Source organism: Molothrus aeneus, chromosome 10, assembly GCF_037042795.1.
Source record: "Molothrus aeneus isolate 106 chromosome 10, BPBGC_Maene_1.0, whole genome shotgun sequence".
Classification (NCBI taxonomy): domain Eukaryota; kingdom Metazoa; phylum Chordata; class Aves; order Passeriformes; family Icteridae; genus Molothrus; species Molothrus aeneus.
The window spans coordinates 25,603,533-25,746,650 of record NC_089655.1 but is presented as its reverse complement, the minus strand read 5'-3'; the positions used below and the strand labels follow the sequence as shown (position 1 = coordinate 25,746,650).

The following is a 143,118-nucleotide window of genomic DNA, read 5'->3' as shown; positions in this document are numbered from 1 at the left end:
GGAAAGGAACATGAGTAGAATATGGCCTACGTGGCACGGAATAGTGCCAATAAAGCATTGAGACGTAACAAAGGCCTGTGACACGCAAGACGATGGACACGGACGACATAACACGGACACGGACGACATGACACAGAGACGAGTGACAACTGCCTGGCACTGTCCCCGTAGGGACCCGAGATTCCTAGTGCAAGGTGAGCCAGAGGCTGATGATGCCAAAGGAAAGGAAGCCCTAGGACGAGAGCACGTGATGATGAAACGGAACTCATCAAAAGAAGTTAGTGCCGAAGCAGTTAAGAGGATGCTCGAGAGGGGCGGCGAGCCTAGAGAAGGAAGCGGACTGCCGGGTGACCGTGGCCGTAGCTCCGGACGTGAAGGCGAGCTCCTCGGGGGAAAGATCCGTGACGTCGAGTCGAGGGAGGCGGACGACGCAAAGTTCCCGAGAATGTGGAGATGGGTCGGAACTGTCCTGCCCGGCAAAGGCTCTGGCGAGGCTGAGGGGAAACCCTCTCCCTTTACTTCCAGAGAGCCTGCCCCGCTACAGACCTCTCCGCTAAGCTGACATCTGATTGCCTCCTGTGAGAGTAAAGGCTATTCCCCTTCTCCCAACCGCTGGCCCCGACACTTAGCTTTTGGAAGATGAGAGGACAAAATCCATCCTCGGTCAGACGTGGACATTGAGACGCTCTCCGTGTGTGCTTCGGTGCTGCCGTTTCCAAGCTTGGGCTACGAGCCTCCTCAGGGTACCTAAGACAAAACAGAAAACCTGACTATTGCCCTCAAAAACAGTAATCCCCGGGACTCCTCCGCACCACTGCCCCGGCTCACCTCAAATCTTGATTTGGCTCCGGAGGGTGCCCGGAAGATACCTGCAAAGAGAAAAGGGACACGCTTAGCATGCTGCTGTGTAACGCTCACCTATGGGTCAGCCTGCCTAAACTCCGACTCACCTGCCCTCCTCCGTTCCTTGGCATGCCTAGGGCAGTGACAGCACCTGCAAAGAAACAAAGCAGAAAAGCATGCTGAGATACTGTGAAAACACAACCTCCCTAATCTGACAAGGATGCCACACCGATACCTTAAGCTGCACACACCTGGCATAGGCGTGCTCGGCCAGGAGAGATGGCAAGTGGACCACCTAAAATAAAAAAACAAGAGGAGATGCTTAGAGCTGCACTAAAACTGAGACCTCAGCAATAACAACTGCTTCTGTACGCTATTCAATGCTCACCTCGCCCACTCGGCCTTGACTGCTGCTCTCGGCCTTGACCTCCTAAAAAGAGAGAGAACAAACAATGCTGTAACGGCCACCATTTATGCTTCCTCTGCAGAAACAAACATGGACTCACATGCTCGGGGCAATCCCCACACCCGGGATGGGGGGCTCTGCCCTGGATTTTATCCTTCTGCATCTGAAAGAAAGTCAGGACAAAAGTCAAACTGTTGCAGGGTAACTTAATAGCTCCAGATATCTTGTGTCCAACTACACCCCACATTACAAACTTCAAGTCCCCGGGACTTCTCCTATTGCACCAGGCTATGCGGCAGGGCAGAGCAGCTCCGGCACAAATGTGTGTGCAGACATCTGTGACACAGGACAGACAGGACGTGACAGACAACGGGGACACAACACGGACAGAAATCCCCAGGCAAGGAAAATGGCTGCGAGGACTGAGAGAATGCAAAAGGAGATGACCGAGGGGAGACCGATGGTGAGCTGATGAGGCTCAGAGAAACCTGGAGGAAGAAGATGCTAACTGAATGATTTATTCCAAAAACTGCAAAGATGGATGCCCGAGAATCCTACAGCCAGAAGCCTCTACCTGCCCTCACCTTCTCACAAGTCCTAGTCCGCCATAATGGATCCTGGCGGGGCACAGCTGCCCATACAGCTCAGAACAAGACCTGAAAAGACATCTGACCGGATGCTTCTAAAGAGACAAGAGAGTCTGATGCCTGTCTGAGCTCCTGAGGCAAAAGATCTATGGCTTGGCTGCCAGGCCGAGGAATGCAGAGATCACAGATGCTAACAATGATGCCAGGGTTTCTGACAGGCCCCTCCAAGGCCTAAGGTAAAGGACATGACCTTTCCAAACAACACATAATACACAAAAGACAAGTGACACGATACACACCGGGACTGCTCTGCCCTGCGCACCTCAGCACTGTGATCCAAAGTCAGGCTTTGCTTTTATGGGGCCTAAGGGTGTGCACTTCATGGACACCCCCATGTCCAAAGGAGACTCAAAAATCCCTCATGGTGGGTCCCTACCCTGCACCCCGCTTTCATCCCCTCTGTGGGTTGTAGCCCTCTACTTATCTCTCGCACTGCTGGGGATGCAGATCCATATCAGGTGCAAAAGAAGGCAGCCTCAACATCTGGGAAGTTCCTGCTGGCACTGTTGTTCAACAACTCCCTGTTGTTTCTCAGTCAGCTACGTGAAAGAAATCCAAATATCAGTGCATGATCTCTGCAGCACACTGGCCAAAACCCAACAATTCTGCGACTCACCGTTCTCCTAAGAATGCCCGGCTCCTGGGGCCGCACCCTTCGGCCGCGCTCCGAGGCTGATGCCATTGTCACGGGGTAAGCCTGGGTTAAAAGGAGATGAGGTCATGTGGCATTGCTGAAACCTGAGCGGACCCTCGCTCCTCCTCCCTGCTTCCCCTACTCACCGCAACTCCTTGGCAGGTGCCCAAGGCCACCTGGATGGCACCTTTAAAGAGAAAAGTTCCGGGCTTCATCACCAGGTCCTGTAACGCGTCCACAGGGCTCGCACGTGCAGGGAACCCGGTGCATCGGCCGGCTGGTGACGGGGGCTTGGCAGGCTCCGAGTGGAATGCCTAAAGCACAAAAAAGAGAATGGAAGCTTAGAGCAGCACCAGAAACTGAGACTGGAGCAATAACAGCTACTTCTCTCCACTGCTCACCTTAACTGCTGGTATCCAGATTTACTTCCTAAAAAGAAAGACAAAGAACAGAGCTGTAACAGAGTCACCACATACACTTCTGCTGCAGAGACAAATGGTGCTTCACCTGCTTGGGGGAAACCCCTCACCCGGGATGGGGCCTTCTGGCACACATTTAATCCATCTGAATCTGAAAAAAATGTCAGGACAAGAGTCAAGCTGTTGCAGGATAACTTAAGAGCTCCAGATATCTTGTCTCCATCTACAAATCCCACCTAGAGTCCAACTACACCCCAACATTACAAACTTCAAGTCCCTGTGACTTCTCCTATTGCACCAGGCTATGCGGCAGGGCAGAGCAGCTCCGGCACAAATGTGTGGGCACACACCCGTGACACGGGACAGACAGGACGTGACAAACAACGGGGACACAACATGGACAGAAATCTCCTGGCAAGGAAAATGGCTGCGAGGACTGAGAGAATGCAAAAGGAGATGACCGAGGGGAGACCGATGGTGAGCTGATGAGGCTCAGAGAAACCTGGAGGAAGAAGATGCTAACCGAATGATTTATTCCAAAAACTGCAAAGATGGATGCCCGAGAATCCTACGGCCAGAAGCCTCTACCTGCCCTCACGTTCTTTCAAGTCCTAGTCAACCATAATGGATCCTGGCGGGACATAGCTGTCCATACAGCTCAGAACAAGACCTGAAAAGACATCTGACCGGATGCTTCTAAAGAGACAAGAGAGTCTGATGCCTGTCTGAGCTCCTGAGTCCAAAGTTCCATGGCTTGGCTGCCAGGCCAAGGAATGCAGAGATCACAGATGCTAACAATGATGCCAGGGTTTCTGACAGGCCCCTCAAAGGCCTAAGGTAAAGGACATGACATATCCAAACAACACATAATACACAAAAGACAAGTGACACGATACACACCGGGACTGCTCTGCCCTGCGCACCTCAGCACTGTGATCCAAAGCCAGGCTTTGCTTTTATGGGGCCTAAGGGTGTGCACTTCATGGACACCCCCCCATGTCCAAAGGAGACTCAAAAACCCCTCCCAGTAATTTCCAAACCAGCACCCTGCTTGCATCCCCTCTGTGGGTCGTGGCCCTCTACTTATCTCTCGCACTCCTGGGGATGCCAGTCTCGGCTGCAAAGAAAGGCCACCTTGTCAGCCAGGAAGGTCCTGCTGGCACCAGGCTGATGTCTCTCAGACAGCTATATTAAAGAAAATCAAACATCAGTGCCCGATCTTGGCAGCCCCTCGGCCAAAACCCCACAAGTCTGCTACTCACAGTGCTCCTAAGAACGCTCAGCCGCTAGGGCCGCACGCTTCGGGCACGCTCGGAGACCGAGGCTGTCGTCACAGGGGGTGCCTGGGCTAAGAGGAGATGAGGTGATTTGGCATGGCTCAAACCTGAGGGGACCCTCGCTCCTCCTCCCTACTTCCCCGACTCACCGCAACTCCTTGGCAGCTGCTGAAGGCCACCTGGATGGCACCTTTAAATAGAAGAGTTCAGGGCTTCATCACCAGGTCCTGTAACGCGTCCACAGGGCTCACACGTGCAGGGAACCCGGTGCATCAGCCGGCTGGTGACGGGCGCTCGGCAGGCTCTGAGTGGATTGCCTAAAGCACAAAAAAGAGAATGGAAGCTTAGAGCAGCACCAGAAACTGAGACCTGAGCAATAACAGCTACTTCTCTCCACTGCTCACCTTGACTGCTGGTATCCAGATTTACTTCCTAAAAAGAAAGACAAAGAACAGAGCTGTAACAGAGTCACCACATACACTTCTGCTGCAGAGACAAATGGTGCCTCACCTGCTCGGGGGAAACCACTCACCCGGGATGGGGGCCTCTGGCACACATTTAATCCATCTGAATCTGAAAAAAAATGTCAGGACAAGAGTCAAGCTGTTGCAGGATAACTTAAGAGCTCCAGATATCTTGTGTCCATCTACAAATCCCACCTAGAGTCCAACTACACCCCACATTACAAACTTCAAGTCCCTGGGGCTTCTCCTGTTGCACAGGGCTATGCGGCAGGGCAGAGCAGCTCCGGCACAAATGTGTGTGCAGACACCCGTGACACGGGACAGACGGGACGTGACAGACAACGGGGACACAACACGGACAGAAATCTCTGGGCAAGAAGGATGACTGCAAGGACTGACAAGATGCCAAATGAGATGACCGAGGAGAGACTGATGGTGAGCTGATGAGGCTCAGAGAAACCTGGAGGAAGAAGATGCTAACTGAATGATTTATTCCAAGAACTGCAAAGATGGATGCCCGAGAATCCTACGGCCAGAAGCCTCTACCTGCCCTCACCTTCTCACAAGTCCTAGTCCGCCATAATGGATCCTGGCGGGACATAGCTGTCCATACAGCTCAGAACAAGACCTGAAAAGACATCTGACCGGATGCTTCTAAAGAGACAAGAGAGTCTGATGCCTGTCTGAGATCCCGAGTCCAAAGTTCCATGGCACTGGTGCCAGGCCACGGAATGCAGAGATCACAGATGCTAACAATGATGCCAGGGTTTCTGACAGGCCCCTCCAAGACCTAAGGTAAAGGACATGACATATCCAAACAACACATAATACACAAAAGACAAGTGACACGATACACACTGGGACTGCTCTGCCCTGCGCACCTCAGCACTGTGATCCAAAGCCAGGCTTTGCTTTTATGGGGCCTAAGGGGCTGCTTCATGGACAGCCCCATCTGCAAAGGAGACTCAAAAACCCCTCCCAGTAATTCCCAAACCAGCACCCTGCTTTCATCCCCTCTGTGGGTCATGGCCCTCTACTTATCTCTCGCACAGCTGGGCATGCCCATCTCAGGTGCAAAGAAAGGCCACCTCGTCAGCCGGGAAGGTCCTGCTGGCACCGGGCTGGTGTCTCTCAGACAGCTGTATTAAAGAAAATCAAACATCAGTGCCCGATCTTGGCAGCCCCTCGGCCAAAACCCCACAAGTCTGCTACTCACCGTTCTCCTAAGAACACTCAGCTGCTCGGGTCGCACGTGTCGGGCACGCTCGGAGACCGAGTCCGTCGTCACAGGCGGTGCCTGGGCTAAGAGGAGATGAGGTGATTTGGCATGGCTCAAAGCTGAGGGGACCCTCGCTCCTCCTCCCTACTTCCCCGACTCACCGCAGCTCCTCGGCGGTTCCTGACCCGGAACTCGGGGCTGGCGAGAGCGGCAAACCCGGTCCATCTGCCGCAGGGGATGGGAGCTTGGCGTGCTCCGAGCGGATGGCCTAAGGCACAAAAACGAGAATGGAGACTTAGACGTGCCCCAGGAATTGAGAGCTCAGCAACAAGAAATGCTACTGATCACCTTGCTCTCCTGAACTTGATTTCTGGGATCCAGCTATACTTCCTAAAAATAAAGACAAAAAAAAAAGCTGTAACAGGGCCACACTTGACACTCCCCCTGCAGAAACAAATGGTGACTGACCTGCTTGTGGGAACCCCGTCACCCAGGATGGGGGGCTCTGCCACGGGTGCAATGCATCTGCACCTGAAAGAAAGTCAGAACATATGTCAAACACCTGCAGGATAACTCAAAACCTGCAAACACCTTACGTCAATCTAGGAATGGCATCTAGAGTCCAACTACACCCCACATTACAAATTTCAACTTCCCAGGACTTGTCCTATTACACCAGGCTATGCGGCAGGGCAGAGCAGCTCCGGCACAAATATGTGCACACACCCGTGACACGGGATAGACAGGACGTGACAGACAGAGACACAACACGGACAGAAATCTCTGGGCAAGAAGGATGACTGCAAGGAGCACAAGGACAGAAAATTAGATGACTTAGGTAAGATGGATGGCGAGCTGACGAGGCTCAGAGAAACCTGGACGAAGAAGATGCTAACTGAATGATTTATTCCAAAAACTGCAAAGATGGATGCCCGAGAATCCTACGGCCAGAAGCCTCTACCTGCCCTCACCTTCTCACAAGTCCTAGTCCGCCATAACGGATCCTGGCGGGGCACAGCTGCCCACACAGCTCAGAACAAGACCTGAAAAGACATCTGACCGGATGCTTCTAAAGAGACAAGAGAGTCTGATGCCTGTCTGAGCTCCTGAGTCCAAAGTTCCATGGCCTGGGTGCCAGGCCGAGGAATGCAGAGATCACAGATGCTAACAATGATGCCAGGGTTTCTGACAGGCCCCTCCAAGGCCTAAGGTAAAGGACATGACATATCCAAACAACACATAATACACAAAAGACAAGTGACACAATACACACCGGGACTGCTCTGCCCTGCTCACCTCAGCACTGTGATCCAAGGTCAGGCTTTGCTTTTATGGGGCCTAAGGGGCCGCTTCATGGACACCCCCATCTCCAAAGGAGACTCAAAAGCCCCTCCCGGTGGGTCCCTACTCTGCACCCTGCTTTCATCCGCTCTGTGCGTTGTAGCCCTCTACTTATCTCTCGGACATCTGGGGATGCAGGTCCGTGTCAGGTGCAAAAGAAGGAAGCCTCAACATCTGGGAAGTTCCTGCTGGCACTGTTGTTCAACAACTCCCTGTTGTTTCTTAGTCAGCTATGTGAAAGAAATCCAAATATCAATGCATGATCTCTGCAGCACACTGGCCAAAACCCAACAATTCTGCGACTCACCGTTCCCCTAAGAATGCCCGGCTCCTGGGGCCACACCCTTCGGCCGCACTCCGAGGCTGATGCCATTGTCACGGGATAAGCCTGGGTTAAAGGAGACGAGGTCATGTGGCATTGCTGAAACCTGAGGGGACCCTCGCTCCTCCTCCCTGCTTCCCCGACTCACCGCAACTCCTTGGCAGGTGCCCAAGGCTACCCTGGTGACGCCTTTAAATAGAAGAGTTCAGGGTTTCATCACCAGATCCTGTAATGCGTCCACAGGGCTCGCACGTGCAGGGAACCTGGTGCATCGGCCGGCTGGTGACGGGGGCTAGGCAGGCTCCGAGTGGATTGCCTAAAGCACAAAAAAGAGAATGGAAGCTTAGACTTGCCCCAGGAATTGAGAGCTCAGCAACAAGAAATGCTACTGATCACCTTGCTCTCCTGAACTTGACTGCTGGGATCCAGATTTACTTCCTAAAAATAAAGACAAAAAACAGTGCTGTAACAGGGTCACACTTGACACTCCCCCTGCAGAGACAAATGGTGACTGACCTGCTTGTGGGAACCCCCTCACCCAGGATGGGGGGCTCTGCCATGGATGCAATGCATCTGCACCTGAAAGAGTTAGAACATATGTCAAACACCTGCAGGATAACTCAAAACCTGCAAACGCCTTAGGTCAATCTAGGAATGGCATCTAGAGTCCAACTGCACCCCACATTACAAATTTCAACTCCCCAGGGCTTGTCCTATTACACCAGGCTGTGCGGCAGGGCAGAGCAGCTCCGGCACAAATGTGTGCACACACCCATGACACGGGACAGACAGGACGTGACAGACAACGGGGACACAACATGGACAGAAATCTCGAGACAAGAACCATGACTGCAAGGAGCACAAGGACAGAAAATTAGATGACTGAGGTAAGATGGATGGCGAGCTGATGAGGCTCAGAGAAACCTGGAGGAAGAAGATGCTAACCGAATGATTTATTCCAAAAACTGCAAAGATGGATGCCCGAGAATCCTACGGCCAGAAGCCTCTACCTGCCCTCACCTTCTCACAAGTCCTAGTCCACCATAATGGATCCTGTCGGGGCAGAGCTGTCCATACAGCTCAGAACAAGACCTGAAGAGACATCTGACCGGTGCTTCTAAAGAGACAAGAGAGTCTGATGCCTGTCTGAGCTCCTGAGTCCAAAGTTCCATGGCCTGGGTGCCAGGCCGAGGAATGCAGAGATCGCAGGTGCTAACAATGATGCCAGGGTTTCTGACAGGCCCCTCAAAGGCCTAAGGTAAAGGACATGACATATCCAAACACACATAATACACAAAAGACAAGTGACACGATACACACCGGGACTGCTCTGCCCTGCTCACCTCAGCACTGTGATCCAAAGCCAGGCTTTGCTTTTATGGGGCCTAAGGGGCTGCTTCATGGACACCCCCCCATCTCCAAAGGGGACTCAAACACCCCTCCCAGTAATTCCCAAACCAGCCCCCCGCTTTCATCCCCTCTCTGGGTCATGGCCCTCTACTTATCTCTCGCACATCTGGGGATGCCGGTCTCGGGTGCTAAGAAAGGCCACCTCGTCAGCCGGGAAGGTCCTGCTGGCACCGGGCTGGTGTCTCTCAGACAGCTGTATTAAAGAAAACCAAACATCAGTGCCTGATCTTGGCAGCCCCTCGGCCAAAACCCCACAAGTCTGCTACTCACCGTGCTCCTAAGAACGCTCAGCTCCCTCGCCGAGTCCCGCGATTCTTCCGCAGGGCTCGGGAGAGCGGCGCGCCCAGCGTGTCGGAAGGTCGGTGACTGGGGCTCGGCGTACTCCGAGTGGATTGCCTAAAGCGCAGAAACAGGAACAGATGCTTAGAGCTGCACTGGAAAGCGAGACTGGAGCATTAACAACTGCTTCTGTACCCTACTCAATGCTCACCTTGCCCACCTCATCTTGACTGCCGATATCCAGCTTTACTTCCTAAAAAGAAAAAGAACAGAGCTGTAACAGAGTCACACTTTACACTCTCCCTGCAGAGACAAAGGGTGACTGACCTGCTCGGGGGAACCTCCTCACCCGGGATGTGTGGATGGATTTTGCCCTGGATTTTATCCTTCTGCATCTGAAAGAAAGCAAGGACAAAAGTCAAAGGGCTGCGGGATAACTTCACAGCTCCAAACATCTTCTGTCTATCTAGGAATATCATCTAGAGTCTGTCAACACCCCACAAACTGCAAGTCCCTGGGACTTGTCCTGTTGCAGCAGGCTATGCGGCAGGGCAGGGCAGAGCGGCTCCGGCACAAATATGTGAGGACACCCGTGGCACGGAACGTGACAAACAGGGGGACGATAAACACAACACGTTATGCTTGTGGTGAGGGTCTCGAGGGGAAAAGGCAAAAGGGACCCCAAAGACACACTAGGTAACACGGTACACCGGACAACACGACATGGACCGGAACTGCTCTGCGCTGCCCACCTGAAAGCTGCCGTCAAAATTAGAGCCTCTCCCTTTAGCTGTCCTAAGAGGCCCCTTGGAGAAGATTGCTTTTCCCTCTGCTAATTTTTAAATCTGTCCCAGGAACTCCCAACCCGCTGCTCTCCCATCTCCAGGACGTGGCCCTGACTTATCTTTTGGATGATCGGTGATGAGGATCCACGTTGCACCTGAAATGAGTCTGCCTCGGAGGGCCCCGTGATCGCCTGTTAGCCTCTCAGTCAGCTACAATAAAGAAAAACAAAACCAAAGTATGAGTACAGAGTTATGTGGGCCAAATCCCAGCGAGTCAGCTACTTGCCCTCTCCTGAGTGTGCCTGGCTCCTTCAGGCTCCAGCTTCATCCTGATTCCAAGGCTGTGGCCGTTACTATGAGTAGCACCTGGGTAAGAGAAAGGCAAAGTTAAATGGCATTCCTGTGAGTGCAGTGGATGACCTTGTGTGCTGCAAGACGTGTGAATGCCTCTGCTAGGCTTCTAAAAGGCCTTGGGTGGGGGGGCCTTCAAATAAACACCCTTTCTCACCCTGCTGCCTTCAAAACCACCCCCCCAACAATAACTCCTAACCAGATACCCGCTCACCCTCCCTCTCCTAGTCACAATCCTCAACTCACCTGAAGCCTCAATCTCAAACATCATCTTGGACACTGGGCAGATCCCTCTTGTGACACGATGAATCTGCTGAAAAAAGTGTTGTAGTTGACACAACCTGGAGCCTCTGGAAGCTGCGCTCCTCCTAAAAAAAAATACAAAACAAAATAAGAACAAAACAGGAAATTACAAATGCACTTTACCACCCCTAAACACAAAACCCAAAACTGTGAACTTAAATACTCCCTGTATTCTATGCTGTTTTCTTCACAGTATCTTCAAAGCCTCTGTTGCTTTAGATGCCCAGAAACACCTGCTGAAAACAAGCTGAGATAAGCTGAAAGAGCCTCTTACCTGAAATGAGAGTGAAATGAGAGGAGAGCTCTGATCCCAGCACATCCCAGAGAGGGAATGAAGGCCCTGAGCAAAGGCTGGGGTTAATATACCCCTGATGGTGCCCGCCTCTCGTTCCCGTGGCACCCGGGAAAAGGGAGGGGGGTGAATCCCACCTGGTATGAAAGCCCTCAGAGCAGTTGCAGCTGTTTGGCTCCTCTGACTCAAATTCAAGGGGAGCTAAGGGCTTGTTAGAGAAGAAAACTCTTCTGAAAAATAACAGCGCTTTGTTTTTTGCAACAACTACTTGGAGTAAATAGGCAGAAAACTGGTAAGAAATAAAACTTTCTGTTTAGGCAGCATAACTAGATAAATTGGCTAATTTGCTGTGAACTTACATAATTATTCCTTAGTGGCTACTAAGTAGGACTTCATGTGTGACTGAGCCCGGTGGAGAAGAATGCTTATGATATGAATCGTCTAAGTCTCCTTGGGACCTCTAATTAGGCCTATCTACATTATAAGTAAAAATAAGAAAAATAAAAGCTTCCCAGGCAGTGTAAGGGTTAAGTGCATGCTAGGCTCACCCTGCTCTGAGATACTTGGTCCTATGGCACAGAAAGAAGGGCCCTGAAATGTATTTTTAAACCCTTAAAATGCTGAAAAAAGCAGAGCTTCCTTCCAGTGCACCCCTTAAACAGAGGAAATGGGGCAGCTACCTCTACTGAAACTAATACAATGGCAAATAAATAGCTTCTGCCCTTTAATTTACTCTCCTTAATTATTGGGAAAAGAAGGGTTTTCTTCTCTCTTTAAATCTCTCCAGGGATGAAAAAAGAGGGATTTTTCCCTCAGTTCAACTCTTAAGATGGAGGGACAGCTGGGCTTCTCCCTCAATTTAGGCCTCAGGACAATAAAAAGGGGGCGGCTACCCTTAATTCAAACCCATAAGAAACCTTGTCAAGATTTTCCCCTTCTATTTAAACTGGGGAATAATCGAAAATGAGGACTCCCTGTCAATTAACACCCCGAACAGCATAGAAAAGGCAGGGATTCTTTCAACTGAGACCACTAAAATTGCAGGGGAAGCAGAGTCCCTCCCAGTTTGAACACAAAAAATAAAGGAAAAGGAAGCATTTTCCCTTGTTTCTAGACCCTTTTTCTCCTAATAACCCCTCTCCTTTCTGGGAGTGCTGTGGAGGGTCTGGGGGCTCTGGGGAGGGACTGGCACAGTAAAAGGGGAAAGTTGAAAGCCCTCTCCTGGAACCCCACATGCTGCCTGGCCTGCTCAGATGCTGCCCCTTGGCAAAAGGGCTCTTCCCTTGGCGTTTTCTCAAAGGGGACTGAGTGGTAATAGTTTCAAAAAAGGCAAATGATCCAAGAAATGTACAAAGAACAACACAGAATTAAGAATTAAGACAACGCTTGTACCACTGATTTCAAACACTGCCTGGTTTTATTCTGGTCTTGCCTGAATAAAACATCTCCTTAGGAGGAATACTCCAGATAGAAGGATCAAGACTGTTTTTGTGTTCTGACCTTAGCCTGAGAATTGTACAGGGGAGAAGGGGAATTACCATTTCCATCAGTAAACTTTATTTGATTCATTCCAAGACTGGACATGCTAGCTGGGTTATAAGTAAATGCTTGAATTGTGAGAATAATTAGTATTGTAGTTCACAACATTTATGCTCTTATTGCAAAAAGTGTTAAAGTAATAACTTAGCTTTGTGGATGGGAATTACTAGTGCCTGGTGAATGAGAGATACCTGAAGAACGGTAAGAGACCACAGTTAAAGGGTGTCCAAACCAATTTGCCTGGAAATTAGTTAAGAGAAAGTGACAAGGAAATAGAGGGCAAGACCAGATTGGCCTCTGTTTTTTGCCACCGAGAAGATCAAATACACCTGCTGTGGGTTGCAACCTCACAGGCCTGGGAGGTGGGAGTATAAGGCATACTGGAGCTCTGTTATTCCTGTTTCTGGCACTCATTTGTTCTCTTTTCCCTTTCGGGATACCAGCAAGATTGTGTCACAAATGCTGCAGAAAGCATCACGTGGAAAGAAACCAAAGTTCCTCTTTAATTACACACACCTACGTCAACAGCCACTGTTATAACCCATCCAAATTAAGAACCTGTAGGCAAAACGGAATAAATTATTGGATTACAAGAAACTTAGGAAAAAGTGGTAATAGATTTGGAATTGAATGTTTAAAAGGAGAGAGATGGATTTGTTTTAAATTTAATCTTGAAGATATGGTTCAAGAAGATTTGGTAAAAAAAACAAATAATAAACGAAAAGGTAAAACCAGCACAGCAATTGAATCTGTGTTGACCCCAAATAATCTATTGAGTCATATTACAAGACTCCAAGCAGTTATAGAAATGATAGCAAATGGAGCCGCCCAGGCATTGGAGTTAATATCAAGTCAGCTAAGCCAAACAAAAACTGTAGTGTATCAGAATAGGTTGGCTTTACACTATTTATTGGCCAAAGAAGGGGGTGTTTGTGGAAAGTTTAATAGATCAAATTGTTGAAAATTGATGACCACAGAAAAGTCATTCTAGAAAAAGCAAAAGAAATCAAAGAAGAAAAAAATATATATGCATATAATAACCCAGGTACCGGTCCAAAAATTAGAAAACAATGTTAAAACCTAGCTGGTAGGGTAATGTATTAGAAGAAATTAAGATCTTTCATTTTATGTGTTGCAACTATTTTTATATTTCTTCCTTGTGTAATCCCCTGTTTTATTTTGCCCGCATAGTCCAGAAGATGCAAGTAGATAAGAAATATTGCTCAAGCCAAATGATTTACAAAGAATAAGAGTGGGGATTGTGAAAAATGCAGGTATTTTATGATTGGCTTTTTGGAAATATTAAAATGAATATTATATGTGTTGTGTTAGAAAGTAATGCTGTATTAATTCTCTTAAGTAGTGTGTTAAATATAGTTACAGGTTACAAAAACTGTTAAAATAGAAACGATGCTATGTAAGATACTTTTTTTAAAGAAAGGACTTGCAGCGAGATAGCGGCCACAGGGCACCTGGATCTTTCAGAGAAAAAGAATTTATTGCCCTCTTATCAGAAGAAACAAACTTCTTCCTGCCTCCAAAGCGCTGTTAGGATTAGAAGGAAGAAGTGGATGATGAGCAGACAGAATCCTGTGTTTGAATGGAATTTATGCACCATGTACGAAGTGTATGACTATGCAACAGGCTATTGCTTTTAAGGGTTAATCCTTTGTTAATGGGGGTCCTTTTTCAGGCTCGTGCTGCCCAGAAAAAGGTACCCGGACGTCCGTAACTCTTTGTTTTTGTTGTCTCATATTGTCCTAATTCAAATTGTCCAAATTATTATTATTCTAATTGTATTACTATTTTTATAACCATTTTATTACTATTAAACTTTCAAAAATTTTAAAAGCAAGTGATTGGCGTTTTTCACACCAGTCTGTTAGTTGAAAATTATCAAAAGATTTTTGTGATATGTATCTATTTTCTAATTTTGGTATTAATGCTGGCAAATTTTCAGGGTTTACTGTCTAATTTTGGGTCAAGAAATCTGTCCCAAACACTGAAGGGACTCTGGAGCTATTTGGGAACAGTTCTTTTTCGAAATTCTTTTGTGTTGGGATCAAAGGGTTGGCATTTGCAAGGGCAAAATAATTCTCTGTCTGTCCTGTATTTATTAAAGCAGCTGTCATATTCCAACCTCCTCCTCCTCCTCCTCCTCGTCGCACGGTTTGTGTGCATGGATGTGGCTGTGCAGACGAATCGTGACACAAAGTAGTCCCACTGGGTGCTAGGAGTGTGGAAGGCGAAAACGCGGAGGCACACCAGGTATCGGTTGCTCAGGGTTACACGCTGCAGAGGGATCTCTCGGTGCCCGGCAGAGGGAGAGACGCGGAAGGATACGTGCAAGGCGCTGCAGTTTTCGCCTGCTGTGGTGCCGTGTATAGACGCAGTGGCGGCAGAAGTGGCGTGACAGGGCACAGGGATGCCGGCTGTGGCCGGACAGCGGCACGCAGCGGCTCGGAACCGGGACCGGGCTGTATCAAAGCTGCGGCGAAAGCAGTGGGGGGTGGCGGCGGGGCCGTTGAGATAGAACTGCGCATGCGTGCGGCTGATCCCGGAAGCAGTGCTGTGGTTCCATGAGTCGGCGCGGAGTGATATCGCTGGTGCTGGGGTTGTAGCAACTGCGCATGCGTGGGTTCCGTCACTACTGCAGCGCGGGCAGTCATCATGGCAGCGGGCGGGCCGGGGGGTGCGGGAGGCGGCAGAGCCGCGGGAACGGGAACGGGGCTGCGGCTCCGGCCGTGGAAGGGAACGCTGGGACGCCCGTGGTTGCAGGAGGCGGCGGAGCCACACCATCCAGCAGCTCTGAAGCGGGAGGGTGCGGTGGGGAAGGCGCGGCTCGGCCCGCCATGCAGCAGGGGCGGCAGGAGAGGGGAAGCGACCACGGGCGGCACTGACGGGAGGCTGGGCTGGAGCGCCGCAGCGCCGGCACGGGGTGCCTTGGGCGGCTGGGGCGCCCCGGTAAGACAGTCATTAAAACACCCTAAAAATTATTTTAAAAGCCCTGAAAAAGCCCTAAAGGTATCCTAAACATTTCCAGAGAATTTCTAAAAAACTCCTGCAAAAAAACCCCTAAAATATCCTTAAAAATCCCTGAAAAATCACCTGAAAGACCCTAAAGAACTGTTGAACCCCTACCTGTAATACTGTGGCCTCCAAACATCATCTCTACCTATTAATCGGGGTAACTGCAGGACCCTCAAACACCACCACAATCACCAGCTTGAGTTGGTCTGGACAGCACCAAATAAAATAAAATAAAAAGCTTTAAAAATGGAAAATTTTTTTAAAAAATTAAATAAAAAATAAAATTAAAAAAAATAAAAAACGCTTTAAAAATAGAAAAATCAAAAATAAAAATTAAACAAAAAATAAAATAAATGTATTAAAAAGAAAGAAATTAAACTAAAAATTAAATAAAAAATAAAATTAAAAAAATTTAAAAATTTAAAAAAATTAAATAAAAAATAAAATTAAAAAATAACAAAAAAGCTTTAAAAATAGAAAAATAAAAAATAAAAATAAAATAAAAAATAAAATTAAAAAATTAAAATAAATGCTTTAAAAATAGAAAAATAAAAACTAAAAATTAAATAAAAAATTAAAAATTAAAAATAAGAACAAGAGCTTTAAAAATAGAAAAATCAAAAATAAAAATTAAATAAAAAATAAAAATAAAAAATAAAATAAATGCTTTAAAAATAGAAAAATTAAAACAAAAAATAAAGATAAAATTAAAAAATAAAATAAAAAGCTTTAAAAAGAGAAAAATCAAAACTAAAAATTAAATAAAAAATAAAATTAAAAAAAGAAGTAAAAATATTAAAACTAAAAATCAAAGATAAAAATAAAATTTAAAAAATTAAAAATGCTTTAAAAATAAAAAAGTTAAAACTAAAAATTAAATAAAAAATAAAATTATAAAAATAAATTAAATGATTTAAAAATAGAAAAATTAAAACTAAAAATTAATTTAAAAATAAAAAATTAAAAAATAAGAAAAAGAGCTTTAAAAATAGAAAAATCAAAAAAATTAAATTAAAAATAATATTAAAAAATAAAATAATTGATTTTAAAAAAGAAAACAAAAAATTAAATAAAAATAAAATTAAAAATTAAAATAAAATGCTTTAAAAATAGAAAAATCAAAAATAACAATCAAATAAAAAATAAAAAATAAAAAATAAATGCTTTAAAAATAAAAAAATCAAAACTAAAAATTAAATAAAAAATAAAATTAAAAATAAAAGAAATAGAAAAATTAAAACCAAATTAAAGATAAAAATAAAATTAAAAAAATAAAAAGCTGTAAAAATAGAAAAATTAAAAATAAAAATTCAATAAAAAAAAAAAATTTAATTAAAAAATAATGAAAAACAAAATAAAATCCGTAAAGTGCTGTAAAGTACCGTTAAAGTTCCATAAAAGGTAGAGCCGTGAAGCGCGGCTGTTGTAAAAAGGGCCGTTAAGCGCGACAGTCGCGCTTTACGGCACCTTTTACGACAGTCGCGCTTTACGGCACCTTTTACGACAGTCGCGCTTTACGGCACCTTTTGCGGCAGTCGCGCTTTACGGCACCTTTTACGACAGTCGCGCTTTACGGCACCTTTTGCGACAGTCGCGCTTTACGGCACATTTTGCGGCAGTCGCGTTTTGTGGCACTACCTTTTATGGAACATTTGCGGGTTTTTTTTTGTTTTTCATTTATTTATAATTAATTTTATTAATTTTATTTTTTATTTAATCTTTATTTTTCTATTTTTCTATTTTTAAAGCTTTTTATTTTAATTTTCTAATTTTATTTTTGATTAAATTTTTATTTTAAATTTTTCTATTTTTAAAGTTTTTAAGTTTTTTATTTTATTTTTTACTTGATTTTTTAAAAAATTTTCTATTTTTAAAGCTTTTATTTTTTTTAATTTTATTTTTTATTTTTTCTATTTTTAAAGCTTTTTATTTTATTTTATTTGGTGCTGCCCAGACCAACTCAAGCTGGTGATTGTGGTTGTGTTTGAGGGTCTTGCATTATGGCACTACCTTTTATGTAACTTTTACGGCACTTTACAGTTTTTATTTTGTTTTTCATTTATTTTAAATTAATTTTGTTATTTTAATTTTATTTAAATTTTATTTTTAATTTTTCTATTTTTAAAGCATTTTTTTACATTTTATTTGGTGCTGCCCAAACCTGCTGTAGTACATTTTTATACTTTGTAATACTTAGAAGTAATTTTCTTTTGTATCCCCATATTTTTCCCAAATGGTTTATCCCAAACTGTACCCCCCTCCCTTTACCTGTGTTATCCCTCTCCCCAGATGAGATCATCCCCAAACGCCACCCTGCCTCTCTGTCAATCACTCAGCCTCCCATCCCCTCCATCCAGAAGTTTCGGTCCAAGTCGTCGAGTGATCAGCCAGAGGCTGGGGGTCAGCCCCCCAAGCCTTGCCCCATACGCTGTCCTATATGTCTATCCCCCAGCATCCATGCCTTAGGGTCACTTAATGGTTGGTAGGATGTTATCTACTTTCGGTTTCCACCTCCCTTTAAATGTAACCTTGGCACATCTCCCAGGGCTCTTGGCAGGAGCCCCCTGAGGTGCAGGAGCTCCTTTGGGACTCCTAATAAAACTTTGGATTAACCCCTGCTAAGAGTCGGCCCTTTATCTTCTACCGCTGTCTCTGGTGTCTCTTCTGCTGCAAAGGCGACCAGGCCAGGTGCCCTCAGCACCCTGGGGGCACAGAGAGTGTCTGCCCCCAGCCCAGGTGCCCTCAGTACCCTCGGGGCACAGAGAGTGTCTCCTCGCTGTTGGCCGTGTCACAGCTGCCCCCCCGGTGTCTGCCAACTCGGGACCGGCCGAGGGTTACTGAGAAGCTCGCACAAACCCACTCGGCCGCAGATTGTGGTGGTGTTTGAGGGTCCCCAGGACAAGGGAAGAGATGAGAATCTGGACTCCACCTTTATGAAGGCTAAAATATTTTATGATCTCTATTTTACTCCCATCTCTCTTCTTGCAGCTCCAGCTCTATGTTTCTCCAGCTTCAAAGCACAGCATCTTCATCTTGGCTCCATCTGAGCAACAATTCAGCCCGGGCACGAGCCTCTCAAAACCCCCCCCATCAGCAATATTCCAGCCCTGCAGTGATTTTACCTCCCGCCCAACAATCCCTTGTCACTGTGCCAGCTCCTGCATAAGTTCATCTCATTGCCCACAGCCCCATTCACAGGTCTAGGACCTTTTCTGTTTTCATTCAAATCACAGCCTTACAGTCCACTTCCCAGCCCCACATTGATTTCAGTTCCAACTCTAGAGGTTCCATCCCAGGCGCAAACAATATTCTACCATCGACGGGGTTTTCAGGCACAAGGCTGCAGCCCCCTTTCCCGCTCCACACGTTCTGTTCTAGTTTCAGTCACAATCCCCAGCCCCCGCAGACATATCACAGGCCTACAGTGATTTCGATTCAAGAAAACTAAGGTCTCCGTGCCAGCCCTATGGTTTCTATGCCATGTTCACCCCCCATCCCAGACCCGCAATGATGACAGAACCAGACCCAGTGATTTCAGCTCTTTCAGCTCTTGACCCACAAGCTTTATTTTACCGTCTCTATGCCAGCCCTATGGTTTCTATGCCATGTTCAGCCCCCATCCCACACCTGCAGTGATGACAGCACCAGGCCTACAGTGATTTAAGCTCTTTCAGCTCTTGACCCACAAGATTTATTTTACTGCCAGCTCTCTTCTTGCAGCTCCAGCTCTGTGTTTCTCCAGCTTCTAAGGGCAGCATCTTGATCTTGGCTCCACCTCGGCAACAATTCAACTCCCGCACGAGCCTCTCACAACCCCCCCAACAGCAATATTCCAGCCCTGCAGTGATTTTACCTCCCGCCCAACAATCCCTTGTCACTGTGCCAGCTCCTGCATAAGTTCATCTCATTGCCCACAGCCCCATTCACAGGTCTAGGACCTTTTCTGTTTTCATTCAAATCACAGCCTTACAGTCCACTTCCCAGCCCCACATTGATTTCAGTTCCACCTCGAGAGGTTCCATCCCAGGCGCAAACAATATTCTACCATCGACGGGGTTTGCAGGCACAAGGCTGCAGCCCCCTTTCCCGCTCCACACGTTCTATTCTAGTTTCAGTCACAATCCCCAGCCCCTGCAGCCACATCACAGGCCGACAGGGATTTTGACGCAAGAACACTAAGGTCTCCGTGCCAGACCTATAGTTTTTATGCTGTGTTCAGCCCTGATCCCCCACCTGCAATGAAGACAGCACCAGACCCAGTGATTTCAGCTCTTTCAGCTCTTGACCCACAAGCTTTATTTTACTGCCAGATCTCTTCTTGCAGCTCCAGCTCTGTGTTTCTCCAGCTTCTAAGGGCAGCATCTTGATCTTGGCTCCAGCTCGGCAACAATTCAGCCCCCACACAAGCCTCTCACACCCCCCCCACCAGCAATATTCCAGCCCTGCAGTGATTTTACCTCCCGCCCAACAATCCCTTGTCACTGTGCCAGCTCCTGCATAAGTTCATCTCATTGCCCACAGCCCCATTCACAGGTCTAGGACCTTTTCTGTTTTCATTCAAATCACAGCCTTACAGTCCACTTCCCTGCCCCACATTGATTTCAGTTCCAACTCTAGAGGTTCCATCCCAGGCGCAAACAATATTCTACCATCGACGGGGTTTTCAGGCGCAAGGCTGCAGCCCCCTTTCCCGCTCCACACGTTCTGTTCTAGTTTCAGTCACAATCCCCAGCCCCTGCAGCCATATCACAGGCCTACAGTGATTTCGACTCAAGAAAACTAAGGTCTCCGTGCTAGCTTTATGGTTTCTATGCCATGTTCACCCCCCATCCCAGACCCGCAATGATGACACAACCAGCCCAGTGATTTCAGCTCTTTCAGCTCTTGACCCACAAGCTTTATTTTACCATCTCCGTGCCAGCCCTATGGTTTCTATGCCATGTTCAGCCCCCATCCCACACCTGCAATGATGACAGCACCAGGCCTACAGTGATTTTAGCTCTTTCAGCTCTTGACCCACAAGCTTTATTTTACTGCCAGCTCTCTTCTTGCAGCTCCAGCTCTGTGTTTCTCCAGCTTCTAAGGGCAGCATCTTGATCTTGGCTCCAGCTCGGCAACAATTCAACTCCCGCACGAGCCTCTCACAACCCCCCCGCCAGCAATATTCCAGCCCTGCAGTGATTTTACCTCCCGCCCAACAATCCCTTGTCACTGTGCCAGCTCCTGCATAAGTTCATCTCATTGCCCACAGCCCCATTCACAGGTCTAGGACCTTTTCTGTTTTCATTCAAATCACAGCCTTACAGTCCACTTCCCTGCCCCACATTGATTTCAGTTCCACCTCTAGAGGTTCCATCCCAGGCGCAAACAATATTCTACCATCGACTGGGTTTTCAGGCGCAAGGCTGCAGCCCCCTTTCCCGCTCCACACGTTCTGTTCTAGTTTCAGTCACAATCCCCAGCCCCTGCAGCCACGTCACAGGCCTACAGTGATTTTGACGCAAGAACACTAAGGTCTCCGTGCCAGACCTATAGTTCCTTTGCTGTGTTCAGCCCTGATTCCCCACCTGCAATGAAGACAGCACCAGACCCAGTGATTTCAGCTCTTTCAACTCTTGACCCACAAGCTTTATTTTACCATCTCCGTGCCAACCCTATGGTTCTTATGCCATGTTCAGCCCCCATCCCACACCTGCAATGATGACAGCACCAGGCCCACAGTGATTTTAGCTCTTTCAGCTCTTGACCCACAAGCTTTATTTTACTGCCAGCTCACTTCTTGCAGCTCCAGCTCTGTGTTTCTCCAGCTTCTAAGGGCAGCATCTTGATCTTGGCTCCACCTCGGCAACAATTCAGCCCCCACACAAGCCTCTCACACCCCCCCCACCAGCAATATTCCAGCCCTGCAGTGATTTTACCTCCCGCCCAACAATCCCTTGTCACTGTGCCAGCTCCTGCATAAGTTCATCTCATTGCCCACAGCCCCATTCACAGGTCTAGGACCTTTTCTGTTTTCATTCAAATCACAGCCTTACAGTCCACTTCCCTGCCCCACATTGATTTCAGTTCCAACTCTAGAGGTTCCATCCCAGGCGCAAACAATATTCTACCATCGACGGGGTTTTCAGGCGCAAGGCTGCAGCCCCCTTTCCCGCTCCACACGTTCTGTTCTAGTTTCAGTCACAATCCCCAGCCCCTGCAGCCATATCACAGGCCTACAGTGATTTCGACTCAAGAAAACTAAGGTCTCCGTGCTAGCTTTATGGTTTCTATGCCATGTTCACCCCCCATCCCAGACCCGCAATGATGACACAACCAGCCCAGTGATTTCAGCTCTTTCAGCTCTTGACCCACAAGCTTTATTTTACCATCTCCGTGCCAGCCCTATGGTTTCTATGCCATGTTCAGCCCCCATCCCACACCTGCAATGATGACAGCACCAGGCCTACAGTGATTTTAGCTCTTTCAGCTCTTGACCCACAAGCTTTATTTTACTGCCAGCTCTCTTCTTGCAGCTCCAGCTCTGTGTTTCTCCAGCTTCTAAGGGCAGCATCTTGATCTTGGCTCCAGCTCGGCAACAATTCAACTCCCGCACGAGCCTCTCACAACCCCCCCGCCAGCAATATTCCAGCCCTGCAGTGATTTTACCTCCCGCCCAACAATCCCTTGTCACTGTGCCAGCTCCTGCATAAGTTCATCTCATTGCCCACAGCCCCATTCACAGGTCTAGGACCTTTTCTGTTTTCATTCAAATCACAGCCTTACAGTCCACTTCCCTGCCCCACATTGATTTCAGTTCCACCTCTAGAGGTTCCATCCCAGGCGCAAACAATATTCTACCATCGACTGGGTTTTCAGGCGCAAGGCTGCAGCCCCCTTTCCCGCTCCACACGTTCTGTTCTAGTTTCAGTCACAATCCCCAGCCCCTGCAGCCACGTCACAGGCCTACAGTGATTTTGACGCAAGAACACTAAGGTCTCCGTGCCAGACCTATAGTTCCTTTGCTGTGTTCAGCCCTGATTCCCCACCTGCAATGAAGACAGCACCAGACCCAGTGATTTCAGCTCTTTCAACTCTTGACCCACAAGCTTTATTTTACCATCTCCGTGCCAACCCTATGGTTCTTATGCCATGTTCAGCCCCCATCCCACACCTGCAATGATGACAGCACCAGGCCCACAGTGATTTTAGCTCTTTCAGCTCTTGACCCACAAGCTTTATTTTACTGCCAGCTCACTTCTTGCAGCTCCAGCTCTGTGTTTCTCCAGCTTCTAAGGGCAGCATCTTGATCTTGGCTCCACCTCGGCAACAATTCAGCCCCCACACAAGCCTCTCACACCCCCCCCACCAGCAATATTCCAGCCCTGCAGTGATTTTACCTCCCGCCCAACAATCCCTTGTCACTGTGCCAGCTCCTGCATAAGTTCATCTCATTGCCCACAGCCCCATTCACAGGTCTAGGACCTTTTCTGTTTTCATTCAAATCACAGCCTTACAGTCCACTTCCCTGCCCCACATTGATTTCAGTTCCAACTCTAGAGGTTCCATCCCAGGCACAAACAATATTCTACCATCGACTGGGTTTTCAGGCGCAAGGCTGCAGCCCCCTTTCCCACTCCACACGTTCTGTTCTAGTTTCAGTCACAATCCCCAGCCCCCGCAGCCATATCACAGGCCTACAGTGATTTCAACTCAAGAAAACTAAGGTCTCCGTGCTAGCCCTATGGTTTCTATGCCATGTTCACCCCCCATCCCAGACCCGCAATGATGACAGAACCAGCCCAGTGATTTCAGCTCTTTCAGCTCTTGACCCACAAGCTTTATTTTACCGTCTCTATGCCAGCCCTATGGTTTCTATGCCATGTTCAGCCCCCATCCCACACCCGCAATGATGACAGCACCAGGCCTACAGTGATTTAAGCTCTTTCAGCTCTTGACCCACAAGCTTTATTTTACTGCCAGCTCACTTCTTGCAGCTCCAGCTCTGTGTTTCTCCAGCTTCTAAGGGCAGCATCTTGATCTTGGCTCCACCCCGGCAACAATTCAGCCCCCACACAAGCCTCTCACAACCCCCCCGCCAGCAATATTCCAGCCCTGCAGTGATTTTACCTCCCGCCCAACAATCCCTTGTCACTGTGCCAGCTCCTGCATAAGTTCATCTCATTGCCCACAGCCCCATTCACAGGTCTAGGACCTTTTCTGTTTTCATTCAAATCACAGCCTTACAGTCCACTTCCCTGCCCCACATTGATTTCAGTTCCACCTCTAGAGGTTCCATCCCAGGCGCAAACAATATTCTACCATCGACGGGGTTTTCAGGCGCAAGGCTGCAGCCCCCTTTCCCGCTCCACACGTTCTGTTCTAGTTTCAGTCACAATCCCCAGCCCCTGCAGCCACGTCACAGGCCTACATTGATTTCGACGCAAGAACACTAAAGTCTCTGTGCCAGACCTATAGTTCCTTTGCTGTGTTCAGCCCTGATTCCCCACCTGCAATGAAGACAGCACCAGACCCAGTGATTTCAGCTCTTTCAGCTCTTGACCCACAAGCTTTATTTTACTGCCAGCTCTCTTCTTGCAGCTCCAGCTCTGTGTTTCTCCAGCTTCTAAGGGCAGCATCTTGATCTTGGCTCCAGCTCGGCAACAATTCAGCCCCCACACAAGCCTCTCACAACCCCCCCGCCAGCAATATTCCAGCCCTGCAGTGATTTTACCTCCCGCCCAACAATCCCTTGTCACTGTGCCAGCTCCTGCATAAGTTCATCTCATTGCCCACAGCCCCATTCACAGGTCTAGGACCTTTTCTGTTTTCATTCAAATCACAGCCTTACAGTCCACTTCCCTGCCCCACATTGATTTCAGTTCCACCTCGAGAGGTTCCATCCCAGGCGCAAACAATATTCTACCATCGACGGGGTTTTCAGGCGCAAGGCTGCAGCCCCCTTTCCCGCTCCACACGTTCTGTTCTAGTTTCAGTCACAATCCCCAGCCCCTGCAGCCATGTCACAGGCCTACATTGATTTCGACGCAAGAACACTAAAGTCTCTGTTGCCAGACCTATAGTTCTTATACTGTGTTCAGCCCTGATTCCCCACCTGCAATTAAGACAGCACCAGACCCAGTGATTTCAGCTCTTTCAGCTCTTGACCCACAAGCTTTATTTTACTGCCAGCTCTCTTCTCGCAGCTCCAGCTCTGTGTTTCTCCAGCTTCAAAGGACAGCATCTTGATCTTGGCTCCAGCTCGGCAACAATTCAGCCCCTGAACGATCCTCTCGAAGTCCACTCCACCAGCAGTATTGCAGGCCTTCAGGTATTTTAGCTCCCGCCCAATAATCTCCAGTCACTTTGTCAGCCCCTGCATAAGTTCACCTCGATTCCCACAGCCCTGTTCACATGTCTTGCACCTTTTCCACTTTCATTCAAATCCCCGCCCCACATTCCTTTCAGCTGCACCTCTAGAGGTTCCATCCCAGGCGCAAACAATATTCTACCACCAACCACGTTTTCAGGCGCAAGGTTGTAGCCCCCTTTCCCACTCCACACGTCCTCTTCTACTTTCGGTCACAATCCCCTGCCCCTGCATCCATGTCACAGGCCTACAGTGATTTCAGCACAAGAACACTTTTGTCACTGTGCCAGCCCCTGCATAAGTTCCCCTCGATGCTCACAGTCCCATTCTCAGCCTTAGTTTCTTATCCATTTTTCAACCACAATCCCAGCCCCACAGTGATTTCAGCTCGATCCCTAGAGATGCCATTACAAATCTCCGCAATATCATGGCATCGACGGGGCTTTCAGGCACAAGGTTGCAGTCCCCTTTTCCATTTCACATATCCTGTTCTACTTTCAGTCATAATACCCAGCCCCAGCATCCATATCACAGGCCTGCAGTGAGTTTAGCACATAAATCATACAGTCTCTATGTCAGCCTTCCAGTTTCCATCCCATGTGCAGTCTCAATCCCAGCCCCACAGTTTCCCTTTCCCAGCCCCAGTGATTTCAGCTGTTGACACACAACCTTTATTTCACTGCCAGCTCTCTTCTTCCATCTCCAGCTGTGCTCTTTTCCAGCTCTGCCAGGCAAAGCTGCTCTCAGGTTGAAACAGGGTTTTGGTTTTGGCTGCAGTTTTGGGGTTTCACCTCCACGTTCAGTATCACCATTGCCACCCCATTTTGGCAGTTATTATTCTATTTCCAGCTTTTTCATTTTGTGTCCCATTCTATGGTTATTCCTCAGATCTACAGTGAGCATCCCTTTGAGCAGTGATTGATGCTGCAGCACTGCAGTCCCCACCCTGGCCCCAGTGATTTCAGCTCCAGTCCCACAAGCTTTATTTCACTGCCAGCTCTTCTGTTCCACTTCCTGCTCAACATCTTCACAGCAGTGCCACATAACGCTACTTCTGCTTCTCAGGGCAGGATCTTTGCTTTAGCTCTAGCTCTGTGTGGTTTGAGCTTAGATCACTGCCCTTACAGCAATTTCAACTCCAACCATGCAGCTCACCTCCCAGCTCCACATTCCTTATTCCCAGCCCCACAGGGGTTTTACCCCAAACCCTACCATATTTCTGTCTCCTCCAGCTCTGCTGCCTCAGCTCCAGCTCCTCAGCTTCCTACTGGCTGTAGCTAAAAGCTGCTCCTGCTTCTCACTGCAGCTTGGGGCTGTTGATAAGGTCACAAATCAGTTACTGCCATCATTTCAATATCTCTAGAAGTTGTCCCACCCACCCACCCCTGTGGGATCCCAACTTTGGGGACACTTGAGGCCTGAAGCTCAACATCTACCTTCTCCCTCACTCTGGCTCTCAGCCCAGCACCTGCACAAAGGCCCCCTCACTTCCTCCCAGGCAGCTCCAGGGGCTGGGAATAGCCACCGGGCTCCTGCTCCCCCATCCCAAAAGGCACCCTTGGGCTAGTTCTTGGGCCCTGGAACCCCTCTGAGCCCCCACACCCTCAGCCTCTCTGCTTGGTACCACGGGGCAGGGGCTGGGAACCCCCAGGCATATCCTGCAAGCCCTGTGCTGCAGCTCCGTGCCCTTCTCCCATGGCATTTATCTAGCCCCAGCATTTCCACCGCTCCACATTGTTTTGGGCCTGACTCATGTCAAAATCATTATTCCACACCCTGGGGTTTTATATGCCCACTGATCTCACAAATAGTGTTTCAGCCCCAGTCCCACAACCCTTACTGAATTAACATCAGATATCTAGTAAAGAAAACAAATCAAACCAAAAAGATGTAATAAAACGAGCAATAATAACACAATAAAGAGAAAATAATTAAGTAGAAACAAAGTAATAAAAATTCAAAAAAAGCAAGCTTTATTCCTCGTATTCTGAGCAATACTTTAAATCCAGAAACCGCGAAACGGCTTCTTCCCGGCCCCCAGTGACAGCAGCCGGTTCCCCCCCCCGCGCCACTCCAGGCCCCACACCAGCCGCCAGCTACCCGAGCCGCGCAGGGCGCGGCAGAAAGAACTGGACACAACCGGCTCCCAGATGCTGCCGCAGGCGTCGCGTCCGTGCTCACCAGCGCTCCCCGGATCAGCTGCCACTGGGGTCCCGTCCTGGCGCAGCGCCGCTCCTCAGATCGCGCACCCGCAGCTCCCGCCGCTCCTCAGATCGCGCATCCGCAGCTCCCGTCGCTCCCACGGCGCCGCTCCTCCGATCGCGCAGCCACACCTCCCGTCGCTCCAGCTCCGCCGCCGAACTGACGCCTGCGCCGCCCCAACGCACGCTATTTATGCCCCAGGGCCGGACCAGCCAGCCAATCACAATCCGAGGCAGCGCCTGCCGGCCCCACCAATCCCAGCCCGCCCATTCCCGCCGCGCTCGGCTCCGCGACCTCCCGCAGTCCCCTCAAGCGCTGCTCCCGCCGCCATTGCAGGGGCCGCGTCCGCCCGCTCCCCGCCGTCTGCCCGTTTCCCTGGACCAGAACCTGATCCCGGTCAGGACCTGAACTGAAGCTCGCTCCCGGCCCGCCCTTCCCGGCCCCAACAGCGCCTGCCGAGGCAGCGGCAGCGGGGACACAGTTCCGCCGGCTCCCAAAGCGGCGTGGCGGGAGCGGCGCCTCAGGCGTACGGGGGAGTGGGGCCAGGCTGAGGGGCCGGGCCGCGACTGAGCGGTCTGATTGGGGGGAGAGGGGCCGGATTGAAAGGACGGCTGTGATTGGACAGGGCGGGCGGAGAAAGGCGGGCCGGGATTGGCAGTCTTGGGAGCCGTGAGGCTGCGGCCCGTGGGAGCGTGGGGCGGAGCCTGGGCTGCCCGAAGGGTCCGCGGGCGCCGTGGGTCCCACTCGTGAGACCTTCCCCCGTCCCCAGGTCCCGGCGAAAAGACCCCCGCAGAGCCCCTACCGGAGCGCCCCATCGGCACTCGGGGCAGGGGCGGGGAGGGGGGCGGTGGGGGTGGTGCAGCCCGGGAGTGGTTCCGGGTCGCAAAGGCGGACTCTGCGACAGCAGCGCGGACTAGGGAGCGGCGGCGACTTGGTGAAGAGGGGTTTTGGTAGCGGCGGCGACATGGTGAGGAGAGGGTTTGGCAGCGGGGAGTGCGGAGCCCGCTCCGGGCTCTGGGCGCCTCTTCCCCTGCAGTGCTTCCGCTTCTGCGGGGACTTGGCCTGCCCCGACTAGCCGAGATCAGCGCCCTGGCCAAAGTTACGTGCCCGCGTCCCCCCGCCCGCTGCGGGCCCGCTGCTCACCCTCCTTCTCCCCCACAGTGGTCGGATGTTATAGATGATAAAACAATATTGGCTTTCCCATTCATAGATTAGCTTTTTGCATCACAAGTATTTTGATATGGTACAACTTGTACTTACTTTTAACTGCTTTGTATTGTGTAATATGCCAGTTTATGTATGCACTGTGTATTTCATATGAATAGTAGTGTGATAAATACATCGTAGGCTTTAACAGAAAGTTAAAATAGAAACTAAAATACTTCTATGTAACTAACTCAGAGAATGGTGTAAAGCAATTACTGTGTTTCTTGTATCTGCGGAGTGGCCCGGCCAAGTGATAAGATAACAGTGACAAAAACAAAGCATAAGCATCCAGGAAGATTTATCAGCTCTGTCGGCGCTATCAGGGATTGTGAAGCAACAGGATAAAACTACAGAAAGAAATAAAATATTTAGACCTAATTTACAGAATGTTCTGCAGACAAGTCAGAGATTAAAACCAAACAAGAGAGTTCCTGGAACACCAAAAACTCAAAGGAATGTTTGAATAATGTATAAGCTAATGAATATGGCGTGTAACCCCAGCAATGTAACCATATATATTGAACATGATTTTAAGCTACCTCTGTGCTCTGTGGCCGTGTGCCAAAAGCACCCCAGTGCTAGATTATTTTGTCCTTTTATCCTTTATTAAACTTTTAAAACTTTTAAAGAGTGAACTCTGTTTATCACATCAGTGATGCTTAAGCTGATCTGCATCCCAGTGCTTTGGGACCTGCTGGGGGAGGCCATCGAGGTAAGTGTGGGGCTACCACAGTGGAGGCCAAGTATTTCAACACCACAATAGCATAATCAGCAACATTAATTAATTTTGTGTTCTTCATGCAAGCCTCAGCGTTAGGAACGCTACCAGCCTCTACTAGCATTAATAATATGCATAGTAAGTGTTATTAGTATTAATATTTGGGTAAGAATTGTTAGTGTTAACACTGGTAGTAAGTGCGTTAGCTGGTGTTTACTGTGAAGCTCTGCTCTCCCACAGTATGACAAGATCCTGAAGCTGTCCTCAGGTGCAAAGTTAGGTGAGCACTGCTGTCCTTACCACGATCCCCCGATAGAGCCATGTTCCAGAGATGGGCAGCAATGAATCTGCAGATGCCTTCCCAAGGTGACAGAGCTCGCCCTCCCTCCCGTCTGCAGTCAGGGGATGTGAAAGCAACCATTGCTGTCCTCAGCTTCATCCTCTCCAGTGTAGCCAAGCACAGTATAGACAGTGAGTCTCTGTCAAGTGAGCTGCAGTAGCTAGGACTGCCCGAAGACAGGGGAAACCCTCAGGGTGGCACCATAAGCCAGACCTGATGGGAGGACAGGCTGCCTGCTGTGCTGTCCTCCATCAGCTCCCTCTGTGCCATCAATCCCTGGGGGCTCCTCAGGTGCTTTGGTGAGGTTGGGCAGCTGCAGGTCTGGTGTGAGCAGAGGGATTCTTCTCTTGTCTCCCCTCATGAGCAAAGCATGCCAGCCAGTTGTGCTGTTCTACACATGACTGACCCACAAAACTGCAGGAGACTGAAGACTTGTAACAGGTGCACAACAGGTTCAAAAGGAACTTGGGAAAAAACCTCTGTCTTTCTCAGTCCAAAGGGACAGCAGAGCTCACATCTGCTCACAATAATCCTCTGGAGAGTGGAGCAATGTTTGTATGGAAAGATGATGGGGGGTAAAATCAGAGAAAACTAAGTTACATTTGTATTCTAACAGGAGTTACAACGGGACAGAAATTTTAGGGTAAAATACAGGTGCTGTTCCCAGGATGGAACTGGGTTGGCATGCTCCACAATGATCCCCCATACAACCATAAGCACCTGCTAAGGGAAGGGTGCAGTGGAATGGAGATACCTCGACCAGGCTCTGCCAAAATCCTTGGCAGCAACTTGATGGTACTTTGAAGCTGATTAACTGCATAGCAGCTGTGAGAGAGATGTCTTGCTGCCAAGCTAGCAACGTGGCAAAATCGCTTTCCTCAGATGAACGTGGTTTATTATAGCCTAATTGTAATATTAATGCATACCTCCATCCCAAAGTTAACTGCCTCCAAATTATGAAAACCTCTCAATGGAAATGAGCCCTATACATTTTTTGATTGTATCTTTGAAAGTGAAGTGAGAGGATTTTACACCAATCAGTAGCAAATATATGCATGAGTAGAGTCACTCAAGCTTCACCTAAATATAAAGAAATACTATAAAAGTAAGCCAAGAATGGAGAAAAAGTTAGTGAAGGCTCCATCATAACTGCTGGGATCAGTCAATGGGCTGAACCTGTCTTCTGCCCCATAGGAACCCCTGTTGGGTTAGAAATGCACTCTGCCTGCTGAATATTTTTATTGGGGACTACAACTTGTCTGTATATTGCTTTGAGTAAGTTTTTGCAGTCAAATACTATCACTGACAGATACCATCACCAACAATTCCTGAACCTTAACCTGTCACAATTTCATAAAGAGCATAGTTCCATAAACTGTTCCATAAAATTCCAAAGTGTGACTCCTTCATGGATGCTAGCAGTTGCCAGCAGCAGGTAACATATTCAAATAAGAAGTCCTACTGAGAGATCCTAAAGTGGAAAGACCTGCTGAGGGGTCTCCATTACGTTCTTGGCCTATTTCCGTGAATGTCAGTCAGACTTCCCTCCAATCCAGCAGGACTGCTCAATGAAGGGTCCCTGTAACAGGATGCTGACAGACTGGTCAGCTTTTCTGGCGCACTGATAGCTGGGCAGCTTCTTTTTCCTGGAATTTCTTGAGCAGCAAAAGTGCTCCATAAGCACTTCTCAAGTAATATCCTCCTGTGAAGGACAGCAAAGAAAGAACTTCTCAGAATGGTCCCAGTCACAAGTACAGGCAGTTTTCTTTGAGATACCTAAATATCCACAGAGAGGCACCCAGCCACACACATAGATATGAGAGTCCCTGTATTCTATTGCCAAAATATTTACACACAAAAGTAAAACAGCTCTCTTGCTTGCAAAACACTGGAAGGTATGTTCTCAGCCGCTCAGAGAGATGCAGTGGTTGCATGGGCTCCATATTACACAGCAGTGCCCATGGCTGGCTCCTCTTGTGCTGAGGAAAGCTGATTCCTTAAATGACTCCTGAGTGCTTACTCCACTCTTGGAACACCAGCTTTATTCTAAACAATTTCCAAACACTGTTTTAGTTTCTTTCCAAGCTTTGGAGGTGGATGAAATAACCATGGCTGTTCAAACAAAGTAAGACAGTCTACCAGTGTTCATCAGCTTAAAAGCAACCACCCTCAATGGCAATAAAGCAACAACTGAGTGTGAGATTTGTACTCTGGAATCATCCCAAAGAATTGCCTTTGTTTTTAAAACAACAACTGATCTGTCACCTTCTTAGCATTCCCCATAACATCCAACTAGTTCAGGAGATGGTGTGTACAGTCGTGCATAATCCACCTTTATAATAGGGGTAGAGAACAAATTAAAGCCACAAGAGAGTTGCCAATGTACTAAAGAAGCTGCAGGGTCTCAAGAGTCTCAACAGGAGGTAACAGTCCTCAGCAACCAGAAGAAACAAAAGACATGCTGTCTACTTTTCTTTTTAAAGTCAACTATTTGAGTGGGAGCGTCTAGCTAAGAGGTAGCACAGTCTCTTCAGAGGTATTCAGATGCATTCTATGCCCATAGTAGTATTTTCTGTATTACTGACAGCATTCCCTCTCAGCCTTTAGCTTTGCAACAAGATTAACACATAAAATTCATGCAAGACCCATTAGACAAATTTGACAATACATTACAGTTGAAATGCACAACCCCAAAGCACTAAACATTTTTTTTTTCTGTACAGTAGAGCTGAGCTAGTGCAAATGACAGGCCCAGCCAATAGACGGCCTTCCTTTGCTGCATTCAAAACAACATGACAATAGTCCAGTAAACCTTTCTGCTTTTCAAACACGTGCATGATCACCAGCTTCACATCTCAAGTATCTTCCATGCTAAGATTCCTAACAATGCACTCAAGGATGCTCTGTGCCCCAAGCAAGGTACAGACTAGTGCCAAATTGGAGGAATCATGGCATGAATTCTCTCAGGCATACCGGCATGCAAGAGGATATAGCAATTTCAGAAAGCCAAGATATAGCAGGAACAGGAAACCTCCCTTTTGATTGCTCACTACAGGGGTTTCTGGTATAGAAACCACTGAACTGGACTTCACTGAGCTGCAACACAAAGCTGCTCACAGCAGGCAAAGGCAAGAAGTGCACACAGCACCAAGAAGCAGCACCTGGACTTCGGGGAACACAACCTTACCGAGCTCCAGAGGGGATGACGTTTGGGAACAATTCTTGCTGACTGGAAGCAATTCAGGCCACAGAAGCAACAGGAGACTACGAATGCCTGGCGGCAGAAGCGCCACAACTGTGCGATTTGCACTCTGGGCACTGTGGCCCCACAAGGGCAGGACAAGCACGAGGCGGAGGCGCCCAGGGAAGGCGCGAGGTCCCGGCTGCGGTACGGCACGTTTGTTACAGCACGAGGCGGCGGCACCCAGGGAAGGCGCGAGGTCCCGGCTGCGGTACGGCACGTTTGTTACAGCACGAGGTGGAGGCACCCAGGGAAGGCGCGAGGTCCCGGCTGCGGTACGGCACGTTTGTTACAGCACGAGGTGGAGGCACCCAGGGAAGGCGCGAGGTCCCGGCTGCGGTACGGCACGTTTGTTACAGCACGAGGTGGAGGCACCCAGGGAAGGCGCGAGGTCCCGGCTGCGGTACGGCACGTTTGTTACAGCACGAGGTGGAGGCACCCAGGGAAGGCGCGAGGTCCCGGCTGCGGTACGGCACGTTTGTTACAGCACGAGGCGGCGGCACCCAGGGAAGGCGCGAGGTCCCGGCTGCGGTACGGCACGTTTGTTACAGCACGAGGCGGCGGCACCCAGGGAAGGCGCGAGGTCCCGGCTGCGGTACGGCACGTTTGTTACAGCACGAGGCGGCGGCACCCAGGGAAGGCGCGAGGTCCCGGCTGCGGTACGGCACGTTTGTTACAGCACGAGGCGGCGGCACCCAGGGAAGGCGTGAGGTCCCGGCTGCGGTACGGCACGTTTGTTACAGCATGAGGCGGCGGCACCCAGGGAAGGCGTGAGGTCCCGGCTGCGGTACGGCACGTTTGTTACAGCACGAGGCGGCGGCACCCAGGGAAGGCGCGCCGTGTGGGCGGCGGTCCCGGGGCACTGCGCGTGCGCAGCTGCGGCCGCTCCCTGCACACCGCGGCTCTCCCGAGTCAGCATCACCTCCTGTCAGCCAGCAGGTGGAGACAGCGAGCTGTCCCAGACGCAGCTTCCCTCCCCCCCCCCCACCCCACCCCGGCCCGCCGTTGTGCATGCGCAGTAACTCACTGTGTTGCGCGTGCGCCGCTCTCCGAGTCGTCGCCCATCGCTTTGCTTTTTTGAGTCCTGCCGCTATGTGCACGCATTTTTGCTGGGTGTTTTTATCTTTGAGGAGTTTTATTACTCCTTTTTAATTGCGCATGCACGGTGCTGCAGAGTTCGTATGCACGGGTGGGATTCTCTGTGCTGCACACTATGTGCAGCGTTAAGGAGCAGAAGAGCCCAGGCCGTGCTTACGTTTTGGGACGAGTGCAGCAATGCGCAAGATGGATGTTTCAAACAAGGCAGGTGATTGCAGTGCAAACAACCTGGCAGGTTGAGGGTGGCACAGAATAAAAGACTACTGCACAGTAGCAGAAGTCAGAATTGTAACGTGGAAAAACATGCTCTCCTTCTCACCCCCAACACAGGAGCCCGGGATGGACGTCCTGGAGCACATCCAGCAGAGCACCAAGGAGCTCTGCAGGAGCCACAGCCCTAAATTCTCACGGTGGCACCGAACATCTTTGCGTCCTGTCAACCTCACCGCCCTTAACTGGCCCCAGGATGGCATGAGGCACTCAATTCTGCGGCTTGTTCCCATTCACACGTGGATCTGTCATCACTGGCCTCATTAGGGAGATCTCTGCCCACACTCATTAATTTTTGCTCTAGTAAGGATGCACATAACTTAGGAATTAATTCAGAACTCAAGTGTGCCTCTGACTGCTCTGAATGCAGAAATAATCATCTTGAACCAGAACTCCCTCTGGTTCAACACACACACACGCTCCCATTCCCTATAATACTCCAAATGTGTCTTGCATACTGAAAATCCATATAGAGTTGACAGACATTCACATGCACACTAGAAAAAAAAAAGGTAGATCAGCTATCCTCCTACTGCCTATTCATCATGCCCAGAAATAGATCCAGGGTATATTTACCAGAAATGTAAATGTATCAGCATATAGTTTTGAATTTAAACATGCTGAAAAAATGCCATTGCATGAAAATTAGGCTAAACCTTCTCCAAAATTGGCAACCTTTAGGCTTAATACACGAGGTCTGATAGGTCTGATCAAGGAACCTACATAACCAAAATGTGCATGTGAATGGAAAAAAACGGGAGAAGAGGGGAAAAAAAAAAAGAGGGAAGAAAAATGGCAATAGAAGTGTCTAATTTAAATGCAGTAAAATTCAATTCTGAATGTTTCTTTCCTTCTAAGACTATTGTAAAAGGCAACAACCTGAAGGTCACCACTAATCCCATAATTACAAAGTACCAGAACTAAACTGTAACCAGTAAGGAATTTTGTTATTGATTGCAGATTACAGTTCTGTGGTCTGAACAACTCTGTGATGTTGGGAAATTAATTATGGAAAAGTAAAATCACTTCCCCCTTGGAATAATCCTACTGATGGTGGAAAAAGCACTGCTGGGTAAGGTTTTCAGTAATTATGTTCAGTATTATGAATCTTGGCAAGGAGTATTGTACTCATTTAGCTTTGACTTGATCTAATGGGAGGGGAAGAAAAGAGAAGAAGCACCTACTTTCAGGGTCTTCCATATGTGCCGGAAGAGTTCTTGCAAGTTAATAACTAGAAACAAGGCAGAGAGAAAGTAGTTTAAAAATTGCAAAAGTATCCGCAGAAATTTGCAACAAGCTAGCAAAGTTCTCTTTCCTTTTTACATCCCAAAGCTTCATGTCAGATCTTGGTTATCCTAACCCATTTGCCCAACTGAAAAAAATTGCAAAATTTAATATAAATCCCCATAAATTAGACTTCAAATTGCTATTGCACAGTTATTTCAGCTGTGAAATGTTTCTGGTAGCAGCTTGTGACATCATCTTCATGATCTATAGTCTGCTTTTTAGTCACCATAACTGCCAACCAGCTCACTGCTTAGGCTCAAAAGGTGTGGCTAACAAACCCCTGAATTTGTAGAGTTCACTTCAATAAGTTCTTAACTCCCACAACAAACTCCACAAAGAGGCTGGCTCAAAAGCCACACCACTAATACCCAGAGGTGATGACTAGCAAGCCACAAGACAACATTAAGCAAAGGTGCTGTCTCACAAACCATAACACACTTCCACAAGCTCCCCCACTTGAACAAGAGTTCAGTACAGCATAGAATATGATAGCTGTACTTTGCTCAGGAAAAGCATGGGAACAAAACAAAGAATTTCATCAGTCCTTAGATCCTAGAGTGGTCCTGCTGTGTGAATAGTCCGAAGCTGAGATTGCAAGACAATGGAAGAGAAAGAAAAAGAGAAGGGAGGAAAAAAGAGACAAGAGGAGCAAGCGGGCCCGATCCGCTCCCTTTTATAGTTAATATGATGCACGCCTCTTAGGCAAACTCGATTTTTCACACAATTCTCACATGCACAGCCAGCCCTTAGAGCCCTCAAGGGAGTGAGTCGGGGGCGGGGGGACGGAACTGACCACTCGTATCAGGGTGGAGCAGGAAGTTGGCTCAGAACACGCTGCCCCACCTCTGCAGGACCCTCTCCTCTGATCACCTTTCCTGTAGCAATACTCAGAATGTTTGAGACAAACCATGCTTAGGTCTGGTCCTCTACAGCCACAAAGCAAGGAGGAGAGCAAGTTCCTGGGCACGGTGAGGTAAATTGAGACCTGACGATTTCTTGAGGATTGAGGCAGCCTCTTCCGCCTTTTACTTGTCAGTCTGAATACAGCATATGCAACTTAACTGCATAAATCACGAATAAAACTTTGAGAAATGCATTACTGTGAATTGAGTTACATTTTCCCTGAAATCTTAACAGTATGCACAGAAAGCCAAGAATGAAAATACAGAACAGCATATGGTTTAAGCACAGCTACTCTTCTGTGCAGCATTTTAGCCAAATCTAACATCCTTAAGTTGTATCAAATAATTTAACCAAATCTTGCACAATAAACATGACAATGGTCAGTATTTAAAAGAAAAGCAAGAACAGCTGAATGCTTTTCAAAGCAAAAGGAAAATCTTTTTGACAAAAATATCACACAGCAACATAACAAGAAGGGTTACAAAGATAATCCATCCTCATTAACAGTGCTTTCTCCGTCCATTCTTAAACATAGTTGCACTTGAATCTTTGGTCATTGAAATGAGATTTATGAGGATAGATTCTGGTAGGAGCTTGTGACATCACCTTCATGTTCTACAGTCTGCTTTTTAGTTCAGCATCAAAATCTTGCATGGGCTTGGACACAAATGAAGCTTTGACAACTGATGTCATCTGAAACCAGCTAATGGAATCTGTCAATGTTGCATACCAAATCCAATACACAAGGAATATAGTTTGAAGAAAAGAGTTAAAATTCTAAATTTCTCAAAGAACATGTTTCAATTCTTACCAAGAGCAATGGCTGGGGAAGTTCTGGAGTGGCCAAATGTGCTGTCCAGAATTGGATCATCTCCTTTGCCTCCACACGGATGGACAGAAGTTACCCCTCTGCATGGGATGCATTTTATACCATGTATGTAACTACAGGGTGGCTTGAAGGCACTTTTTTCCTGAATTTTTACAGTTCTAGAGGTAGCACTGTTATTGACACAGGATAGCCTCTTTACCAAAGTGAAAAAGGAAAGATTCAGTTCTCAGTAAAAGTATGATTTTAAAAGTGACTATGTCTGTGCATGTCAGTTTTCAGACGCGTAGCTTGGCTGAGCAAATGAACACTTAGGAAAATCTAAGAAGAATTTTCAGATGTTTAAAGATTTACTGAGAGACAGATAAGAGGCATATTTGTTTCTTGTTATTTCAGCCATTAGCACAAGAAAGGTAATGTTATCTAAGTACTGAGGGTTTTTAGCATCGTCTTAAAAGCAAGTGCAATGTAAGATGTGCTGCATTTAGACCCACCAAGAATTGTTTCAGCTAATTCCATTCCTTTACTGGAAAATGAGACATAACTTTGTTAAGGAAAGATGGAGCAGAAAAATCTAATTGAAGCCAAGTGGGATGTAAAGTATCGTGCAGCCTTAGTGGCTGTACGCCAGTCCAAGCGAAACTGCTGACTGTAACTCCCTCTTACATACTGCAGTCCAATGGGTTCCTAGCAAAGTCTTCCTATAAGGAGGCTCAGCTAATGCTCTTCTTGTTTTCCACAAGTCTTCAGGGCAGGTTTCAAGAAATACTGCCAAATAGCCATACCTAAGAAAGCACTCTAACATGTCTTCAAACTTCTCCCCCAAATAATTTGTAGCTTTCTTATTCTCTCAGCATTGAAGCCTTTTAAAAATTCATCTCACTTACTGTCCCTGATTTTCAGCCAAAGTCCCTGATTTTCTCTCCTCGCTTCACTAGATCATTGTCATCTCCTTGCCAAGAACCCAGAAGAAATATTGTTTTTATTTTTGCAGGTTTCTTCTGATTCTAAAACCTCTTCAGAGCTGAAATTCTTTTCAGCCTTTTGTGCCTTTCAGTTTCACTTATTCTCATTTATGCTGTGCCCTTTTCCTTTTTTCTTTCAAGCTTTCCTGTACTTTACACTCCTTTTCTTTACAGCTTTTCCTGCATTCTCCCTCACTATATAGATGCAGAGAGAATGGTTTTTGCCCCACCGCAAGCCCAGCAACCAAGTCTCTGCCCGTGTAGTTCAGCTGAGCTACACTGTTATTTGGTCTGGCTACTCTCTTCCATTCCATAATAAAAGAAGTCAGGGAGCCAGGTGACAGCCTACAGCAAATATTATCTGCTGGTTTTGTTCTCTGTCTTTTCTGAAAAGGAATGCTGAGAAATCTAAATAGAGAGTTTCAGCTGAAACTATAAGGGCAAAAGGTAGAGCGAGACGTATGTCTCCCTGTGATTAAAACTGGGGCCACTTTTAAACCAATAATAAAAATTTTCCTGGTGCAATGACCTAACATCCTGAGTCATTCAAAGACTGCAGCACAGCAATATAACAGATTCCAAGAGACCTCAAAATAAGGAAACACTTCTGGTTTGATAGTATAAAGGACATTTATAAGTGTTTGTCATTTATAAGTGTTTGTCACTGAATGTATTCTTAGCGGACTCAGTTGAATGAAATGAATTTTCAAAGAAGTACAAATCCTGCAGTGGAGTCCCAACAGAAAGTTGAGAAAAGCAGATAGAAGAAAAACAACATTGGAAATCTATATGACTTATGCCTTATGCCCACTTTACTGGCAACCAAGAAGGGTTGGAAACAACCTCACATGAGCGCATGTGTTTGCTTGTCCAGGTTTATTCATAATGTACTTGAGAACTGAACTAGGGTCACCTAGCTGTTGCCAGGAGTTGGTGACAGATGATCTGTACAAATACTGAGAGCCTGCCTGGTCAAATGTTAATAAAGGTTTGTTCTTTTACAGGAGGTTTACTCCTATAAATAGTGTGATTGAATAAACAGTACTGAGCTTTAGAAAACCTGGGATGGTCAATAACCTTGTTGCTGCAAAGGAGAGAAACAAAGCTGTAGAAATTGCACTAATTACTCCTCTTATATCCCAAAATACTTCAGAAGACTGCATGGTGGAAGGCAAAAAACACAAGCTTCAGTCCCACTAAGCTCACCAGCATACAGCCAAAGGTCTAAGTATCAATGAATATGCGTAAGGAGACAAAAGGTGAGAAATGCACTAAGACCAGAAAGTGATACCAAGATCTGTTACAAAAGCTACATGGCCCTGGAAATGTTTCTGCCTTCACAATGTGCAGAGTAAGACATTCCTATATTAGGGGCAATGAAGATCAGCATTTCTGGCCTGCTTCCTTATATGGTAAGGAATTGTAAGGCTTTGAAGAGAAACATAAAATATAATAGCTCTTAAATCAGTAAAACTCATGTCATTGCTCTTTTCAGTATGGTGGATCCAGTATGCATTCAAGTTTTTCTTCATTCATGTTCTCGTCCCTCAAAAATTAATTGTTAGATTTGCAGATAATCATAGAATGGCTTGGGTAGAAGGGATCTGAAGGATCATCTGGTTCCAACCCCTGCCTCGCTTCCACCATGGGCAGGATGTCAACCACTAGAACAGGTTGCTTAGGGCCCCATCCAACCTGCCCTGGAACACTTACAGGACTGGGACAAGAGGTATTATGCTGCATCAAACCAGTAGCTGGAAAAAAAAAAAAAAAAGAAGAAAAAATAAAGAAAAGAAAAAATAAGACAAGCTTTTTAAAACATTCAAAGGTTTTCATTGGGTTCAAAAATGATGTGGCAGACCTAAATAAAATTAGCTGACCTATAGACAATTTGAAGGCAATTGCTCAGAGTTTAGCTAGGTATATATCAGCTAGATCATCTCTGAAAGAAAAGAGAGCGGACGCTTTGAAGTAAAGGAGGAGTTAGTAACACTGAAGACAGTGTTAAGGAAGAGAAACAGGTAGTTTGCCTTATTAACAGAAAAGTTAAGGAGGAGGTTTATTGTGATATGCCATAAAACGAGTAAGGTTATTACTGAGTCCATGGTTCTATTTGAGACCAAAGAATGTCTTGCGTCCAATAGCTTGTCTACTTTCTTCTACTAAATCAGCTGATCTAGTAAAGACCTCTACCTGTGATTTCTGTTTCTTATGTCCTGCTGTATTGTCCACGGTCACATTTCAATGTCACAGACATCATATTGAAGTAAGGGGAATTCCACGGCTTGCTCCCCCATATGCTGCAACTGGCACTAAAACTGTCTTTGTACCAGCCATGATTAGCTGTGAAGACACACTTGGACGCAGGTATTTGAAGGATGTGATGAGCAACAAAACAAGATTATAGAGATTTCCCTATGAGAGTTGTTTCATATAAGCAGCTCATAAAAAGCCAGATTAAAAATTGGAAGACCCCGACTTCAATATATAGTTTATGGTCCTGTCCATCTCCGTTTATCATCTTAATAGTTTAATGGCCACATTCTCCAGCATGACTCTGCAGTGCATAAGAGCACTCTTACTGACATTTCCCAATCCTTTCACCTATCACAGATGTCCCCAATTGCTACTCCTGCTGCTGCCTCATTTCTTGCTCTTTTGCTCTTCTTTCACTTCTCATCTGGACCAATGCATAGCTTTGATCAGTCTTAACTCTCCAAGTGCAGTTAAGAAGCAATACAAAACAGAAAAACAGTGTGTAATTAGTAATTTTAGGAGAATGCAGAGCTTTCCCCTTCATTTCTATTACTTCAGAACAAAGCTCTGTCATCTCTAATACAAGTAATCACAGAAGGGTGTCATTACAAGTTTCTATATAATATTTGAAGACTACCAGTGGCTCCACATATACCTAAGATCCTAGAAAAAAGAAACGCATTATTTTAAGTGAACTTAAAGACATTAAATATTCCAGGGATGAAGAAGATAATGGAACCAAAACATTTTCTACTATGCTATTTGTAATTGTTACTGGCTTCATAAAGAGAGGTTTACTCTTTGCTGTACCTTTTTCTCAATGAAACACATTTTCTCAACATATATTGACATAAATGACTCTGTGCTTTATCGAAATGGGCTTCTTGAACATAACCTTTATTGATGTTAAGTGCTTAATAACTACAAGCTAAATGCAATGGTCTCTCAGCTGGACCATTATACCCATTAAACCTTTAAATAAAACAATTTTCAACTTATCTACAAAGTAGGATGTTTGTCGTATTTTTTTAAAGCAAGAATCATGCCACAAATAATTCTGTACTATAGCTTTTTTAAAAGAAAAAAAAAAAAAAAACAAACAAAAAAACACCCAAAAAAGCATTTAAAAGAAAAATACTGGCTGGGGATTTCTACTACAAAATTTTTATTCCTTTTATAATAGAGAATACAGGAATAAAATCCAGAAACTTCATAGCAGTCATCCTTATGGGATCTAAAATATTCAGAACATCCCTTGATAATGGCTATTAGAAGACTATATGGAATCCCTTAAATAACAAAAAGTATGCCTTAAACTTTTCCTGAAACACTAAAAATTTCATTTTAATCAGGGCTCCTGCAGAAGATACTGGGGAATACAGAATGAGAAAGCTCTGTAGCCTTGATTTAGTGCTAACAAAATGTTAAAGTTAAGCACTGAAGTTTACTTCCTACCTAAGATGTTTCAGTCACAAGCATTGCAGGCCTTCTAAAAAAATTTAAATAATCACGGAAAATATAAATTCAGCCACAAAAATAATACTAAAAAACTCTAAGGTTCAAAAGGCACTCAAATCCCCCTGCTTTGTATCTTAAGTGTCACCCAAAAGAACTATATGAGTGTAAATTGCTATACCAAACTGATCTTCATAGGCAATAGCTGCATCAAAATATAAAGTCACTAGCAAAAGTGTCAGAAAAATGCAAACAGAGCTTAGGCCTTCTTACTGTGTCAGTCATGGATTTTAGGACAATCAACAAAGTGTCCTTCCATCCCCAGTTTGTACTATTAAATTTATCTTTCTATGAGCAACTAATGTAAAGAATGCAGGGCATGGGTAATGTGATTGCTGTTGCCCAGTCCAGTGAACAGAACTGCTGCATCTGCATTGTGAACAATCTGGAAGCTGTGGGGAAACATTGATGAAAATCCTGATAAAAGACAATGAAAAAATAACCGGACTGTACAGTGAGAAAAGCATGAGTGTTGTTTCAATGTTTGCACAGGATAAATAATGCTATGGCCTGTATGAACTATGCTGCTGGAAAATCATCATTGAACCACACCTGATACACATGGATCAATGATTAAGAGAAGGCATTGTCAAACTACTTATGTCCAGCTTCCTAACATAGTCCCAAAATATTTTTAAGAAACCCATTTCATATACTGCAAGGCAGCTATATTTGACAGGTATTGTAACTATGAGAGAGTGTAAAATTAAGGATTAACCTTTTAACATGTGGACATTTTCTTGGAATGATGCACCTGAGATAGCAAACATACCCAGCACAGCCAACATGACAGAGCAAGAAGTTGTTTTCTACAGAATTTCAACAGAAAAACAATTCTTTATCTCTTAAGTGAACTTTACAGCACTACAGCACACAATTAGTGGGATTGAGGCACTCATAAGACTGACTCAGCACTCCTTTAACAGTTCGCCAAATACATTTTTTATGCCCAGCCTAAGTATTTTTTAGTACTGTAACAAAACCTCTGTCCTTCAGCACCTCTGACATTGGATTTAGCAGAGAGATGGGACTTCATGCCTACAGACCATATCGTGCTATGATGGGTTTGACAACAAGGACTTCTCATCATCTTATATCCTAGTCTAATGGCCTTTTTCTAATGCAAACCTGCACATCCTAAGATAAAACTCTATTTAAAGAAGACCCTACTAACTAACCCTTGAGCACACTGGCATTCTTAGGTCAAGAACCCAGGAATCTGTACCTCTAGGTTCACATCATTCAGCTCTGATGTCAGTGAGGTCAGGTGCGGAACTTGTTACACCACAGATCTATACTGCTGATGTTCTGTGGAGTCCTGAGGAATTAGTGTAAGAAAGACCAGTGTTACCCAAACTGATGGGGTCATGCTGAAACAATTTCTTTGAGGTCAATTAAAATGATGTCCCAAGCAATGTTGCTGTAGCTTCATGCTAGCAGAAACTGCAAACTCTCTGCCCATTTAATCTAAATGAGACCTAGGATCACTTCAGTAAAAAAATGAATGTAGTAATGGTTAAATGCTCAAAGATGGGGAATTAATACTTATGTAGATTTTTGACAACTATAATTGATGCGCATTATTGTTAGTGCATCATCTCTATAGTAATAGTCTAATCCTACACAAAGACACTGGCTCTGTCTAGTTCAAAAAGGAGACTGAGGAGCAACTTCACTGCTCCCAGCAGGTTCCTGAGGAAGGGGTGTGGAGGGGACAGTGCTGGGCTCTTCTCCCTGGGAGCTGGGGACAGAATGCCTGAGAATGGCTCAAAACTTTTCCAGGGGACATTCAGACTAGACATTATTAAGGAAGCATTTCTTTACCAAGAGAGTGGTGAAACACTGGAACCGGCTTCCTAAAAGATGGTTGATGCCCCAGGTATGTCGGTGTTAAGAGGCACTTGGATTGTGCCTTTAATACTATATTTTAACAATTTTTCAGCCGTGAAGTGGTAAGGCAATTGAACTAGATGATCAGTGTTGATCCTTTCCAAATGAACTATTCTAGTCGAGTCTAGTCCTGATGCTATTACACTTTAGCTAGGGAAGAGGTCCAAGAATCTCAACTTGGTGATACTAAGGTTTTTCAAAAGGGAGTAAGTGCATTCACTTATTATTAATCCTAAATGCCATTCCCAGTATATCACCCTGATTTTTTTTTTTGTTTTTTTTTGTTTGTTTGTTTGTTTGTTTGTGTTTTTTGGGGGTTTTTTTTGTGTATGATTCACCCTAAAGTTAATTGCTTGGCCTGGCCTGGAGGAAGTACTAGCTTGAAATTCAACAAAAATCTAGCATGGAACAGAAGCATTGCTCTAAGTCAGAGTAACTTGGTAGAAGTATTGCCATTGCTTCCTCTCAAATCCCTGCTAAAATTTCTTGATAACTTTGCATCTCCAGGAATTCTATCATCCACTAGTTTTTTAAGTATTATAAATTTTGCACTTCCTGTGTAAGGAAGAACATGCATGTTCAGGTGACATACTAGAATTTTTCTATTTTGAGTTTAAAACTCTGGTCTGTGGAGGTAAGCAATTATAAGAGTTGTTGTTACCAACTGAGATAGAATACAGCTAGAATTCGGATACATGATTGCAACTCCCCTGTACAAATATAGAGCAAGAGAGCGTTTTACTGTTTCAAGTCAAGTGGTAAAGAGAGCAAAAAAAGAGAAATACATAGCTGTCCTGCCTGAACTTATCACCATGGCAAATGACGAGTGGAACTGGTAATAAGCCCGTGCTTTCTGCTCTCAGCCGCATGTCCTGATCAGTAGGTCTTGTAGCCTCCCATCCCAAAAGAATCACTAGAAAAGGAGAGAAGGCAAAGATGAAGCAGAGGGCAAGTTAGGAGAAAAACACACATACATCTGCCCTGTTTAGCCTATTTGCCAAAGGAAAGGAGGCTTATAAATCAGTTGTACATGGTTCTGTGTTCCTCAGTGATACTTAAACCTTTTCATTAAGTATAGGAAAGCAGCGGGAGGTCTCAGCATTAGAACTTTTTAACAGTCTTGTAGAACTTTTTAACAGTCTTGTAAAGACTGGTGAGAGAAGTAACTATTTCTCCAATGCACCAATTTTCTTGTTAATAGAAGGCAAGTTAATCATGCAACCAGGAGAACAGCTTCTACTGTAGCTTGCTTGCATCGCAGATCACTGAGAATCCACCCAAAAGACAATACAAGAGAAACTGAGATCTACTCACTTCCCTGCTTATAGGAATGTTTATTTTATTGTGCTAAGTAGAAGAAATTATAATAATTCCTCAATCCATTAAACATCTGTTCACTGAAATGCATAAATAACATGAACCAAGCAAATTACAGAGCCTAGCTTTTTAGAAGACTATCACATTTATCTAGCAGGTGGATTTTTTTTTTAAAGAAAATAAGGTCAGAACTATAATTGGCTTTGGGACGGGCAAAGAGAATATCTGTTAGGAAAGCAGAATGTGAAAAGCTGAAATAAGTTAGAGTGACAACATAATATTTTGATTATTCAAATAGAAACATGAAAGTCTTTTCAGTCCTATTGGAGTAAGCTACATTACATTGAAATCCTAGCACTGGGAAAAGTTTGTGCCACATTTTAAAATTCTATGCAGACTACTCTAAGGACTCAGTAACTGTTCAGTCTAACTTCACAGTAAGGTCAAAATGAGAAGGGCTTCAAAAAGAGGAAGGGATGACCCAGTACAGTTTTTGTCATCAGGGAAGTTTGTGACAACTTCAGGACAAGACAGAGATGGCTGGACAAAAATGAAATCAAATCTCTCAACACAGTCTTGAATTGGGCTACATTCTTTTCACCTATCTATGCACTTCACACCATTGAGGCCTCTTTCCCAACCAGACAGAGTACCATTTTGATGTTGTAAAAACTGAATTCTAGTACTTTAAATTTCGACTGGATATATCATATTGACATATTGACTCTTTGGGGTTGCTTTTAAAATTTTTTCCCCCTGGATTTTGCAGAGGCAGAAATAATGTTTAATTCTGAAACCTTCTCTACGAAGTTTTATTAACTTAATGGTTGGACTCACTGTGCACATTTGCAAAATTATAATTGTAATCAATTTAAGTGGCTAATTATGTACTTTAGAAGTTTACACTAAACAGTCCTGTTACAGGGATAGCAGTTTCTGTTACTGCTATGTAAATCCTAACTATATTTTAAAGCTACTTCTTAGTACTTGGTATTTTGAAATGCTTTTTAAATTACATTATAAACAAGTTTCTATTAAAATAACACTATTAGTCATTAAAAATAGAAAATTCTAAAATGTATAAGGGTAACTGGACTTCTGTGACATGCATGGTGATCGAATTTTTTAATTGCAGATGACAGGATCATTTTCCATAGGACTTGCACCTTGTTCAGTGTGCCAGTATTCACCTAATGAGCTGCTAAGCAGCACTTTATCCATTCTTTCTGAATGCTGTCTCTTAATCCAGCAAAATCTATTCCTTCTCCCTTCTCATTATTTTTTCATCAAGTCTTATTGTGTGCTGACAAGTAAGTTTCCCTGGTTAGTTCCCATCCTCATATCTTACTTATCTTTTACCTACTCTTAAATTTATTCCCTTCCATAGAAGCTGAGGCCTAGCTGTTTTTTTTGTTCAGCCTATCCTAGCCGTCACTTCACGAGATGTTTTCCTGAGCATTCTTCTCTTTTCTGTAAGCTTTTTTCCTTCTATCCTCATGTCACATGATCTTTTCTTCCATTTGTACTGGAAGCCAATGGGAGACCTGTTTCCCAGGTTCTTCCTGTGACTTCCTACAGGTTATAGAGAAAGAAGTATAAACAGTCAGTACAAAGGCACAGATGTACATGCAATTGAGTCACACAAGGGAACCATAAAATTTACAGCCTGTTCAACCATGAACATTAGAAAAATTGCAAAAGTGCATGTGCAAACAAGTGTTAGCATAGGGGTGGATGCTGCACTTCTCTGTCACACTATCAAGCTGAACACTGGCAATCCTAGGGATTTTTTTCTGATTGTTTAATGTGGAAACCAGAAGGAATTATGCTCTTTTGCTCCACTCTAACATAACACAAAGGAAGCAAGGGAAGGGGGGGAGGGCAGTCACCAACAGTGGCTATTCTATTGTTTTCTCTCAAAAACTTGGCAAAGCAACAAGCTAGACACAGCTGAAATGTGCTGGCTAAAAACTTCTCAAAACTTTCATCTGAGACAGACACAAACCATCCCTAATACCATCATAGGGAAAGTTTGTCAAAGCCACAGATACCTGAAAAAAGGGTTGCATAAAAAAATAAAATATTACTAATCCCTGTACATGTACAACATTACCAGTACTGCCTACAATTCTGATTCACATGCTTTTATGCATACGATGCATGAATGACAAATTAATGGTATGCTCTAAATGCATATTTTGGTTTGGGGTTGTTATTTTGTGCTTGCTCAAGGAACACTTCCTTGATTTTGGTATTTTTAGAAGTACATCATTTGATTTCAAAACAGGTCTACAAAAATTGTCTCAGCTCAAATATGATCTCCCATACTGAGGAAATTAGGAGTCGGAGGGCTCTTTGTTCATTAGTTTGCATTTGAGATTTTTTTTGTTTTTTAAATCCGTTCATGGCTTATTTGCCATTTCAAGTCAGAAAGAAATCCCCTTACTAACAGACTTCCCTCCATTTATCATGATCAAAAACCAGTCATATTTCATTGTCTTGAGGAAGGTAACAGACTACAGGAAAGGATCTGGGCATCTTGGGGGACACGAAATTAAACACGAACCTAAATGTGCCCTTCCTGAAAAGGCGAGTGGTATCCCGGGTTGCACGAGGCAGATGGAGGGAGGGGATCCCTGCCCTCTGCTCAGCACTGCTGAGGCCACACCTGCAGGGCTGTGCTGAGTTCTGGGCTCCCCGGTTTGGAAGACATGAACACAGTGGAGAGAGGGCAACAGAGGGCCGCAAGGATGATGAAGGGACAAGAAACCATCTCTCCTAGGAGGAAAGACTGAGAGAGCTGGAACCGTTCAGCCTTGGGAGAAGAGGCAGCTCGGCGGATCCCGTCCACCTGTACTAACACCTGCAGTGCCAAGAGGACGGGACTAGGCTCTTCCCAGTAGTTTTAGTCCTTCTTCCCCCAGGGCTTAGCGGCCACAGAAGCAACGCTCCTCCTGTGTACCACCGCCGCTCCCAGCCTGAGCCACAGCACTCTGACACGGTCCTACCCTCCATTCGCGCAGCGGAGTATTTTAAGCTTTTTCAAGCTCCGCTTTACCCGAGAGGCACGGGAGCGGGTGGGCGGGGGGGTTTGAGGCCTCCCGGAGAGGACGCGGGGTCGGCCCCGGAAGGAGGGGGGGTGACGTGCCGCCGCCGCGGGAGGCCATGGCGGGGGCTCTGCCCGCGGCGCCGCGGGGATTCCTCGGGGCGGGGCGTCCTCCGGCTGCCACAGACGCGCCGCTGCTGGCCCCGCCCCTATATAAGGGGCGGCCTCAGCGCGGCCCTGACCGCGGCCATCGCGTCTCCCGTACCGACCTGCGTTCGGGAACCATGGCAGGTCAGTGTGCGCTCGCCCGGCTCGCGCCGCTCTTCGCGAGGGCCGCGCTCGCGGAGCCGCCACGCGGCAGCGGGATCTCCGCGGCGGGATCGCCGCGGCCGCCCCTATTTTTAGGCAGCCGTCCTGGCGGCGAGCTGGCTTCGGCTGGTGGGGGCAGGGGCTGCTCGCGGGGGCTTCAGAGCCGTCCCGCCGGGCACCGCTGTGCGGTTTGAGAGGACGCGTACGGTGCCGGCTCTTTCCGCCCCTCTCTCGATGCTCTGCCCCAGGCTCCGTCCCCTAACGGGAGAGATGTCGCCCGCGTGGCGGGGAGCAGGATGGGCCGGAGAGGCCACTGTAGGGGTACAGCGGCTCACAGGGGAAAACCCAGCCCTCTCCTGAAACGCCGAGAGAGCTTGTGATTTCTGTGATTTTGATACTTTGCAGTGAGTAGGTCCTTACGGCTTTCCACGTACGTGTTACTTCTTTCTTCCGTTTTTTTGTTTTTGTTGTTGTTTGGGGTTTTTTGTTTGTTTGTTTGTTTTGTTTGGGGTTTTTTGGGGGGTTTTTCCTTTTTTCCCCGATTTTCACCTAAAGTTGTCAGCAAAGTCGGTTTCATTTTCAGGTCTGGAAGCCTGCAGGAAGTCTGCCCTCCGATGCATGTCTTGATAAGATGCTCCTGTCTCTCTAGGAATCCTGTACTCAAAAAACAAATGAGATATACTAGCACCTAACTCAGAGAATAGGAGAAAAGGCAAGCACCTGTGAACTCTGGCTATGCCTAGGACAAATCTTCCAGGAGAGTTTTTTAAATGATCTGGGGCAAGCACTCCAGTAACCTCTGCAAGCCATCAAATGAAAGATTGCTTTTAGCTCAGACTTCCAGGATGCTAGTGGGTGTGTAAGGGCTAACACAAAAACTCTTGCAGAGATATTATAGCCTATGAACTGGGCAGCCAGAGAGTTCTCTGAAGTAGCATGGTTTTATCTGGGTGAGTCAATTAGGAAGCTGGGCAACTGCCTCTCATTCTGTGTGGTTTTGAGGACATACTCTCACCGAGAGTTCATTATGTTTCAGGCCTAGCAGTGGCTGCTGTGTAAACACAAGATTCTGCGAAGAAAGTGTTTACAGAAAAGGGGAAAAGGATGAGAAGGGAGACCCACACAGCTGAAATACTTGATGTTTTGGTAGAATGGACTAGTCTTTTGCAGATATAACTTCCATAGTAAGCACCAACTGGTCTTGCCCAAATTGTAGCATGAGCTCGTGTACTTAGAAATTATATGGAATAGAACACTTAGGTACGATATATAGATGATATTGAACACAGGGTGATATAGAGTAGATAGAATAGAAACTTTAGATATAGAATAAAACATAGTTTATTCGAAACTTTGGAAAGTTATGCTGACTTAGATGGTCTCCAGGTTGGCAATATTAACCTCCTGTCAAGCAGTTGTAAAGTTTCCTCCTAGAGTTGGGACGCAGTAGGGTTCTGCATCATTAAATTGACTTTATTTCCCTAAAGACCTTCGTGTGTGTGTGTGTGTGTGTGAATATTCAGTTTCAAGAAGATGAGACAGAGTAGAAGTGTACCTGCTAACAGGTCAATGAAGAAAAGATCTGTCTTTCAGTGGCAGGGTCACTTTAAGAATTAGTGCTACACTGCTAGGGGAAAAATACCCAAACAACATTCAGATGAATATTGGGCACAATCCCACTTTGTCTACACTGGATTTTTAGTGAGCTGTCTGAGAGCAGCGTGTCAAACTTCCATGTATTGAATGGTAGCATGCAAATTACCTAGTGAAAAACCCTGTCCTATTAGGAGGCTGTTTATACAACTTAAAATATTACACTCTTGCCCTTTAAAGAAACATAAAGTTGTTCTGCAGATTTGCTGAATATGAACTAGTACAAATAGGCAGCTAAAAGTGAATTGAAACAAAATATCTTTATTCCTGGCATTATAGAAGCTTTTTTTATCTTTGTGATTGACCACTATAATCTAAATCCCTTGGGACTAGTTGGTTTTGCTGCTAAGCAAAATAGAAGGTTTTGTAGCTGGTCTATAGATCTTGCAGACCAGGTTTGCAGAGCTTATAGGCAATTATAGTACATGATTGTCTGTCGTCAACTGTTAAGGGAGTATTAAGTTAAAAAGATATTGATGATGACTGCCTCGTGAGTTTAGGCGTTGTGCCAAACAACAATTTTTCTGAAAGGAGTCAGTATTTTAATCTTGCTACTAGGCTTGATAGTAAGCCTTTAAATGCCCAGAATTCTCACTCTGATCTAACCTAGTTAACAGCTTTTGTAATGGAAAGAAATCAAAGTTGATAGAATAAATTTGACTCTTGAAATTCTTATGAAGAAACTGTTTTGTTGATAGAGTGAAAATGGATTGGTAGGAAAGACCATGCTTTGTAAAGCGATATAACTTTGAAAGGAGGTCTACATTAAAATAGCTAACAGTGAACTGAAGAGCTTTTATAAGTTACTTGTTTGCTTTTATGAGTCCCCCTCTGGCAGTTTAAAACAACATGAAAGAAGGAAAAGCTTGTATAATATGGCTTCAATAAGTACTATAGGGTAAAACAGTCTGTCTTAATCTATATTTAAGATACAGCTGGAGCAGGAGATTATAGTATCTCTTTTTGCTCAAAGAGTAAAAATTGTTCCTGCAAGTTCTAAATTGCTTTTTGTATTACTAGTTACTTCCCGTTTAAATCTTGCATTCTTGTGACAGAGCTGCAATCATGGGTTGCAGAACAACTCATCTGCAAAATCCTGAGCTAGCAAAACTTAAATCTGTTGTCTAAGATATAATCCAATGCTTACTTTCATTTAAAAATGAATTGCAAGTTTTACGCTGCTTTAGCTTCAGGGTTGAGAGTTGAACCTAGAGAAACTCTACATCCACTAACTTTAGGCCAAAAGCAAGCCCACAGACTCCAAACACTTTTTGTATAATAGCATATTAGTGGCCTAAGTAGAGCTCTTTAGAATTTTCGATTGTGTCTACTTTTGGCACGACTTATTTAACCTGTGGGCAAATTTGAACTGGTGCTCTCTTGAAACAGTCTTGATTTTTGTGGGTCATTTTACTGCATTTTGCCATGTGTCAAGTTACCAATAGCAAATATAGCTATGCAAACAATCTGCTTCATTGAGTCCCTGTACACAGAATTAAAGGGCACATCTTAGAGGCCTCACTGCAAGATTACCTAACAATACTAGGTTTCTAATGTATCTGTCTCAGAATAAAGTAGTGGATTGTGCTAACTTGACCACGTTCATTTCTTCCAGACCAGTCTTTTGTGACTCTAGCCACAAATGACTCCTATGTGAAAGGAGCGCTGGTACTTGGTTCATCCTTGCAACAGTATAGAACAACGAGGAAGCTGACTGCACTCATAACTCCTCAGGTATCAGATCTTATGAGGTAAGGTCACTTAAATGCTTCAGACTGCAACAGTTCCTGCTCATGTGCAGGTTGAAAAATGGAAGTTAACTTTCTTAATAGTAACCTTTCAAAGCTCTGGAAGCTAAACAGCTAATTTCAGCAGAACTCAACTTACCTGGAGTTCTATAAGTTCTTCAAACATGAAACTGTTTATGTTTTGGTGTGTTTTTTTTTTTCTTCCCTACGATGAGTTGAACAAATAGTCTGCAGTTAGAGCTCTAAACCATGACTTGATACTGATATTTCTGCTGGATCTTTGCTCTTTTGTAGTCCTGCTTAGAATTGTCCAACAATGTAATATTGCCCATACATTTGTTAGTGCTATGTGTATGCATGTGGAGGTGGGGGCAGGAAATTAGTGTTTGTTTGTTTTGCAGAAATATTCCCAATTGACATAATATAACACAAGCTCTATTGAAATCTAGCAGACACTTCAAATTTTATCATGGGAGAAGCGAGCAGAACTGAGGTAGCACCAAGTATGTCAAATCAGCAGCTGAACAGAGGCATCTAACAAGGTCACCACAGTACATCAAATGAAAGTAAGAGGCAACTGCTTCCTACAGCCTCCTTAGAATAGTCTCACTATGGAGTGGACTGGATTCTTTCCACATGTAAGAGGGTAAAAAAAAAACCAACAAAACAGTTGATAGCTATGGGAACTACAGATAATAAGTCAAGATTCTCTACATGGGAAGTAATTCTGAAAAGAGTTATCAGTGTGTAGACACGATAGAGATGTGACTCAATATAAAAATGCAGTGACTTTCCCTGGAGTCTCCTGGCAGCTAAACGGTTGTATTGCTTTTAAAATGTTGCATATAGGAACATCCATTTCAGCCTACTAGGTGAGTGTGCTCTTCTAAGATGAACCTTAAATGTGCCCATGTGCTAGTGAAAGCCACCTAGTACTGTGCCCTTAGACCGATGATACTTATGTACCTAATGGTGTAATTGGAACTTGCATTTCTCACCCTGTCTCCACTAACAAAGTATGCCTGAAGTTCAGAAGCACTGACCCACCAACTGTCAGTATAAAGACTGGCTTGCAAGGCAGAGTTCCAAAACTCATTTAAAAGCTCTGTGGGGCTTATATTGTACTGGCGATTGCTGAGCATTCAAGATATGCTGAAGAACAGTAAGACTTTACTGATGTTTCCTGTTTTAAGCAGCACGAACACCTTAATCTCTTGAACTAATGGTAATTCTCTATTGATGGTAAAGCAAAGGTTGGATATCTGCCACAAAATTTCACTACGCTGCCTGAAAGTTTGTCACTCCAGTGAATATGATACTGGTTCAAAACATTTTGTACCTACAGCCATAACTAGTTAGTCTTGAAAAGACTTCATGGGATAAAGAAAGTTTTAGTAACTAGGTCTATGCAGATGTCTCAAATGTCACAAATCCAGAACAGTGTAAATATTGCATAAAATTGTGTCTCAGCTGTTTTGGATTCGACTACTGTCCTGCTCAAGCTAGTCTAATGGCTTCCCATTTCTTAATTGTCTGCTCAGAGTAGGCTTTTAAGTTGCTAGATATTAGAGTCTGGATGAAAAAAAACCTTAGTGTATGATTTACTGAACTAGATAGCAATGCCCACTAAAACTCTGTGGAAGAAAAAAAAAAACCCAAAAGACTTCTTTGTTCCCCAAAATGTGCACATTACAAACTTTATGGCAGACAGGTGTACTTGTGTGTTCCAAAATATGCAGTCAACTCTTACTACTTTTCAACAAGAAATGTTGAATAACAGGTTTCCTGTTATTCCACTTCTCTTTACGGAATCTGTCACGTGGTCTGCTGTTGGAGTAACACTAGAACTAAATCTTGCCAATTGACTCTTCCCCAGGAGAGTGCTGGAAAAAGTCTTTGATGAAGTCATATTGGTAAATGTCTTGGATAGTGGGGATTCAGCACACTTGGCATTAATGAAAAGACCTGAGTTGGGCGTCACACTAACAAAGCTTCACTGCTGGGAACTGACACAGTTTTCAAAATGTGTTTTCATGGATGCAGACACAATGGTAAGTGGCTGTGTCTCATGGTACTTCTCAAAGCCTCGTATCAGGGTTGTTGGATTTTTTTCTGTGTTTGTTTTTTTTTTTTAAGAGTAGGGATAATAGATGGACTAGTAACAGTAAGAATGTGTGTGCCTTTTAAACTAAATTAACTGTTGTGAAGTCTGTGGGGACTATTTATGTCAAGTATTGTCTTCTGTAACATGAACACTGATAAAAGAACTTTCTTTCATGAATTAGTGTATTTGCCAAAATCCATGAAAAACATGATACAATTCCTCACCTAAAAGCATTTTTTTGAACTTCTTTACAATTAGGTTTTGTCAAATATAGATGAGCTTTTTGAGAGAGAAGAGCTATCTGCAGCACCAGATCCAGGCTGGCCCGACTGTTTTAATTCAGGAGTTTTTGTTTACCGACCTTCCATTGAAACATACAGTCAGCTGTTACAGTTTGCCACAGAGAAAGGTAGCTTTGATGGTATGTATTAATTTGTATTTCAGTGTAAGTTAGACCAAAATGTAACAGTAATTACTATTGTCCAGTCTAACAGTATTTGGGATGGCTCAGTAACCGCATACATCTCATGGGGACTCTGTATGATAGAATTCTCAATGTAACCATGCAAAAATTGTATCCTTCTCAGAAATAGAGGCTATCATTACAATATGTGGTAAAATTACTTTTTTCAGGCTTAATGAAATAAAAACTGAGTTTGGCCTCCAGACTAACAGGTGTAGAATCATATAATAAGAAATGAAACTCCAGTAATATGCTTCAGACATTCCTAACATTCAAGGCTTGGATGTTCTATAGTAACTCAAGCTGCTATAGAAAAAATAGTACTGGTCAACTTGAGCACAGCTTCAGAGAATCAAACATTTGAAGATAGAGAAATCTCTTTGTATGCTATGTGATGGCTTCCTGTCATTATAGGGTAGTGACTGTCTCTTACCCAGTATCAAGTGCATGTAGTAGCCTTGGCTGCTTCCTACCATAGGTTACTTGGGTTCCGCCACTGTACCAGGTTTCAGCTTGAGAAACCAAGTTGTGTCGTCCTGTAAGTCTTCTTAATCTGTTACTGTTGCAGGAAAAGCTTATGTCCCTTGGAGACAGCTGTAGTTAAAAGCTTCTGAGTATCACTGTCTCCTGTCACTTAATTTCATTATGTAACTACTGTGGTAGGAAACAAAGTCTAACTGAAAAAAAAATATAGAAAATGATGTAAATAAGACCATAAAATGAAACTCTCAGATAAAAGGTAATGTTGACTTACCTCTCAGTACTTTGTGAAAAGTAAAATATTCAGATGTCACTCCTAGTCTGCAGAATAATCCTTCTTACTGTAGGGATTCTTGTAAAGAACATTGAGCAGTTGCATGCTCAATGCTACCTAATGAAAATGAATACTGCCATGTAATAAAGGTCAAAGGTACAAACTGATCACCAGCTATAGCAAAATCTGTAGCATAATTCTGAATTGTTGCATTAAAACAAACAAAACTCCCAAAACCAACCAAAGACCCTGTCCTACCCCCCCCCCCCCCAAAAAAAAACCAACCCAAATCCCCCCAAAAGCAACCAATCAAAAAACCCCCAAATGAATAGAACCATTTTTACAATATGCTTTCTGGCATGAATGCTAAAGCCATGCAATGGTGAAACTTCCTCTGTCCTAGACGCAAAGCAATTGTTGCAGCACTTAACAGCAAAAACAGTGGGCTAATTGTTTTCTTATCAAATTTCTGGAACTGTAATTTGTACTTCAGCTTCAAAACCTTAGTTTTTATTAAATGGTAGCACTGGTCTGAGTAATGATGCCATGGAGACCTAGACCATCTGTATAAGCTACTGCTGAGCTCAGGAACTTGGTAGGGAGAAAGGGAATTGAAAAATAAATTGACCTAGAGAGTAATAAAAGGGCCTAGGAAACTTAGTAAGAAAAACCTATGAAGGGTCACTGCTTTTAATGGGACACAGGGATGCAAACTTAACAACCTACCAAACTATGTGTAGTTGAAGTCAAGCTGCAAGTGCCTTGTCTGCAGTAGGAGTAACTAGGGCATAGAAGACCTTCCAGAATATTTCTTGTATGTAACAGCAGACAGCTGCGTCCATTACTGTTGTCCAGAAATGGAAGAATGATGGCTACATATGTAGACATCTACTCTGTCTGTCTAAACTTCACGTTTGTAGATAATAAAGATGCAACTACTCTAGATACAATCTAAAAGTAGTGGATAGGAAAGAAAAATTTGGTTTTAGAAGAAATCTGGTAGTACTGCTACCTTAAGAATGTTGCTATTGCTTAGACAATCCTCTTGCTCTTTAGCCTGGGATCCAAAATAGTCTTGCTGTATTGTACCTCGATATGTATTTGTAAATATGTAGTTAATATTAAGTACTGCCTGATTTTTCACCTTATGTGTGAGATCCTGTTTATATAACAATACTCCTGTTGAAGTCTGAATTAGGACAGCTAGATACTGCTTTCATTGTCTGCTTTGGCACAAATGCATGCAATCTGAAAAAAGGCCAAGGACGTAAACCAATCTGAGCAAGAGAAAGTCCTGCAGAGTAAGTTAAATACATGGTTGCTGCCCCTTCGGTTCTCTTATGATGGATACCAGTTTTTCAAAAGTGCTTTCCTTCCTTTACGGATTGAGAGGCAAGTCAGAGGTTTGAAATTGCTGGACTGAGTCTCTGGCTGTTTCTCATTCTGCAATCTGCATGTATGCTGACAGCTGTAACAGGATACCTAGAATTTATATTTGTCAGTGTACTGTCCGTACATCTAAGTTTATGCCCAGCGTCTAGATACTTCAGCTGCAAAAAGCAAATTCTGCTCAAATGGCACTGATGGTATAAACCTTAATACTGCCCTAAATTGAATCATAGGCCAATAAAAACCTTTTCCTGAGTCAGCAGAGACTGAGTCCTTAAGAAAATGAAAGATTAAAATGAAACATTGTCGGCTAACTAAGCTATCTATTTACCTACCCCTTAGTAATACTACTTGTGCATGCAGTGATAGGTGAAAGAATACAGCAAGTGAAAGTCAGAGGACTCTCTTCAATCTCCTTGATAAGAGGGATTATTACCATTTAAAGACTAATCGTATTCATTGTGATAAAGAATGAATGGATGTAGATAAATAGGTTTTTACTTCTCAGTTGCTGCTTATAAACTAGTCTACTCTGGCCTGAAGACTATATTTATTTTTTAGCTAATCTACTACTGAGATACCAAACAACTTCAGATTCACTTAACTTTGTAACAACCTCTACTTGCAAACTAAGACATGACCCTTCTGAACACAGATTGTTATCCTCATTTAGTGGTTAGTCAGGAGCTTTTTAGTACAGAATTAGGAACACCTGTTATCTGTTAAGGAATTTGATGGAGTTTTACTATAATTGTCAACAAGACTACATGTGCTTTTCTTATCAGATCAGTGTGGAGGTAGATGCATCTGGCACTGCAGGTCTAACAGGCCACTGATACCCTAACTCTGTCAGGGAGATGATGTTGGTCATGCATCTGTAAGCATAAGTAATAAAACTTATTGCTGCCATTTGATCTTCTGAGCTACAGCTGAGCAGTGCTCAGTTGTACTGTTTTATTGTGGGGTGTTATTGCTGTGTTATACCAATTGAACTTAAGCTATAAAAGAAACTGAATGGCAGAGTTTGTGAGCAGCTTCCTATCTTTAACAAAAGTAACCCCAAAATTTGCTATTTCATTCTCTGCATTTTTGGAATATTCAAAGGCTGCAAGGTTTACAGGGTTGTTCACAAATAGAACTGTAGTGCTCTGTGCCAGACTTCAACAGGACACGATAACTGCATTACCAACTCCTGCTTAGTAAAGTGACTGAAAAAGATCTTCAAATAGCTGTCTGATGGTCGTGGCCTATTAATGCTTTCTCTTTTAGGTGCAGATCAGGGGTTATTAAACACCTTCTTCAGCAGCTGGGCAACGACAGACATGAGCAAACATCTACCGTTTATTTATAATTTGAGCAGCACTTCTGTATATTCCTACCTTCCAGCATTTAAAGCGTAAGTTGAAACTTCAAGAACGCCTGCAGAGCTTACATAAACTAATTTCTTGTAACAGAATGAACAGGCATGATGTGAGCTTATGCAGGTTTTTTAGAAGTAGACTGTTTCTCCCACTCAAAATATTGTAATTTCTTCTCTTGAAAAAAAAAAGTTGAATTGATGAAAATCAAATTCAGCTGTATCTGCAGCTTAAACCACTCATCCCTGGTGATAACATGGAAGTTGAGTAAACACATTTGACAGGTCACTTGCAAAAGGAAAAAACACTCCTCCAGGAGAGGATACAGTCTAGACAAGTTCGAACCAATGGCAGTAGGCTCTTTAATCAACTTGAGCTGACTTTCAGCATGTCACTGTGGTTTCCTTCCCACTTAGATAACTTGCCCTTTCTTCACTCCAGTTACTTAGGGTATTTAACAACCAGTAGTTACAGTTTCATCTAATCAACCTATACCATTAAAATAAGTGTGGTGAACAAAGATTTGTATCAAGCTAGAATTCTCTCCTAACAGTCTTTCTAGACCTCTCTCAGTTCCTTAAGTAACAGTGAGATTGAACAAAGAATACAGCCAACCACATATCATTGCATATTTCCTCTGTGACAAAGCCTGTATCCTCCCTAGCTAGCAGTGTTAGTGTGGCATGCGAGTAAACTGTATGTCAGAGGCGGGGTTGCTCAAAGTGTTACAGCAATCCAGGAGAAAGGGGGCGGGGTGAGGGGGGAAAGAAGGGAAACTGAAGTGTTACACAGAAACTCTTTATCTATTATGAGCTACAGAAGTTGGAGGCAAGGAAGAGGGAAAGTGCCAAGTGCATAAAAACAATCTGATCTCTGAATGACATCAGGTTACTAGTGTCTAAAGCAGCAGCTGGCATAAGCAGGCCTTGCTGGCTCAAGGTCAAACTATGTCTTGTGATCAGAATACTATTTGGAATCTTGTCATGCTAAAAGTGGAACACTTATTTAAAGAAATATATGCAAGCCTCAGAATGACTAAGTAGCTGGATAGCATTTGATAAACTAACATCTATTGTAAAGTATGCCCTCTTTCCATGGCTGGCTGTTAGTCACATGACCTTAATTTTACAAATTACTTAGTTGACACAGAACACTAATTGGAGCTGGGAGTTCTTGACAAAAATTACCTTCAACTGATTGAATCAGTTGCTTAACTGAATTCATCAGACCTTCAAAAATAGAATGCTGGAAGTGCAGCCCTTGTAAGCAACACTCCCTGCTCAATAGGTGGAACAAGTTCCCTTGGTTAGATCAGCAGCTACACTCTTGATGATCAACAGTTAGAATATAGTGAAATTTAAACCTACTGACAGTAATAGCTAAGTTTTTTGCAGCTTTGTACAGTGAGACTAGATTTCACAGCAGTCTCAGTAATCCTTTTTCCAAAGGAAAATGCCAATTCATGACAAATGCTCTCTGACTTCAAAACATTGATGAAGGACTTTTCTGGGAGATGTGGAAAGACAGATTAGTTGCTGAGGCCAGTGTGGACATAAAGCTTCCTAACAGTTGAGCTTAAATGCCCAAATAAAGTATTGCAGGTCCAGAAAGTATCTAGAAAGCAGATGCTGAAAACATTGTAGAAGCTTGGCATCTGTTCTGACTGTAAGTAGACAGGATACCAAGAGTATACTTCTCTATTTGCAACAAATGTCATGATACTTCTTATGCATTCTATTCTCTAGCTTAACTTCCCTTGATTTTTGAACAATAAGTTTCCTTAGAACAGCAGCAGCCCAAGATGAAGAAAACTCAGGTTTAGTACTGACAGCTAATAAAACTAAGGTAGTCCCCTTACACTAAATCTTGACTTTTGGGGTTTAAAGTTAAAGCCCAGTAACTGACCTCTTGAAGACACTTTTTTTCATGCAGTTAAAGCAAATACTTGGCCTTTCATGCACACACAAGTCTTCATTCTGCAGTAAGTTCAGTTGTATTGAAAACATTGAAATATAGTCAAGGACCTTAAAATAATATGAAACCTACAACCCCATCCAAATGCATACTTGGTTTGAATAATCTATGGCTTTTGAAACACACCCGTATTGTCTTCATACACAAAACTCTTTAACACCCGAGTCCTGGTCAAAATGACCAGCATCTGCTTAATAAAACATACGCCAAGCTACTTGATGTTACTCTCCATTTCAGTCATATTATGTTGACAAGAAAGCCTAATGTGATACAAACTGAACTAGGTGAGATAGTCACTGTTAGCAGACGGACTAGTATTGCTTGTTCACAAAATTGAATCAAGCTAAAACCCAGCTCTGGAACTGTAGGAGAATGACATGAATGTTGTCTCTTTCAGTGTTTAGTTCTCTACTTGAGAAGAGGTGCATCTCATCTTTACTTTTAATACAGAAGAACATACTAACAGCTGGGAAAAAGCTAGAAGTCCATATTGAAAATAGTTTAAATGGTTTCAAAAAGAAACAAAAACAACCCACTACCAAACTCACGCATGGTTGCCCTAAGGTTGTTTAGGAAGTAAGGGTTGTCTAAGCAAGACCCTGCTGCACCAAGATCAGGAGTGTTCTGAAATGCCTTGGTTATACAAAGTTGCTATTTTTCAAGGACATGGTCTCCTTGCAGCAGAGCCATCCAATGATACATTTCTACAGGGCTATAAACTGAAAGGGTAACTCTTAACACTGACTGTTCTCTACATAATACTTGTAATGCTTAACTCTCTGGCTTGCTGACTTTGGAGTAGAATCTTTTTCACTTTTAAAACCAGTTCCGATTGCAACGGCTGCTTGAGACTGCTCTCCCCTGAGCTATGGACATGACCCTAAAGACTTGAGTTGTCTGTAAGTATTTAAATAGCCCAGACCACTAGGTTTTGGCTGTATTCTGACTAGTGCAATGTAGAATTCAGCTTGCATTTTTTCCATTGTTTCACAATGCTTTCAGTCCCAATAGGCCTTGGCAGTTTGACCATTTAGCATTTAGCCACCTAAATATTCATATTTCTGTTTTCTGGACAAATACAGAAATAACAGGTTAAAAAAAGTTATGTCTGACTGTCTAAACTTGTTTTCTAGACACATGTACAAACTGACTTCTAAAATTTTTCTGCCCAACAGGTTTGGTGCAAATACTAAGGTAGTGCATTTCCTGGGAAGCACAAAGCCGTGGAACTATACATATGACTCCAGAACAAAAAGCATAAAGGGCAACATGGATGACCCTAAAATAGTTCACCCAGAATTCCTCAACATGTGGTGGGATACCTACATAGCTGATGTTTTACCATTACTAGAACAGCATGGAATTGTTAAAGAAATTCCTACAGGGGTAAATATGGTACGTGCTCTAATAATCTTGTACATCCATACCTAAGTATGGATGACAGGTTATTTACCATTGCATCAATGTCCCTTCCCTCTGTCCATCTCAAAGCATGGGTGTGGTTTAGTTTGTGGGATGCAGGGTATTTTAGTTTTGTCTTTTTAAGCTTGGAATAAATAATACTATAAAAGAGAAGCATGCTAGACAGGTCTTGGACATGGCTGTATGCTTGCCTAAAACAAACTGTGTACATAGTTAATGTAGCACCAGGTCTTATACTGTAGTAACTTCTTTGATGTAGTAACTTCTTTAATTTATACAGAGAAGGGTCTAAGTCTTAATGTGTTGCAGCTAATAAGGTTCTCAAGCAGAAGAACCCCAGTTCAGCATGCAAATATGTACATACAGATCTTGCATGGTGAATCACATTGCCTAGGACAACCAAAATAATGCTTCTAACTCTAGTTCTCATTCACAGAGTTTAGCAGCCTGCATCTGACTGCGGACTTCTTAGTTTTAGCTTAGTACATGAGCCAGTTTAAGTTCTCAGCCTTTTTAAGACCAAAGTTATTGACCTCTTCAGATGTGCTTCTCTTGGTAATCTTGCATCTTTCTAACAAACTATTTGCAGCTATCGGGCTTGGTCTATACTCTGGCTTTCTCTTGTGGCTTCTGTAGAGAGGTATGAAGAACTGAAATTTTACTTTTTTCTTTTTTTCCCCTTGCTAACATCTGTAACTCTGCTTTGTTATTTTGCTAGGAAAGCTGCACAATCCCTACCCATTGGCAATGCTTGCTATTGCGCATGATAACATCAACTTTGTTGTCCCATTCTATGGCCTATTGCTCGCTTTAGCTGCACAAAGTATTTCTATATTTTTACTCTACCTTTCCTTTTAGGCAGAAGTTACAGAGGCAGTGTCCCACGTATCAGTATCACCACTATTACCAACTGAATCTTCAGAAGAACGCAAGGAACGGTGGGAACAGGGCCAAGCTGACTATATGGGAGTGGATTCCTTTGACAACATCAAGAAGAAACTTGATACCTACCTTCAGTAGAAGTGCCTGTCTCAAACAGTGGTGATGCAAGGACTTGTTCCAGAACTAACAGCTAGAAAGGTATAGATGGTGGTCAGTTACACTTGCTAGTAGCTTGAGGAAAAACTTCTTGGCTGAAGGCCTCTGCAGTGCTACAGATGAAGACTGAGCAAAAGCTAGGAAGCAGAATCCTTGGGCCACCTATTACTGCCCAATTTCCAATTCTCCATACTAGATAAAGCCAGGTATTTTCAGCTTAAAATTTCTTCTGTTTTGATCAATTGGCTCAACATATTCTTTAAACTGGGTTTGTTACCTCACCTCATTAGTGATTAGCATTGATTCCTTTGCTTGCTGTTTTAGATGTAAAATCTAATTCATGGGATTGCTCATACACTGGAGTGGTAGCCATTCTGCTTTACCATAAATGTATTAATGACACTGGGATACATACATGTAACAGTAATAGCACTGCTTTGCTCTTCCAGTCACAATTGCACTGAAATTTTGACCAGGTTCTTACGCACAGTGCCTGCAGCATGGCAGAATGCGTTTTTCAGTTCTGTATACTATGGGACTAGTAAACTGAGTTTTATCTGTTCCTTGCAATGTTGCACTTGATACAAAAATAAAAAGTTGTCATGCATTTCTGTCTTCCCTAAACTCTTGAGCAATTAAAAAAAGGAGCTTTAAAGCAGTCTAACTAAAATATTCAACAGGTATAAATATCCCTTAAGCTTTGCTTATGTTACTCAAGCTCTCATTAGCAAATGTCCATCTTTTAGTTCATAATTATTTAGAAGTACTTAGTCATTTGCTAGGGAGTTGTTTAGGGCCAATCCCTGTATTAACTTGACATAAATATAGGACAAGGCACATGAGGAAGTACCTGCTGAAGGTGTTTACATTAGTAACTTGACGTTTGGGAAGAAGGCATCCTTCTTTCAAGTGACTAAAGAAACACCATCCCTAAAATGTAAGCCCTGTACACTGAACTTAGTCATAAAAACAACTGTGATACTACTTCGGCAAAGAAAGATTACATAGCTGCTTAAGTAACTGCACCTACCTTGGTAAGGAAAACTACTCTTTCCATGTATAAAGACAGTAAAGGAAGTGCTTTTTTTGCCACACTCAGGCTACATGTACTCCAAGATACATGGAAAAACAGTAAAAATAAAGCATGCTGATGACAGATTGCCTGTCATCTGTACTAAGGTTTTCTATCCTTTAGTCAAAAGTCTAAACAGAGCAAAATTAGTGTTTTTTGACAGCTGTACCTTGCACAAATCCAGAAACACTAAGAAAATATTAACTCCTTATTTCCTAGCAAAGGAGGATTTTGGCTGGAATTTAGTGATGATGCTAAATCTTGAGCCTAGAGATAAAATAAACAATCACCAAGCTCTCACCATTTGCTGGTAAAGCAGAAGACATAATATGACTATAAGGGTTGGTCTATTTTAACTTGTTTTCACTACTCAATTCCTCTATGATTTAGTTGTCCACCATTTAGAAAAAATGCTAAAAGATGAGGTCCAAACCAACGTAGCTTGTAACTACTTAAAAGAACATAGTATCTGAACTGCAGGTTGTAACTAGCCCTTTCCTGTATGGGTTTTTCTTTTGCTGTGTTTTTTTGTTTGTTTGTTTTGTTTTGTTTGTTATTTTAACATAGAAATTTGAAGTTGTGTGAAAGCAGGAGGGATTACTAGTTACAGTCTGTAATGACAAAAGTATACTTTATCAAACAAATATTGGAGAGTTCTGCATACTCAAAGACTACTCTATGGAAAATAGTAACATACTCTTTTAAAAGTCTACATTGTCCTCCCTTTGTCTGTATTCATACTGGAGAGTAGGGACATTACTTCTTTTTAAGCTTAGTTGGAGAGAACCAAGAAAGTATAAAAGTATGATACTCATTACCTGCCTGAAAATTTGGTTTAGCATGTATGTTTCATTACATTAATACAATAAGATAAGGAGAGATGCTGAATAAGATGAAAACCAGCATGTTTTGTGTTAACAAATACAGTTAGTGAAGAAAGATAACCTGTGAAAAGAATTCTGCTGTAGCCTCTGTAACTCATACTACGATCAAGTGTTTAACCACAGCCTCAGGAAAGGTATGACATCTATACCAAATTCTATGCAGCTTATTTTGAATAAAATGACCTTTATGTCATTGTTTGCCACTATTTCCTTCACAATTGCTGTAGGCAGCTTTTGCAGAAAAGCAAAAATCCCTTTTTTCCCTTGCAGTAGCATCACTTGATACATCAAGCAGTTTTCTGCTCTAATCTGAACATACTCAAAACAGCACTGTACTCTAAACATCATTATTCAGAAGAATCACAGCACTGCTTAGATTGCAACTCAAATATTGGAACTTCATTTGCCATTATGAAACCTATAATCTAAGGTTTTCCTTAAATGGTGACAGCTCAGAGCAACTCTTAAAAGCTTAAGAAGCATTTTTTCCATATACATCTTTGTTTTATGTATAAGGTAAGAAAAAAAAAAAAGGAACAAAAACCTCCAAACAAGCAAACAAACCCCAATTAAAATCAGAATCACAGGCTACTAACTCAATCTTTGGAATTAAAAATAATTCCAAAAGCTTACTCCTAGAACATACCATTCAAACTTCATGAAAGAGAATGCCAAAAGCCAAAGACTACTTACAGATCATGAAAAGCAGAAGAAAAATCCCAAACAGTCAGAACACCAAGGTGTTTAGCTACTTGCTTACTGAACAGCTCCATCAAATCAGACAGGACTTTTCTGTGCTCAGGTTTTACATCTTTTCTCTCAGATATATTAATGGCTTTCTTGGGAGAGACATAAAGCTTAATACTACCTTCAGTGAGTTATATATGGCTTTGGAACTTGGAAATAATAATCTAATAGATGAGAAAAATACTAGTAATTTGTTTTAGTTGTTTTCATAATCATACTAAGCCATTTTACAAAATGTCAGCATATGTTCACGTAAGTAATGATGTAGCTTGACTAGCCATAGAAAAGGTACTCTTGCCTGTGAAATTCTTACTTGCAAAATGGACATAACAAAAAAAAGGCCAAATTCTCCTTCATAATTGCAAATTATTTTTCCAGCTTATCTCTAAATATCAAAATCTGTAACAGCAAAACACAGAGTTTAACTTACATAAACTCTATGCCAAACAAAAAAAAAAAAAAAAAACCCACAAAAAAAACCCCCAAAAATGGCACTTAAAACCCAACTTCAATCAGGTTTAGCTGTCTTCTCTGTCTTCTTGTTCTTTTTCAGCTTTCCAGTGGCAATCAGGTACTGGGGTTCATGCTGTCTTCCATTGTTTGTGTCCTTCTAATTCTTTCTCTAACAGACTTAAAGTATGCCCTTCTCCATAGCTAAGGTCCTGGCTCTCCAAAAGTGGCATCAGTTTGATAGTTTTCTTGTTTTTACTTCCTTTCTCACTCCTTTCATTAGCCCTCTTGCTTCAGATAGTAGATATCTTCCCTTTATTTCTCAGTCCTTTTCCACTTCCTATGTTTGCAATTCATCTTATAATCAGCAGGTTGGTATTTTCAGACGTAAGAGGTGAAAGGCTTTACAAGCTTTATGGACTCCATTTCTCTGCTGTCAAGTACACTTCCCAAATCTAAACAGGACATAAATACAGCAATCTATGACTACAATTCGAAGTCTGAGCATCACAGTGAAGGGAGCAGAATATGTGTTAGGTAAACACGTTATCAGAAGATAAGAATCAAATGGAAAGAAAGGAACAGACAATAAATATTCAGCTAATGCTCAACTGAGATTCTTTAGTGCTGTTTTTTACTCTGTGGTACATGAACGGGTGTAGTTTACCAAATTCTTCCTCCATAAGTCAAGTGGCATGCAGATCAGCATTCCATTGAGACATATGTATGGAAGTGAAAAATGTGTCATTTTTCCACTGCAAGTGGAAAAGTAGTAAAGGAAAACTGTTAGAAAGCTGGCAGCTATAAAATAATTTGTTTTAATTTATTTTGCAAGGACTACCTCATTCACTGACACACGAGTGGATCAGTTTCTACTTTGCATCTACCACGGTCTTATTGTTCAAAGTGTCTATTGAAATTACTAGATAGCATATTGCAATTCATGCCTATGATTCTAGCATTTCATAAAAAAAAACTTTACAAAAATCATTGGAGTTCTGTTAAGTAAAATATTAAAAGTGTTTCACAAATTTAAGTACTGCCTTTTTACTAACTCCTGGGAAGTAATTATCAGAGGAACTCCCTCCTGCACCTGTATATTATTCAGAAATAGTAAAAAGTACTTTTAAAATTTTGAATTAAATACCTTCTTTGGACATAGCCTGCAAAAGTAAGAATTCTTATGATGTGTCACTGACCACCTTTTCTGAAACAATCGGTCCAGATGATCTCTTTGTTTATCAGGCAATACTAAGATAGAAACATGAAACTAATTGATTTAGAGAGGGTTTTGTCTGAAGGAGAAGACACATTATTTACCTTTTATTACCTTTTCACCTCTAAAATGAGATGAAACGCTTGCAGATAATGATGCCTTAGGTTTTAGCTTTTATATTTTTCAGCTTCTGTACTGCTTTAGTGTGTAGCTCAGAGTTTCATATTAAGGGATGGTAAGCTCTCTTCACAGAGTAGCTAGACAAGACAATTCCTTTCCTAGCTTGGGACCAAGGACAACCACCCAAATTTCAGGCCCAAGAACATAAACAACATGGACTGAAGAGAGAAAAACAAGAAGGATGGGACTTCATAACCTAAAGCTATAATTGGACAATTAACTCCAATATGCTAATGGACCAGAACTTATAAAAGTGAGAGACCTTGTGACTGGTGGTCCATTTATTTGTGACCATTTTGGGTTCATCTTGGATGTAGCTCTGGCTGGGCTCTTGGGCTGCCCAAGGTGTATCCATTGAGGCCTTTTAATAAATTCCTACTTTAGTCTTTAACTCCATCCAGCCTCTGTTCTAGGTCAGCCTTGGTATGGCATCAGTTAGAATGCATGAATACACATTTTGGTTTTGAGGCGTTTTTTCTGCTCTTAAGTACTGTACTAACAAGCAACCTTTTGAAGAAATGAACACTGAAAAAATTTCAGGAGTTTGCATGCTTCTAAATTAACTTTTAGGAGCAAATTAGTTTTTATAATTTATTTGAAGCATTTATATTTTGAGCACAAAGACAGCAAAACTGAAAATTAACATGGGACATGTAACCTGAAGAGAAGTATTATCCAAAATATTAAATATGTTATTTATGTAAAATACCATAGGATCAAGCTATAAATCAATCAGAGCCTTAACTTCATTAAATTTTTTTTGTTATATTTCACTTGCTGAAGGCTTTTTGGTAGCAAAGGCTCCTGCTGCAAGTTCCCTCTTCTTGTTCTGAATTTTCAGGATATTATCTTCTACTGAATCCTTCACAATAAACGAAAAAAAGAAAACAAAAAAACCACCCACCCAAACTACTGAAATAAAGATGTTACTTTTCTCTCAATAAAAGTTAAGATGAGAAGTTTAGGTATTCTGGGAAAAATGCTAGGGGGCTGAGTATCCTAAGTACAGTTGCATTATTTAGTTATTAATTTGTAATCACAGAGAAAAGGGTTGTAAAGCAGTTGGAGGAAAAGATGAGGTCTTTTAATTTTTCTGGGCTTTTTTTGTTTTAAACATTTATTGGAAGGAAATCTATATCTTCTTTTAATGAGGCAGGCTAGCTGCTCTTCCACAGCTAAACAAGCTGCTATGACAATGACAAAAGCGTTCTACATACCTTCAAGATAATGAACTGTAATAGCCAGGCTAACCAACAGCTATACTACCCCATCTGAGTCACTCCAAATAGCTCGAGACATTCAATTTCTAATATTAAAATCTTACAATCCAAAGCACACTTCAACAGTCACTCCACAATTTAGTTTTACTGGTGAGACTGTGATGGCACAATTATTTTTGAAATGCTGTAAAGCTTCTTGGAAAAAAAATATTTATTCATAACCAGAAAACTGTTGGGATTATCTTTTAACTGACCTTAGTAACAACAGCACTATGCTTCTGACCCAGAATGCGACACGTCAAAACGCTGGTCTTCTGCAGGGGGATTCCAAGCTATTAGTAGCAGAAATGAAAAAGTTAAATAATCTCCCTTCAAAACATAGTAGTATGCACATGGCATCACAAAGCAGATATTGTACCATCAACATCATCTTCAACAAATACTGCCTGCAGATGAATTACTCCCTGCCTAATACTCTTTAAGTATTCCACTGTAAAGAAAGATTTTAGAACTTCTGGTTATATGTTCATAACAAGCAGGAACTTCAGGGAAATGCTTTAAAAATAGAGTTTGTCAGGAATCTAGGAGACATCAAAACAATCCTGTTATTTTAATTCTGAAACAAACACTGCATATACTAACTGCTTCAGTACCCTGAAGAAAAATCTAAATCAGCTGGACATAGGCAGTTACTTAACAGTAAAGTGGACTGTTAAGAAAGCCCACATATGCTTTCATTAGTATATACAATAATCACCATGTTAGATAAACGAGAAATTTTGCCAAACACAAAATGATAGTGTAGCTATTACTACTTATACTTTTGATGTAACATTAAATGTGAGGATCTGTGAAATGCCAGGACTGTGCTCTGCATTTTCCCAGCATGTGTCATCTACCTACAGGTACAGTACTACTAGTTCTCAGAAAATAGATACTTTCATCTACATCAACTCTAATAATGTTCTGTCTCTTATATGGAAGTCTCGTGCAATGGGCTCGCCTTGTCATGTCACCCACATACTGCAGGTTGTCTAAGAATTCTTCTTAATGACTTGTTTTAGATTCTAAGAACCTCTGATGCCTACACACACTCAGAGACATCAAGCTGCAAAATTAGATAAAAGCCAAACAGGTCTTGTTTCTCCAACCTATGGTAGCAAGCAAAAGAGCAACAAATTATGTATTTGTCACTGCAAGATGAATATTCCTGGCAAGCTATATACGGCAAACTGTTCTATTATTAATCTCACCATATGAAAACAACATGCTGTCTGGAGGAAAGACCTAGCCCAAACATGCAGAAGTATGTTCCATTCTATTTCTGCTGTAGTCAAGAAAGACTGAAGTGTACCACTTTCACTCTTCTCTCATCAGTCCAGCACAGAAAAAGTGAATTACAGTACTTCTGTACCTTTCTGGAGTATCATCTCATATAAAGGATACTGTATTTTACATTGGAAAATATTAAAAACACCTGAGCCCTAGAGAAATATCTGTATACTTGTGATACTCTCACATTAAAGGGTCATATTTCTTCCTAAAGGTGAGAATTCTGCATCTACGATTGTATTTAAACAAACAAACAATTATAAAGGATGGGGGGAGGGAGAAAGTAATCTAGTTGGATAAATATTCCTCCCTTGCACTGTGGTATTATACCTCTCAGAGAAGGAATACAGCTCTCCAAGTTACAGTTCTACAATAAATCCACAGAATTTGAAAAACTGATTACTCCACTGGTATTTCTGCTTCTTAAATCCTATTACTGCTGCTACTGCACTTCAAGGAATGCTAATGCATGAATGACTCTCATTTGGCACTGTTTATTCAAAAGTGAGATCATAAAGAAAGGATCATGTGGGCCCACTGCTCCTCCATCAAACATAAACAGGCAACCACTGCCATTTGGGGTGGTTACCATCACAGGATGGCTACCAGCAGCATGAGAAGTCACTGTTCAGTGGTCTATAAAGGCAGCAATTATATTTGGCCCTGGGTTGTCAGATATACCTAGACTTGGTGTTAGCAATGCTTAGCTTATTTTCTTACAACTGCTTGCCACAATATGATGAATTCATTATACCTTATTCATTATCTTCACAGAAGATTAAAATTATTTTGCAGTTTCTACAAGTATTCAGAGAATTGTTGGGAAAAAAAAAAAACAAACAGACAGACTTGATGGCATTATGGTAGTGTAGGCCCCTTCCAACTGAATGGATCAATGCAGTCCATACACAGACAATATTTGTGAAGATGCATTGTGATTCATGAAAAAAATTCTTTCATGGCAACTTCTCCATACTCTTACTCATACTTAATTTCTTTCATTTATTAAATAAATAGGTTTTGTCTTCATACTGTTACTATCCATTACCTGATGTCCAAGCTAGTACTTTTTCTTTACGATTGGCGGTGATGGATGCCCAAGTCCAAAGCTAAACTATTGTTTTAATTTACTCTGTTTCTTTCAAGTGCAGATTTTGTTACAGTTTCCAACTGTCAAAAAATTTGGGAATTAACAGCAGAGGAGTGAACAGGGGAAGGCAGGAAGTGAATAGAAAACCCTTAATCTGGTACAATGACACAACACATGAATCAGTTTTGCTCAGGAAACTATTTTGTTATCAATAAAGGTAATTTACATTTTTATTCTTTACAAATAATTTTGCATTTCTGAGTGCTTTAATGAAAGGAAAAAAACTTCCTAAATGTAAGTATTACCAGTTTCCCATGACCACAAAAGGTAACCTCAGACTAATGTCTTAATTTATAAATAAATTCTCAGTAATAGCAGAAGAGACTAGAACAGACAAGTACTACATTAAATATATACTGTTCCTCAAATTCCACTTCATGGCTTTTGCAGTTCATAAACAACAAACAGAAAGCCTCATTGAAAAGTATCGGAAAGAAAGAGAGATATGAAGAATGAACATAGCATATGCTACACTGTAAGATGTCATACCACTCTGTTAGTAGTATTACTAGCATTCTTTCCACTCATAGTAAATAAATGGACAGCAAAAAAATATAGTGTTAAAACAAGAAGATTCTAGGGAAACAAATGAAAGAAAGTTCTATTTGTCTTTTAAACAGATACTCATCATTGTCATTCTTTCTCAGACAGGTTTTCCTTCTGCCTCTTAGAAAAACACCAAAGAAGTTTCACCTAGATTAGGCCATATCATTATGAACAACCCATTACCACAACATCCATTAAAAACACTAGGAAAGCTGCTGTCACATTTAATCCAACTCCACCCACTTTCAGAGACAAAAGCATTATAGTTCAGGACCCTGCTTGGTTGCTTTGGAAACAACAAATTGCTTTCATTCTTTTCTTCTGTGCCATTGACCCATCCAAATGAATAAATGCAAGCCCTGATTCTCTAAAGAGAAAGTAAAAATGTTGAATTTAAGAATCCATTTTGGGTGACAACAGGAAATAAATACATTAAAATCCTGACCTCTGCATATTTAAAACTCCATTTTCTTTGAGAGATCTTTCTAAAACACCATAAAAGGATGTGTTTATTGAAAATAACATCAGTTCTACTTACTTCAAACAGTTTTCTATCAGTGACAAGAAAGTTGCGAACTGACAAACAACCAGACATTTAGCAGCCGGACTTATCCCTCCGTAGTTCTACTAAAGCATGCATAAAAGCGTTTATCTGAAATCAAATTAAGTATTTATCTGAAATGAAAGGAACTTATTTTGACTTGGTTAGAGTCCATTCCTACAGATGGCTTTGACAAAGTTCCCATTAACTGAGAGAAATCACTGTTCAGTAATACCTTTTAAATGAACTAATCTTGAATTCTGTGAGTAGGCTTTCTTCTAATTTCCATAGGAAACTATGGGTTCAGCATTTTTAATAGTCACAAACTACAGGGTGATTGAGAGTGCTTTGGGAAGGAGAATTCAGAACCAATTTTCCAGACATACTTCACATTGTCAAAAGTCTGCAAGTCCTCTATCTCCAGTGTATATGGAAAATAGGAACAAAGTACTGGAACTTCAGAGAATAAGGCTTAAGCCATGGACAGCCCCAAGGCAAGCGATCTACCATAGCAATACTCAAGAAGTGAGAAAGGCTTCCCCCAGATATACTGAGGCAAATAAGGTATGCAAGACCCTTGGCTAGGTATGACAGGGAATAAGGAGGCATCAGAATCTGTCTTGGAACTGACATGAGAACAAAAGGAACAAGGAATGGGATGTGAGGCAGAAGAACGCTGCTAGTTTTCTCAGTAAGGTTTAGCTATGATGACATAAAGGACCACTAACTAGAGAATGAAAGTAACTGCACCAGCTAAAAAGAAAAAGAATAAAAATCATGGTTTATTGTAGAGCATAATGTCTTAAATTAGCTCTTATGTCTCCACAAAAAGATTTTTAAGGAACAAATTTGTAACCAGCATTTGAAAGAACAATTTCTTCATTAAACGTTAAAAACTTAATGTTTCAGAAAAGCAATCCCAAAATGAAAAGGTCAAAGTACAAACAGAAAGATACAAATTCTGGCAGCAAATGAAAGTGAGACAAAGAAAAATGATGTGGCAGAGCTTGAGAAACAAGTCTACAAAGTAAAATAAGAATACTGCAATGTTTTTTCTGACAAGAGTTGTATTGAACATATGCCCATTTAGTTTTCCCCTCTAGAGCAGAATATATATTGCTTAAGTAAGATTTAAGAAATTATTTATTTAGAGTTTGTTTCCAAAAGTAAATTAGGATTTGACTAAGTTTCAGTGGTTATAAAACTGCTCTATCTTCAAAACCTGAAACAAAAAGCAAAGCTCTTTACCCGAAGTTTTATTTAATTAATGCACATCTATGTACCAACAATGACCAGCACCAATTTACAAGTGGTATTCCTTTTGTCTTGTTTCCCTGCTGCAAGGGAATTGCAGTTTGTTTGTGGTGTGATTTTAGTACGCATTTTCTTCTGTGCTGGCTAGACATGCTTGACAGACTTCTAAATAATAACTTAAGGTATGTTATCCATACATATATAATGTTCAGTATATTTACACAATTATAGAGTATGCTCTACAAAGCCGTAATGAAAGCTAAATAAAACATAACAGAACGCACCTTTGAGTTAGATATCCACTCCTGATCAGGCTTCTTTCCATTACTGGAGTCGATTTCCTCTTCTAGGGGACCATTCCACCAAGTTGTCTACTTGAAGCTCATTCCTACAGAGAGGGCATGTGGCTGTGCAAAAGCCCAAACAACATAAAAAGAAATGTATTAAATCTAGTTATTTATAGTGAATGATAAATACCACCTTTACAAAGCACCTTTTATGCATTTATTATATTGATGTAAAAACATCCTCAAGGATTCATTCTTGTAACACAATTTCTCATTTCTGATGTGACAGTCAAAATATTTTATTTGCAAGAACATTAACATGAGCTAAATGCTGCACATTTTATAAACACTCAGCCTTCCTTAAAAGTGAATTGGTCTTCTTTCTGAGCATATTTTTATTGAAATATGTATCTTAAGGTTTTAAAGCAAGGATATATTTGGGCTATGAGAGTAAGATTATTTAAAATATGAGAAAAATAAACCATCTTTCAAAGACAATATCTTTCTTAGTTACAAACAAAAGAATGACCTTTTACCCTTTTTCTTCAAAGCCTGCACAGAAATAATAGCAGTCTGATGAAATATGCTTTGTCAGGACCAGACATGGGGTATCTTCTCTTTTTCCCCAACAGACACATGAAATGAGACATAATTTAACACCAAAAGCCTTTTCCTCTGAAGTACATTCTAGATAAATCAAAATTTATACAATGGCACTTTCATAGGACTACTAAGAAAATTTAATAATAGACTGTGTGCACTATACAAATGGACAATTTTGTGAGGCAAAAATGACAGACATGAAAAACTTCTCCCTAACGAAGCAACCCTTTAAAATTAGGTAACACTATTTATATAGAAATCTGGCCACAGAACCAAGGCATCTTTAGAGAGGATTCAAAGCAGACCTCACAAAGCACATGAATACTGGGGGCTGCTAATCTGGAATGAATTGATAGCCAATTAGAGAGACTAGCAGTCATAGTCTGATACATCAATTTATTGCAGCAATAAAGATATCTTTTCAACAGGCAGACTCTCTAACACAAACAAATTTGAAATAACAGTTTTCCAAACATAGTGAATGAATGAGCCATTCCTGATTTGTCAGCAAACCCAAAATCCTCCAGTGACAAGCCAAAATAAATGAATTCTATTAAATCTGAAAAATATTTTCTGGAAAAAAACCCACAACCTCCTAACAGTGATCATAGACTTTTTATTTTTCTTTTTTAATAAAAAATTCACATCTTTATGCATCCCTTCTCCACTTTAGTACTGTAATTATAAACAAAACACAAAAGTCAGCTGAACATTGCCAACACAGATACTGAAGACTTATGGTAAAAGCATGTGAAAATGACAAAAAAGTCTTACAATGAACAGCCAGAAGAAAAAAAAAAAAAGTTTGAATGCACATCTGGCAAGCTTTTGTAAGAATGCAGTTGATACACAAAGACAGATTACTACAGAGATCTTACAGCTTTATTGTGGCTTCTGCATAGGATTTTTACTTACTTGCACAACTCTAAATTTAGTCTCAACAGAAGACTAAAATGAAGGTAGTATTAACTCTCAAGCTGTTACATACCAAGAAGTTTTTCCAATTTTGGTAAATGCTTTTAGGTTAACATTAGAAAGATAAAATTATTTCCAAGTTTGTAACACTGTGACATGCCAAACTTTTCACTCAGCAGTTTTGTGCTTGCAGCTTCACATCTCATTTGTATTAATAATGGAAACCATCATCTTGCCTGGAAGAATCCTGCTTGAACCCAAGTTGCTCTGGGGAGAGGGTATTTTGGTTTATTGGTCTGCTTGTTTTCAAGGTGATACCTAAAGTACTTTCCCATGTTATTTACTATGAGAGAATTGCATTGTAACTATTCAGGCACAGAAAACGCCCAGATCAAATGCAGTATTAGTACAAATACCTATCATGTGGAAACAGTGAATTCCTTTGGAATTTAGATGCATTTAGATGCATGTCAGAGTCAACTTTGGAATTTATAGATGCATGTTTAGATGTCAGTGTTTTGGCTAAAAGCTGCAAAAACTTCCTTGACAATCAGGAATCATTTTGAAGGTAAGAAAGCTTATTCACTCACTGTTTTAGAAACTTATGATAGTTCAAAAGAGCAGAACCCATACCCACCTCTGTTCAGACTTCACTACTGTGAAAGCAATCTATAGACCAACACAGGACTGGACAAAGGCGGTAGTTCTGGAGATTCCATGGTCCTTTCTTGGCAAAACATAGTAAGTAACTTGACTTTACAGTCAAGTAGTATATAATGATGATAATTCCATCACATCATAACCCAGTTTATTTCTCTCCACGTTAAAATCACCAGAAGGTTCAGTAGGGACACTGACTCCTATAAACATATCAAGAACCTTTGCACTGGAAAAAGGCCTCTGCAAGTGCTCTTTCCTTCACTAGTTTCCCTCAAATTTATCAGAAACTCTAGAGGGTGGGATAGCTGCATCAGAATTTTGTGTATCTGGCAATGGAACAATGTCAGTCCAGAATCCAGACAGAGCACCCTTTCCACCTCTGTCTTCTTAGGTTGACTGACTATGCACAAGCAGGGACTAACCTGTCCCTCCCTGCTTGTTCCTAATAAAGAGCACCAGCCCGGTTTGTGCTAACATTTGCAGCTCTATTCTGAGGGGGAGTCAGAACAACCCCCAAGAGTAAATGCAGCAGAACTAGATACAGATGGTGAGACTACCATGCCATTATATTTCCCTAGAAAGGGCAAATAAAAAGGAAAAGTATGTCTTAGAAGCACACAAGAAAAATAAATACTATGGTTTTCAAAAGAGCAATTCAAGTATACTCATTCACAAGCTTTTCCTGGAGAAAGCCCTGAGAAGTGACTAAAGATGGCCCTTTAGCAAGACAGCTATTTCATTGTCCAAGTTTATCAGCTTTGAAAAAGGAGTGTAGACATGATTTTAATTCAACAGCCAACTTCCAATACACAGCTTTGGTCTCTTTTAAGCACAATAATATATATGATCACATACAAGCAGTGAAGAGGCACCCAACCATGTGGAGGCATACAATGGCTGCACACTTTTACCCCCGGGAAAAAGTAAGGTAAGAACTACAGAACAAGCTTTTGAAAATACTGGTAGACCTTACCACTGTTCAGTTTGACAGCTACTCTCTCCATAGTTTGACTTCAGGCCAATAGTTTTTACAAGCCAGATAACTAGGTTTACACGCTTCACAATTTAAACGAAAAATAGCTTCTGGTGATAGCAGTTTATTGCTTTTGAATTGCTATTAGAATTACTTTTAACCATAGAACAACCAACCTCTTAATTTCTGAGGACTTCAAAAATACATGCTTTACAAAACACATGTGCACAGTGTGTTATCACAGGAAGAGTCAGTGATTCCAAGCAAACTGTGCATTCTTCATCTGAACCAGACCTCAGAACCAACTTAATTTTACTCACTAATGTCTCACACAATTCTTTAGGAGTTTTATCATTTGCAAATACAGAAACATACTTAAACCCAGAGATTTCCATGCAGGAAACATTCTGATCTCTCATACTTCAAAACAGTTCCATTGATCAAAATGCAATCAGAACACTTGAAACACAGTGAGGATATAGGCTACAATGCATAAAAACGCAAGCTGTCCCATACTACAGAAAATTCTGGCCTAACATTTCAAAATATATTAAGAGTAATCCTACTTGGAAAAGCGGTACTTAGAACTTAAAGTATGTGCAGTGATAAGTATGTATGCAACACAATGCCTAAGAGGAATAAGCAATTTTCCTGTGGCAGCTGTTCAAGAAGCAATTATACTATGGATGTGGCATTATTTATAGTTAAGATTGCTTTAAATTTTAAGTAAAGAAATTCAAGCCATACTTGGTTAATAATTAAGCTCTAAATAATTATTGAACAATTTTCAAATATTTTTTCTATCCTGTATTCTTTAGGAAAATAAACAACAACCTTCTAAAAAAGGTTCTGACCATATCTCATTGGTCTTCCGGATCCTGAAAATCAACAAGTGTGTCCTCCTTGTTGTCTTACAAAAACTGCAAATAACACATAATGTTCAAAGAGGCAAAGATGTTATATTTTGACCTATTTCTTTGGAATACCCTAGTACTCTTATATTTCAAGAGCAAGAAATCTTTTTATTTGGCACTTCATTTGATATCCTTACTAATATTTCATCTGAGCATATAAGCAAAAAGGCACCTGTCTCCTCCCTCTTCCTTGGCTGGTTTAAGGAGTTAATGACACAATCTCCAGAAGTGTCAAAGTGAATCTGCCTAGTCAAAAGCAGGGAATGGAAAGTGTGCTCACTACTCATAGAATGGCACTGTAATTACAGTACCACCTCAGTTTTGTATTTCTATCAAATAAATCTCCCTTGGGAAAGCAGATCTGTATGCTTTTACTATCAGGACAGACCACAGGAAGTAGTACTTGTCTATCACTACACCAGTACGGACCAAGCTGACACATGAAAACAACACAGCACTGTGATACCGCCCCACCTTTCCTGCAGGCCTCAGCAGCGAACCCCGGCACCCCGCGGCCCTTTCCCGCCTGCAGAGGACGGGCCGCGCGCGCCCCGCCCCGGGCCGCTCAAGCCCCGCCCCCGGATACAGCCCTGCCTCGTGGCAGTCTTCCCCCTCGGCGGCAGAAGAGCACCCTCGGCCAATCAGAGGCCTTCCCTCGCGCCCCGTCCGCGCGGGTACTGGCCAATGGGGAGCCAGCACCTGAGGCGAGGGGTTCGAGGCGGTTAACGGTCGGCAGTTGGTGCTGGTCGGTCGCGGCGGCGGACGTATTGTGGCGCAGTCGGAGTTCGTCACCTTAACGAGGCACCATGGTGGGAGACGGGATCCTTGCGGCTGTGGGGGGAGAAAGGGCGTTTGGGAGACGGGATCCTTCTGGCTGCGGGGGGAGAAAGGGCGTTTGGGACCGCTTCTGTTGCCGCACTTCAGGGGAGTTCATGACTGCACGTGCTGCGGCGGGACTCGCAAGCAGTCTCTGCTTGAAGTCCCCGTGGTAATTCTAAGGCAGAAGGGTTGGGGAGAAGGTGAGAAATTAGTATGAAACCTTATTAAGTTTAGGGGAGGCGAGGCATAGAAACCGACCGATAGCTAGCAAGACGAGATACGTGCAAAGGAACTCTGTTCGGAGCAGGTACCTCCCGCGCGAAAAGGCGAGGGACGAACTGAAAGCTCTGTCCAGGCGGCGGGGAGATAGCGGGACAGGGCATGGTGCCGCCGGCCGGATCTATATGCCGGTTTTGTGCCGCCCTGGCGCGTGAAGCCGTAGAGGGCACGGCGCGTGCTCGAGGGACGGCGGCGGTGAGGGCCGGGCCGGACGGCGCGCGCCGTGAGCCGCTCCCTGGACATAGCCAATCAGAGGAGGGGGTGTGGTCGTCGGATGTCAGGGGCGGGCCGGGCGGCGCGTGCCGTGGGCCAGTCGCTGGGGCTAGCCAATCAGGGGAGGGGGAGTGGCCGGCGGCGGTGACGGGTCCGGTGGGCGCCGCGAGTCTCGTAGCGGATCTGCGGGACTGGAGCGGAGACTGGAATTTAATGAAGCTACCAAAGAAACGGGAAAGAGCACCCAGACACCTTGCTTTTTCTTTTCCGCCTCTGCTTTTTTCCATCTCAGGTGTAAGGCAGTTGAAGTATTGGGAGATTAAACATACATGGCACAGTTGCTTAGAATCAAAGGAGCTAGCTTAAAGGGGGCAGATTATATTTGATTGGGACTCTTAAGACGATTTCACGTAGGAATATGTGTGAAAAAAAGATGTACTAATTGCTAGGACCTAGATACTGGTATGCTTATTATAAAGGAAAATGTACTGAATGGTCCTGTGCAGGAAAGATTCTTGCAAGAGGTACCCAGTATGTGGTGTGGTAACGAGTCAAGGAGATTGGGAGGATATTATATAAAGAGGTCTTCCAAAAACTAAAAGAAGAGTAAAAAGAGACTAGGCTGAATATTAAAGTTGGAATATATCTGCATTATATATATATATCCCATTGTAAGGGATAATGAATTTGTATTCACCCATGCTTTCATAGGGACTATGTTGTCTTTAGGATCTTCCAATATTCACAAAGGCAGTGCAGGTCAGCAACGGTGAGTAGTGCCTTGCCAGTAGCCAACAACTTGTTCTCTTAAATTGTGACTTAAGGGCAGCCAGGGAATATTGCAGCAGAGAAAGATCATGGAAGGTACAACCCACGGGCAAGTAGCTCCGTGTCTCATTATCATTCTCTTTTTACTTTGCAGCGTGAATGCATATCCATCCACGTTGGCCAGGCTGGTGTTCAGATTGGCAATGCATGTTGGGAATTGTATTGTCTTGAACATGGGATCCAGCCTGATGGTCAAGTGCCTAGTGATAATACTATGGGACGTGGAGATGATTCATTTAACACTTTCTTCAGTGAGACAGGAGCTGGTAAACATGTTCCGAGAGCAGTGTTTGTAGACCTAGAACCAACCGTAGTTGGTATGTACCCAACATTAAAGATCTTAAGTGAAAAAGTGAGGATCCTTTATGGATTCCCTACTGTCTTTTTTTTTTGTTTGTTTAGAACACTATAGATTTTAAAATGTGTGTCTGGATGCTGTTTTGACATATGTGGTTATTGTTATTGGAAAGAAATTAAATAATCGTCTACCAGTAACAATATCTGGAAAACAAGAGAACTTTTTTTTTATCTGGATCATCTTTCCAGACTGCTGCACTGCATACAGAGTTTTGCTTGAGTGCTATCCAGTATTGTGTCTGTACCTGTAATGTAGTTTTCTGAGTGATCTCTGTGTTCCTTGAGTACAAATACTGCTTTGTGTATGCCTGATGTTTACCCTGAAACAAAGGGGCAAAAGTTGAGCCAATTTCTTAGGCTAGTCAGACACGCTGTGTGTAGTCAGAAATGCTGTCTACACTCTTTTGACACGTGTGCTTTGTGTGTAGTCACTAGGCAGCACACACAGAACTGAACAGATCAAATTTATGATGTGGTATTTTGGGTTTTTTTGTAGATGAAGTACGTACAGGCACGTATAGGCAGTTATTCCATCCTGAGCAACTCATTACTGGGAAAGAAGATGCAGCCAATAATTATGCCAGAGGCCATTATACCATTGGAAAAGAGATTGTTGATTTAGTGCTAGACCGCATTCGCAAACTGGTGAGGATTCATGCTGCAAATTAGTATTTAAAGTACTTGATACAGTTCTAGAGAAAGCTATATTGATGGTTTGCTGTTTTTTTGTTAACAATTTTGTGCATAGTTAATTTTTCAAAACAAAATAAACCTTTTATTGCCTGGTGTGCGCCATCCCCCTTTTAAATAAAAACTCAATCAGTTAAACCAGAACCTTTCAAGAACACTGTTTTTTAAATAATAACAATGTAAAACCAGCAAACTTATGACAGAAATGCTTTTGAATGATTATTTTAATATTGATTTCTCCAAAACCATCAATAACTTTTTTTCTCCCATTTTTTTCCACCTTGTTATAGGCTGACCTCTGCACAGGGCTGCAAGGCTTCCTTATCTTTCATAGTTTTGGTGGAGGCACTGGTTCAGGGTTTGCATCACTGCTCATGGAAAGGCTATCTGTTGACTATGGCAAGAAATCTAAACTGGAGTTTGCAATTTATCCAGCACCACAAGTTTCCACTGCTGTAGTGGAACCCTACAACTCAATTCTAACTACCCACACAACATTAGAGCATTCAGACTGTGCCTTTATGGTAGATAATGAAGCCATTTATGATATATGTCGTCGTAACCTGGACATTGGCCGTCCTACTTACACTAATTTAAACCGATTAATTGGGCAGATTGTTTCATCCATCACAGCTTCACTACGTTTTGATGGAGCCCTCAATGTAGATCTGACAGAATTTCAAACTAACCTGGTTCCATACCCACGAATCCATTTCCCCTTGGTAACATATGCCCCTATCATCTCCGCTGAAAAAGCGTATCATGAGCAGTTATCTGTGGCTGAAATTACCCATGCTTGCTTTGAACCAGCCAACCAGATGGTCAAATGTGACCCTCGCCATGGCAAGTACATGGCCTGCTGCATGTTATACAGAGGCGATGTTGTGCCCAAAGATGTCAATGCAGCCATTGCCACTATCAAGACTAAACGTACCATTCAGTTTGTGGACTGGTGTCCAACTGGATTCAAGGTATGTAGCCTATTAAGTACATGATAACTAAGTGATTAAGAATTGTGTAGTCTTCAGAGATGTCAGTTGTGCTACAATGTTGTAATGTCCCTGTTAAATATTTTGAAAAGTACAAAATTAAGCTTTTTTATTTACTTGTAATCATGGTGATTTTTGTTAACAGAAATGAGTCTTTAAGCCTTGGCATTTCTAAAGAAAGTTCTCATTTGTTTTCTTGAAGGTGGGCATTAACTACCAGCCTCCAACTGTGGTGCCAGGTGCTGATCTTGCCAAGGTGCAGCGGGCTGTGTGTATGCTGAGTAACACAACTGCTATTGCAGAAGCATGGGCTCGGCTCGACCACAAATTTGATCTCATGTATACTAAGCGTGCCTTTGTGCATTGGTATGTTGGGGAGGGGATGGAGGAAGGAGAATTTTCTGAAGCCCGGGAAGACCTGGCTGCCCTTGAAAAGGATTATGAAGAAGTTGGCCTAGACTCAGTAGAAGCAGAGGCTGAAGAAGGAGACGAATATTGAGAAAACTAAAGCCTGGAAAAATCTGTTCACCAAAACAAAAAAAAATCGCAGAACCCTGTTTGTTTTCAAATGTGCTTCCAAATAAAGTTCCAAAGATTATACTGCTGCTTTTTTTTTCTTCTTCACTATTAATGTGCATATTCATGAAGGAAGGACAATTTGAGATTGCAGGTTTTGGTAGTGGATCTTACCTGCTTTAAAAGTACATAGTAATTTTTAGCTTCCTACATTAGCATAGTAAAAAAAAAAATCTCATATTCTTTACTAGTATGGTGACATGAATAGAGCTTTAGAGACATATGGAAGCAGCTCTATCATAGGACATTTGGCTGCAAAAAGTGCTGACCCAGCCGGTTACGGCATGGTGCTAACAACACCAAGGTTGTGGTTTCAGTCCTCGTGTAGACCATTTAGCTAAGAGTGATCCTTGTGGAAATATTCTGTGAAATAACTAGGCTTTTGTTTGGGCGGGGTTTGTTGGCTATTAAGAAAGAATTGGTGTATTTACAAAAAAAGCCTGCTTTTGACGCTGGGAGACGGGAAGAACCCAGGTTTCAGTAGTCTAATGCATTAGGTACGCTCCTGCTGGCAGTAGCAGCTCCAAGCCGTGCCCAAGTGAAAGCTGCTCTGCACACAAACCACCGACCAAACACCCGTCAGCAAGGTCTTCCATTCATGAGCCACCGTTCCCAGTCCTCCGTCTCACGCTCCTCATGGATCACTCTCAGTTTCTCTTTCCACTCGACAGCTCCACCAGTGTAAGGCGCTGCTCTGCCATGACGGAGGATTCCCGGGGGTGCTCACCCAGCAGCTGAGTCACGCCAAGGCCATACGGAACCTCGTACGAGAGTACCTGTGCCGAGGCAGCCACACCGCCGCCCGAGCCCGCCCCGCACAGCGCCGCGCGGAGGCGGGTGGGTGTGCCCACCGCGGAAGTGCTGGGCGCCGCCCCGGCAGGCTGCGGGTGCCCTCTCCGCTGCCGCGCCGGAACTTTTCGGGACTATGGTGCAGCTTTACAATCTTCACCCGTTCGGGTCGCAGCGAGTAGTGCCTTGCAAGCAAGAACCGGCGCACTTCTGCTGCGGCCAAGACGTGCTGTTCGTGGCCAGCACGGCGGCCAGCTGCAGGGTGGACGTGTTCACCGTGCGCGAACAGGGCCGCTGCGAGGCCCTGGGCTCCTTCGCCACACTGGGTCCGGTGCTGCGCATGGCGCACAGCTCGGCAGGTCAGTCCCGGCCATCGCTGGGTCCGTGAGTGCTCGGCCAGGGAGACCGGCACGCGTGAGGTCTGAGTGCGTGGAGCGGCCCTGGGGCTCCGCCGGGTGGGGATGGAGGGCCAGCAGGGCCAGGGGCCGGGGGCTGCGGGAGGCGGGCGGCGAACAAAGCCGCTCGGGCTCTGCCGCGGAAATAGTGCCTGGCCCTCCCACCCGCGTCTCCCTCAGGCTCTTTCTCAGGGTACTTCCGAGCCGGAGGTGGGGCGCACCTGCTGGAGCGGGCTGGCCTGCGGGCCGGGCAGGGAAGCGCAGGCCGGTCCCAGCGCTGGCAGCGCTCGGGCCTGCAGGGAGGGTGGGATCCGCACCTCCCTTCATCGTCTGCCTCCGCCTCGGTTGCGGTCTGTGCACCTGCCCCTGCTTGCTTTTTTCTTTTTTTTTTTTTTTCTTTTTTTATTTTGCCGGGGGGGAATAGTTGATTTTTTTTTTTTTTGGCGGGGGGTTATTTGTTTTGTTGTTGTTGTTGTTGTTGTTTGTTTCGGGTTTTTTTCTTGTATTTTGTTTTTAGAGCACGGAGTGGGGTGGTCGTTCCAGCCTATTCCACAACTTTTCATGAATCTATTGGTCCATTGCTTTCCATGGTCTGTAGAGAACAAAATATTTCCTCATTAGTGGATATCAGAAGGCGGGGAGGTGGGGGGAACCTTGTGTGCAATCACAACTTACACAGAGGATTCACACAGGAGTTACTCTGAACCTACATCTGTAAGTCTTTGCTTTTAGTAATGTGTGAAGTGTGTGCCCCCTAGCAAAGAAACCTGTGCTTTGTATTCAGTTAGAGGAAAACTGGTGAAAACTGTTTCTGGAATTTTTTGTAAGAGTTGAGACTTGAAGATGTTTTTTGTAGCATACTACAGCAGATAACGAGCTCAGAAACTGTAATCTATTTTTAAATGATTATCAGTATGACTGCTTTCTTTTAAGGAGACTATCTAGTGACAATTGAAGAAAAAAGCAAAGCAACTTTCCTAAGAGCATATATGAACTGGAGATGCATGTCTGCAGGGAGTTCTCGTGTGTGTGTCCGGATGGTTGGTCACAAGATGGAAGAGTCATACAGTGAAGCCTTAAAAGAACAAATGTCAGTTGTTGAAATGCCACTTTCAGATCCTCCACTGTGCATTTCATGTTGTCCTGTGAATGGAGATCTACTTGTGGGCTGCAAGAATAAACTTGTCATATTCTGTTTGAAATACCGTGTCATAAACCAGAATTTGACTGTGTTAGATTTTGAACGCTCCTTAATTTTGCACATTGATAACCTCATTCCTGCTGAAGTTGCATTTTGTGCCAGACATATAGCCATAACAACAGAGCTGGATGTTCTAATCCTGAAACTGGAACTGGTCCAGCAAAGTGCAGACAGGACAGAGCAGTATGCTCAGGGAGTCAGTGCACCAGAGAAGGCTGTGGATGGAGGTAGGTGCTGAAATAAATTTTTAAATTTTTTTAATCTCCAAGAATCTGCTAATTCATTCCCGTTGTTCTGAAAGTAGTCTCGAACAAGGTCTTTGCCCTTCAGAAAATATTTCCAGATTGTCCTATCACTGACTATCAGCTGAATATTCTAGAGCATGAAAAGTTGTAGCAACCTGTAGTTGGAGGTAACATTTCAGACAAATATGCCATTGTGCTCCACCTTTAGAAGATAGTACAGCCTCTGCAGACGCAGAATTAGGTCCCTGTTTTAGGATGCCACAATGGGCCAAGTTAAAGTAGTAATAGTTCAGTGTGCTGTGTTCAGAAAAATTATTCTATCAGTGTCACTGCCTAAGTAACTGGCATACACAATGAAGAATGTTTCTGTTGTGATATCTGTATACTTTTTTAACTGTTAGGATCAGAACCTCCCATAATCAAGCAAATTCTCCTTTTTCAGTCCCTTATCTTATTCAGGAGCTTGTCTTAGAATTATAGAAATCCCAGAAACAGATGTACTCAGGAGGTTTCATTCCTGTACATTGCAGGATATTGATCCATATGTAATCAACTATCAATTCCCACTTTTCCAAACATATATGTATCAGATCAACACCAACAAACCTTAGGAAGGTCCTTTCTTTATAATTGAAGAAACTTAAAAGGAGGGTCATTTAGAAATGGAAACTGTACCTAGAAAACATTTATAGGTAAATAAGACTTTTCAGATAGGGACAATATAAATGCAATGTTCTTCACTGAGTGAAGATGGGTCTTTTCTCAGATAATGGTGTCCTCCCCCTGTTGTTTTTTTTAATTACTAAAAACCACATAGAAAAGTTCTAGTTACTTTCTGAGTGTTACTAGGATTTGCTTTCCAGGACTTAAGTGAGCAAAAGATAACACAGCTTCCTGTGATAGCTGCATTTGCCTTCTCAAAATCTCTTCAGCCAAAAGTGAGCATTTTTTGATGACCAGTCATTTGTGGCACCAGTTGCCGTTGACTCGCCTTCTAGTGAGCAGTTTACCTGTTAGGGTTTTTTTCCCCAGAAATCTTGACTCTTAAGTATTCAGACTGTTAAGGCTTAAATAGGAATTGTTCCCATCTTCTAGTATGGCTGTTTTCAGAATCTTGTGGTTTGAGGAAGCCAATGCTAGCAGGGTAGCTGTAATTGGTGTATTTAATCAATATTGTCATACTATTTTCTTACTGCTGTGGTTGGAGTGGTTTGAACAATTAAGATAGCATTTTCATTGCTCAGGTGTGAAAGATGAAAGTCCTTCAACACATCCTTTACAGCTTGAATTAGATGAGTTCATCATATGTCAGAAGCCAGTGGAACTGCTTGGGGAAGAAAGTAAGCTATGTGAGATACCTGTCACACTGGAATCTACAGAGTTACCTACAGAAGACACAAAGCACTTCCAAGTGCAGTATCTGCTTTTCAGGTATTAAAGATATATTTTCCCTTTTATGGGTTAATTTACTACAAAAAAAAACAAACTGCATTGTGTGTTTTGTCTTTTTGAAAGGAAACCCCTGATGTTTTGACTTCTGGGGTTTTTGTAAGGTTTGGTGTTTCTTTTGAACTGAGGAAATCATGGGATACCAAGGAGAGTCCATTTTTTAGTATCTTGGAATATTTCACTCAGAAGGGATCTGCAGCAATCATCTAGTGCAATTGCCTGACCACTTCAGGGGGGAGCCACTCTTAAAGTATATTGTTAAGGGCACAGTCCAAACGCCTCTTAAACGGTGACAGGTCTAAGGCATCAACCATCTCTCTAGGAAGCCTGTCCAGTGTTTCACCATTCTTGGTAAGAAAATGGTTCCTCACGTCAAGTGTAACCTTCCCCTGGCACACCTTTGAGCCTTTCCCAGGATCCCATGGAGAACAGTTTTCCACCTGTGTCTCCAGGTCCCCTCCTCAGGAAGCTGATTTAGTCTTCCTTTTTCACCAAAATTTCTGTCAAAAGCTAAGGAAGAATTGATGCCAGGGTCCAACAGTGAATTCCAAAGTAAAGCAGGGAAAAGGATGACACATAGTAGGAAAAAAATAGTGTTGGACATGGCATGGTGTTCCATATAGCTCAGTGAACTAAAAAGAAAGATGAAAAAAAAGATTAAATTGAGGTCAAAAATCAGTTGTGGGATTTCTTCAGTGATGTCAAACTTTGACATGCATCTTGCAGACAACCAAAGAGAGAGGATTTAGGTTGCAGGAACTCTATTAATAGAGTTCCATCTAACTACCATGTGCTTCTTTGCATTGCTATTAATGGCATTGGTAGTAGGAGTGTGCATTGTTGTTGAGTGTTAAAACATGAGCTTTCTTTCTTTTATCCAGTGCTGTTTACTTGTCCAAAGTATATAATCATAATTTTTCACTGCAGTCTCATGATCTTTTGGACTGTTTTCCTAGACGTTTTGCACCTGGCCAGTCACCTTTTGGGTTTTGTGAAGAGACGAAGTTGCACTCTGTTCAACTGCTTCCTGTATACCAGACAGGTAAATGGATATGCATTAATACACCATGGACTGTGTCACAGGAGGCTTGGAAAAGGAAAGAGCTTCATTGTGTATCCTCTTTCATACACTGTCTATGATTTGTTTTTAAATTGAGATCTTTTCTCCCTTTTCAATGATTTAAATTGAGCTTCTGTTAACAAAAAAATATTTTAATTCCCCCAAGTTCTACATAAAACTTGAACTAAAATACCAATTCAACGCACTGTGTGACTAAATCAGCTCTTATCGGTTCTTTACCAATAAATTTTGTGTTGCAAACCAGTTACTCTTTACATTGCATTAATAAAATTCTCCTTTGTATTTACTACAAGATACTAGACTGCACTCAGCCAGCTGAGGAAATCAGAGTAGTAAACATTAATAATCACTAAGATACTGGTTACCTTTCTGAAGGGCCTTAATTAAAATTGGAAGGGATGAATGCAGATTTTAGGGGTTCACTAGCTCAAGCCCCAAAAGATCCATGGAAGAACTTAATGCTGTATGTTAGCAGTCAGATTTTGTAGAATCATAGAATGTCCTGAGTTGGAAGGGACTCACAAGGATCATCGAATCCAACTCCTGGGCCTGTGCAGGAGAACCCTAAGAATCCCACCAAGTGCCTGAGAACATTTTCCAAATGCTCCTTGAGCTCTGGCAGGCTTGGACCGTGACCACTGCCCTGGGGAGCCTGTTTCCGTGCCTGACAACCCTCTGGGAGAAGAGCCTTTTCCTAATAGCCAACCTAAACCCCCCCGACATAGCTTCATTCCCTCAGGAACTGCATGTGGAATGCTCTTAGATCTCTCCTCCGTCTCCTCCAGGCTGAACAAACCAAGTGTCAGCCACTCCTCCTATGGCCTCCCCTCCAGACTCTTCACCGTCCTTTTAGCCCTCCCTTAGTCTCTTGTCTAATAGGTTTATATCCTTCTTGTATTATAGTGCCCCAAACTGCCCCCAGGACTGAAGCTAATGCTGCCCCAGTGCAGAGCAGAGCAGGACAATCCCATCCCTGCCCCCCCAGCAATGCTGTGCCTGATGCATCCCAGGATACGGTTGGCCCTTGACTTTTACTAACTCCTCACTCATTTTGAGATGGTTTACTGTCTGCTAAGTAGCAATGCCTCATTTAACTTGCAGCTGACTGAAAAGAATAAGCTGCTTGCCATTTAACTCCAGCTGTCTTATGCTCTTGTGTGATTTACAGGCTTTGTTAAGAGGGTCTCTAGAATATGATCACAGCTGTTACCTGCTAAAGTGGCATCCTATAAATTCTGCGATTTCCAGCCTTTTGTTCCCTTAAGTAATACCTACTTTTTTGTAAGCTGCAGCTCTGGATGAGCATTCATGCCAACTCAAAAGTAATTGTCTAAGATCAAGCTTTCAGTCCATGGATGCTTAGTTCTGGTGAATTTAGGACTCTCTAATGCTGTTACATCTGTAAATTTCTTCTCTAGGTGCTACATTCATATTTTTGTGAAAATGCTTCCAAATGAGGTTACATGCCATACAATTTTTTGACATATGCACTGAGCTTCATATGAAACTTCTTTTTACTAGCTACTAAGAAAACTAGTCTGCAACTTGGGCAGGTTTGATTCTGTCCTTTAGGCATCAGGCTTGGAATGGAATTGCTGGGTTTTTATTTATGAAGCACATAAAATGCCTTTCTTATTGTTATCTTTAGGAATTCCTGCAACAGCCTATGAGGAAACTGAGAACAAGAGAAAACTTCTGAGTCTCTTCTGCTTTTTCTCTTTACCTCATGTTGGATATCTCTACTCTCTTGGGAAATTAGTAGAACTAATTTCTACCTACCAATATTCAGAAAAGTCAGAGCAGGCAGTCCTCACTCCACAGTTCCTACACGTCATTACAAGGTACTATGCTTATGGTTTTACTGATAGTATTACTATGTTTCTCTGTGCTGCTGTCCTTTCAAAATTTTTTTCCCCTCTGATGTGTCCTTCGTAGCCTCCTGGAAATCTCTGGGCAGGCTCATGTGCTAGTTCAACATACCCTCCTGCTTGGGCTTTTAAGCCCATTTCTTCAAAGGAAAAAGAGCTGATTAACTGTAATCTTGGCTACATGACTTTTGCAAATCTTAATTTCTTTTCTTCATTGTTGTGTTTTCCTCTTTTCCTCTAGTCAGAACCTGCAGTGCTTCACAGTGCGATGCAGTGCAGCAGCAGCTCGTAGTGAGGATCCATATATTGACACGACTGTGAAGGTACACCTCTCATTACCTCACTAATAGAATGGGAGTAGTGGTATGGCACTTAGTTGACCTAAGGTTTAAAATCCTGTTCGTTTCTGGTGGCTGAACCAATAAAATAACATCCAAAATGAATGGCATGTTGTATTTTGGTGGTCTACAGATGTCTCAAAATCTGTTGTTGCCATGTAAAATTTTAGACCATTATAGAATGTTTTCAAAAACATGAAAAGCAATAAAATCACGTATTTTTAAAACTAAATTCCATGCTTTTCTGTATAAAATTGAGCAAAGGGTGCAGAGTTTTCTTTTATTGTATGATGTTTCTCTCTCTTAGGTGTCCTTGAAAAAACAGTTTTTCTAAGAGGCATGTAGGCAATCAAACAAGTCTGCTACCAGATACTTAGGGCATGTTTTTTAGAGGGAGGGCTTTTGATCCTTGGAGGTCTTAACTTTTCCCCTTCCTTAAATTGCTTATCAGTAAAAATCTATTGAATGTAAAGATTGTGATATACATGAATAAAAGTAGTAGGAAAGATAGACGGAGGTATATTCTAAGGTAGCATTTAAGGATTTCTTCTGAGCATGTAGATAGCAGATATAAAGAAACCATAGGACATTAAAAGTTTTATAAACTTTTCAAGAGCCAAACATGTATTCTCTGCTCTGGATAGGTAATACCAGCATGTGACACAATCTCTCCTGTCCATTCTCTAGTCTCAGCTTTCTACATTTTTACTGTGCGTTATATTGACATCCATCATAGTTCCTCCAGTCAGTCAACAGGCTGCCTCCTGTGTCTGTAGGAGTTTTGGAGAGGTGTGAAGGCTGCAGTCCTACACAGATTTCCATGCTGCAGCTTGCCATCCACAGTGTGTCCACCCACTCTGGCATGGATCCATCCATGGGCTACAGTCCCTTCAGGGACATCCCTGTGCTGGTGTGAGTCCTTCATGGGCCAATTCCCTCATGGGTATCTCTGCCCCAGTGTGGAGTTTGAAGTGTTATGGCGGTTATTTTTATTATTTGCCATTACTATTTTTCCTGCTGTTTTTTTTAAACCAGGTTTAGAGCTGCCTCATTCTGGGTCTCACGAGCCCAGGGCAGTCTGGAGCCTCCAGACCACCACTGTAGGCCTCCACCTCTTACAAGAAATTGAGGTTTCTTCAAAAAGCAGGTTACTCATGTAACACTGTGTTGTTTTGTTTCACTGTATATGTTAATTTGTAAGTGTACTATTTTATCTTTTTAAAGCTGTAAATTTAGAATATTTCTGTGCAAATGAGGCTGCATTTTTCAATTTTAAGTCCAGTATAGATGATAGCATATGTTTTACGTGAAAAGTGCATATAGAACAAATTGGGAAAATAATACTGGCTATGTAAGGTAACAATAAGCGAACAAATATAATACTTCTATCTGTACTTGCTTTTTATAAGCAACTCAAATCAAGACTTTTATAATCAGCGGCCAAAATCAAACTAATCAGGATAAAGTTTTCTGTGTTAGGCATCTATTTCAGGTTCAATTATTTTGAGAAGCATAGCTGAAACTGTGCAGTTGCTTTGAAGAGTGAAATATTTTTTTTTTTCCACTCATTAAATAATTCTTGTCAGGCCTTTATGAGTATTTTTATTCTTGCTTATATGATGCACTCAAAGTTAGGAAAGCCAGTGGATGCTTTTAATGTCAGATCATTGTACAAAGGTTACTTTTTTTTTTTCTGATTTATTTAAAAACTCAATGTGCATACCAAGTGGAATTACAAAACAGTCACTTTCCTTTATAGGCTTGTCCACCTGTCACACTGGATGTCTGTACATTAAGAATGCAGCTTTTTATAGGACCAAGAGCTATCTGTCATTTCAAAAACCATATAATTCTTTTGACTAAGGCAGACACAGAAGATATTACCGAAAGAAGAAAGCCTACAAGAAGGATGCTGTAAGGATTTGTGTCTTTTAGGGAGCTGGTACTTACAGCTCTGTGTACAGTGTTGAACTTGTGGATATTGCAATTTAAGAGAGGTTCTTCTGTTGAAAAACTCTTGAGAAATAGTTACCTTCTAAGTGACTGAGAAGAGCAATCAAGCTTTTATTTTTTTCAATTCTGTTGTATTTACTGACATAGAAGAAATGAGCATAAAGTCACAAATGCCTGAAATCAACAAAATGTTAAAATAGCATTAGTAAGAATTTATCATGAGAATTTACAAAGTATTTATCTTGAGAAAAAATGTAGAGTACCAAAAATATGTAGTGCCATAGCTACAGGTCACAAAATATGTCGCAGCACAAAATTAAATGTCTTATCTTGGCCTAAGGGTTCTTGCCAAGAAAGTTGTGAACATCACTGTAGTTATCAATGACAAAAGTTGGTCAGACTTTGCCCCAAGTTACAGTTGTAGCATGTGTGTAGCCAGAGGTATATCTGACTTTTTACAAATTTTCAAGGAAACTGCTATTCCCTTTCCATTTTTGAAGGCTTTTCATAAAACAGCTAAGGAGCTATTCTAAGCAGTTATTCAGAAACCACATTTATTAAAGTTGGTTTAAGTTAATTAACAAGAGTGGGACAGCTTTAGTTGATTGAGGAGTTAGTTGACCCATATTTCATAAAGTCTAGAGCAGACATTATTCAGAAGAAGATAAGGAGAAGCCTGTCAGGAAAAACGACTATTCCAAATACTGTAGTTTTCTTGTATAAAGCACATTTTCTGCCAGTTGCATTGTTTCAAATATTCAAATATTCTATCAAATTGACATTTGAAGAAGATACACTTTTTGCCTTCTGTAAAAAATGTAATGGACAAATACTAAGCTACGTAGCACAGTCATTTGAAAATAGGATGTAAAAATCTTCTCGTCTGTACAGTTAAAATTAAATTTAAAAACAGAACAAAAAGAGTCTGTTTTCTTACAGTTTTTTTAACCTTAGGGCTTTATAGACCAAGCCAAAGTTTTAGAATAAAAGTATTCTGATACCTCTTTATGCCATGTGTTGGCAAACACTTTGATAGAGCTGCAGGGGCAACCATGCACTACTAAGTCCTTACAGGAGATTAAACAGCTAATTTAAATTACTTAACTGTTCAAGGTGTGGTTGGATAAGGCTCTGGGTAGTCTGACCAGTTCAGTGGGTGGCATCCCATGCATGTGATGGGAGGGTTAGAACTAGATGATCTTTAAGGTCCAAGCCAAGCCATTTGATGATTCTATGCTTCCTGATATTCCCTGGTGTTAAGCACAGGAGAAGAGGTAGTGGACAGTTCTGATGATGACTCATATGTGTGAACATGCCTATCCCTGTTCTGTTATTAGCCAGTATGACTTAAATTCACAGCTTAACTCTCCAGCACTTACTGGTCTGCAGACATACCTATTTATGCATTTGAATTACAAAATGAGTGGGGGTTTTTTGGTTGCATGGCGTTTATTTCAACACTGACAACTCAACTTTTTTCTCTGGTTCCAGAAAGGCTGACTGCATTAAATCCAGAACAAATTCTGAGTCAGAGCCGGGTTGGAATTTATATATTATAAACACTGTTTCAACAATTCAGCTTTACAGAGAAATGGTATTGCTCAACTCCTGCTTTTGTTATTTGCTAACTGAAAATAAGTACTGCTAGTTAATCTCTGATGCATGTCATTGCTGAATATGGTGTAATATATTTCTTGTGAATAGCCCATAGTCCTATTTCAGACAGATGCTGTCCTCATTAAAATTGTTCCTGTATATTCTTACTTTTGTCAGCAGCCTAAGTATATGCTGTGTCTGTTCTAGGTAGAATATAGTAGAACTTACGAAAATGTTAAAACTGAGAGCTGCATCCATCTTTTAAGTGAGGCTCACTTACTGGTCAGAGCAGCTATAATGGACCCTCATTTCCTTAAATCAGATGAGAAGGAAGATCTTCTAAGAGCATTCAGAGAAAGTTGTGCCTTCTTAGGAGACTGCTACAGCAGGTATGTTTTAGATGTCAAAGTGGCATAGGCATGTGTTTCCAGTGGTGTAACCTTAAAATGAAAATCCACAATTCTTTGCTATTTTACATTAATATTGCATATGTCATACAGACCTTTCTGTTTTACAAAACCAGCTTAATCTAGTCTTCTCTTCTGGTTGTCTTTATTGTCATTAAACAGAATTATTCAGAATTATATTGAATTCAACAGAATTATGTTGAATATGAACAATATGTGCAGATAACTGATGTGCCTGTGACTTTGTTTGATGTACTTTTAGTTCTTACAAAGAGTGATGGCAAAAGCATTGCCCTTAGTTGTTTTGTTATTTTTTTCCTTCCTCTCTATTTCCTTCAGGTTTGACACAAAGGATTACCACCTTGCTTTGCCATACTACAGAATGTCAGGTTTATCCATGACTGAAGTTTTAAAGAGACTAGTTTCAGAAGGTGATGAAATACAGACATACGAGAGAGGATTTATATTTTACTTAACTCATTCTCTTAATGAAGACTCAAATGAAGAATTAAGTAAGGTAGAAATAAGTTGGTTTATTTGTAATCTGCTAATGTAATTCTGATTTTAAGAATTGTGTATCAAATATTAATCACCTTCCCTTTGAAAATGATGAGCTGCTTTTCTAGTTTTACAGTTATTCTTTTTCACATTATTTTTATTTTCCCACTGTTGTTGAATAGCAAGCAGTACCTGTGATGCTTTGGACTGCATTCAAGCAATGCCTTACACGTTTGGCTATCATGATGCATGTTGCTATGATCTGGTTCCCACTTGCACAGAGACACTTCTGTTTTAGGAAAGCCCTGCCTCAAATTTCTGTCATCTTCCATTTCTCTAACAAAACAACCTGTTTCTTTGATCATTGCTAAATTGTACCAATTGCTAAAAACAATTCATTTTGGTGGTAGATATTCTCCTAGCATGCCAGAATATGAGTTGAATCACTACCAGTTAGAAATCCTTTACTTTTACCAGTAGGGAGGAGAGAGGCAGGAAAGGTGCTGTGATTTGATAGCTAAGCTGAACTTGTCTGTTTTTAAAAAAAAGAAACAAACCTGTCACAAAAAACAAAACAACAGAACTGCAGTACTTTCAAATGCCATAGAAAAATGAACATCTGAAAAGGTCTGAACTGTCAAATGGCTTTTATTTCAATAGGAATCAGGAAATAAAGTTCTCCAGATACTCTATCTTGCGGACCCTGTGCAGCTTCCTGATATCCTTTGCAGTCCCAGCATGAGAAACATATGTCCTTTGACAGCTGTGAAGTATCTTCAGAAAATAGAAAAGATGATGCCATCAGTGGTCCTGACACTTACTAAGGCTTTCTTTGCTCTGAAAATGGGAGACCTGGCAATGTATGAACATGAAATGCACTCCTATAAGGAGGTAAAGTATGCCAAGAGCATGAGCTGTTCATGCTTTACAAAGTCCAGGGCAATAGTTTGACTTGTAGTTGCATTTTACAGTAAAAGAAGCTTCCAGTCACTCCTCTTTCTCCTGATAGGCTGTGTAGACTCCACTGAATGTCTGCAGTAACAGTAGAATGGAGGGCTGACATACACTGGGAGTGTACAGTTTGCCCTACAGGTAGGGTAGTCTTGTCTTGGCGAAAACGTACAAAATAAGCAAGTTTTGAAGCTCTTTATTATGATCAATTAAATGTTGTTTTACTGGGATGTAACCAACTCTGCCAGTGCTCTTCAGCTGCATGGGAGGATTGTATAGAAGCATTTCTACACCTCTCCACCTGAAATTAATATGTGATATGCCCATCAAAACACCTGTATACAAACAGCCATTTTAAAATTTTTCTTGAACAGAGTATATGTTCATTGTGCTTACAAACTGAAGTTTCTGTATACAGTTTCACATCTTATGTGGAATCAAAGCACTTAACTCTTATTAAGACCAGATCAGAACCTACTTCAGAGCTATGAAAGTAAGAATTCCTCATCACTGGGGGCAGAAATGTTAGTGGAGCTGTCTCTGCCACAGATACTCACATTGTGTGAGACCAGTCTGTAAATTACTTCTTGTTGAGTTTGATCAAGACTGTGGAATATTAAAAGGTAGTAGAGGCTTTTTCTTATAGTGGAATATTGGGAGTCTAAACACTTTTGAAATAAATGGATAGCTGTTTCAAACTTAGATATCATGCTTTGGTGGAAAAAGTCCTGCAGAGTTTTTAAAGTTAGCTGGTTTTGAGTTGCAGGGTCAGAACTGTGGGGAGCTGTTTCAAAAATTATATTCAGCACCACCTGCTTTTGCAGCACGATCAAGTGAAATTGCCATGTTGTGAGCACACACACTGCATGGATGTTATTTTGAGAATAAGGTGGCTTAGGCTTGAGTCTTTTTGGTTGGATTTTCTTTCTTTCTAATCTGATCTGTTAAATATGTTGTATTGCTCTTCACCTTTAAAAAAGCATTTTATTTCAAAGTAGGAAAAAACACTTTCAGAAAGCTAATCTTAATATTTCTTCTAGGTCTGCCTTATATGTCTTGTTTAATTTAATTTACTTAGGCATTATTTTGCCACTGCCTTTAAAATGGGAATAATATGTTATATTCACCTTCATAAGCACTCACATAACTCAAAATAGCTTCTTGTTACACAAAGTGAAGCACATTTTGATCATTGTTTCAGCGGTATTTTCAAAATAAAAATCACACTTCTGCGAAGTAGACTCTTGAAAAGTCAGCCAGTGATTTTTCAAACCACCCTGTATATCAAATGTCTTGGATTACTTAGTGAAATCCATTTTATGTGCTCACTAACTCCATCTTTCAACTGAATATTACTTTCAGTGTTCAGGTACAAGGCCTGTTTTTCAGGAGTCGCTGCTCCAGAATGTAGTTTGGATCTCTGTCTCTGGAGAGCTGCTCTGTGAATTGCAGAAAGGATTTGCTTTCTTCCCTGACTGCTTCCATCTAAATTTCACTGCCAGAGGAAATACTGAGTTTACTGAGTAGAATAATCTATATATTGAATTCTTTACCTGATTTGTATCTATTGATGTTTGTAGACAACACTGGCTTGCGGCTTCATTGGGCAACCACGGCTCCTGCAGCAGCGTAAGGAAGGAATTGTTACACCAACTGAGTTTGCTGTTCACCTGAAGGAGATGCAGCCTGGTTTACTGGTGGCTGCCACTGTGGCTTTACATGAGAACAGTAAAATTGAACTAGAAGAAGCAGATACCTTTTTCAAGGTTGACCTGTGATCATGTGTTTGCTTCTATTTTTTTCATGGTGACATTGTTGTGGGAAAGAGAAGCAGCCTCAGCTGCTCCTTCACTCACATTTCAGCATTTCTTCAGAAAGAGCGAGATGACAGGTGGAGATATTCTAGTCATGATAGATGGTTACAGAGTCAGAAACCGTACCTTATGGAATGAAATACTGGTTAAGTAAAGCAAAAAAAGAAAGCAAGAAACCAACCCATTAAGTTCTTTGCTTTTACCCTGTCATTTGAATGGAAAATACCCTCATCTCGGAACCCTTTCGGTGGCTTCCTAGTAATTGAGCTTTCTAAGGCCATGGAAATGTTACAGAATTTAGATAAATTAATTCCATAATCTTCTTTTAAAGAAATCTTCAGAATTAAAACATACCTCTAAAGAATCCAACTTAAATATGTAACAGATATGTAATGTTCTGATGATCTGTATAAATCAGTGAAAGAAAAGTATGTGTCTGCAGTTTATAAGAAATACTAATAGCTTTTCTAGTGTCCCTGAAGTTTTCTTTCTTTCAACTAGGACTAGACAAATGTGAATAGCAACACTTAGGTTAAAAGATGTGTTCTTCAATGTACGTGTGTTGCAGTCTTAAGTATATCTGTTACTGTGAAAGACCTATATCAAAAAGAGCAAGTCATGAAGTTCCAATTAGAACAAGTGTTGTTGTTTAAAACCATTTGGAAACCAAGTAAGAACTCTTTTTGCTGGCACAGCAGGTCCTAAATCATCTTCCTTGTGGGTTCTACCATGATACCCAGCTGAATTACACAGCAGATGTTATAATGGACTATAGAGACTTCTTTTCAAGACACTTACTTGTCTATCGACATATGTAAAAATGCTCCTCTTTAGCAGTCTGTAAATACTTGCTGACAGTTGTACTGACATTTCTGGCAGTAGAGTTAATCCAGAAGAAGAAATCACATCTGTTGGTCAGAATTGATTACCTTAAAATCATCTAATGAACTTTTTACTTTGCATAGCAGTGTATTACATAGAATCACAGGACAAAAATGAAATCAAAATTCTGCTTCTAGTAAAAGTGAAAAACTGTTCCTCCTGTTTTTTCTAACTTTTGCTACTAATAATTACCATAGTCTAACTTGCTGTCTTCTATCATTTTTGTTCTTAGATGCTGTGTAATAGCAGTGAAAACACTATTCCCCAGCTCCTGGTGGATTTCTGGGAAGCTCTTCTTGTAGTGTCCTCTCAGAAAAAAATACTTCAGGAGCTCCTACTGAGGGTTACTTCTCAGTATGTTTGGAGAATATCAAAGAAGCAACTTCCTGAGACTAAGCCATTGAAAACAACAGAGGATCTAGTAAGTTGTAAACCACACAGAGTAAGTTTTAGGACTGCAGTGTTCCTCCACAATCTATCCAAGTACCATCCTTAATATTTTAATTCTAGATAGTTTATCTCTTAAAAGAAGCAAGACTGAAATAAAATAAGGTGATGCGCAGTTACAAATTAGTATTTCTGTCTTTGGCCAGTCTTGCTCCTTGGGGACATTTGCAAATACACTTCCAACAGGAGTCAGCTCTGCATAGAAATAAGGGTTAAAACGAAACAGAATTTGTCAGGTGGGTTATTTACAATTTTACTAAGCTAACTAAATGAGGAAATCATGTGAATGATTAATTCTAAAGAATTATGAACAGGAAAGCTGAAATACAGACATTAATAGAAGTTATAAATAAATAGAAGTGTCCAGTTTATTTGTTATTAAATTGTACAAATCAGGAAAGAAGGGGTAGGTGCTCTTCTAAATTATACTGTTTGAGATTAAAATTTTCTTTACTCAAATGAGCTTCATATGGTACTGTCACTAACAGAAATGTTTCTTTTATTGCAACTTAATTCTGTCTCATATAGATAAATTCCTGTAGTCATTTTGGGTTGATTGTTCCATGGATAGCTTCCATAATGTCAGTGGGATGTTCATCTGACAAAGATTACCATGAAGACATCTCAAGACTACAGGTATGAAACAAGTATTACATCTTACTGCTTTACATCTTAGATCCATTCTGCAAATATTCATGATTCTGTGACTGACTTTCTCCAGCAGACTCTCCTTCTTCCCCCCTAAGCTCTCCAAGTCAAAATAAAAGGTTGACTGAAATGATGCAAGAAAAAAATACTGAAGAGTTCTGTTGATAACAGTATTTACATTTGCATCTACTCTAAACTTGCTTTCCCAATTTTCAACAATATTTATTAAAGGAAGTATATTTCAGGATTATTCGAACAAGTAAGGGCTTTTCTTCTAAGGTTATGGTTAGCATTTTTTGCAATGTTTGTCTTAAATCCAAACAATACTTCTTGTCTTCAGTCTCTTTTATGCAGTCAGTCAATCAGTATAGCTTCAGTGCTGCCTGTTTTGGAGCCCCTGACAGAGGCTGACAGTGTTGGCCTCACTGTCCGTGTTCTCTGCAATACCCGTCTGGGCAACTACGAGGAAGCCATTGACCAGCTGCTCAGAAGGTGTCCTGATGCAGCTGTGTTCTACGCTCAGCATGAGCTGAAAGGTGACAGTCAGGTGGGCTACTTTCGATACAGTTATTCACTATCATTTGGGGTTTTTCCCAAACTGAGATGCTGTATGTACAGATGGACTCTGGATGGATCACATAGCCTAGCTTTCAGGCAAAGTAAATTGCTTAGCTTGCGTTCCACCTCTTCCTTGGCGTTTTAATTCCTTAACTCAGTCCTCAGTAATTGTAATGGAATATTTTTTCCCTCCAGTTTCTTTTGCCACGTACTCTATTCACTGAGGTAAACTTAAAGCATAGTCTTTTTAGATGGTACAGTGCCTCAGAAAAAAGAATATGTTCTTTTTCTGCTCTAAATGAAAAGCTTCTAGTTTCTCACTGACTGACTATGTTCTGAATTGTTTGTCAATGTTTATAAAGTGAAATCTTAGTAATAAGCTAACTTGACAAGAGAACATGGTCCCTTGAATAAAATTGCACTAAATATGTTCTTCCTGTGTTCTAGTGACATCTTCTGATCTTCTAGCAATCAGAATGGTACCAGTACACTAGTGGAAAGATTGTATCTTTGTGTCCCATTTTCCCATTACACCTCTGTACAGTTTTAGCGTTGGAGCAGAATTTATTCTAGTGTTCCAGGACTACGGGAAGTAGTCAATAGAAGTAATTTCCATTTCCCAGCACAGCAACTCAATTAATTGCATGGAGCTCTGCTGACCAGAGTCAGGAAGTGTGATCTCTATCAGACAGATGTACTAGAACTCTATTCAGAACCAAATTTGAGCTTTTTATTCAGATCTGGAAATTGTTTCTGTGATTGTTCCCACATTAGAATAGAATGTGAGGTTGCAGTACTGCATCTGAACACAAGTGAAAGAAAATAGTTACCAGTTTTAAAGGAGGAAAGAAATCCCTTTCCTTCTCTCCATTCTTACCTACAAAATTGTGCACAAAACCTAATTTACTACTACAGCTGTTGGAATGAGACAGATCAGGTCGGGAGACAGAGCAATGCTATTCATCACTTTCCATCAAGCTGTTTTCAGAGAAACAGTTCTCTGACTGAATGGGTATTGCTAATTAGGTGCTAATTGGTATTGCTAATTTTAGCTAATTGGTATTGCTAAAAGTTTAGATTGCTAATCTAAACTTTTTTCTATAGAGATATGAGGGACACTGTATAAAGAGCAGAAAAAAGTTACACTGAAGATTGAAAAACACAACATATGCAAAATCACTGCATTTCAAAGCATTATATAAACGAATTATTGAGTTCATAATAACTGACCTGTATTTGTACACATCTGAGCTTAGTTCAGGTTATTTTTAGCAGGTCTTTCATACTCTTAATTTCAGTCTTTGTGCATTTATACATTTGCTATTGGATTTTGTGGATTAGGCTCTGTGGTGGAACAAGCTGCTTCCTGAACTTTGCAAGAGAACTAGACTTACTGGAAATGACTGCCCCGTTCTTATTTCATCACTCAAAGGTAAATCAATTGGTTGTGACTCAACTCCAGAATGCTTTGTTTATCAGCTAACATTCTTAATAACTGTTCAGGCTAAGGACTACTGAGATGATAATTTGAAAAAAAAGGGTCTTTTTCTTCAGTTAAAGCTAATGCAGTTTAGCAGCCTTTTTGGTCATTAGCACAGAGTTCTGCAATGTAGACAGTGTAGCCTCGTAAAAATCAAGGCATTAATTTTGTATTGAAAACAGGTAAATTGTTGTAATCATACTCTTTCTGTATAGGTAAGGAATAGACACCATTAAAAAAACCTCCTAAACAGAACTAATTCTGATTGGTTTTTTCTAGGCTAAATGACTATATGGTTCTTAGGTAATAGGCTGTTAGTGATAACAGGGGAGGCTTAAGTGTGTATTGATGGTTAGTTCATAGACTAAAAAAAACAGTAGGTAAATACTAAAAGTAGAGAAATTCACCCTAGTAGTTCTGTAGTCCTATCATTATATGTTTGTAAGAAATTAATAATATTGTGTATAGCTGAGGGGCCAGTGTGATTGTTTTGACAAATCAGGAATATTAAGTAAAGCACATATACTGTTCGAAGTATGCTATTAGAATGCCTGAGAAAAACAGCATTGTGGCGTTGCATTGTGCAGCACAGTTCTTGTGAAGTCCTAAGTTTCTGGTGCCAGCAGTTTTTCTTTGGATTTATTTTCATGCAGTAACTGTGTTGTAATTGCATAAGAACATAACATTACACAGCTTGGTCTGAGAAACTTCTTTTAGAGCATCCAGTTTTACAGATAGTGTTGAGTGAGGGTACTAATAAGACTTCTAGGGCTTGCTTTGCATTTCCTGCAAAACATGTGAAATACTAGATCAGACTTCATTAGTGTTAGTGCCATGTGTAGACCCGATGTATCTTGTTAGATAGAGGCTTGTTTTTGATTGAAGTCATAATTTCAGTTTCCTTTTTAGATGTCCCATAGTTGTGTTTGCGCACAAATGGCTATGTCTCAAATGTCATTCCAGTTGCAATATTTAAATAATTTGATTACTTTAATTAATAATTACATTGTTAATGCTTTGGGTTTTTTTCCTTTGTTCTAAACTCAAAATACCTAAACAATATTTTCTCCCCTGCTCTGAGCAGAAACTTTATCAATTGTTGCAATGGAACTGGAGCTAAGGGATTTCCTCAGTCTTCTACCAGAAGATGGAACAGCAGCATTTTTTCTGCCACATCTTCTTCACTGCAGCCAGAGGAAGCTGCTGACCTAAAACAATGACCTGTGGACCTGCTGTCCACTCAACTACAGTGTGGTGTAATAAAAAAGTAAATGAAACAACCAGTAGAACTCCTTATAAGGTACTGCGGGCCTCCCTTCACATACATCTTATGTCAACTGCTGAAGGACAGCTGTTTCCTGAGGCAAAGCATCTGTTTTGAAGCTAATTCTGGTGCCAAAGCAGCTAGGAAATACAGACTCTACAGTACAACTGAACATACAGTGTTCACTGGAAGTAAAATAGAAAGTCAGTCTTAAATCTTTGTTAGTTGGATCATGGACCTAGGGAGGAATTCAGGCGCAGGCATGTGTCAACTGTATGAGTAAAAGTGAGTACCTTACTCTTCCAAGTGGAATTGAGCCCAACTGACTTGATATTGCAACACAGAGATTTCCTTGAATTTCTTCTAGGGTTTTTGGTAAGCATCTCAGGTGCTTATGCATGTGTGTACTGATGTTTGTCTGTCTTGTGAGCAGAAAGCATCTTTCTGCTCCTTTAGAGCTGGAATTCAGTAAGCTGTCGCAATGTTTGTAATGTCATTATGAATGTAGTTTGGAGTTTTTGACAATTACCAAAAATACAATGACTCCCATGATACCATAACCATCTAAACCATCTAAAGGCTAATTAGCTGACAGTGACTCTATAAAAATGTTTTCACTGAAGTTGCAATGTTATTTAAACCTGTAGAAGTCAGTCAGGAGAGACCATCTATATTTCAGCTAAAATACATTAACAAAAAAAAAAGATAAATCAAAAGTAGTATAACTTACTCACATAGCATTCCTGCTACAGGTAAAATGAATTATCTAATTTGCTGATAGGTATTATGCTGGTTTCAATGTAACCGTTAAAAAAGACCTAAGCAATTTAGGCTTGTTAAGGAGAAGCAATTTCATTCTTGCAGGCATAAAGCCTAGATATCTTGCTTTCCTTTCCTGTCCCATACATCTTTCCTTCTCATTTGGCACAAATCTAACATGAGGAGTTGGGTTATTGAAATGCAACCATATCTCTCTTACTGTTTTTATTTTTGAGTAGCATCAGCCATGCTCTAACACTGCTGCTTCCACCTGTCAGGAAACACTTTCTTTTTCCTTTGCCAAGAGCTGCAACAGCAAAATGATTCCACTGCAGGGTTCGTCAGAGCAAAGCTTTTCAGTACCATAGTTACTAAATTTTGGCCTTCACTGTCTGCATTTCATCAGGCTTATTTCAGCCTAATTTTGGCTTGGAATTATTTTCAGAACAGAAAACCAAGTCTTTTAAATGCACATTCTTGAGAGTTACTACTGAATAAAATTGTAAAGTAATTCAATAGAAATAATATAACCATTTTGTTAACTGCTCAATTATACAATACTATATATCTTTTCAGAGTGAACCTATGGATAACGTGATAACCAAATTCCTGTTTTCTAAACATTTACTACAAACATACTAATAAAATGTGACAGTATGATGACTGATATCCCAAATTTTGCTCTTACTCAGGGTTATTTGCAAACTTTAAAAAAAAGAACATTTTATTAGCTCTTCCATGTTCCTCGTCTGCTAAATAACAAGCATTAGCCATCACCTAGAATATGTTTCGCTTGCAAGATACTGTTTTCATTTACAGAAACATATATTTATAAGCTGTTACATCCATTCAGCTGTTTTAGTCTGTGGTTCTTTTCTTAGCCACGGCCATTATGCGAAATCTTCCAAACTTTGTAGAGATGAGTGGTCCAGAAGAATATTTTCCAAGAAATTAAGGTAGACCTTGGAGTATCACTGTATTAAAATGCTTTCATCATTCTTGAGTGCCTGGCATGCCTTTACGCTTGAACTGATGGAATAATCTTGGGAACAGAGACTACTTGTCTAGAAGGAGAAAAATAGCTTTATTGTACATTTCATCAGAAGAATAGTCTGTGCATGCGGCCAGCAGAGTCCAAAATGAGCACAGAGGATCCAAGTACTTTCTGGGCATTGTGAGTTAGATTTAAAAACAACTTTAAGATGCAATGAAGGTTACATTTTAATGCAGTCTAGATGGTTAATAATAAAAAAATCTGATGAAAGTCTGTTTTTACATGTCTTTCTGTAGACCCTTAAATTAGCCTTGTTATTGTCTGGACATCTGGAATAACATACTCTGTAAATCAGTTTTAGTGTTTATAAAATTGAATTAGGTTCTGTTTCATATTCCAGTTGTTTATCAAATAGATTAGATTTTCTGTTTAACATTGCATTCTGTATTTTTTAGTATAGCTAAAATGTAAATCACATGGTTGTATATATATACATACATCACATATTTTGAATTATTTCTACTGTTCTCTTTCTCTCAATACCTGTTATGCTCTGTCTTTTGAGTACTGAAAAATGTTGGTTTTAAAATTGAATTAACTTTTTAGAAACAATAACTTTTCTTCAAAATTCAAGTTTTTTCACTGGTGATATTGCCAGAGCAAGGTGATAGTGTCCGTAAAGCTACAACATGCCCTTTAGAAAGTAAACACTGTTTTAGTTTTTCAGTACTTCAGCTGTATGGGGATGATGAATTCAGCTGTATTTATCAGTGGTGCTTGTTTTAACAAAGATTGAGATGAAGTCTGTCACTACTGGGTACAGAAATACTCTGTCTCATGAAGAATTCTTTTTAAATAAAAAAAATCTGTCATGTAGATTTCATGGATGGTAAGTTGAAGTAATAGTCAGTTATCATCCAGTCCTTTAACTACTTCATTTTCCTGAGCAGCACTGAAGGAAGTATGACCAGGTTGCCTGCAACATCTTGGCTCCTAGACATGGAATATTGCTGGGTGCCTGAAGTAGTTCTAAGTATGCTGGCCTGTCTGTGAGCCCCATTGTGCATCTTAAAACATAGCAAACATTACTAAGCTAGGTGCCTCTTACCTTCCTTTGGGAGTACAGTGTAGGTCGCTTCCATGCCTGCGTGGATGTGGTCAGTAACATGACAGTGTAACAGCCAGGTTCCAGGGTTCTGTGGGGTCATTTCCACAGTTTGAGATGTCCCAGGGAACAGATCAAAGACATCTGCCCGGTAAACCCCTGTTTGCTTCAAGACAAAAAGAAGCAACAGTTAAACTGTGTTAAACACACGTTCTGTGTATCATTTCTACTGAAACATCACTTTGTACATCCACTTCATGCTCCAAAGTTTAATAAACTAGCAACTAAGTGGAAATGAAGGAAAACTATAGGTTTTGTCTTACCACAGCCATGAAAAATTCACAACTATCTTGTTGAAATAATGTCTGAGGTTACCAGTGAGCGAATGCTACTGGCAGATATTCTCTGGCTCTTGTATGTTGATCAAATACAGGTTTGAGTCATAAAACCCTTATGGTCAAAGTACAAGCCCTGCTTAATATTGCAAGATGACTTTTCACCACAGATAACAGTCCCTGATATTTGACTTACCTCTCATTCTTAACACAGCAAGAAAAAGACCTGATACCTTGTAGTCAAAGCTGTGACCATGGAAGTGTACTGTGTGAATGTCTATCTCATTGCCCATTCCCATCAGATACCAGCTGACATTATCTCCAACGTGCATGGTCAGGCCATGCAAATTTCCAAACACCTTTCCATTAATGGCTAAAAAGAAGGAAAGTAAGACAGAGAAAACAAATAAGATTTTGTGTATCGTGTATTGTTACCTCTAATATAATACAGATTGAAAGATTTAAAAGCCAATGCCAAACAAAAGTAATGGTTTGGATGGTACATGATGAATGGTTGTGTTTATGTTCCACATTAAACTAGAAAGAAAGACATAATAAAGGAAATGTCTTTGCTGTACATCGTTGCTAATGTTGCAGTTTTTAAAGAGCTGTGGGAATTGCAGGTCTGTTTTTAAAGATCTGCAGTTCCTGTCAATCTTTGTAAAAGAGTAAGCTTTATGAAGACATGCTTTCAGGATTCACGTAGACTTTCCAACATATCCAGAGCAGTTGTTTACTGACATCAAATCAGAACTTAAAATTTCATTTTTATTCTTTCTCTACTAAAACTTCAACATAATAATATACCAGGGGATTTTGTTGTTGTTAAGGGGTTTTTTAACTCGTGAAAAAAAAGTCATTCACTGGCATCAGCAGTGTTTTCAAACAGTTTGAGTAAAGTTTTTCAGGCCTTCTGTCCTGGAACTGGAAATTCAAGGGGCTGAGAAAGTTGAATTTATATGCACCACTTTCAAATACATAATTTTGTAGAATATGCAGAGCTATATGAACTAAATTGGGAAACATACCATGCATTTTATTACTTTCAAGGAATCCCTCATCCTCTTTGTCAACAAGGTGTGGGTTGGTAGAATACATTTTAATGTTTTCATCCAAGTACCATGACTCATTTTCATCAAAAACCATAAAGAGAAGAGCAAACTGAACTTTCTTTTTAGTATGAAATGATGGCCAGTAATGTCTGTGACACACAATGAGTGTGCCTATTAATCCACTATAAGTATCCTGAAATGACAAATGAAAAACCACATACTTGCAAGATATAACTAAACAGAAATACTTTCCATGACATGCAGGAATCCTTTTACTATCTTCACAGCTATCAGTATCTGGGAAGAAGGGAAGCCAGTGTCAAACAAAGTTATTTCTCCACTGTTACATGCTACGCAGAAATCAAGTTCAATGAAGACTACCTCATTTTCATCTCTTGTTATAAATATTTCTTCCATATTAATTTACTGCTCTTTTTTCAAACTATTTTTATAATTTTGAGCTTGATTTCCATTCAAAATATACTTCTTGACACTGTTTGTATTTATTGAGACAATGGCAAGAATACATTAATTTCCATTAAAAATACTATATTAAGCTAATTCATGTTTGGTAAAAAATAGAAGAGTTGTGTTTCATAGTTGCATTTCAGTTTTCCTCCAAATGACTGATTAGATATTGAGCAAGCTATAAAGTTTTAGCTTTGAGAAGGGAATGTGAGATGACCTGTACTAACAGCAGAACAACCAGGAAGCAAAACCATGAATGTCTGTAGCATTGAATTTCTGCCCTGACGTTCTTGCAACTTGCCTTCAAGAAGCATATAAATTCAAAGGTATGGTAATAGGGGAAATACCTTAGCAGAGAAAGCAGAAAAATTTTCAAACTCATCTACGTTGACTATATCTATGTTGGAGACACAAACAAAACTGATATCAATAATATACCTTAACAATGTCCACTGTTGAATGGTATGCCCATGCAATACAATGTGAATCTCCTCTCCCAGGACTAGATCTCTCTGGGATTTTCCAGACATACGTTGTTGTATCACCTGAATTAAATAAGTATCAATTAATTTTTGAAGTTTTCAATGTGCTGACCCAGGTGGTCATCATGAAGCAGATGTTATTTCCATTTACAGCTTATTATATTTGTCTTGAAGTTCCCATTTACTGCACTGACTAGCTGATGGCCCTTCTGCAGATCCATGATTCTTCCTGACAGTGGTTTTGTGTGTGTGAGTGTGTCTGCACTGTCCAGATCACCATACTTAACAGTCGGTTGAATATTTTGTAAAGATCACAGAGGAAATTGAGAAGTAATAGCATAAGCTATGCTTTCCCTGTGGAGCCAACCTGTTTGCTTTCATGAAAGGTGCAGCCACATTGTATCAAAAAATTACTGATCAGTCAAGGACTTGGACACACAAATAATTATGAGGGGCATTTGAACTGTAGAAGTATTAGTCATAATCGGTGTCAAAAATTTAAGAACTTGAGGCAAGACAAACAAAAATGATGTTTTTCCTGCTTCTGCAAGCTTGCTAAATCTTACCAGAAGTCTTGATGTTATCTGCTGGAAATAAAAAAGGGTGGTTTGATACCTGGGTTAGTCACAGCAACAACAGAACTGTCTGTTTTCACTCCATGGGCATGGATAGAATAAGGTCTTGATGCTAAGTTTTTAAAAACTATTACAATTTTATCTCCAGTGTTTGACACAAGCAGCGGCCCTGTTGGATTGAAAAGAAAGATTAACTTGGTTTTACAAAACATCAGAACAGACAGCCAGCCAGCTTGTTGTGTTCCAATTCACAACATTGGCTTATAAGTCAGATGAAAACTGTATAAAGAAAATGTTCACTATGACATGCCAACTTGAGAAGTTAAATTTAGGCCTCTACATCTCAAGTTCTGAGCACTTACTGTGTACCTGAAGTCAGTTTGGATGTTGCTGCCCAGTTTTATGCTGACTTAGAATCTCTGACCAAGCAGCAAACCAAAAGGGTTTTTTTTCCTTGTAGAGCAAGCAATGTTATCTTGCAGGGAAAGCACTGCAGTAAAAGTAGCACTTCCAAGTAGGTTTTCCATTTAGATTGAGGCAATTTTTTGTGGGTAGAACTGCACTCAATATTATTCAAATAGTATCTTTTGATTTGTGTGACTGCATTTTTTGCATTTTCAAAACTGAACATGATGACTTTACCTTGAATTTCCAGGTGCTGCTGCTCCTTAGCTCTGTTTTTGGGAGTACTGAATGTCTGATCGGTGTACTCGCGATATACTACCTTTTTGTACTTTGAGCCAATGAATTTGTCATCTTTATTTAAAAATGGATTGCCTGGGCTGCCAAAAGAAGAAAGAAGAAAGAAGTGCATTCCTTCATGTATTTTACAACATCTTTTGCAGGTATGTCAATTAACTATTAAGCAAGAATCTGGCTCAAAAGAAGTAGTAATCTCATAAACTGCAAGTATCTTCAACATGAACACATTCTTGTTAAGCTGGGAGGTTCCCCTTTAGAAGGTTAAAAACCCAACTATAAATAGATCAAGTCTATGGTACTTGAAAAAATGCTGAGTGCTTGGCCTGGCAAATGCTGCAAACTGCATGAAGACACACAGCAACTTGCACACTGGAAAACAGAGCCTTTAGCAACTTCAGTGTACACCTAAAATGAAGCCTAAAACTTGTAAAGCTGAACTGCATGGGGAGTGGACACAATATGGAGGGGAAAAGTCTGTTAACAGCATAGTCCATATTACTTGTGCTTAGAATTATGTCAGAGTCCACAGGGCAAAATATGTACTATCAAACTGAGGAAAAAGAAGAAAATACAATTCAGTTAATAACAAAATACAGTTATAATCTGCTACTCAAGTTATTCAGGTAGAACACAGAAATTCGTCATTCTTGTTTAGCCTTTTCTTCTAATTGGCATGAATTAGTTTATCCAATCAGTTCTCTCTCACTGAGATTCAAATACTGGAAATAAAATACCAAGACAACAAGCTTAATGATCAGTGAGTTCATTCATGAATGTATCTTGTATAAGCTCATGAAATTGAGAGGGGTCAAAGGACCTTACTCAGATTACAAATAAACATGAGACAAAGACCTTGTTTATCAGGACATATGACAACGAACATTTTAAGCTTTCCACATCAAGGACTACCAACATCAGTAAATAACAAATGCACATGCATTATCCAGGATCCATTAAAATCTACACTTGTCCCACAGAAGATCTGTGTGATTTCTCAAGCATTATGCTGTCTGGCTCAGTTACATGGCAGCACTGCTGGGTAAGAAGAAATTCGAGTGAACTCAAAATATGTTTATGAAAAGAAAGTGTGTCTAGAAACGTCTGGAAGAGGAAAAGTTTCAGAGGAGAAATGAGTTGCTCCTTCGCTTTTTTTTTGCATTTTTCTCCCCTGTGTACATTCTGAAGTACCTTTCCTCATGGTATTGATGCCGCTCGAATTCCCATGTCCTGTTAGGAGAATAGTCCCATTCAACTTCCACTGCAGCAATGTAGTAAATCTTTTCATGCAAATACTTAGATAAATCTACATTCCACTGGTGGCATTTTTTCACTTTGTAGTTCTGTTTCATGCCCCCAGTGTAGTGGTCTGCTGTCAGGCAGGACACCTCAAAAACTCCTAGGGGTCATATAAGAAACAAAGACTTGAGGAGACTGAGACACAGATTATTGCTCATATAAGCAATATCTTAATATAATTATCTCATATAAGCAATGTCCAAAATCTTTGTGCAGCATGGCTACTTGTAGTAATAAAATTCAGCCTACAGAGGAGCTAGGATAATTAAGGATTTAGCATTAAGAGCATATGTCCTTACAGTTGGCTGCCCTTCAAACACAACTGTGCATAGTTTTAGCACCAGGATCAATATACCACCTACTTAAAGCTTGTCTCTATGCACAAAGCATTCATAGGTAACAGTTTCTGCATTAGTAACAGAATTTTTAAATAAGACATTTACCTTCAGAATCAGGCTTCATAATAGCTGTAAGAACTGTATGTGGAAACAGATTTGCTGTATCCCTTCTTGTTCCTTTAGTTACAAATGTGTTTTCTGAGAAGTATATCCCATGGACGTCAACTTCTGAACCCAAGCCCATCAAATGCCAGGAAACAACACTTCCTTTACACATCTCAAGACCAGGCTGATTTCCATACATATAACCATTAATGGCTATAGAAGATTTGAGAAAGCAAAAGCCACCTTGATTAATATATTACTTAATTCTGCAATAGAGATTAACTAATAAACACTTCAGATGTAATGTCATGCCTTAGACTGGCAGAAATATCAATGATAAAATACTTTATCACATCAACAAAACTAAAGAATCAATTCAAGCAAAACAACTTTTAAACCCCAGTGTTTAATTTCCAACTGTTTCCCTTTTCAATGTCCACAGCACGTATCACTACCTTGGCCAAATGGAAATTTCCCTGCTTTCTACTTGTCATGTATACAGGATGAATAAAAGATCCTGTTTTATACCCTGCAACACCCTCCATCTGTAGAGTGGAGGCAATCAGAGGGGTTTTTTCATTTGAGTTACTAACCCTTTCTAGATAGTCCTTGGCAAAACTTTCCAATTCTGGGCTCCTCAGGTACTACTGAATGCTCAGCGCCAAGAGTCTGTAAACAGGAATGGCCTGAGGTGAATTTTTTTTCAAAATGCATAAAACAAATATGCTTAAAGATTAGGACTTAATAGCAGGGTTAGGGCCTGAGGGTAAAAACGTCTTTTTCCCATGAAATTTGAAAAACATTTCTGCAATACTAAAACACAATCAGTGTGAAACTCAATTCTGCCCTTTTAAAGAAGCAAAGAGCCATTCTGAGGCAAAGTCTAGCTGGCAGATGGAGGGAAGGGATCCCTGCCCTCTGCTCAGCACTGCTGAGGCCACACCTGCAGGGCTGTGCTGAGTTCTGGGCTCCCCAGTTTGGAAGACATGAACACAGTGGAGAGAGGGCAACAAAGGGCCGCAAGGATGATGAAGGGACAAGAAAGCTTCTCTTCCTACGGGGAAAGGCTGAGAGAGCTGTGATGACCCTTCAGCCTGAAGAAGGGGCAGCTTGGGGGATCTCACCCACCTGTACAAACACCTTCAGGGAGAGTGCCAAGAGGATGGAGCCAGGCTCTTCCCAGTGGTACCCAGTGATAGGGACAGAAGCCCTGCTGACACTAACAGACACCAAATGGCACACAGGAGATTCCCTCCAAAGACCAGGAAACACTGTGAGGCTGACCAAGCACTGGCAGAGGCTGCCCAGAGAGATGGTGGAGTGTCCATCCTTGAAGGTATTCAAAAGTCATCAGGACATGGTCTTGGGCAAGTGGCTCTGGGTGGCCCTACTTGAGCAGGGTGTTGGACCAGGTGATCTCCAGAGGTCCCATCCAGCCTCAATTTCTCTGTAACTCTGTGAAAGACCTCCTTTCAACTACACCATCTGCAAAGCAGAGGTCAGTCTTGTCTTGCTGACTGGTTGCACTCATAGTGTTGCATACAGGCTGAAGACCTAATTCTTCCTTCTATCTGCTCGAAGTGGTACATAACCATGTTTTCCCTATTACAGGGAAAACAAATGACCTTGAACAGCTGGCATTATACTTTAAACTACCACATTTGGTTGAAACTGAATTGCACTGAAATGTTTGGGGTTTTTTCCCACTGGAAAGGAATGCACTATACAGCTTTCCTGCCTCAAACATGAAACCATTAAAGTAAAAACCTTACTGCAGAAATTAATATTTCACTAACTTATAATTTTCTTACAGTGCATTTTGTTAGACTCTTGGAAGTCTTCATCATCTTTATCAATTTTATCAGGACTTAGTGTAAACATCAAAATATTATCATCCAAATACCAGCTCAGATTCTCATCAAATACTGTGGCAAGTAGAAAAAACTCCATGTTCACATTTTTCTGTTGAGAAGAAATAGTAGAAGGGAAAATAGAAATGAATGAACAGAAAATGTCAGGGGCAAAACTCCTATGTTGTAATAATTTATGAGTACAAGTCACAAAATAGAGTAAATGCATACATTGATACTGCATTCTGATAATCTCAAAGCTCTGTAATTGCTGTATCTGGTAACTAAGTATCTACTGCTAATGTTCATTCTATCAGCAACGACCACCTCTGGAAGTGAGTTTGTATTTGATCTTTAAAATCTCTACATTTTCCTAGAGATTCTCATCCTATCTGAGACTTGAATGCCAGCAGCTGCTCATGACAGTGGTGTTTTCACATAGCAGTGACTGTCTATCTGGAGCCATATTGAAAACCAACCCCACTTTCTTCATGTTGTTTATTCCCCTTAGGACATCGGTGAAACTGTAATGTGGAGAGGAGGTGGTGCGGTCTGAGAAGAGAAAGCGGATTCAGCTGTGGCAATGCAAATGTTTCCATTTTTCTTCTCTGACTGACCTGTTTCCCAGAAGAAAGCAGAGCTCCTTTCCTGCACACTAGGAGAGGACCCACAAGGCCAGAACTGGTGTCTCTGACTGCATCTACAGCTGAGTAATAAAGCCAGGTTAAGCAGTCTGGGTCTTGGTCTGTGGGACCCACATCTTCTGGCACATCCCATTCATATGTAAATGTGGTGCCAGGACTCACATGAGAGGCTGGAGATTCGGTACCTATAACAGAAATCAGCATTGGGAATTATGCCAAGTGCACATTCTTTCTTTTCTCACCTGCAGCATATGGGCAGGTCAGACAGTGAGTGCTCAGATGCTGCAGCACCCTGTGGGCGGCTCACCGGTGCCGAAGCGCGCCCCCGCCCCGCTCCTGGGGTAGCTCACACCGTGGGGTTGGATGCTGAACGGGCGTCTGGCCTTGTTCCGGAAAGTCACCCTGATGCGCTCACCCACTTCAGCCCTGATCACAGGTCCTGGAAAAGCGTACACGATCTAATTATGGGATATTTCCATCAAATGGTCACCCTGAATTTATGGCATTCAGTGGCTGGCTTCTTTTTCCCTTGCATGAGGAATGCCCCTGGGCCTCTGTGGCCACAGACCAGGTCCCTGGCACGTGGCCTGAATCACACAACTGCCCAGCAGCAACCAATTCCAGTTCACTTGGAGGCCCAGTGACTTTCAGGACAGTTCCTTTCCTTCAAAAAGCGATTTACAGACATTAGCACCAACCCATGCCAGGAGCAGCAAGGTTATCAATAGAACTAGATCTGCCTAGCCTGGCTTTGTAAGTAAGACCCTGACCTTTGGAAACCATAGCATGCTCCTACAGGGAAGCTGGGTACCATGGCAGTGTTGCATCAAGAGCTTCTTTACACCTTGGGGGAAACCACAGGCACTAGTGACTGCCAGAGGCAGGGAGAGCTAAGGGCTTCTCCTTGGAGGTGGGAGCACTGCTTACTAACCAGTGGAAGCGACTGTTTACTCACATAAATCTTTGACACAAAAAAAATTTAGACTTTCTTACCTAGGAGTCCAAGGTGTGCTTCCTCTGCAAGCCTTTTTTTATGTTCAGTGAAAGAACCATCTGTATATTCTTTGTAAATTGCTTTTTTGTAGGAGCCACCAATTCTTGTCTCACTTTGTTCAAAAAAGATGTGAGATTCACTGTGTAAAAGAAATTGCCATAGATGCAAACACTTCAAGTCAAATGCTCAGTTGTAAAAAAGCAGTAAGACCTTAACTCTGTTTTTGGAGCTATGGCATGCTGAGTTTGTCTTTTGGGTTTCTTTTCAGTGGTATGGTCACACACTTATATGCAGTGACTTAGAAGATGTGCAGGAATCCATTATCCTTCACTAACTTATTAAGAAAAAGCCACTGTGCTGAGCTGCCCTTACAAAGCCAGTCTGCTTAGAGATTGATTAGTCAACATTTCATAATCTTGAATTTACTCTTTTAATTAGAAGTTACAAAAATTCAACAGGAGCAGATGCGAACACCAAGAATATGTAACATCTATATAAAAAGTGAGAAGATTCAGTCGACACTTCTACTCTTTAAGAAAGGACCTTTCAGTGTTTTCCAAGCACTATTCAAACATTGAACTGTGCCTCATTGCTTGTGGAAGAGCAAGCAGATGAAAAACTTGAGGAATCAATGTATTCAGTGTGTCCAGGTCGTAAATATGTAAACACAGTGTAACGAGCAAAGCTATCCCATGCAATCTGTTTTCTACATGAGATGCTGTTAGCATGAGTTTCATCATTGAAGGCAATGGTCATGATCTCCTGCCTTGTTCCCTAACTCAAGATAATCAACCATCTTGAATAATAAGGAGTCACAGCCTGTATATGACACAATAATTCATCTTAATCACAGTGAAACAACTAACATAATAGCAAAATTTAAGGTAAGATTACAGGGAAAACAAATGACCTAATTTGATCTGATATTTATTCTAGCACTAATATTTAAGCACAGATGAGGACAATGAGCAATTATGCTTAAAAGTCAGTTCTGCCATATGCTTACCTTATTTAGCATGCTTAAATCAATTCTTCCTGGAAAATAAAACTTCTTTAATTAGAGGCATTTACCTGTCAACAATTAATTCTTGCCCTGTAAAATGGTTCACTGCAGATGGGCCATAATTCCAGATGATCTCTTCAGCAGCAAGGAAGTACTGTCTTATCTTTGTACTCTCACTGTGACCTGGTGTGGATTTCTTACAATCTTCTACTTTAAAAAGGGCCTGCATACCACCTGGGAAAAAAATAGGTAGAGAAACCTGGGGAGAAGGAACTGCATTTTGTTTTCTCTTTCCCTGCATCCAACAGCTCTTCTGTTCCCTGGACAATTCCCACACCATTGATGGATGTGCAAATCACAAAATGGAAGATAAATGCTGTAAAAGAAGGTGTGCCAGCTGAGCTGGGATATAGAAACACAGCTGTGGTATCCACAGCAGGCAGACAGGCATGGTAAAGGGCATTCTGCTTGTAAAGCTGCCACTGGCATGGCTAAGAGGATTAGGGTAGAGTGGACACAGTGCTGTCCATGAACCATTCAGCCAAGGTCAGACTGACCATCCTCTATCTAAATATATTCAACAACTTACTTGTGGAACTCCCAAGTCTGCATCCTAAGGGAAGCAGTTAGCAAATCTGCTTGCTGGAGACACAAATAATATAGTGAAGAGAGCCCTTTTACAGCTATAAATCTGGCCAATTTTTAGGGTTTAAGTCTTGGCCAGAATGCCTCAGCCATATCAGGATATTGCTTGATCTGATAAAGCTTGGAACCTCTGTGTCACTGAATCTGTAGGTTACACACTTTTTATTTTGGAGTTTTCAAATCTTGGAGAATGACTTTCAGTTCTGTGTTCTTTCCCACTTTGTGATAAATCACTTTGCTCACAGGAATATAGATCATACAAAAGCCTGGAATTAGCTTCTAAGTATTTAATATGGCTATTAAAACTGAAAATACAGGACAATACAGAGAAGCGAAAAGAACATCTCTGCTTATTCATGAATGCACTTTCCAGAACATGTATTTGTCAGTAGGCAAGTTAGCCTGCCTGTTCTGTGCCCTTTTTCAAAGATGGAATGAGCCCCAACTTTTTTGTTGGCAAACAGAAAATTGTGGTTAGTTATCTCCAGCAGGGGGCAAACATCATGCTGGTTTTTTGCCCAACGGCGAGGCTTGCAAAAATGCAGTTGGGCTAAGTGCTGCCAGCTGATGATGATGTCCATTAGGGAAAAGAATCCCTTGATTCCCATCTATACAGGCTCAAACCCATCTAATGCGCTTGTAGGCATTTCATTTACTTGAGAGTTTTTTTACCTAGAGGAGAATATTGCCTGGCATATCACCAGGTCAAGAGCTCTGCAAAAGTGACTCAGTAAACTCTTAAGGTAAAAAATTCTGATCACTGAAACTTGTACTGTACCTTCAATGTGGTCATTCACTTGGCAGCTGAGCAGCCATTCCCCAGGGCTCCTTGGTACCATGACAGCATCAATGAATGTGGCTGGGAAGAGGCTGATGGTGTCAACTCGATGATGCCTTTCTATTAAAGTCTGTCCATGAAAGTAGGCTGAATGGATATCAGCTTCATTACCCATGCCAAAAAGATGCCATTTTATCTTATCTTCCACACACATTGTGAGGTTTGGGAGGTATCCATACATGTATCCATTGATTGCTAAAATAAATGTTATTTATTACAGTTAACTTCACAGACCTTAGGATGTTTTCTTCAAATGCAGATATCATACAACCATTGCTCTATTCTTCAAAATAGAAAGAGCTTCAAAAAAAAGCTCCACACTTTTGAAAATCACTGCCAGTACCAGACACATGCTTCCTCTACATAGCTATGATTCTGGAATACATGCCAGAGCCAGAGGTATCTTATTTGTTTACACTAACAGTAAGAACTGTTTTTCTAAACTATGACATTATAGTACAGAGCTCAGGACTAAGAAACAGAACAAAGTAACACAACGCTGTTTACACTGCCTGGGAAAATTACACTGGCAAAGAGCTTCATGGCCCCTAAGAATTTTGTATCACAACTCCAAAGATTTGATTGTACAATACCTGCCATCACTTTTAAATTTTAAAATTTTTATTTGAAGAATCTGTCTTAATCCTCTAAGAAATATTCCCAATTTTAAAAAAAATAAAGTTCTACAATTCTTCTTTAAAAGAGACAAGACAGAAAATATTACTTCACAAGATCAGTGACAAGCAACATTGATATAATGTTCTCTCACAGTGCATTTTATTGCTTTCCTGGAAGTCCTCATCATCTTTGTCCACTTTGGAAGGCTCAAAACAGTATGTTCTGATATTGTCCTCTAGGTACCAACTGAGATTTTCATCCACCACAGAAAACATAAGGATAAATTCAGCATCAAAGTGTTGATCAGTGTCCCTATTCATTGTATCTGAAAAACAAAGGGGTATATTCAAAATCTTGGTAACTAACATTAATGTTTTTGTCAGTTTTAACTCTAGTCTCAGTGGGGCTGGACCCTGTTTACTTCATGTTTTGACACTTTCCTTGAGCATGACTGTATACATAAACTTATAGACACACTTAAGAAACAAAAAATCTCTTTTGATAGATATAAAATTACTATATTATTACTATAAAATTATTAATTACTATATTAATTAAAATTTTAAAATATTATATAAAATTATTAATTACTATAAAATTACTGAGAATAAATATTGCATGTTAATCTCTTTCTTATATTAGTATTTACAATTCCTTGCACATTGCTAGCATAGCACATCTCACTCATATGAATTTGTGAACAAAGCATTCTGCAAATTATATTCACTCTCATACACAAAATCAGACTACTTCCTACACTATTGAAGGCAGCTGATTGAGAAGACCAAAAGCAGTTATTTCAAAATCAATTGTAATCTTCTCCTCTTCCAGGAAATTATTTCACTGATACTTATCAATAATAATTATCAATCACCTTGCATTTGTGTTTATTTACTCACTTATTTATTTATGGTTTACCTTTCCTGCAAATTATTAAAGGCCCAACAAGCCCTGAGGCAACATCTCTGGGAGCATCTATGTGGGAGTGGTAAACCCTGGTTATGCAGTCTGCATCTGATTTAGCTGGACCTTGATCTTCTGTCACATCCCATGTGTAAGTGTACTGGCCTCCAGGCTCGACAGCATCATCTCGCTTTTGCAAATCTTTGGTGGTGTCAGGATAAAAAGCACCTGAAGAATTCCACATAGTTAACATTAGCACAACACATTCACAACAGGGTTTTAGGATAGCACCTGCCATGCTGAAAGTTGATTACATGCCGCAGCAAAATGGACTGAACATCTGAATATAGGTTAAAAACCCACAACTTTTAAATCAGATGAGTAGATGTCTTTCTCTTTAGGAATCTTTTCATTGGCTTTTGAAGTCCATAGGAGTACTTCAATTAATGGCCCATTAAAGATAGTCCTTAATTTATTTGGAGGGGACTATGTGCTTCCTGTAAAAAAGATAATAATTAAAATATTTGGAAAACATTTCTTAAATATTAATCTTGGAAACCGTTCTAAAACATTGCATATGCCCTGAAGGAATATAGGTGTTGCTGGAATGATAGCAACAGAAAAAATTCTGAAAAGTGTACGTACTGCTACATAATACAATGTTTTGATCTGACAGAGTGAGTCACATGCTAGTTGTAATGAAAACAAATTACTAAGCAGTATCTGTTTACCCATTTTAAGAAATTCTTGTGTATCTTATATACCATATACATAAATTTAGTGTTAAGAATTTGGAGCAGTACATTATTATCGTTAACGTCTTCCTCACAGCATCAAATTTTTATATATCTTCCATACCTCAATCTCTTATATACCTTTATACCCTTATTTTGGTTGAAGCACAAATATTCTTATTTCAGGTAAAATGTTAATCTAAAATTGCCTCCTTCACAAATTCCACTTTTGGCTTTGTATTTTACTCCTGAAAAATTATCAAACTTAGCTCCTATTTTAAATTGATTGTGTCCTAATTTAAATCTCTTTTTACTTGACCAGTCTTCTCTCTGATGGAAGAACACCACTTACACTCAAAGGGACGATTAACTTTTGATAAATTCTGGTCCAGAATGGAATCAAGCTTACCTTCATTTTCTTTTGTGTATCTTACACCATGGGGATGCAGCGTGTAGTTTCTGGAAGCAAAGTTTTTCAAGTGAATAGTAATGGAATCGCCAACTTCTCCCTTAATTATAGGACCTAAAAAACCCAGCCAGGAAGGTTTTTCAACTATCACATCATATAAATGATTAGTATACTGAATGTAGATAGCCTTCTTGTAAGTGTTTCCTATCCTGTGTGGTCCTCTTTTCAGAAAGACTTCAGCCTGCCTGTAAAGAAAAAACATAAATGCATCTGTCATGTGGTTTTTAATTAATAGTCTCAAATAAAGACCAGGTCTCTGCAGCACTGTGCACAACTACACGCAAGTCTTGTGGTGAAATAAGTTAATACTGCCCAAAAATGCAAAGCATTTTCTACAAGGTGGAGTTTTGTTTGAGCATATGGGGAAGGAATTGTAGGTGCCTTGGCAAGAGCAGGTCAGAAGTGCAATTAAAATGCCAGTCCAGAGCTCCACTTGGAGAGAAAAGGCTCAGTTACTATAATTCTGAGTACATGAGGCTCTTGAGCTGCAACCTAAATCGAACATGTATGGTACGGCTCTTCTTGGACCTTTTAAACAGCTGCCATTTAGTTGTAGAGTATTCCTTCTGCACTGTGTTTTTCCCTGCCCCTATAAACATCCATCTCTACACAAGCACACCTTCAAAAAGCATCCAGGAGGAGAAGCTGAAACTGAAAAGTACAATACAAAGGACTGGCTCCATTGCAGGCATACAAGCACTGAAAACCTGAAATTAATGTAGCATGCAGCATGTCACCACGACCGGGGGAAAGCAGTGAAATTGCAGTGAACAGCAGTGGCTTGTTGTATTACAACACAGCTCTGCGATTCTCAGACAGGATGCCCTGTTTCCACCCCCAATCCGAATTACTAGCCTGCTGAATCCCTGGCAGTGTCTTACCGCTCACAAAGTTTGTGAGTGGAAAAAATGAAAAGCTAACTGCTTCATCTCACACCTGATTGAGTGGCAGGTTATGGCTGAGGCTCTCACTAAAGGAAACAAACCACAGGAAATCTTGTAATCCCTCATCCACAGACTAAATGAGAACTGCATTTTTGAGATTTCTGACTTTCAAATTTCTGATTTCTCTCATCACTGTTTTTGCTTTGATACAGTCCTATATAATTTTTAGGGCACTGCAAAAAGAGAAGAAAGGAACAGTTTTCCTCTCTCAAATATTTTTCTGATGCCTTTTATATCTGGATTTTCTTCATTGATTATTCAGACCTCCAGAATGCTTCCCCCCTCCTCACCCTACATATCTTCAGCCTACTTACTGCTCTAACTCTACACAGGACCCTCTTTGTCTTGTAATGAGCAACCCAGCTCCTCCACTGTGGGTGGAAGTACCCAGCTGTGCTTCTGCACCAGTGAAAACCATCCCTGCTGACAGTGAATAACTAAAAAGAAAACCTGTACTCAGTAGGAAAGTTTTAAATTTATAATTTGTTTTTAAATTTGTCAGTTCTGCATTTAAAAACAAAAACCATGTCTTCAGCACTAGCACCTTAGACATTCAAAATTAAACACCATTAGATATTCAGGGTCTTATTCTAGTCTCTACTGAGTAAATATTTCATTACAACAAATTCACACTCTACTGCATATTCCAATGCTTTGAATTAGCAGAACATTGGAATGCAATTCTCAAGCAAGCCTGGAAAAAAAATCAAAATTCCCATATATGTTTGACAGAAAATCCACTGACACCAAGACTCATTTCACTGCCCTCACCAAGTTTTCAGTACAGCCCTGGTGACTAAACCAGATGAAGTTGTAAAATAGAACTCAACACTGCTTTACTTACTCTTCTTCTGCAAAAAGCTGCCCAGAGATGGCATTAGCATTGCCCGGTGCATAGTTCCAGACAGTCTCTCTAATGCCAATATAGTACTCCCGGTTCACTGCCCCAACGTGGCAACAGCAAGAAACCAGCGAGCAGATTAGGAGAAATAGCTTCATTTTGCATTCATGGACCTTGAGGAAAACATGAAATAAAAACACAGGATGGACACATGCAATTTCCTTTTATATGTTCCTATCCCTCCTACTCCCCATATCCTTACTTCCCCCTCCCTGCTGCTGTTTGCTTTTGTGGAAACAATAAAAACAATTGCACAATGTCTCTGTGTGTCAAGAGCAAACAAAAGATTCTGGTAACTTCATCAGTTCAGAAAAGCAAAGAAGTTTTTTCTATTTTTGCAAACCTACAATCACACAAAATAGCATTCAGATTGTTGTAGAGTGCAAATCTTGTCACTGAATTGAAAGCAGATTTAAATGGATTTACAGACTTGGGAATTCTTTTAAAATGTCATCTGTGCTCTGAGCACTGACACAATTATACTCATTCTAAACTAAAATTACAATTTTCCATTGTATGGCAACTTAAAATTATCTATAATAAGCAGGATATCCTTTTAATCTATTTTAATACTGGGCAGAAAAATTATGATTATTTTGGATAGAAGACTAAGATTCAGAATATAACTAAAATATAGCAGTTTTCCTTTAATGACATAAAAATCTAAGTCTTGTTCACCAGGACATATAAGATAATTCACAAATTTTAATCACTATTCCTATCAGTCACTGTCAGAATATTTAATTTCTTCATATTTCTACACATTTGGATTAAATGAAGGATTCTACTTCTCTCTACATGACAAAGCCAAAGCTGAGATTTTGAAATCTTTCCAAATCTATGATGAAATTCTGGAGTTTCACAGGTTGATGTCACATTATCAAAATTATTTCTGTAGGGATTTTTTTTCCTTTGCCACAGATGAAGATAAGTAGACAAGTGTAAAGATCCACCTATTGGGGGTTGCAAATACCCATTTGTAAATTAAGTGAGGTAAAAATGAGAAAGCTTTTACCTCCTATTAAAATACTTTAATTCAAAGTCATTCCTTCATAAATCAGTTGTTCATGAGTATGTAGGTTTTTGATATATTTTTGTTCAGATTTCCATTTGATTGAGGAAGAGAAAAAACAACACCAGCAATACCCTTGAAATCTCCACATTTATTTGAGGGTAAAAGTATATGCTTTACTTTGCCTCACACCCCTGAATATTCTAAATTACTCTTCCTTGATTTCCAAAAGAACTGAATGGTTTTTTAATGTAAAAATATAACAAAAACTTCTGACAGGCAATATTTTCCACTTCTGCTTTTAATGGCACCTCCCCCAAACTTTCAGATTATCTGTGTGCCTAAACACACTCCTCTTACCTTTTTCTTAAGGAGCTCAAAAGTACCTCAGTTTCTGAGGTCTGTTTTATCTTCAGAAGGTGACTGAAAAGCAGGAACTTCTCTCAAGACCTAAATAAAAAGACCCTATTTATTTGGTTAAATTATGGGTCTGCAGTTTGGTGTCCTTAATACTCCTTAATTGCTTTAAACCACAGTACCTAATTTCTCATATTGAGGATGCTGAAATAGACTGTTTCTGAAATCCCCAAAATTGCATTGAAAAGATAAAGCAAATATTTTACTTCCAAAATTTTCCTTGAAAGAAAATAATAAATAAACCCCCAAATTGAATATTCTGACAAAAGGTCACATATATATTCATATTCATAAGATATGCATATCATATATATCATTCATAAGATCACACAGCGAGGCTGAATTGAACCCCCACCATTTCACAATTCTCGCATTTCAATGATGTGTGTCTGTTGCCTGCTGCTCATGCTGCTGCTCTGGTTGCCTGTAAACCTCTGCAGTTAAGCACCATTTAAAGAGCTGGTGCAGCTTCATTTATCCTCTGCTGCTCTATGTGGAAAACCCCTCTATCCATAATGGGAACAATCAGGAAATTGTAGTTTTGCAAGAGTCACTTTTACCTACACAGATATTAATATATACTTTAAAATGCAAAGGTGTGGATGGGGCTCCACAGTATTTTGCTACAAAACTGGATGTCTACTGTGATTTCCACCTGCAGTCTTTTAAATGAATGGCATTTACTGTCCCAGACACAGAATCCTGATACTCTGGCAAAATGCACTGGCTGTGGGGGACAAATAATGCTTGAACTCCTACTGCAGATTCATCACTAATTCCTCTCTGCCAGGAGTTCATAAACTCATATCCGCAGCTTTCTTCCTCCTGTGCCTGGGGTGTTTACATGGGGATTTCAGCATCTCATGTTCAGGAACTCTTGCGCAAAGAAGGGTTTCTCCACATTCCAACATGGTGCAAGCCTTGTTCTGGCCCTGAGGGCCACTTCTCCCTGTTGTTGAGGTCTGTGTTCTGCAGCTGCACAGTCACATTGCCTCAAACACCACCATCAGGCTCATTGGTTATGTCTAGATTTCGAGCCAATTCGAATTCAAGTTAATTAAAATTCTTTGCAGGAATCTTGGTTCTGCTACCAGAGACAGCTCATAGAGCCACTTTTTAAACACAATATACTTAGGATTGAATCAGGACTTAAATTGATTAGATCAAGGTTAACTTTGCCTTACATCCAAAAGGCCTGTGTGAAACTGGCTGTTAAATTTGGAAATACAGCCTGCTGTTAGCCTTTAGTATTCTTAACAATTTCAAATCAATAAACTGAATCTTTGAAAGCAGAACCACCAAGTTTCAGTTGAGGCTGGTTGTGGTAATGGAGATGCCAGATTCTGGATTATGGGTAAAAAGGGTTGCAGGATCAGGAAGCCAAACAAGAACTACATTACATGTCTCTTTATTTAATTTAAGCCCCAAAATTAAGAGATGTCTGTGATAGATTGGAAATGTAAATTCACCAGGCACAATCACACAAAAAATGATAAAGACAGATCCAGAGTTTGTAGGCAAGAAATCAGCAAGATTCTCTGAGATGTTTGGTGGGAGTACAGGTTGCTTTTTAAGTTTTCTTTCTTTTCCTTCTGTCCACAAACAACATCCACAAATCCATAAAAATGAAGGATTATAATTTAAGATAAATGATATGTCACATATTTAAGTCTAGAGAAAAACAAGTGTGCAATGGCAGTCTTCATTTTATCATCATGCCGTTGTATCATGCACCCCTGACAATCCATGCCAGGGTGAACCATCTCCAAAAGACTAGCCCCATTTTTAGATATTATTAATTACTTTATACTTCTTGCAACTTAAAAGAAACTAAGCAATTAAAATTTTAGATGCATTCTTGAAATCCTACGGGAAGAAATCAGCTATACAAAACCATCTGACAAAGGAATACGAAGGCAAAAACTCAACATTGTCTTGAAACAGAACTAAATGACTGATATATTCTAATTTTTTCTAAATAATTTACCCAAAGCTGACACTTATTGTATGGTTTGCATTTCTAACAGTGTTTAGTATTTGATGACAATGTACCTGAGTTTGCACTAGTTCTGATGTAATAGGCATACATGCATTATTGCAAGTCTGAAGTACATATTTCTCTTTCCTCTTAGTGTTCAGAGGAAAAAACTAAAAAAAAACCCAAAACCACGAGTGCTAAATACAGTCAAATGCTGGCCATGCAACTGCAAATGAGCCAGGTGTCCACTTAATTGTGAATCCCTGAATTTTCACTGAGAATGAAAAAATAATTCTCTGAGAAAGTAAAAATACCTTTTAGCTGCTAATTTAAAACAGGTTATTCTTTTTCATTGGATCATCATTGTCAAGAATGTTAGCCTTTCAGTGTAGCAAGGTCAGGATACTTGGAAGAATATTAATAAGCTAGCACTGGGTGCCCACAAAGTTCCCTCATAAGTTCCCTCAAGTCAATCATACTTGACTAAAAGAAAAAAATTTTCCTCTAAGTGTAAAGTGAAAAAAAAACCCAATGCAGCTATTGATACGTACCAATTAGTAGAGCTGAGTTCAGACCTGTATGTCTAATATGTCAATCAGGCCCAGGTGCCTTTCTTACCACAGAAAGACTTGATAGACGTTTTTCAGTAATTGCTTTTTGCAGTTACAAACTTCTAAGATGGAAGGACAAGTGTAGGTTCTGCCCACCTCCTTCCATGATTGCCATCATGGTCTGTCTGTAACTAAAATTCATTCATTTAGAAATCATGGCTTCAGTCCATGCACTAACAACCCCTCTTGATGTACTAGCTTTGAACCAGGCCCTTTTGAAACCACAAACAGTCATATGGTCTAAGCAATGACAAGGGAGTACAAAAGCAGTTCTACAGCATCCTATTAAGAAAAAACAATAAGGTGATTTCAATACAAAAGCAGTTCCATTATATTAAAATATCCCTACTGTCATAACAAGTTGGAGGGTAAAAAAATTAGGTGTCCCTGCCAGGCGCAACAGGACAGGTGAAGAAAAATGTAGATGTCAGACAGTTCAAATAGACTTCATCCAAAACATAGAAGTTTGACGGACAGAGATTTAAGATAAGGGTATCATTTTTCTTTGTAGCACTCAAATCTACCGCTATGGATTATGGAGAGGTTCTCTCTTTTTCTGGGGATGGGGGAGAAGCAGCAACAATTTCCTTGCCATTTTCAGAGAATTCCAGCCTGCAAGTAAAAAAAAAAGTGCAAATCTTTCTCATTATTGCTGTGAAAGCCACACATTAGTAAGAATGTCTGTCAATTGAATGTTAGAACAAAGGTGTTCAGCAACCTCTGCTGACAAAATAGTAATGGACTTGGCATCCATGTTAATTTCCTAAACACTTTTGTTTCTTCTCAGTCCTAGTCTAAAAGGTCAGAGTGAGCAGCCACTAGCCTCTGTATACCACAAGAAATTAGTGGATGAATCTAAACAAACAAATGTATTATCAGTACATATTCTCTGGAAAAAATATGCCATAGCATAGAGAATGCATAAATCAAAAGGGTAGGTCTACAACTGAGAGAAATTGCTGAAGCTACAGTGACAAGGAGATGCTGAATAAATAAACCTCAGATGTTTTGTTACCTGCACAAAAACAGAATAGGTCCCACAGAGTGTTCGTTTCAACTCGGTGGCTACTTTGAGAATACAGATGATCAACTGCAGTCCGCTGAGTGCTATCAAAATTGAGAGTAAAATAATATTCCACTCCACAACATTAGCAGGTTCTGTGCACTTAGACCAGGCAGGGTAATCTGTGAGGTACCTATTAGAGAAACACCAGACTGAAGTAAGAAGAATGTTTCTGACTACTGATTTGATAAACAATTTCTTCCAGAAGAGTTAGACCAATGTTTCTTACCCCCCAGCAGTGTCTTTGAAAATATAATTCCATCCACTTGATGAATTGCAGAAAGGGCCTTGAATCAAATGCAGGGTAAAAATGATGCAACTGTATCCCGAGAAAGCAATTCCAAGAAGGGCTAGCACAATAGAAATAAAACTCTGAAGTAAAGAGAGAGAGAGAAGTATTACCTTGTGGGGATAGTGTCAACAGCAAATATGATCATTCAGTCTGTCTAGCTACTTCCTTGGGGCTGAATTTCACATTTGATTTTCCCAGTCTTCACAACCCAGAAAGAAAAATAGCAGGTAAAGAATAGTAAGAATACACATACAAAAGAAAGATTAAGACAGAGTTTAAGACAGTTCTACAACTATAAGTTATATATTAATTTTGTGGGGTTTTTAAACTTGTGTTTTTGTAAAGTTGTTTCCCAAAATACCAGAGGAATGCAGCTGTGTATTAAATATGTCTGCATCCCAGATAGAGTGTATTGAGTAATTTCTGAAAAAAACCACTTCCAAATAATACAGGCAAAGGGATGAAGCTATTTAGCTGGTGTGCTTTGTCCTGTGTTCTTATTTTATTTTACAAGGATTTGGGGAAATGTGTGTCTAATTTTTTTTAATCCTGTTTATGCTTCAGATGAAAGAAGCTACACTTTCTGTGACCTTGCAACCCAATTTAGAATCTTCTGTGAAAGGAAGTGAAAACAGAGCAGTGGAGAGGGCAGCAGGATGTGCCGGAGCAGGAGCAGGAAGGCATTGGAAACAAATACTAATGTGATGCACAGAAATAAAACACAGACTCACCCTGTAGGTTTTGTTACAGCTCTCACTCTGGCAGCACCGATAGAACACACTACACTCCAGTGTTATTAGAATTACTGCCAAAAGAAGGATCTATAAGAGAACATCATACGATCAGTGAGATAACTGCAGATACTAAGCCAAAGTCTCCTTCACCTTTGGAAGTCAGGGACTGCATCTCTTCTGCTGTCTTGATATTTTAAAGCTGATCCATAGGACAATTACTCAAGGCATACATGGAACTCGAGTGGTTTTAGTAGGCTGCTGGTGCACTTGAAAGACAAAGAGTACAGCCTCTACCATCACAGTAAAGTGCTATGACCTAGGGCACAGCTACACCAGTGAAGCTGAAACTATAAAACCAAGGTCACAAACAAAAGAACCAATACCAGTGAAAAGAAGGATATTTTATTGATACAAACACATCAGTTCAACACCTTCTTGCTGACACAGGCACACAAATCAGAGTATTGCCTTCCTTACCAACACATTCACTCTAGAAAAAGTCAGTAACACAAACTTTTGATTACATTCACCTGGACTTTCATTTGTCTTTCAAGTTCATTTGGGTATAAGACCTCTAATTCAGCCTCCACAGGTGATTAAATCAATATACTGTTTGCCTCCATAATGTAAGCATAAATTACATATAAACAAAAAGACAGCAGAAAAAAAACCCCAACACACCCTGCAATATCATTTGCACTTAATAACATACATAACTTGTCATTCAGTATACTATTTTTTTCAGTTTGATTGAGTTTTCTGCCTGCAGTGGTTTTTAGTGAAGAAATCCATATGCTCTTTTTTTAAAGCAATTACATTACTGAAGAGTAATCCAATATTATTTGCAGTAGAATGCAATTCATTAAAAATTCACAGACTGAGCACTTACCATCACACCTGAGAAACAGATGCCTTCAAAATACCACTCATGGCTGGGGAACTGGTAACTGGCAGCAGGCAGAGCTTTCCCGTTTGGAAAGTATAGGAGGATGTTCACAACAATACTCCAAAGTGCAAGAGGTACCAGCAGGCAACTCAAACAGTTTCCACATGTCTCCAAAGCCATCTCTCAAGAACTCTGGAAGTTTTCTTCTTCTAAGCTAATAAAAGTTTACAAGACCTTCAATATAAGAAATATTTTGACCTCCCCAGCTTGATTCAGTATTTCATATTCACAGGAACCAGTGACTGGGGTGTGATTCCAGGAACAGAAGTGCTTAACAGTTAGCAGAACAACAGATTAATATCACTGTGTAAACTCACTGTCTTGTGTTAAACATGGCTTTATGTAGTCATTTCCCTTTTAAAAGATCCTCCTTTGTGATCTTCCAAATGAAATATGTCTAGGAGTCAGACTCAGGAAGGAACTTCAAAGCTCTCATTTCCTAGTACTGCTCAAAAATGTCCTCCTCCCCACCACACAAACTGCAACATAGTTTGTGACAGAAGCAAGGTTTTTCAACCATACTGCAGCATAGGGAAGGGGGCTCTAAGAAGATAAATATGCCCAGCCTCTGTACAGAAGACGACACTTTGCCTTATACTGCAGAGATTTATTAGGAGGACCCTAAGGGGGAACCAATGAGATAATGACTTTCAGCAGCAGGCTGAGTCTGGGCCATCTTGCAAAGACTACAGAAGCCCAATTAACACTGGTTAGAAACTGCAAGGCAGACTTATTTTCACACTTTTAATCAATTACTCTTTCCCACAGCATTATGTGGCTCCAGTACTTTGCAAATTAAATCCTGCTATTTCTCCAGTTGTTTCATTCTGTGCTTACAGCTGAGCTTGCACAGCTACAAGCCTGACCTATGTACATGTGACTTCTTGTGCAGGACAAAAGGTCTGGCTGTTGTTTTGAAATGCCTGCTGTTTGCACTGTGCAAAGCCAAAGTCAGACAGCTTTCCAATAGTCTATGTCATCATTCCCCAGCCCCAGAGCACCTAAACGCTATCCCAGTAACACAGAGCCAGGGCAGTTTGAACACTTGCAGCACAACCCAAGCCTTCAGTCTTATGCCCCTGTGAGTCACCAGAAAAGTAACTCAAGAATGACCTTACGCTTTACTCAATAGCAAAGTTGCAGCTGGAGAACAAAAAAAAACCAAAAAAAACCCCCCAAAACCCCCAAAACCAACCAACCAACCAAACAAACAAAAAACAAAAAACCCCCCCAAAAAAACCCCAAAAAAACCACCCCCAAAAAACCCAAAAAATCCCCAAAAAACCAACCAAACAAAAAAAAAACAAACAAACAAACAAAAAAAAAAACCAAAAACCCCACCACAAAACAAATAAAAAAGGGGCCTCTATCAAAAGCAGGAAGGCTGTTTCTAGAAGCAATGACATCCCAACGTATTTTCCTTCTGTTTCCATGTGAGCTGTTTCAGGCTCGTCACACATGAGGCTCCTCTCATCCTCTCATAAAAGCTGTTTGGATTGTACGTTGTAACTAATTCCATACTATCGCTTAACATGAGATCACACAAGGAAATGGGTGGGGCGGTACTCACACAATTCCACCATTCTTCTACCTGTTCTCTGCTGTGACTCTCCTCTTTTCCTAGGAGGCTTCATTTTGAAGTCCTCATTCTTAATCTTCTCATATTTCCTGTTTTACTCTCTCACCACTACAGATACTTTTTTTCAGGTCTTCCTCTCATCAGAATTAGTAGCAAACCTGCCTTTCCAGACTCATAGGCAGAGACAGAACTCATGCCATCAACACTACGCCACAGAGAGCAGAGGAAACAGCTGCATAAAAATCACGCACATCCAATCCCCATGATTTTTTTAGTACAGAACTCAAATATCATATAATTGGCTGAAATATTTTCTTAAAAGCAAAGGCCAAAATTAATAGCAAGCATCTTATTTTATAATCAAATTTAATGTAATTTTCATCATAACCTGTTCTGATTAGAAACTACCTTGAGAAATGATGACTGAAGCAGCATTTGTTCTGCAGTACAGCAGTCTGCTTCATGACTTTGCTTTTGAACTGAGCCCTGCAAAGCTCAGTGTGGTTATTTTTCTGGCACACAATGCCACTAGAACAGGAAACAACTTCTTTATACTAAGAATTAAGCAAACCTGTAAGCTAGTTTCTCAAGCATCTTGCCAAGTGTTGCAAGCACTGCTTTTCCATTGCTGTCATTATTCATGAATTGATTCCAAGCCTGTTACCGAAAATTCATGTTTACTCTGTGTGACTTCTCTGCCAGCTGATATGAATACAACCTAAACCAATCACTTCTTCACAGTGTAACTGATAAATCTCTCAAAACAATGTCTTATGCACCGGACATCAAAATAATCCAGCTGGCCATTTTTTACATGACAATATAGAGAGTGAGCAGTAATGCTGTGCATTAGGGCTACAAGAATCTGTTGGTGCTGCATGCATTTGTGCTGAAGTTTTGAGTCTAAACGCTAGCCTAATCATTCTATATATTGGAATTCTATATATTGCAAAATTGTTTCAGTTCTTTAAGTTATTGTGTGTACCAGAAAAACAAATAAGCATTATGCAAGAATAAAGGCAAAAATCCTTAAGTTGCATGGTAATTATACATTATTCTATTGAGGACTTTCTTTTCCATTTTCTCTCCTTCCATACCCCATTTAAACTTGAAGATATTTTTTTTCAAAACTGTATCTTCACACACAAAGACACTGTATCACACAGCTGCAAGGAATTGTGTGTGTATACATATGTGCATGCACGTATTCTCCTTCCTCCCTCCCACAGCAGGACAGGACAGGGATAGACACTACAAAGAAATGGCATTAAATGGCAATAAAGTCCCCCAACTACCTCTATGTATTTAGGTATGAATAAATACTCTTGCAAAATTCAGGTATCCTGAGATTCTAGATACAAACTCTTTTCATCTGACAATTCTTTTGCTGGTGTAGATGTACGTAGACAATTTTGCTTTCACAGTTCACTTCTTTTTTTCAGGTATGTATTTGTACAGGGCAGACTTAACTGTGCAGACAGCCTGAGATACACCTGAAGTTTCTGGCTGTCTTTAAGGACCACCCTCCTTGTTACAAATAGCCTAAGGATGCACTGTCACTCACTGGAACTTCTTTTTATCCCATGAATAGAAACTAACTTGATTGTTTTCAAGGACAGTATGAACAGCTAAATTCAAAAACTGAGCCTCATTCCTTTGAAATAAAGAGCATGTCACATTTTGGTTTTCACTTGAAAAATGCCATTGCCAGCAGCAATGCTACATGCTGGCTTTGCCAGCAATGCTGTTGGCAGCACATTATTCAGATGTACTTGTGATGAAACATTCACTCTAATGTGCAACAAGCTATACTTCAAAGGTTCTTACCCAGGACCTTACAGTAATGCCTTCAAGCTGATAACCAGTAAAGTCAGGTATTTCAGATTAATCTGTCTTTACTGACCTGAATTTGGGCTGCATTCCTTGAATGCTGTGAGGCCTGAGGGTAGCTGAGGCAAAAAACAAGAGTCATGCCCGCATCTTGCTTTATCTCAGGATAAAATGGAGCAATCAGGAGGTGATCCCCCTTGGGAGACCAGGAGGTGCTAAGCTAGGCTCAGATGTGCAGGGACCCTCTCAGCTCCCTGGTTGAGAGCTGCCAGCCCTGACCCAGGACTAAGTCTCCACATGTGCTGTTGTATCTGACCCAGAGCTGTTGTTGAACCCTTATTGAGGAACAAACACCTGTTTCAGTTCAATGAGCCAAACCAAGCAAGGAAGCAGTTCCTACTCTGGCAGAGCCTGCTGGAGAAGAAAAACAGGTTATAACCTGACTGCATTAAATCCATGTTCTCAGGCCACCACTGTCCTTTACTCCAAGACCAGGCAAGCAGTGTTTCAACATGGGCAGGGAAGGAATCAATGACACCTCCTGGGTATTTTTAATACAAATCTTTATTTGTGAAATACAGGGGAAGTTCAGAAAAATTCTTAAAAGCCCTCAGTCATCCACATTTTACTGCTGCTTTGGTTTTGGTCCAGCTAACCAAAACCTTTTATCCAGGCCAGGCTGGATTTGGTTTGTGTTCATTCCAAGATCGGAATGAAAGAGCAACTTTATTGGGAAAACAGGACAAAGTACAGAGCTGTTGTGTCAGTAGAAAGAGAAAAATAAATAAAGTCACTTTAGTGACATGTTTTAAGGCAGTTGCCTGTACCAAGATCAAATGAACCAAAGATATTCAGGATACATTTACTTTCAGTTCAGGCAGGTTAGTGGAAAACCTGCATATGACTCCAACGGCAAAGGCCCCAAGTCAGTTAAATTCATGGCAACAGCACAGTTTGACAACAATGTGTATTTCAGTTTGCCTGGAATATTTAAAAAAAAATCCACAGTATATTCATTACAGCACACACATGCACCAATGTCAATACATGGTGAGGTTTCTAGCAAACATATGTCTGTGGGGGGGAACAAAAAGAAAGAAACATATTAATAGAAAGAATGCTAATATTGTATCCAACTAAAAATGCAAAAATTAACCTGAGCACAATTAGAAAACCATAGCATAGCTCTTCTATACTGGAGTTAGAGCAAGGAAGACAGGGGGAGAAAGTGGCAATAGCTTTGAAAGAGCCCCAGCACCCAACTGTGTCAATTAAAAATGTGAAACACATGCTTACCTATAGTGTGTGATATAAATTATATCTGGTTCATGATTTAAACTATGGTTTTTCCAACACTAGCACTCTGATACTGATTTTGGAATATGTCCAAACTATTTAACAAGGCTTTAAAGAAATTTGGAGAAAATTTCCTTTCCTCACTAAAAAAAAAAAAAAATCCACCTTCCAAAACCTTCCAGATTTGTCTGCAGATTTTATTAGCTATTTGCAATTTAATTCTTTCTCTTATCTTACTTCCACTGTGCAAGGCCAGGATGCTGCAGTTTTCATTACATGCAGCATATTGTCAGTGGCTTATGAGCTGCTGTGGACAAAAACCAAGGCTAATACAATATAGTTAGAACAAGCACCACAAAATAACACAATGGTTTAGGCAAAGACCACAAACACCAGGAGATCAGTATCTCAGTTATATCACCTATGCAGTGTGATGATTGCATGTGTCATTGGACAGACAAAAGCCCTCTAGCTCCTAGCTCTTAGGCAGATTAACATTACGGTGACAGTTGAGGAATCAGCTGAAAGCATGTGATCAAACACTACATGAAAATTCTAACCACAGCAGGGCTATAGGAACAGCTGTACAGGGAATTGTTGCTTAAGAATACCTATAAAGTAATTGCTGAGTAAAACCCCACAGTAGTATAAGTAACAAGTTATATGTTCATCTGAGAAGCATGGGTACGTCTGCAAACTACTTACCTCCTCATGACTGCAGCACAACCCACACAGTCCTCCAAGAATGCCATTGATTATCTGTATGAAGCACAGAATGAATTCTATTCCTCCCAAAACAAGCAGGATGGAAAAGAGGGTGACGTTCCACTGCACGATGTTTTGAGGTTCCTGACATTCAGACCACTTGTTATACTCAAACAAGTACCTGTACACAGCAATTAAAAGCATATTAACATTGTGTCAGAGTAGGATACTTACCATACACTATAACCAAATTATGTCTAGCCTGTAACTCTATTGAGGCTATTCACTCTATGGAGTCCTAATAGGCTAGGATGCCTTAGAAATAGACTCCTAAGGGAATAGAAAAAGCAATGTTTTACTCTATGCAAGGTTTCTTTAGTTTAGGAAGATGTTGAAATATCAACCACACATTTTTGTTGTGTCTTAATTTCTTTTTTAAAAAATAATCTAAGGTATAAATGCAGGTTAAGGTTTCCTGTTGCTGGTTAAAGTGAGGCACAAACTCAAGAAAGCTGAAAGAGCAAAGGTTTTTCTCAAAACAGTCACATGAGCTTTGCAAGATTGGGCTTTTTTTCTAAAGATAGCAATCATTGATCTGAGGCAAATGGGTCACTTTCTCTCCTGTGTCACTGTCTTTGGGCCCTCATATGCTTACTTGGATGAGCCAAACACAAAAAAAATATGGTGAGGTACTGCAGTATTTCAGCTGTTACTGCTCACTCACATCTTGAGAACATCAGAACTTGCCTTCAGCAAGGACCTAAATTAGTTCTTCTACACTCAGTCACAGTCAGAAAGATGGAGAAAGAGGAATGATACAAGTGAAATACAAACTATACAAGAGATACAAGTGAAATATAAAATTCAAACTCTGCTGCAAAGAGCTTTATGTGGCTTCTTAGAACTCCAACTGTCTCTAGTCTGGCATCAGCCATAAGCTGTTGCTAGATACACCCTTGAGGTTGCCAGCCATACAGACACTTTAAATGCCCGCCGTGATATGAACCACATCAGGATTTATGTGCATTAATGGAGAATAGCACACTGAGACTTTTTTCGCAGGAGAACCTTAATTAGGGTTAGTTAGGAGCTTCTTGCCCTCTCTGTCCTGCAGTGTACAAAGATTCTTATAAATCTTCTCAAGTTTCATTTATGAGATTCTATGCCATTGTCACTAATGTGGGCATTGTGCCACTTTATGCTGGTACAAAGCAGCTTCAGAAGCAAGATTGACAAAACAGACTCTTACACAAATGATAAGACAAATATCTTAACAACCACTATTCCTAGTTTGTAAATACTTCAAAGTCCTAAAACTTTATATTTTGTTAGAGATGTTCCTGGACATGAACAGTATATGATGTATAGATTTAATCACCTACATTTTTTTAATGGCTTTGATTTTATACTCTAGGAGCAAGGGTAATTGATGCCATTTGTTAAGTTCAAATTGGGAAGGATAGATTTATGAATAGATTTTGGTATATGGTTACTGAACATTGCTGAAAGGTACTGGAATAAAGCCCATGTGTACATTGGGAAGAGATAACTTCCTCATGAACAGACAACTTACCCTCCAGAGGAGTCAGTGAAAGGATAGATCCAGTTTCTTTCTAGGTGGGTAAGACAATACGGTCCTTGAGACAAGCCCAGTGCTGAAATGATTATACAGTATCCAGAGCCAAGGATCCCAACAAAGGCTGCCAGAACTGAGGACAGCATCTGCAGAGCAGACATAAACATGAACTTTCAGCACAGCCATCGCCTTGTCTTTGGGATTACCTGGGACTGGGATGTACAGGCTCACTTACCGCACAGCTCTTTCCACAGCCCTCATGGCCAAAGCACCCGCAGCAGTCGTCATTGTGAAGCCCAATGAACACTGCAGCTGGAATGAGTACCTGGGTATGGAAAAAAAACCCACACTGTTCTTTTGGTTGCACAGAGAGGGCAGATATAATACAGTACTCAAACTGCATTCATTTATGTTGCTACTTGGCAGTAAGCTGTACAGGTCATTCAGCTTTAGTCCTATTTAACACAGTAGGCATCTCACTACTGACATCACCAACTCCAGCACATGTACATTTCTATTGCCACTGTGGCAATATTGCACTTAAGCACAGAAAGAAACTGTTGGGGTGTTGCTACATTTAAAGTATTTCAGCTTTAAAAATTTCTCTTTTCATTAAATGCTGTATTTGCAAATAAAATGCTTTGCAAAAAAAAAAAAAAAAAAAAAAAAAAAAAAAAAAAAAAGAAGGGCATTAGCTTTATTCCAATGAGGACTACAAAATAAAGTTATTTGAAAAACAGCTGCTGCCAATATACTTGTTACTTAAGAGCAATCATAATTACCTGTGTGAAAAACCAGTCTGACTACAGTAGAAAGTCTAATAAAATTTTGCTCAATTCAGACAAACATCTTATTATAGACATCTACTTTTTTCCAAGATTTCACAACCAGTTCCCAGTGACAGAAATGCAAAGTAACAAAGCAGAAGCTATCCATGAAAAGCATAAACCATCCTGAGTTTTTAGCATAAAATCAAGAAAGAACTGAAGGAGCTGAATGAACAAGAAGGAGCTGATTAAAAAGAGGATCCTCCCACCAGCAATAATAGCACTTAACAGTGTCCACTTAAGACTCTACACCCAAGAGTACTCTGGAAAAAAAATAAAGAAAGGGTAGAGAGTTATTTGCAAATGCCACAGACTTACTTAACATGAAACTAGAACAATAACTATCCTGTTGAACAGACACATACTTGTCAACCCTTACTCAAACCCAATGCTGAGCCTCAATGCTTCAAGTCCAGAAGAGGTTGTACAAGTGCACTGCAGGAGAAGTTCCACTGGTTCCATTTGTATTATTCTGTGTGTAAAGCCCAGTCTTTGCAAATCCCACTCTAGGTCCCAATGGGACTGTAATACAGCTGTAAGCACCTCTCACAACACAAAACACCTTAGCATGCAATTGTTTCCAACCTGTGATTTGCAGACACCTTGAGATCATAAAATCATAGTCTTAAGAATTGGAAGGGACCTATAACCTATTTCTAAGAGGACTTCTAAAAGAAGATGAAAAAGGAAGCCTGGAGTTAGAGGTCTTAAATATGCTGCAGTGTGATCCACAAAACTGAAAAGATAGAAAATAAGAACTTCAGATTAATGACATCCTATAATAAACACACTCAGTCCTTGCATCCTGTTACTCAAATGCAAAGCTTTGACAACTACCACTCGATTCCTCTGAACAGCTAAGGCAGAGAAATAGCTGTCAGCATGTCAGATAATAGAAATTAAGGAATTATATCTAAATGCTCATTATTTAGGGACATTTAAAAGGAAAGTAGTTCAATAATATAACAAAAATTTAAGATTTAACCATTTATGCTAACTGTGACTTGCTGAGAGGCTTTGTTTCACTTTTGCATTTGGATTCTGTGCCCCTGACCCTACGATTTTTTAGCTTTAAAGCGACATAATGTTGTAGATAACAAAATCAATAATAATTAATTATAGCTATGGGATAATATAGCTCTTTTTTATATATACAACTACAGAGACACCTGTTGACAAAGATATTTGATTAATAAATTCAGGTAACCAGTAGAGAAAGAGCAGTACCAAGTACCTCCAAAATAAATTTGAAAGAAGACACTAGGTTAATACTTACCAGAAAGCCTCCACCTAGAATGCCATGAAGGCACTCCACGTATTTGCTGAGGTGATGCTCTGAAGCAAATCTTGTTTCACCATTGGGAAAATAAAGTAAAGTGTTGGCCACAATGCAGAGGAGGGCAAGGATGAGCAACTTATAACCAACACATCTAGCACACCTTCCAAAACACATATTTTCAACTTTAAAAATCCTCCTTCAACTTGTCCAATTCAACCTATCTCACACCTATCCACACCTAAAAGAAGATCAGTGTTTATTCTTACCTCCTTAAATACCAGGGGTTACCTAACTACCTAGATGACGTTTATAACCCTTCCTAACCACCATTCTCAATTGCAGAGTGAGAGGGCAGGGATGGCAGAACACCACCGCCCTTTTAAAATGCATTAATTGTAGATTAACCAAATGCAATGAAGGAAATACTGAATACTAGGTGATTTCACACAAACATATGATGCTTGGAATAATCACTGGTGAACATGATTAGATGTGAACAACAGGCTTAAACCACAACACAAGTTCTGTTAGGAATTGAAGGAAAGATGTTTTGTTTTCTTTGTTAGAAGCAGCCTTGAATTTTAGGTTTATAGGCTGATTCAGAACAACCTGAAGCCAGGGAGAGACTTGGCTGACTTCAACAGCATTGAGTCAGAGTTTTGGATATAAACAGAAAAAGGTCTACAGCAATAAGAAGTATGTAGAGCAACCTCTCACTTTACTATCCTGTTGATGGAACAACAGAAAACCTCACCAGGAGGTTGGAAAACAAATAAAAGGAACAGGTAAGCTTCTTAGGATTGTCCTTGTTCTTTCCATTATAAGAAAAGCTGATTTTAGATTAACAGTCAATTAGTAAATGGTTTGGTAACAGTTAAACCAAGCAAACACTCATGAAAAATACTGCTTAAAAAAAGAATTATAAAAGAGAGTCCTTGCACTGAAATATCATGTATAGAACACACACAAAAGAAAAATGCCAAGAAAGAAACAGCTTATATCCAAGGTTTCCAAATGGTGTTTTATGTACCAGTAACATTAATTTCCATAGTAAATAGAGACACAAAGTGCACTATAAAAATTAAGATCTAGCCTTTTCTCTTTTCCCTCTTGCAAATTTTTCTAAAATAACCCAGAGCCTTTTTCTTCAGACACAGCTCAACACAAAGGTGTGAGCTGCCATGCCTACTGCCATCACATGACAGGAGGTAACTAAAATGCACAGGCCCAAACTAGATCCAGGTGGTGCTGCTGCTGCCATCATCACAGTACAATGTATTTCTCATTGCAAAACCAGAAGCTAGACAAATCGAGTTTGGTAATGTACAGGATATTAGAAGACTATAAGGAAACTTTAAAAAAAATATTCAGGTTTCATTTTTGAAGGTGGAGTGGGGTATGTTTAATAGCTAAATAGCATGGTATACACAAGCCCAAGTCAAAACCATGGTATTCTTGCAAGAGATGTGTGCAACTTATGCTGAGAAAGAGTGTGCAAAAATAAAAGGTGGGGGGTGAAGCAGAGGAAGAGAGCAGGCTGGTGCAGCTGTGGCTTTGTGATGTAACTTCTCCGGGTATTGTTGATGCTGACCTTGGAGACTTCCTTCATTATGAGAAATATCCTCCAATTGTACAAATATAGGCTGGCCATTATTGTGTGCTTCACCTCTAATGACTGAAACATTCTGCAAGTTTCCTCTGCAGAAGAAGACAGACGCTCAACTGAAAACTTCCTTTATTTTGTTGGGCTAAAAGCCCAAACCACTCCTTCCCCAAAACTCACCACCCAGTACTCTTCCCCCACCTCAACAACCACACCAACATATCACCTGTGGGACATGGATTTAAAACCCTAGCCCTAATCATATATTTGAAAACTTGTAAATTTGTTCTATTTACAACTTAAATAATGGTTTTCGTAATACTTCGTTTAAAAAAAAATTATGTCATCAAGAACACCCTGTGTTTAAAACCAATTCTATATTTAAAATATCTTCCAATGACCTTGAAAACAGTGGAAAGAAAGAAGGGAAGGGAAGGGAGGAAGGGAGGAAGGGAGGGAGGAAGGGAGGGAGGAAGGAAGGAAGGAAGGAAGGAAGGAAGGAAGGAAGGAAGGAAGGAAGGAAGGAAGGAAGGAAGGAAGGAAACATGGTATTTGATGCAAATACAATTTTTTTACATTGAAAGATCTGGTCAGGTGTGAATCAAGGGGGCTTGACTAGTGCCACTGCCATTTGGACACCCTATGATACAGCTTCTACCAGAAAGTCTAACCAGAATATAACTTTTCTTTGCAGAATTTTCATTAACATTTTCACCATCAGAAAAATTTTAATGGAGGAAAATGACTCTCATGGAAGCATTGACAGGATGTGGTAACTGTATGGCATCTGCAGGTGAAACACAGCAAAGGAAATAATGGCATGGGCTTCACAGACTCATTTGGAAAGACTGGGCAACATAACATATGTATTTACACAGGTTAATAATTCCCACGTGTATTCTCTTGTAAGCTGTTCTCCTTTGGTCTTTTACTGTTTAATAGGTTGCTGCTCATGGGGGCCAGTGCTGACTCAGACAATTGTTGGGACCATAGTGGGAATGTGTGGTCACCTGTTGGCTAAACTAAGGGCAGGGTCTTGGCCAGCTGTGCAGACAGAGCTCCTGGTGACCTTAGGACAACTCCAACTCCCTTTGACCCATCGATGCTGCCATCCATTTCTCAACGTTCAAATGGTGCATTACCCATATTTTCCAGTAATCATCCACAAAAAACACTGTGATGCAGCTGTAATTGTCCTCACCACCTCTCAAGCCTACATTGGTTGACAAACTCGACCTGGATAGTCACAAGAGGAAACTGCTCATCATGAAGCCCTTGGTACCTATGGTCTCCTGGCCACAGAGAGAAGAAAGTCTCCAGATTACTTTTATTAATTAGATCACAGCTCCTCAGATGAACTAATGAGCTACTAATGAGCACAAGCAACTACCTATTGTTATGAGAGCAATTGCTCCTAACACAGCTGTAATACACATGCATGTGCTTGCTTGCTATCTCTGTCACCACTTTGAGACAGAAATCTGATCTGAACCATAGAAGTCAGCGTGGAGTGAGTGCTCACACTTCTATGTAGCAACACACACTGACACATACAGAAAACATTTCGTTTATTAGTAATAATGCTGACCTAAGAAGGAGTCAGCAACTATGCAACAAAAGTAGTTTTTCCATTTAACCTACCAGTTTGGAGACTGAAAAGCTTACAATCAGGGCAGAGCTACCACTAAATGAGTGTACAGAAATCCCTCTCTTTAAAGAAGAACCCATAAACATTACTTAAGAACAACTATTACTGACCCTGGACTTGCAATACCACAATCAAATAAACCACTTCAAACACTGTTTTCTGGTGACATACAAAAACCATGCTGTAGCCTGCATTCATTAATTCTTTCAACAATGTTATTATGATAAAAGTAGGACATAGGACAAACAAATCCTTTTTCTATTTCTGCAGCAGCCTGTAGGTGAAACCTTGGCCTTGCAAAATGGCCAGCAAAAGTTTGTTTCACTTGGACTGTACTATTTACCCACAGGTTTGCATTTTAGATTTCTAGTCTATCCCTAAAAGTGTGATGTTCTTGCAAAAGTTAAACAAGCATGAGGCATTAGCATCACAGTACTATAAGCATCCTCTCTTCTACATTGTGTGTTTGTAATGACTGTATGGGTCAGAAAATTGGCATCAGTTTACCATACAAAGTCTGCATCGCACAGTACAAGGAACAGATGGTCTTACAGCTCGCAGTGTGTCACTGATGTCTCCCCTCTCCTGCAGCAACCACAAAAAACAGACACTGAAAACATGGAACAAAAATTACCAGTGTTATGTCTTTGGGTCTTGTGGTGCAAAAGTCAGTCATTAATTACCTTTGTGTTTTTCTTAAAGTGATCCTGTTGGTAGTGAACTACTAATCCAGAAGAAAAAAAACAGACTACCTCTATAATACCATGTATTTTAGATCTGTAAGCTGAAAAAAAAGGAAAGAAAATTGAAAAGTACCAAATCATTTGCCTGTTTTTTTTTCCTTAGCATATGCTTCATAGATTGGTCATGCAGTCTTGCATCTGGAATTAGCCATTAGTAAGTTCATGTCAATTAAATGTTTTAATTATACTTGCTGAACAATCCCACAACTGTTGCTTTGGCTGGGAACAGTCTACATATTTATTCCATAGCAGCAGGATGGGAAATGAATGTTTAAATTTAACATGTCTTTCACATTAGCATGACTAATATTCCAGCATGTTGTCTTTACTTGCATATCGTTCAGCATCAGTGGCAGTTGAATCAGACATCACAACCAGAAAAGCAAATCAGACATGATCACAAGACTCTTAAAAAATTATTTCCTAAACTGCAATCCCATCCCTCCATCAATCTTTGCTATCATCATTCAAATTGGAATTCTGAAATCCATTTAACAATATACACTCAGCACACAGAATCTTTGCTACAAGATGTTCCTTAAAATGGCGGTCAAGGATAAAACCAACCATTTAACTCATGTTCCTCCAAGGGGTCTGAAAAATGTTATACAAAAGTAGCACACATTTTTAGTAAGATGGAAATTTTAGGAAAACCCCCAAACCATTATTTTAAAATTATTTAAAAAAAAAATTAAAAAGAACCAATTAAAGACCATTATTAAAAAACTAATTAGTTACAGAGGATTCTTTTTCATCTAAGCAACATTTGAGGGAGAAAAGCAGAAGAAAATAACATTTAAAATTGATTATGATTTAATTAATTCTTAGTATTTTTTTAAGGTAACATACTGGAACAACACAACTGAGACTGTATGCTGTGTAAATCTGCAAGACATGTCTACCATGTGGTACTAGATACAGCACTCTACTGCAGCTGCTCTATTCAAGAGTTTTCAAATGCACAGATATGGTGCCTTTCTAATGAACTGCAATTGGCTTGGAGGATGGGGAAATACTAATTTCCTGAATTAGGACTTTTCTATTCCTTTGTACTGTAATTACAGCTAAAAGTAGCTGTGTCATTTGGGTATAAAACCATGGAATTTCATGCTGCAGAAATACAGATGTGTTCATTCCAGAGAAGCATTCTGTCCCGCAGCCATCTCCTCCTAGGAGTCAGATCCTGCCCATGGGACTTTTTGCCAGTGCTCAGAAGATAGACTACCCCAAGAATTCCACCAGCTCCCTCTAGTGATAATCAGGCTGTGACCAGACAGGTCCTGCTGGGCCCATTCGTGGGCCTTTGACTTCAGTGACCTCTGGCTCTCAAGTCTCCCACAACAGCACCTGAAATACCATCTTCAGGTGAGAGGCATCTGCCTCTGGTGGAATACAACAATGCTCAGTAACAGCTCCTGGTGGCACAGGAGCCAGGCACAAGGCACTCTTACAGGAAGAGGAACTGAACGAAGGTACCATGCCCACCAAGTGACACCTTTGACCAGACAGGTGGGATTTGGTTCAGGTGTTAGTTCCAAAAGAGAGTTCTTCCAAAATATATATATTATATATATTATATATATATATATATAAAACTTATAAATGTTAAGTTAAAAAAGAAAATAAACCAACTTTCTTCTTTTACAGAAAAGTAGTCCTGCTCTCTGCTCTCCATAAGCACAAAGACAAAGGAAACAAAACAAACTGGAAGCTTCCCCTAAAGGTGAGGAGAAAAAAAAAACCTCAAAAAAATCAAAATACCACAGTTCTTCCCCAGTGCCTACACTGAATCAGATGGAATTTCCCTCCAAAAAGGCAGGCACCATCAGGCAGAGGAAACTGCAACCCTGTCAACATAGAACTTGCCCGTCAGGAAAAACATCCTGGGCTTTTATGTGTTATACTCCATTGACTCCTGGGATTTTGATAAATTACACTCTGCTCTAAGATGAAGACATAGGCTTACTAAAGGAGCACTACTTAGAGACTACAAAGGGCTCAAGGAAAATTAGGATGCGTCCTGTGAAATCATTACAATTACAAAGCCATTACAGCATTGTTCATATGCAGACTTTTAGAGTAGGTTGCTGATTAATCCAGCCTATGATTAATGTGCAATGAATAAAAATATTATCCCAACAGAAATCAGTTTACAGTCAATTTTCATTACAATTTATTATTATTATTTTGATTATTGAGCTCTTTATCTCAACCCATCAGTTTTCTCACTATTAATCCCCACCCCATTGAGGGCAGAGTCAGCAAGCAGCTCTGTGCTGGCTGGGTTAAACCATGACAAGTGTCTGAACAGTACATTCCTAGTAATGTTAACAACAAGGTTCTATTAAATTTTATTGCTAGTACCTCAATCCTGATAACACTAGGATCATGAATGAATGAATGTTGCCAAGGCAGAATCTGGATTTTGCTTTTAATTATTGAAGATTATAAAACAGTAATCTGA

General features: G+C 41.1%; 6 protein-coding genes and 2 long non-coding RNA genes across 14 annotated transcripts; 3 read left to right on the top strand and 5 right to left on the bottom strand.

The window, feature by feature from the left end:
• Positions 1-26,860: 26,860 nt before the first annotated feature.
• On the bottom strand, positions 26,861-27,840 carry LOC136560803 (uncharacterized). Its single transcript, XR_010784203.1, has 2 exons — positions 27,517-27,840; positions 26,861-27,278 (listed from the first exon to the last, which is right to left on the bottom strand). It is a non-coding gene; the product is annotated as an uncharacterized lncRNA (long non-coding RNA).
• Positions 27,841-28,599: 759 nt separating this feature from the next.
• LOC136560839 (uncharacterized) lies at positions 28,600-33,453 on the bottom strand. Its single transcript, XR_010784208.1, has 2 exons — positions 32,564-33,453; positions 28,600-31,078 (listed from the first exon to the last, which is right to left on the bottom strand). It is a non-coding gene; the product is annotated as an uncharacterized lncRNA (long non-coding RNA).
• Positions 33,454-48,198: 14,745 nt separating this feature from the next.
• On the top strand, positions 48,199-62,809 carry GYG1 (glycogenin 1). Of its 2 annotated transcripts, XM_066556698.1 has the most exons (8): positions 48,199-48,281; positions 51,568-51,703; positions 53,577-53,751; positions 54,063-54,225; positions 57,680-57,806; positions 60,918-61,137; positions 61,754-61,804; positions 62,023-62,809. In XM_066556698.1, exons 1-8 carry the CDS (start codon positions 48,275-48,277, stop codon positions 62,182-62,184), a joined length of 1,041 nt encoding a protein of 346 aa, XP_066412795.1. In that variant the 5' UTR covers positions 48,199-48,274; the 3' UTR covers positions 62,185-62,809. The 2 variants fall into 2 exon arrangements, with proteins under 2 accessions (XP_066412795.1, XP_066412796.1); XM_066556699.1 differs by lacking the exon at positions 61,754-61,804.
• A 16,613-nt stretch (positions 62,810-79,422) lies between these two features.
• LOC136560582 (tubulin alpha-3 chain-like) lies at positions 79,423-81,921 on the top strand. The gene is made up of 4 exons (XM_066556503.1): positions 79,423-79,602; positions 80,139-80,287; positions 80,623-81,303; positions 81,524-81,921. The coding sequence occupies exons 1-4, from the start codon at positions 79,500-79,502 to the stop codon at positions 81,818-81,820; spliced, it is 1,230 nt and encodes a 409-aa protein (XP_066412600.1). The 5' UTR covers positions 79,423-79,499; the 3' UTR covers positions 81,821-81,921.
• A 901-nt stretch (positions 81,922-82,822) lies between these two features.
• HPS3 (HPS3 biogenesis of lysosomal organelles complex 2 subunit 1) lies at positions 82,823-116,170 on the top strand. 4 transcript variants are annotated; one of them, XM_066556668.1, is made up of 19 exons: positions 82,823-83,045; positions 84,015-84,509; positions 85,772-85,958; positions 86,933-87,018; positions 88,706-88,898; positions 89,167-89,248; positions 91,023-91,177; positions 92,708-92,810; positions 93,020-93,201; positions 93,559-93,736; positions 94,378-94,608; positions 96,249-96,434; positions 97,597-97,785; positions 98,340-98,447; positions 98,800-99,006; positions 100,359-100,449; positions 101,582-101,797; positions 108,187-108,376; positions 112,334-116,170. In XM_066556668.1, exons 1-17 carry the CDS (start codon positions 82,823-82,825, stop codon positions 101,707-101,709), a joined length of 3,024 nt encoding a protein of 1,007 aa, XP_066412765.1. In that variant the 3' UTR covers positions 101,710-101,797; positions 108,187-108,376; positions 112,334-116,170. The 4 variants fall into 4 exon arrangements, with proteins under 4 accessions (XP_066412765.1, XP_066412764.1, XP_066412766.1 ...); XM_066556667.1 differs by having other exon boundaries at positions 101,582-102,136; XM_066556669.1 differs by having other exon boundaries at positions 91,128-91,177; positions 101,582-108,376.
• CP (ceruloplasmin) lies at positions 103,200-120,690 on the bottom strand. The gene is given in 19 exon segments (XM_066556670.1): positions 103,200-103,584; positions 104,623-104,785; positions 105,188-105,327; positions 105,983-106,199; positions 106,913-107,019; positions 107,572-107,700; positions 108,174-108,313; positions 109,422-109,629; positions 109,973-110,185; positions 111,784-111,934; positions 112,440-112,651; positions 112,774-112,905; positions 113,460-113,599; positions 114,532-114,697; positions 115,887-116,141; positions 116,716-116,885; positions 117,476-117,695; positions 118,611-118,855; positions 120,459-120,690. Coding segments are annotated over 19 exon segments (3,234 nt in total). The 5' UTR covers positions 120,614-120,690; the 3' UTR covers positions 103,200-103,513.
• A 2,646-nt stretch (positions 120,691-123,336) lies between these two features.
• TM4SF18 (transmembrane 4 L six family member 18) lies at positions 123,337-133,024 on the bottom strand. 2 transcript variants are annotated; one of them, XM_066556483.1, is made up of 6 exons: positions 132,979-133,024; positions 127,512-127,722; positions 126,620-126,709; positions 125,826-125,968; positions 125,549-125,729; positions 123,337-125,145 (listed from the first exon to the last, which is right to left on the bottom strand). In XM_066556483.1, the coding sequence occupies exons 2-6, from the start codon at positions 127,686-127,688 to the stop codon at positions 125,131-125,133; spliced, it is 606 nt and encodes a 201-aa protein (XP_066412580.1). In that variant the 5' UTR covers positions 127,689-127,722; positions 132,979-133,024; the 3' UTR covers positions 123,337-125,130. The 2 variants fall into 2 exon arrangements, with proteins under 2 accessions (XP_066412580.1, XP_066412579.1); XM_066556482.1 differs by lacking the exon at positions 132,979-133,024 and having other exon boundaries at positions 127,512-127,765.
• Positions 131,524-136,834, bottom strand: TM4SF1 (transmembrane 4 L six family member 1). 2 transcript variants are annotated; one of them, XM_066556481.1, is made up of 5 exons: positions 136,658-136,834; positions 134,790-134,879; positions 134,552-134,700; positions 132,979-133,159; positions 131,524-132,051 (listed from the first exon to the last, which is right to left on the bottom strand). In XM_066556481.1, exons 1-5 carry the CDS (start codon positions 136,832-136,834, stop codon positions 132,037-132,039), a joined length of 612 nt encoding a protein of 203 aa, XP_066412578.1. In that variant the 3' UTR covers positions 131,524-132,036. The 2 variants fall into 2 exon arrangements, with proteins under 2 accessions (XP_066412578.1, XP_066412577.1); XM_066556480.1 differs by lacking the exon at positions 131,524-132,051 and having other exon boundaries at positions 132,814-133,159.
• Between the last annotated feature and the right edge of the window lie 6,284 nt (positions 136,835-143,118).

Bases quoted from the DNA above. Each gene is read 5' to 3' on its own strand.
- GYG1 (XM_066556698.1), top strand. The intron at 51,704-53,576 runs GTAAGGTCACTT...ACTCTTCCCCAG, and splicing joins CAGGTATCAGATCTTATGAG to GAGAGTGCTGGAAAAAGTCT. The intron at 61,138-61,753 runs GTACGTGCTCTA...AACTATTTGCAG, and splicing joins TTCCTACAGGGGTAAATATG to CTATCGGGCTTGGTCTATAC.
- LOC136560582 (XM_066556503.1), top strand. From the start codon at position 79,500: ATGGGACGTGGAGATGATTCATTTAACACTTTCTTCAGTGAGACAGGA. The intron at 79,603-80,138 runs GTATGTACCCAA...GTTTTTTTGTAG, and splicing joins CCTAGAACCAACCGTAGTTG to ATGAAGTACGTACAGGCACG. The intron at 80,288-80,622 runs GTGAGGATTCAT...ACCTTGTTATAG, and splicing joins TAGACCGCATTCGCAAACTG to GCTGACCTCTGCACAGGGCT.
- HPS3 (XM_066556668.1), top strand. From the start codon at position 82,823: ATGGTGCAGCTTTACAATCTTCACCCGTTCGGGTCGCAGCGAGTAGTG. The intron at 83,046-84,014 runs GTCAGTCCCGGC...CTTTCTTTTAAG, and splicing joins CATGGCGCACAGCTCGGCAG to GAGACTATCTAGTGACAATT. The intron at 92,811-93,019 runs GTATTGCTCAAC...TGTCTGTTCTAG, and splicing joins TTCAGCTTTACAGAGAAATG to GTAGAATATAGTAGAACTTA.
- TM4SF18 (XM_066556483.1), bottom strand. From the start codon at position 127,688: ATGGCTTTGGAGACATGTGGAAACTGTTTGAGTTGCCTGCTGGTACCT. The intron at 126,710-127,511 runs GTAAGTGCTCAG...GTTCTCTTATAG, and splicing joins TCTGTTTCTCAGGTGTGATG to ATCCTTCTTTTGGCAGTAAT. The intron at 125,730-125,825 runs GTAAGAAACATT...TTTCTCTAATAG, and splicing joins TTCAAAGACACTGCTGGGGG to GTACCTCACAGATTACCCTG.
- TM4SF1 (XM_066556480.1), bottom strand. From the start codon at position 136,834: ATGTGTTTTGGAAGGTGTGCTAGATGTGTTGGTTATAAGTTGCTCATC. The intron at 134,701-134,789 runs GTAAGTGAGCCT...TCTGCTCTGCAG, and splicing joins GCTGTGGAAAGAGCTGTGCG to ATGCTGTCCTCAGTTCTGGC. The intron at 133,160-134,551 runs GTAAGTTGTCTG...TGCTGTGTACAG, and splicing joins TTCACTGACTCCTCTGGAGG to GTACTTGTTTGAGTATAACA.